The sequence below is a fragment of the Nicotiana tomentosiformis genome, chromosome 1, assembly GCF_000390325.3.
Source record: "Nicotiana tomentosiformis chromosome 1, ASM39032v3, whole genome shotgun sequence".
NCBI lineage: Eukaryota > Viridiplantae > Streptophyta > Magnoliopsida > Solanales > Solanaceae > Nicotiana > Nicotiana tomentosiformis.
Window position 1 is genome coordinate 157089379 of NC_090812.1, and position 144179 is coordinate 157233557.

At 38.7% G+C, this 144179-nt stretch overlaps 7 protein-coding genes and 1 long non-coding RNA gene across 12 annotated transcripts; 2 read left to right on the forward strand and 6 right to left on the reverse strand.

Annotated features, from left to right (window-relative positions):
- Nucleotides 1-29186: 29186 nt before the first annotated feature.
- Nucleotides 29187-34713, reverse strand: LOC138904145 (uncharacterized). The gene is made up of 4 exons (XM_070192636.1): nt 31143-34713; nt 30932-31060; nt 30183-30853; nt 29187-30100 (listed from the first exon to the last, which is right to left on the reverse strand). The coding sequence occupies exons 3-4, from the start codon at nt 30720-30722 to the stop codon at nt 30005-30007; spliced, it is 636 nt and encodes a 211-aa protein (XP_070048737.1). The 5' UTR covers nt 30723-30853; nt 30932-31060; nt 31143-34713; the 3' UTR covers nt 29187-30004.
- A 1383-nt stretch (nt 34714-36096) lies between these two features.
- LOC104095080 (uncharacterized protein At4g22758-like) lies at nt 36097-38014 on the reverse strand. The gene is made up of 2 exons (XM_009601131.3): nt 37569-38014; nt 36097-36922 (listed from the first exon to the last, which is right to left on the reverse strand). Exons 1-2 carry the CDS (start codon nt 37975-37977, stop codon nt 36759-36761), a joined length of 573 nt encoding a protein of 190 aa, XP_009599426.1. The 5' UTR covers nt 37978-38014; the 3' UTR covers nt 36097-36758.
- Nucleotides 36097-74616, reverse strand: LOC104085672 (uncharacterized protein At4g22758-like). 2 transcript variants are annotated; one of them, XR_011413382.1, is made up of 3 exons: nt 74157-74616; nt 72667-73239; nt 36097-36196 (listed from the first exon to the last, which is right to left on the reverse strand). XR_011413382.1 is itself a non-coding variant. In XM_009589764.4 (2 exons), exons 1-2 carry the CDS (start codon nt 74566-74568, stop codon nt 73073-73075), a joined length of 579 nt encoding a protein of 192 aa, XP_009588059.1. In that variant the 5' UTR covers nt 74569-74616; the 3' UTR covers nt 72649-73072. The 2 variants fall into 2 exon arrangements, 1 of the variants encoding a protein (XP_009588059.1); XM_009589764.4 differs by lacking the exon at nt 36097-36196 and having other exon boundaries at nt 72649-73239.
- LOC138891687 (uncharacterized) lies at nt 49323-50923 on the forward strand. The gene is made up of 3 exons (XM_070175422.1): nt 49323-49951; nt 50052-50124; nt 50216-50923. The coding sequence occupies exons 1-3, from the start codon at nt 49323-49325 to the stop codon at nt 50921-50923; spliced, it is 1410 nt and encodes a 469-aa protein (XP_070031523.1).
- On the reverse strand, nt 68948-69484 carry LOC138891689 (secreted RxLR effector protein 161-like). Its single transcript, XM_070175423.1, has one exon. The coding sequence runs from the start codon at nt 69482-69484 to the stop codon at nt 68948-68950; it is 537 nt and encodes a 178-aa protein (XP_070031524.1).
- Nucleotides 74617-98131: 23515 nt separating the features above from the next.
- On the forward strand, nt 98132-98679 carry LOC138895037 (uncharacterized). Its single transcript, XR_011409245.1, has 2 exons — nt 98132-98338; nt 98467-98679. It is a non-coding gene; the product is annotated as an uncharacterized lncRNA (long non-coding RNA).
- A 10421-nt stretch (nt 98680-109100) lies between these two features.
- LOC138904146 (putative disease resistance RPP13-like protein 1) lies at nt 109101-112230 on the reverse strand. Of its 2 annotated transcripts, none has more exons than XM_070192638.1 (2): nt 112055-112230; nt 109101-111961 (listed from the first exon to the last, which is right to left on the reverse strand). In XM_070192638.1, exon 2 carries the CDS (start codon nt 111957-111959, stop codon nt 109332-109334), a length of 2628 nt encoding a protein of 875 aa, XP_070048739.1. In that variant the 5' UTR covers nt 111960-111961; nt 112055-112230; the 3' UTR covers nt 109101-109331. The 2 variants fall into 2 exon arrangements, with proteins under 2 accessions (XP_070048739.1, XP_070048738.1); XM_070192637.1 differs by having other exon boundaries at nt 109101-111968; nt 112055-112229.
- Nucleotides 112231-117303: 5073 nt separating this feature from the next.
- Nucleotides 117304-129120, reverse strand: LOC138904148 (putative disease resistance RPP13-like protein 1). 3 transcript variants are annotated; one of them, XR_011413383.1, is made up of 4 exons: nt 128986-129119; nt 128549-128899; nt 118784-118871; nt 117304-117542 (listed from the first exon to the last, which is right to left on the reverse strand). XR_011413383.1 is itself a non-coding variant. In XM_070192640.1 (3 exons), the coding sequence occupies exons 2-3, from the start codon at nt 128888-128890 to the stop codon at nt 117498-117500; spliced, it is 387 nt and encodes a 128-aa protein (XP_070048741.1). In that variant the 5' UTR covers nt 128891-128899; nt 128986-129119; the 3' UTR covers nt 117304-117497. The 3 variants fall into 3 exon arrangements, 2 of the variants coding, with proteins under 2 accessions (XP_070048741.1, XP_070048740.1); XM_070192640.1 differs by lacking the exon at nt 118784-118871; XM_070192639.1 differs by lacking the exons at nt 117304-117542; nt 118784-118871 and having other exon boundaries at nt 128365-128899; nt 128986-129120.
- Nucleotides 129121-144179: the final 15059 nt, after the last annotated feature.

Sequence of the window (144179 nt, forward strand, 5' to 3'; positions counted from 1 at the left end):
CATCAGGGTCTGCGCGCGGCGCTGTTAAAATCTGCATGCGGTTGGGCGCTAGCGAGGCATCAAGATCTGCGCGCGCGACACTGTTGGCATCATCATGGTCTGTGCGTGCGGCACTGTTGGTATCTGTCAGCCGCTGGGTGCTGGTGAGGACTATCGATGGGGCGACAGAGGCACATGCGCGCTTGTCACTTGGCGTTGCTGAGACCACAGAGCCGACCGTGGCGCTGGACGTTGGAAGGCTTGCCAGGACGCCACGGGGTGCGTCCAAGGGGTCATGGGGCGTGGTTGGAAAGCGGCCCATGACAATACCTCTGTCTTTAGATCCACATATGTTTAGTTCGGTTTTGCCCTGTCATGCATCTAGGATTTGAATTTTATGGAGTTCAAATTTATAATTCTACCATCTCAATCTGATTAACTGGGTTCAAAATCTATTATTTGTACATATTTAGTTGATGTTTAACACATACATTATGAGTTTAGATGAACCCATAGGTTTTTCATTGGATACGCCTCTGAAGGAGCAAGAGATTTTTATATCAGTATAGACAGAAATCAATTGGACGTCGTAGTTCATTAGGATGTCTTCAATGATATGAAAGTATTTCCAAGTATACAATAGCCTAATAATATAGGGACTGAGAAAAGATTGATAAGCGTAAGGTGCCGTTTATTCGGTTTGTGACATTGTTTGATGCATGGCAATTTTGACTTGTTGAATATGCACTTCAGGCCAGTAAAATGGGAATGGAAGAGTAATAAGATACGTCTCAAGTACTTCTCAAAGTGCAAAATTAACCATTAGGTTTTTGCTATATACTCCAATTTTTATCGGTATGAGGAGAAACACTGCATTGGCTAACTTGTACATGCACTTGTATAAAAATTAACAAGTTTACGTGCTTTGAAATATACTTCAGATATACGGAACTAAAGTAGTAAAATTCACGTGGCCTTATCAAAATATGGCCTTATCAAGGTTAAACTTCGGATACGGTCCACTTCAGACATTTTCTTACTGAAATTTTGGCTCTTTACAGAGCCTAATTTACATTGCTTACTAAAGTTGTGTCTTTGGCAAGATCAAACTTCATACATTTACACATCTGAAGTAAGCTTGTCAAACCCTAAATTCAAACATACATTTTGTCTTTATAGTATTGTGCATTTCAAACATATAAATGGGTAACCATAGCACCAAGACAACCATTATGTCACGACCCGAAATCTCACCCGTCGTGATGACGCCTATCTCAATATTAGGAAAGCCGACATAATCAATAACCCACAATACCTTTTAAATACGAAAAACATCATAATTAAGTTTAAGAAAGAATCCTACAAATACTGGATATAAATACACTCCCAAAACCCGATGTCACTGAGTACATAAGCATCTATACATTACAAGTCTGGAAAATATGGACTATGATTGTCACGACCCAATTTTCCCCTCTGTGTGACGTCGTGACGACACCTAGTCTCTACAACTAGGTAAGCCTAACATTTTGCGGAATATTGAAATAAAAATATAAATTTAATCAATTATTTAAAAATACACAACAAATTCCAAAACCCGAAACATCGTGAATCACAAACTACAGAAGGGAAAAAAATCTAGTGTCTCTATACATCAGAATCTAACAAGGAAACATACAGATGATAATGGACATGAGAAAGAGTAGAAGGGGACTCTGAGGTCTGGGGACGCGGCAGATATACCTTGAAGTCTCCAAAGTTGTCCCGCCTCACTGATAATGCGGTTGATAAGGTGCATCTGGATTTGCACATGAAAAACATGTGTAGAGAGTTGCATGAGTACACCACAATCGGCACCCAGTAAGTGCCAAGCCTAACCTCGGCCGAGTAGTGACAAGGTCAGGTCAAGGCCCTACTAATAAATATATAATAAAATAATATAGAGTGTAATACTGCAATAAAATAAAGGCTGAAATTTAACAACAATAAAATCATAGAAGGTAACAACTTAGTACACAGAAACACAGCAGGGGATCTCCCGAGATACCGTCTCATAGTCCCAAACATAAATGTGCAGGGGGATCTCCCGAAATACCGTTCCGTAGTCCCAAAGTAAATATGCAAGACAGGGGGATCTCCCGCAATACCGTTCCGTAGTCCCAAAGTAAATATGTAGTACCGGGGGATCTCCCGGAATACCGTTCCGTAGTCCCAAAGTAAATATGCAGCGCGAATGATAGAAATACAACTACATCACGAAGTTCTTACAATTTAGACTAAGTATCAGTCAAGGAAGAAGCAGGAAATTCACTAAGCATGCTTCACATAATTCACATAAACAATTAAGACACGTAGACATGTTGTATTAGACTAAACATGATAGCTACACATATTGGAATAACTCAATTAAGAATGAGAATAAATTAGTACTCATTAAAATGGTATAACTCAAAATAACAGGAAAACATGTTGCTGCTTGGTAAGACAATCGGATTTTACCACAACTAGTCTGTGTACGTACTCGTCACCTCACGTACACGGCGCTCACATAATACAATGGTTCCAAATCTTAAGGGGATTTCCATTTTCCCCACACAAAGTTAGGCAAGCCACTTACCTCGAACCAAGCTCAATCAATCGGTCACAATGCCTTTCCCACGAATATCCGGCTTCGAATGACCCAAATCTAGCCAAAAGCAATTATATATCATAAATACAACAATAATAGACTCATCTAATTAATGAAATCAACACTTTAACGAAAATTCCGAAATTAACTCAAAAATTGTCCGTGGGGCCCACGTCTCGAAATCGGGTAAAAGTTACAAAATAGAAACGCCCATTCCACCACGAGTCTAACCATACTAAAATTACTATATTCTGATACCAAATTGTCCTCCAAATCCACAAATCAAACTTCCAAATCCCTAGCCTCCAACTTTCAATTTCCACCATAAATACACACTAACTAGGTGGTAAAATACATGGCAAGGCAAGATTATTGATCAAAAATAAGCACAAGGGACTTACCTCAAGAAATGCCTCGAAAATGCTCTCAAACATTACCCTAAACCGAGTTTGCAAAGTCAAAAATGACAAAAATCACGAAGCCCTTCGGTTTTAACCACTGCCCAGGTATTTCCGCACCTGCGGAACCTGGGCTTGCACCTGCGGGTGCGCTTGTGCGTAAATTGTGCGCATATGCGCAATTCACTTGGCCCCCTCTTCCTTCACACCTGCGATGAAAGGGTCGCATATGCGCGTGCGCGCCTGCGAAATTCCCTTCCGCTTCTGCGGACCTTGCGCGCCTGCGAAGACCCCTAACGCATCTGCGGGCATCGCAGATGCGGAAAACATCTCGCATCTGTGACCCCTGGCACTCCTCTATTTTTTTGCTTCTGCGCCAATTTGCTTGCACCTGCGGGCAGACTTGTGCATGTGCGATTACAGCAGAATCAGCAAAAACATCAGATTTTCCTAAGTTCAATTTCATTCCGTTAAGCATCTGAAACACACTCGAGGCCCCCGGGACCTCAACCAAATCTACCAACCAATCCTATGATACCAAACGAACTTAGTCGAGCCTTCAAACCACATCGAACAATACCAAAAATCATGAATTAAATCCGGATTCAAGCCTAAGAACTTAGAATTTTCTAAATTCTACAAACGAAGCCGAACCACGTCAAATATAGTCTGAATTACCTCAAATTTTACACACAGGTCACAAATGACACTACGAACCTACATCCACTTTCGGAAATTCATTCCGAGCTCGATATCAAAATTTTCACTATCGGCCGAAATCGCCGAAAAATCTAACTTTCGCCAATTCAAGCCTAAATCTACTACAGACCTCCAAAACACATTCCGGACGCGCTCCTAAGATCAAAATACTCAACGGAGCTAACAGAGTCAACGGAATTCCATTACGGATCCGTCTTCACACAGTTTTGACTACGGTCTAAATTCTAAGACTTAAGCTCTCATTTAGGGACTAAGTGTCCCAAAACACTCCGAAACTTAAAATCAATCATCCCGGTAAGTCACAATAGCAGAAATAGATATGGGGAAAACAGTTAATAGGGGTTCGAGGCTCTAACTCTCAAAACAACCGGCCGGGTCGTTACATCCTCCCCCTCTTAAAACAATCGTTCGTCCTCGAACGAGCATAGAGACATACCTGAAGTGGTGAAAAGATGAGAATAACGGCTGCGCATATCCTGCTCGGTCTCCCAAGTCGCCTCCTCGACCGGCTGTCCCCTCCAATGAACCTTCACGGATGCAATGTTCTTTGATCTTAGCCTTCTGACCTGCCTGTCTAAAATAGACACTGGCTCCTTAACATAGGATAGATCCTTGTCTAATTGAACTGAGCTGAAATCTAACACATGGGACAGATCGCCGTGATACTTTCGGAGCATAGAAACATAGAATACCGGATGAACTCCTGCTAGACTGGGAGGCAAGGCAAGCTCATAAGCAACCTCCCCAAGGCGACGCAACACCCCAAATGGACCAATGAACCTTGGGCTCAGCTTGCCTTTCTTTCCAAACCTCATAACGCCCTTCATAGGCGAAACCCGGAGCAAGACTTGCTCTCCAACCATGAATGCCACATCGCGAACCTTCCGGTCTGCATAACTCTTCTGTCTGGACTGGGTTGTGCGAAGTCTATCCTGAATCACCTTCACTTTTTTCAAGGCATCCTGAACCAAGTCCGTACCCAATAATCTGGTCTCACCGGGTTCGAACCAACCCACTGGGGACCGACACCGCCTACCGTACAGAGCCTTATACAGTGCCATTTGAATGCTAGACTGATAACTGTTATTGTAAGCAAACTCCACAAGTGGCAAGAACTGGTCCCAAGCACCCCCAAAATCTATCACACACGCATGGAGCATATCCGCTAATATCTGAATAGTGCTCTCGGACTGCCCGTCCATCTGAGGTTGAAATGTTGTGCTCAACTCAACCCTAGTACCCAACTCATGCTGTACAGCTCTCCAGAACCGTGATGTAAACTGCGTACCCCAGTCAGAGATAATAGATACCAGTATGCCATGAAGCCTGACGATCTCACGGATGTAGATTTGAGCTAGCTGCTCGAAAGAATAGGTAGTCACCATAGGACTGAAATGAGCCGACTTGGTCAACCTATCCACAATCACCCAAACTGCATCAAACCTCCGCTGACTCCGTGGGAGTCTAACAACGAAATCCATAGTGATCCGCTCCCATTTCCACTCCGAAATCTCTAACTTCTGAAGCAATCCACCTGGTCGCTGATGCTCATATTTTACCTGTTGGCAATTCAGACATCGAGCCACATACTCTACTATGTTCTTCTTCATTCTCCTCCACCAGTTATGTTGTTTCAAGTCCTGATACATCTTTGCAACACCCGGATGAATAGAGTACCGCGAACTGTGAGCCTCCTAGAGAATCAACTCACGCAAACCATCCACATTAGGCACACAGAGCCTGCCCTGCATCCTCAATGCACCATCATCTCCAATAGTGACCTCCTTAGCATCACCGTGCTGGACCGTGTACTTAAGGATAAGAAGATGAGGCTCATCATACTGACGCTCCCTGATACGATCATAAAGAGAAGACCGAGAGACCACACAAGCCAATACTCAATTCGGCTCAGAAATATCCAATTTCACAAACTGGCTGGCTAAGGCCTGAATATCCAACGCCAATGGCCTCTATGTTGCTGGTAGATATGCTAAACTCCCCAAACTCTCTGTCCGGTGACTCAAAGCATCGGCCACCACATTGGCCTTCCCAGGATGGTACAAAATAGTGATATCATAATCCTTAAGTAGCTCCAACCACCTACGCTGACGTAAGTTAAGATCTTTCTGCTTAAACAGATACTGCAAACTCTGATGATCGGTGTAAATCTCACAAGGAACACCGTATAAATAATGCCGCCATATCTTCAAGGCATGAACAATAGCTGCTAACTCAAGGTCATGGACATGATAGTTCTTTTCGTGCACCTTCAGCTGTCTGAACGTGTAGGCAATCACCCTACCGTCCTGCATCAACACCGCGCCGAGACCAATCCGTGATGCATTACAATATACAGTATAAGACCCTGAACCTGTAGGTAATACCAATACTGGGGCTGTAGTCAAAGCTGTCTTGAGCTTCTGAAAGCTCTCCTCACATTTCTCTGTCCACATGAACGGAGCAACCTTCTGGGTCAGCCTGGTCATAGGTGCTGCAATAGATGAGAATCCCCCTATAAAGCGACGGTAATACCCCGCCAAATCAAGAAAACTCCGGATCTCTGTAGCTGAGGATGGTCTGGGCCAACTCTGCACTGCTTCAATCTTCTTTGGATCCACCAGGATCCCCTCACTCGATACTATATGACCCAAGAATGCCATTGAGTCTAGCCAAAACTCACACTTTGAAAATTTTGCATATAACTTCTTTTCTCTCAAGGTCTGAAGTGCGGTCCTCAAGTGCTGCTCATGATCCTCCCGACTCCGGGAGTATATCAGAATGTTGTCAATAAACACAATAACGAATGAGTCAAGATAGGGCCGAAACACACTGTGCATCAAGTGCATAAAAGCTGTTGGGGAATTGGTCAGCCCAAAAGACATCAAGAGAAACTCATAGTGACTATATCTGGTCCTGAAAGCAGTCTTTGTGATATCCAGCTCCCGAATCTTCAACTGATGATAACCTGAACGTAAGTCAATCTTGGAAAACACTCTGGCACCCTGTAACTGATCAAATAAGTCATCAATACGAGGCAATAGATACTTGTTCGTCACTGTGACTTTGTTCAACTGGCGGTAATCAATACATATCCGTATAGAACCATCCTTCTTCACAAATAAGACAGGAGCACCCCAAGGTGACACACTGGGCCGAATGAAGCCTTTATCAAGCAATTCCTGTAACTGCTCTTTCAACTCCTTCAATTCAGGAGGAGCCATACGATATGGAGGAATAGAGATGGACTGAGTGCCCGGCAATAAATCAATGCCAAAATCAATATCTCTGTCGAGCAGTATGCCCGGAAGATCAGCTGGAAACACATATGGAAAGTCCCTTACTACTGGAACTGACTCAACTGTAGGGGTATCAATACTGACATCTCCCACATAAGCTATATACGCGTCACACCCCTTCTCAACCATTCGTTGAGCTTTAAGAAAAGAAATAACTCTGCTGGAAGTATACTCTATGGTACCTCTCCACTCTAATCGCGGTAAACCTGGCATAGCCAGCGTCACGGTTTTAGCATGACAATCAAGAATAGCATAATGGGGCGACAACTAGTCCATGCCCAAAATAATATCAAAGTCCACCATACTGAGAAATAATAAATCGGTTCTGGTCTCAAAACCACTAAGAGCAATCAAACACGACTGATACACGCGGTCCACAATAAGAGAATCTCCCACATGAGTAGATACATAAATAGGGGAACTCAAAAAATCCCTAGATACACCCAAATACGGAGAAAAATAAGAGGACACAAAAGAATATGTAGAGCCTGGGTCAAATAATACCGACGCATCTCTATGACAGACCAGAACAATACCTGTAATGACAGAATCAGAAGCAACTGCCTTTGTACGAGCAGGAAGTGCATAATATCTGGCCTAGCCTCCCCCTCTAGGGTGACCTCTACCTCCCCGACCTCCACCTCAAGCTGGTTGAGCAGGTGGGTTGGCAGCTGGTGCTGTAATCATAGCCTGAGGACCCGGTGGAGCACGTTGTGGCTGAAAAGTCTGTGGAGGTGCACCCCTCCTAATCCTGGGGCAATCCCTCACCATGTGGCGAGTGTCACTACACTCAAAACAAGCTCTGGGAGGGCATAGCTACTGTGACTGGCTCGGGCCAGGTCTGCTGGACTGGCTGCTAGGAACACCCCGTGCAGGAGGCACACTAGATACTGGTGGTGCATAATAAGGCTCCTGGGGTCTAGAAGGAGCTAGAACACCGCTGGAGGCTGGAAGAGCTGGATGAATGGGGCGGATCACATGACCCCTACCATGGCGAGCTGCTGGGGCACGAGCTCCAGAATAATAACCAGCCTCTTGAGACCTCTTAGCCTCCCTCTCCTCTCTATCCCGGGCAAACATGCCCTCGAATCTCCTGGAAATACCCACAACCTACTGATAAGAAATATCCATCTCAATTCCCTGGCCATACTACTCCGGATGCTAGGATGGAGACCCTCAATAAATCGTTGAACCCTCTCTTGAACTGTGGCAACTAAGGCTGGTGCATGTCGGGCCAAATCACTGAAGCGAACTGCATACTCTGACACAGTCATAGCACCATGGCGCAGCTGCTCAAACTCTGCGCGCTATGAGTCCCTGAGGCTCTGAGGGACATACTCTCTCAAAAACATATCCGAGAACTGAGTCCATGTAAGTGAAGTTGCCTCAGCTGGACTACTCAACTCATAAGCACGCCACCACTGATAGGTTGCTCCTATAAGCTGGAATGTGGTAAAAGAAACCCCGCTCGTCTCCGCTACGCCCATAGTACGGAGAATACGATGACACTCCTCCAGAAAATCCTGAGAATCATCTGTAGCCAATCCGCTGAAAGTAGGTGGGTGGTACTTCTTGTACCTCTCAAGTCTGAGCTGCTCCGCCTCAGAAGCTGCTGCCCTAACCTCGGGCTGAGCTGGAGCTACCGACTGCATTGGTACAATCTCTGGAACCTGGTCGACCTGAACCCGCTGCTCTGGAGTACTGGCGACGGGAGTCTGTGCTCCTCCCCCAGCCTGAGATATGGCAGGAGCAAGTGGAATCAATCCATCCTGAGCTAAGGTGCTGAACATGCTCAGAAACTGGGCTAGAATCTCTTGGAGGGTTGGTGCAGCAACAAGTATCTCAGGTGTCTTCCCTCCAGCTTGAGCTACTGGGGGATCCTCTATAGCAGCTCGTGCGGGTGCTCTGACTACACCACGTGGACGTCCTCGGCCTCTACCCCGGCCCTAGTAGGGGGCGCGGGTGCCTGTTCATCAGATCCGCTTGTACGTGTCCTCACCATCTGTGAGAGAATAGAATACAGAAATTTAGAATCTCTGAAGTCAACAATTTTCGCACGACAAGGAAGCAAAGTAGTGAAATTTTCCTAACAGTTCCATAGCCTCCCGAAGATAAGTACAGACGTCTCCGTACCGATCCGCGAGACTCTAATAAACCAGTTTGTGACTTACAACACCTACGCACCTAGAGCTCTGATACTAACTTATCACGACCCAATTTTTCTCTCCGTGTGACGTCGTGACGGCACCTAGTCTATTCAACTAGGTAAGCCTAACATTTTGCGGAATATTAAAATAAAAATATAAATTTAACCAATTATTCAAAAATACACAACAAATCTCAAAACCCGGAATATCGTGAATCACAAACTACAGAAGAAAACAAAATCTAGTATCTCTATACATTAGAATCTAACAAGGATAAATACAGAAGATAATGGACATGAGAAAGAGTAGAAGGGGACTCCGAGGTCTGCGGACACAACAGATATACCTTGAAGTCTCAAAAGCTGTCCCGGCTCACTAATAATGCGGCTGATAAGGTGCATCTGGATCTACACACGAAAAATATGTGCAGAGAGTAGCATGAGTACACTACAATCGGTACCCAGTAAGTGCCAAGACTAACCTCGGCCGAGTAGTGACGAGGTCAGGTCAAGGCCCTACTGGTAAATATATAATAAAACAATATAGAGTGTAATACCTCAATAAAGTAAAGGCTGAAATTTAAGAACAATGAATTCATAGAAGGTAACAGCTTAGTACACAGAAATACAACAGGGAATCTCCCGAGATACCGTCTCGTAGTCCCAAACGTAAATGTGCAGGGGGGTCTCCTGGAATACCATTCCGTAGTCCCAAAGTAAATATTCAAGACAGGGGGATCTCTCGAGATACAGTCTCGTAGTCCCAAACATAAATGTGCAGGGGGATCTCCCGGAATACCGTTCCGTAGTCCAAAGTAAATATGCAAGACAGGGGGATCTCCCGCAATACCGTTCCGTAGTCCCAAAGTAAATATGTAGTACAGGTGGATCTCCCGGAATATCGTTCTGTAGTCCCAAAGTAAATATGCAGCACGAATAATAGAAATACAACTACATCACGAAGTTCTTACAATTTAGACTAAGTACCAGTCAGGGAAGAAGCAGAAAATTCACTAAGCATGCTGCACATAATTCATATAAACAATTAAGACACGTAGACATGTTGTATTAGACTAAACATGATAACTACACATATTGGAATAACTCAATTAAGAATGAGAATAGATTAGTACTCATTAAAATGGTATAACTCAAAATAACAGGAAAACATATTGCTGCTCGGTAAGAAAATCAGATTTTACCACAACTAGCCCGTGTACGTACTCGTCACCTCACGTACACGGCGCTCACATAACACAATGGTTCCAAATCTTAAGGGGATTTCCCCCACACAAAGTTAAGCAAGCTCGGTCACTATGCCTTTCCCATGAATATCCGGCTCCCAATGGCCCAAATCTAGCCAAAAGCAATTATATATCATAAATACAACAATAATAGACTCATCTAATTAATGAAATAAACACTTTAGCAAAAATCCCGAAATTAACTCAAAATTTACCCGTGGGGCCCATATCTCGGAATCAGGTAAAAGTTACAAAATAGGAACGCCCATTCCACCACGAGTCTAACCATACCAAAATTACTAAATTCCGATACCAAATGATCCTCCATATCTACAAATCAAACTTCCAAATCTTTAGCCTCCAACTTCCAATTTCCACCTTAATACACACTAACTAGATGGGAAAATACGTGGCAAGGCAAGATTATTGATCAAAAATAAGCACAAGGAACTTACCTCAAGAAATGCCTCGAAAATACTCTCAACAATCGCCCTAAACCGAGTTTCCAAAGTAAAAAATTACAAAAATCACGAAGCCCTTCGGTTTTAACCACTGCCCAGTTATTTCTGCACCTGCGGAACCTGGGCTCCCACCTGCGGGTGCGCTTGTGCTGAAACTGTGCGCATCTGCGCAATTCACTTGGCCCCCTATGCCTTCGCACCTGCGAGGAAAGGGTCGCTTCTGTGCGTGCGCGCCTGCGGAATTCCCTTCTGCTTTTGCGGACCTTACCTGCGAAGACCCATAACGCATCTGCGGGCATCGCAGATGCAGAAAACACATCGCACCTGCGACCCATGGCTCTCCTCCATTTTCCCGCTTCTGCGCCAATTTGCTCGCACCTGCGGGCAGACTTGCGCAGGTGCGATTACAGCAGAACCAACAAAAACACCAGAGTTTCCTAAGTCCAATTTCATTCCGTTAAGCATCCGAAACATACCCGAGGCCTCCGGGACCTCAACCAAACCTACCAACCAATCCTATAACACCATACGAACTTGGTCGAGCCTTCAAACCACATCTAACAACACCAAAAATCATGAATTAAGCACAGATTTAAGCCTAAGAACTTAGAATTTTCCAAATTCTACAAACGACGCCGAATCACGTCAAATCTAGTCCGAATTACCTCAAATTTTACACACAAGTCAGAAATGACACTACGAACCTACAACCACTTTCAGAAATCTATTCCGAGCTCGATATCAAAATTTTCACTATCGGCCGAAATCGCCAAAAAATCTTACTTTCGCCAATTCAAGCCTAAATCTACTACAGACCTCCAAAACATATTCCGGACGTGCTCCTAAGCTCAAAATCACTCAACGGAGCTAACGGAGTTGACGAAATTCCATTTCGGATCCGTCTTCACATAGTTCCGACTACGGTCCAAATTCTAAGACTTAAGCTTTCATTTAGGGACTAAGTGTCCCAAAACACTCCAAAACTCAAAACCAATCATCCCAGCAAGCCACAATAGCAGAAATAGATATGGGAAAAGTAGTTAATAGGGGTTCGGGGCTCTAACTCTCAAAATGACCGGTCGGGTCATTACAATGATAGTCTAAGACCAAATACAGTAAACAAAGAGATAGGGAAGGAGAGACAAGGTCTGCGAAATATGGCAGCTACCTCTGAATCTCCAGAAAATCAATTATGCGGAAGAATCAACACTCACTGTATTCGGGATCACCTCGATCTGCACACAAAGTGCAGGGTGTAGTATGAGTACAACCAACTCAGTAAGTAACAATAATAAATAAAGAACTGAAAGTGGTGACGAGCTTCTCAGCTAAGTCCAAATACAGTACTCTCCAACATAAAAAAGGTAGGCATGCTTTAATGTTTTAACATTTAAAACTCCACAATAATTTTATAACAACTTCGTATGAAACAGAAGAGGATGTATTTTAGAAATTTTCCAAAACAACGATATATGACAGTTGAAATGCAGCAAATAATGAAATCAATGCATCATCTCAGAGTAACAGTCACTCAGTCCTCACATTCACTCCAACCTCACAGTGAGTCTTTTCTCACAATCACTCTTTCCTCACAATCACTCTTTCCTCATAGCCACTCATCACTCGGCACTCGGCACTCGCACTCAATAGATACCTGCGCTCACTGGGGGTATGTACAAACTCCGGAGGGGCTCCTACAGCCCAAGCGTTATAATCTACATGGATAACTCACGTGTTGTATGGACAACTCACGTGCTATAATATAATATCTCAAAATCAGGCCCTCGGCCTCACTCAGTCATAAATCTCTCCAGGCTCTTAGGCTCTCAATAGTCATGATAATCAGCCAAAACAACAATAATATGATGCATCAATAAGGAACAATAGATACTGAGATAAAATAAACAAGTAAATTGTGACTGAGTACAAAACAACAATTTAGCAGATAACTTAACATGTACAAGACTTCTGTGGTCTTTAGAGCACCAACACATAGCCTAAGCATGCTTCACTTACAAATTTTTATAGCACAGAAAAGGCACATAGCTAATGACAAGCTTATTCAACTTTCCAGTTTCACGGAATGGATCAAGTCCCAATTCCTACGATGCACGCCCACACGCCTGTCACCTAACATGCGCGTCACCTCCAAAATACTCACATAATACAATAATCCGGGGTTTCATACCCTCAGGACCAGATTTAAAACTGTTACTTACCTCAAACCGTGAGATTCTTATTCCTCTAAACCTTTGCCTCGTGAATTGGCCTCCAAACGCCTCGAATTTAGCCACAAATAATTTGATTCAGTCAATAACATTTATTGGAATTAATTCCATAAGAAAATGTAAATGTTTCATAAAAATCTGAATTTTAGCTCAAATATCGCCTGTGGGGCCTACGTCTCGGAACCCGACAAAAGTTACAAAATCCGAAAGCCCATTCAATCACGAGTCTTCCCATATCAATTTTACCAAAATCCGACCTCAACTCGACCCTCAAATCTTCAAATATTATTTTTAAATCCCCGATTTACACCTCAAAAACACGTAATCTAGTCAGATCATTTGCTGATAATTCAATATTATGGAGTAGAAATGTTCACGAGTGACTTACCTCAAGATTTTCCATGATTTCTCGCTCAAGAATCGCCTAACCCGAGCTTGAAATGACCCAAAATGGCAAAAGATCGGAGCTCCTCCAATTTTATTCTGTCCAGGGCCTATTGCACCTGCGACCAGATTAGCCGCATCTGCGGTCTCGCAGGTGTGACGAAATGTTCGCATCTGCGATCGCCCAAAATGTTCCCTCCTCTTCTGCGCGTTCCTTTTCGCACCTGCGACCTCGTAGGTGCGGAAATTTCTTCACACCTGCGACTACTACCTTTCTTTACGTCTGGTCGCTTCTGCGATGGCTGGTGCATGCATGCAGCTTCGTACCTACGATCATACCTCCGCAGGTACGAAAATACCAGAAGCAAAATTTCCAACAGTGGTCTTAAATCCGAATTTGATCCGTTAACCATTTGAAACTCATCCGAGCCCTCGGGACCTCAACCAAATATACCAACAAGTCCTAAAATATCATACAAACTTAGTCGAGTCTTCAAATCATATCCAACAACACTAAAAACATGAATCACACATCGATTCAAGCCTAATGAGATTTGAAACTTTTAATTTCTACAAACGACACCGGAACCTATCAAATCAAGTTCGGTTGACCTCAAATTTTGCACACAAGTCATAAATGATATAATGGAGGCATTCTAATTTTCAGAATCGGATTCCGACCCCTATACCAAAAGCCAACCCCCCGGTCAATTTTCCCGAAAATTCAACTTTCGCTCATAATTTTTCCGAAAATTTAACTTTCGCCATTTCAAGCCTAATTCCTCTACCGACCTCCAAATAATTTTTCGGACACGCTCATAAGTCCAGAATAACCATACGGAGCTATTGAAATCATCAAAATTTAAATCCGAGGTCGTTTACATATAAGTCCACACCCGGTCAACGTTTCTAACTTAAATTTTCAATTATGAGACTAAGTGTCTCGTTTCACTCCGAATTCCTTCTGGACCCGAACCAACTAACCCGGTAAGTCATAAAATAACTACAAAGCCTAAATTGAGCAGTAAATGGGGAAACGGGGCAGTAATACTCAAAACGGTCGGTTTGGTCGTTACATTCTTCCCCACTTAAACATGCGTTCGTCCTCGAAAGTGCCAAGAGTTGTTTCTAACCTTCAAATCTCTATTCCACCTTACCACGCACATACCCGGGGGTGATCCCACGCCACCCTATTTCATAGATCTGACAACACAACATAATTGAAGATCATTAATTTAACCTTAGCCCAAAAACCTTGGAGCCAAATTTCTAACATCCGGAATTCTTTTCAAGACCCGAATCTCAGATCTACCCACTGTATTAGCCTGAACAAGCCGTATCCAGCCATAACCATAATCCGAGATATAATCACATAACATACTACACAGCTCGCATACTTGTAACACCATTTCTGATCACAATAACTACTCAAAACCAACCAAGTACTAGTATAAAACCCCGTGTTCAACAAAACCTCATTCCAAAACCTTCGTACATTGCCAAAGATGAAAGAAACAATCAAAAATTCATAACCACTCATCTGATCAATTAGCCATGGAGCTCTCTCGCCCCAACCAGAACCACAATCCTCTCATAAGCCGACTTTTAATATTATCCTCCTGAATATACCATAATCAAGCCTAATAGTACCCATTCTAGGTCCAATGACCTTATTTTATTAAACACAAATATCCCACAGACACACCACATCAATATAACTCAAGCCACAACTGTGCAATCCGTGTACCCAAATATGGGAGATGTCTCAAGGAAAAGAATCGTATTGCAAGTTCAACAAGCACCACCACAACCACAAAGTTATAACCCATTCCTCAAATTTCGTGAGGAGGATAACTGTAGGCGCATGCACACAATTGTAGAGGAAGGAAATTAATGAATCAGATAAATTATCATAGAAATAAAATTCCCATACACGGCACAGACAACTCACATGCCAATAATATGAATCGCCTGGCATGGTCACATGCCTCCAGTCCCAGCATATCATACATGAGAAATTAAATAAGTACACATGCATATGATAATAAAATAAGATTCTTATGCTTATGGACTGGTATAAATAACACACCATAGCGTAAGCATGCGCAAAGTCTGCTATCACACTTCAAATTGGCAAGTTCACACAGTAATAACAACTAGAAAGTTTATTCAGGGACTTAGCTGCTTTGTAACCTCACGTATAGCCCAGGTAGTTATCAACAAAGGTACGGACACGAGAAACGTTGTAACTTTATGCTTAATAGTAAACTCTAGGCATATCATAGCCTAGGAATTCTTTCGAGCACGAATAATTTCCCTAGTGCTCGCACATGGCTCAAACCTCACATATGTACGCACTCATAGCGCGTAGCTATCATGAATAATTAACGCAATTAGTGCCTCCACTAATTTTAAATAAAATACTCACCTCAAACAGGCCGCAACCCTGACACAATTTGCTTCGGAGGACTCCCAGTCTCCAAATTCATAGAACACATGAACCACCATATCTGATCCCAACTCCAATACTCGAATGACTAACACATCTTTCATGCACAATCTTTCCACTAGGAATACTTTCAAAATTCTTCCGTGTCACATAGCAATAATTTGAATATCAGCAGGCTACCAACCAGGTGAGTACCGCATTACCAATGAACATTCGTAAATCAAAGCACAATGCCCTTTTGAAATACGCACCCTTCTTAAGGATTATCGAGCGGTTATAACATTCATCTAAATATTTAAAACTGACCATTCTGTCCAAAATTCGTGATCTTCCTTTCAAGAATGAACTGCCACCCTGTGCATGTAAATCTAAATTTCGCACACCACACCACATCTATCATGTAAAAGGCACTAGAATCTCATTATAAACTCTATGTCACCAGCAAATTACATACCATATTAGTTAGAAACCTCTCTCTTGCTTATTTCCAGGAGAAAATCACAATACACAACACGTTCCATACACCGATAGAAAATATCCGGTTTAAACCATGGTAGAAACCATCATGAACAACTTGAAATCCATTTGCACACAACCAAGATATCAGAACTAAATTCCTCTGACTCGACCAAGTCACGCAGGTCACCAACCCAAGAATATTTCCACTAAAACATCTATAGAGCCTCAATACATCTGATCATACCATTACCAAACTAGTCCAGCCTATTACCCAGTCGTCCTATTTTCTCCGAGTTTCTTCTGAACCAACCTCAAGTTGACATTTCTCCCTGTTAGATCTCCACGATCCTTATCCAAAGCACACTACAAGACATCCTAACATATAATTACACTGTCCTAAGGCCCATAAGCCATTATATTCTTCTTAAGCACCTCCATAAATACCACAACCGTAACACTCACTCTGAAAATATCTTATGCGAATTTAAAATTTTTCCTATTTTCTTTCTTATACTGAAATGTAGAAATCCATAGTCAAACAGAATTATTGCACGTCCTGATACCATCCAATGTAAGTAAATGATTCTAAAGATATACAAATTCGAAAAATTTTCAACTTCAAATATGCATTTTGAATCCATTAGAACCCCCTTGAGAGTCATCCACTCTGCTCAAATCTAATTTACTCCGCCCCAAACGGGCCGAAAGACATGCGCTCCTTTAGCACAATCAACACTCAAAGAAGTAACCCTGCCTTAATATGACCAATCAAATTCATACTTCATGCGCACTACATCCTTCAAAATAACAACTTAATCATTCCATAATTTATATATTTTCATAAAATGCAATATAACTCGTATCCAGGAATTGTCTTACCCGAGTCATCCTCGATCTCCACCTCTGCAAGTCATAACTAACCCACAAGTATGCCTCAGACCAAAACTAAAATTTTAACATATATCTATAAAATTGAATTGTCAATAGCAGGCTCCCCCACTTGGCTCAGAGTCATACAACAAAACACTCCATAACTCACAATACCCATACTTTATTACTCCCATAATACTGTAGTCCATTCAACGAAAATTCTTCTCAAACTTACGCAACACCCACCATAAAATACCTCAATCCTCCTCTAAGTTCGCATTTATTCTTGTGATAGTCAAGTCAACTTTCTCAACAGGATTCAAATTCAAATCTCAACACATACGCCTAGCTGGTAGAAAAGAAACTCTCCACTCAATATTATAAGGAACACACCTACGTAGATTACTCTGCAGGGGATAACCCACCTACTTAGTAGCCTCAATTGGCATCTTGTTATACCCTTTCGTAGCCACAATTAATATGCAATAACTTAATCTTTCTGAGTCCAAACTCATTAACCAGACATGAGAATTTAATTTGTCCCGAAATTTAACAACGTGAAAGGTCCTTCAAAACATCCATACTCGAGACTATACGTTACATCAAAACGAAAATCAAGCACCCAATAGCCTTTCCTTTACATTTCAAGGAAATACTTCTCGTCATATTCAAATCGTCTTAACATATCCCACGGTCACATCATACCCATCACAAGACCATTTCACCGCTCATTGAGCCACAAATTCCACTCGTAGGGACTTTACCGAACATATGAGTCCAATTGTACAAGTTGCAACTGAAGCTACCGAGCTTAAGCTGCAGTCTAACCATGGCCTCAAGTCCTCCAGACTAGCCCATCACCAAAACACAGAATACTCATCTCGAGCCTCGTTCATGGAATCACAAGCCAGCGATACACATCTGATACTGAGCGCTCACATGCGCACACGAATGCGTGGAAGGAATTCAAAGAGTTATGTTTCAAGTTGAATTAATTTCACACGATAGAATACAAGAAAGTGAAATTTTTCTAAGGGTTCGGCAGCCTCTCAAAGATAAGTACAGACATCTCCGTACCGATCCGCAAGACTCTACTAAACCTGCTCATGACTCGTGAGACCTATGTAACCTAGGCTCTGATACCAACTTATCACGACCCGAAATCTCACTCGTCGTGATAACGCCTATCTCAATACTAGGCAAGCCGACATAATCAATAACCCACAATAGCTTTTAAATACGAAAAACATCATAATTAATTTTAAGAGAGAATCCTACAAATACTGGATATAAATACACTCCCAAAACCCGGTGTCACTGAGTACATGAGCATCTATACATTACAAGTCTTGAAAACACGGTCTATGATAGACTAAGACCAAATAAAGTAAATAAGGAGATAGGGAATGAGAGACAAGGTTTGCGAAATATGGCAACTACCTCTGAATCTCCGAAAAATTAACTGTGCGGAAGAATCAACACCCACTGTATCCGGGATCACCTGGATCTATACACGAAGTGCAAGGTGTAGTATGAGTACAACCAACTCAGTAAGTAAGAATAATAAATAAAGAACTGAAAGTAGTGACGAGCTTCTCAGCTAAGTCCAAATACAGTACTCTCCAACATAAAAAGGTAGGCATGCTTTAAAGTTTAACATTTAAAACTCCACAGTAATTTTATAACACCTTCGTATGAAACAGAAGAGGATGTATTTTAGCAATTTTCCAAAATAGTGATATATCACAGCTGAAATGCAGCAAATAATGAAATCAATGCATCCTCTCAGAGTAATAGTCACTCAGTCCTCCCATTCACTCCAACCTCACAGTCACTCTTTCCTCACAATCACCTTTTCCTCACAATCACTCTTTCCTCACAGTCACACATTCCTCACAGTCACTCATTACTCGGCACTCGCACTTGCATTCGGCACTCGCACTCAGTTGGTACCTACGCTCATTAGGGGTATGTACAGACTCCGAAGAGGCTCCTACAGCCCAAGCGCTATAATCTGTACGGACAACTCATGTGCCATAGTATAAATATCTGGATCGGCATGGACAACTCACGTGCTACACGGACAACTCATATGCTATAGTGTAATATCTCACAATCAGGCCCTCGGCCTCACTCAATTATAAATCTCTCCAGTCTCTCGGTCTCTCAATAGTCATGATAATCAGCCCAAACAATAATAATATGATGCATCAATAATGAACAATAGAGACTGAGAGAAAATAAACAAGTAAACTGCGACTAAGTACAAAATAACAATTTAGTAGATAACTCAACATGTACAAGACCTCTGTGATCTTTACAGCACCAACACATAGCCTAAGCATGCTTCACTGTCAAATTTTTATAGCACAGAAAGGGCACATAGCTAATGACAAGCTTATTCAACTTTCCAGTTTCACGGAATGGACCAAGTCCCAATTCCCACGGTGCACGCCCACACTCTCGTTACCTAACATGTGCGTCACCTCCAAAATACTCACATAATACAATAATCCGGGGTTTCATACCCTCGGGACCAGATTTAAAACTGTCACTTATCTCAAACCGTGAAATTCTTAGTCCGCTAAGCCTTTGCCTCGTGAATTGGCCCCCAAATGCCTCGAATCTAGCCACAAATAATTTGATTCAGTCAATAAAATTTATTGAAATTAATTCCATAAGAAAATGCAAGTGTTTCATAAAAATCCGAATTTTAGCTCAAAAATCGCCCGTGGGGCCCACGTTTCGGAACCCAACAAAAGTTACAAAATCTGAAAGCCCATTCTACCACGAGTCTACCCATACCAATTTTACAAAAATCCGACCTCAACTCGACCCTCAAATCTTATTTTTAAATCCTCGATTTACACCTCAAAACACGTTGTAATCTAGTCGGATTATTTGATGATAATTAAATATTATGGAATATAAATAATCACGGGTGACTTACCTCAAGATTTTCCATAATTTCTCGCTCAAAAATCGCCCAACCCGAGCTTGAAATGCCCAAAAATGGCAAAAGCTCGGAGCTCCTCCAATTTTATTCTGTCCAGGGCCTGTCGCACCTGCGACCAGATTAGCCGCATCTTCGGTCTCGCAGGTGCGACGAACTGTCCGCATCTGCGATCGCCCAATATGTTCCCTCCGCTTCTGCGCGTTCCTTTTCGCACCTCGACCTCGCAGGTGCGGAATTTCTTCGCACTTGCGACTACTGCCCCTCTTCACGTCTGGTCGCTTCTGCAATGGCTGGTGCGCACATGCGGCTTCGCACCTGCGATCCGACCTCCGCAAGTGCCAAAATATCAGAAGCAAAATTTCCAGCAGTGGTCTTAAGTTCGAATTTGATCTGTTAACCATCCGAAACTCACCCGAGGCCCCTGGGACCTTAACCAAATATACCAACAAGTCCTAAAACATCATACGAACTTAGTCGAGTCTTCAAAATCACATCCAACAACAATAAAAACACAAATCACACATAGATTCAAGATTAATGAACTTTAAAACTTTCAATTTCTACAAACGACGTCGGAACCTATCAAATCAAGTTCGATTGACCTCAAATTTTGCACATAAGTCATAAATGACATAACGGAGGCATTCCAATTTTCAGAATCGGATTACAAAAAGTCAACTCCCTAATCAAACTTTTCGAGAATTTAACTTTCGCCATTTCAAGCCTAATTTCTCTACCGACCTCCAAATAATTTTTTGGACACGATCCTAAGTCCAAAATAACCATACGAAGCTTTTGAAATCATCAAAATTCAAATCTGAGGTCGTTTATACATAAGTCCACATCCGGTTAACTTTTCTAACTTAAAATTTTAATTAAGAGACTAAGTGTCTCGTTTCACTCTGAATTCTTTCCGGAACCAAACCAACTAACCCGATAAGTCATAAAACAACTGTAATGCATAAATTGAGCAGTAAATGGGAAAACAGGACTGTAATACTCAAAACAACCGGTTGGGTCATTACACATTACCAATGGCTTATTCAACATAATTGATATAAAAATTTGAGAAATGTATATTTTTAGACGCTCCCAAAAATTTGAGAAATTGATTGATATATATATATATATATATATATATATATATATATATATATATATATATATATATATATATATATATATATATATACTTGTATATGGTCGAAATAGATTTCGGCGAAGATGGTACAAACAAGCTTTGAACCCGAGGGGCCGATCAATGTCGAGTTCGCAAAATCATTATCAAGCTTGAATCCAAATCAAACTATGATGCAAAGTAAATCTATCAAGCTTATGATCTAGAGACCGACCAACATTGACTCCGAATTAATTCAAGGGTCCGAATCAAAATCGAGCTTAAGACAAGATCGAGAGCTCAAGCCAAGATCGAGAGCTCGAGGTAAGATTGAGCTCACAGACAAAAGCCGTTGCAATCACACTAGAGGAGAGAATCTTGGCAGGAATTGTGGAAAAGCTGATCTATCATGGACTTTCCACTGAGTATTTTTAATTATATTTAAAGTAAGATACCTCTACTATAAAGGTGGAGGGTTATCATTTCTGTAAGGGAAGTTTTTATAGAGAGCTCTCATTGTAATTCAAGCACCATATCCTCTTATATTTAAGAGTTACTCTTTTAAGCCTAAAAAACTGATCCGTCTTGCTTAGTCCTAAAAATCGTCTTCTTTACAACTTTGTTTATTTTACATTCTTTGCAGTTCATATTTGATATTTCCTTTTATCCTTACGATTTGTATTAAGCTATATCACATATCCTTAGAACTACGTATAAATTCAACTATATCCGTTTTTCGGGTAAACAGTTTGGCGCCCACCGTGGGGCTAAGGATAACAGTGATTATTTGATACGAATCTGGAAAAAACACGCCATTGTGTTTTGCGCTTGTTTCCGAAAATATCTTGAATTTCGGATTAGCTACGACTAACCACCAATCAAATGGCTTCACCAATCGACAACGGAGCCGGTCTTCAAGACGAAAACAACAACTTGACATCCTGTACTGAAAGATCACTTGTAAATGCTGTTGGAGCTCGAATCGGAGCTCCAATAGATATCAATTCGCATGTAGCCATTGAGACGAACCTACATGCTGAACCCGAGAATAACATCTATGGTGGTACTCGGTCTGCAACTCGAGATACCCATAACATCGAGGAAAACGGCATTAGCTTGCGTATGATTTTTGAAATGTTGTAAGCCCAACAGGCAGCAATAGCTCAGTTGCAGGGCCAAACCCAGCTACAAAGTAGGCCAGAGCCCAATCCACCTCGAGAAATCACCCACAGAACGGGGCCAGCCATAGTGAAGTCAAATGAGCAAGAATCGGGGACTACTCCCGAAATTGCTAAATTGCTCGAGGAACTCACAAAGCGAGTCGAAGCCAACGATAATAAAGTAGAAACTTATAACTCTAGGGTCGATTAGATCCCGGGAGCTCCACCAATGATAAAAGGGTTGGATTCGAAAAAATTCATGCAAAAACCTTTTCCCTCGAACGCAGAACCGAAACCAATCCCCAAAAAATTCCGTATGCCCGAAATTCCCAAAATACTGATCCCAACGAGCATGTCACTTCTTACACATGTGCCATCAAGGGCAATGATTTAGAAGATGATGAAATCGAATCTATGTTGTTAAAAGAATTTAGAGAGACCCTCTCGAAGGGGGCAATGATTTGATATCACAACCTACCACCAAATTCCATCGGCTCGTTCGCCATATTAGCAGATTCTTTTGTGAAAGCACATGCCATCGCCATAAAAGTCGCAACAAGGAAATCAGACCTCTTCAAGGTAAGACAAAAGGATAACGATATGCTGAGGGAGTTCGTATCTCGTTTTCAAATGGAACGAATGGACTTGCTACCAGTCACAGACGATTGGGTTGTTCATGCTTTCACTCAAGTTTTGAACGAACAAAGTTCGACGGCTTCACGACGATTAAAGCATAACCTGATCGAATACCTAGCCATCACGTGGGCCGACGTGCACAATCGGTACCAATCAAAAATTAGGGTCGAAGATGATCCATTGGGGTCTGACCCACTGTTCGAAGGGGTACTAATCGAGAACGAGGTTCGATCGGGGATCGATACCAACCGTACAACGAAATCCACAAAATCAGTGAATCGAGACATAACCTCGGGCAAAATAACAAAAGAAGTGATCGAGGTCAAGGGTCCCGGGGCCTGATGAATAGAAGTAGGTTCGATAGGCTTGCCGAATCTAAAGAAGCACCTCGGCTATCGGAATATAACTTTAGCATTGATGCATCCGCCATCGTTTCGGCTATCGGACGCATCAAAGATACTAAATGGCCTCGACCCATGCAGACCGATCCTGCCCAGAGGAATCCCAATCAAATGTGCGAATCTCATGGCACCTACGGACACAGAACGGAAGATTGCAGGCAACTAAGAGAGGAAGTTGCCCGGTTATTCAACAAAGGGCACCTTCGAGAATTTTTGAGCGATAGGGCGAAGAACCATTTTAAAAACAGGGATTTCGGCAAGCAAAACGAACAAGAAGAATCATAGCACATAATTCACATGATCATCGGCAACGCCAATATCCCTCAGGGACCAGTGCTTAAACGCACTAAGACATCGATTGTGAGAGAAAAGCTATCTCGAACTCAAGATTACACACCCATAGGAACTTTGTCCTTCAATGATGAAAATGCAAAACGAATCATACAACCTCATAACGATGCACTAGTAATATCTGTACTCATGAATAAAACTAAAGTTAAGCGTGTGTTGATTGATTCAGGTAGCTCGACCAACATCATCAGATTGAAGGTCGAAGAACAACTCGGCCTACAGGACCAGATTGTACCTGCAACCCTGGTTCTAAACAGATTCAATATGGCATGTGAAACCACCAAAGGCGAGATAATTCTACCAATAAACGTGGCCGGAACCATCCAGGAAACAAAGTTCCACGTGATCAAAGGCGACATGAGATACAACGCCCTTTTCGGAAGGCCATTGATCCACAACGTGAGAGTTGTACCTTCAACCCTACATCAGGTCCTCAAATTTCCAACATCGAGAGGGGTCGAAATAGTGTACGGAGAACAACCAGCCGCAAAAGAAATGTTCGCTGTCGAGGAAACATAACCAATATCCTCACCTTCTCCAGTAAAGGGATCAGGCTCAGAAGGGGAACGAGATACCAAATAGAAATCACAGACATCGGCCTTGACCCAACCAGATAACCAGAAGATCGAAGAAGATGATGATCAAAGGATCCCTCGATCCTTCATGATTCCCAATGACTCTGACGCCACCAAATCAACGATTGAGGAACTGGAGCAGGTCACACTAATCGAACACTGGCCCGAACGGAAGGTATACCTAGGAACAGGGTTGAGCCCCGAACTCAGGAAGAAACTTATTCAATTTCTTATCGATAACATCGATTGCTTTGCCTGGTCCCATTTAGATACAACAGGGATCCCACCGGACATAACGACGCATCGGCTAAGCTTGGACCCTAGGTTCAGACCGGTGAAGCAAAAGAGAAGACCCCAGTCCAAGGTAAAGCACGCATTCATAAAGGACGAGGTAACCAAACTTCTCAAGATAGGGTCCATTCGGGAGGTGAAATATCCCGAATGGTTAGCCAATGTAGTTGTAGTGCCTAAAAAAGGGAACAAACTTAGAATGTGCGTGGACTATAAGGATTTGAACAAAGCATGCCCCAAAGATTCCTTTCCGCTGCCCAACATCGATCGCATGATCGATGCCACGGCCGGCCACGAGATCCTCACTTTTCTCGATGCCTATTCCAGGTATAATCAAATCCAGATGAACCCGGAGGATCAGGAAAATACTTCATTTATCACCAAATATGGAACATATTATTATAATGTGATGCCCTTCGGGATAAAAAATGCAGGGGCTACTTACCAACGCCTAGTAAATAAAATGTTCGAAGAACAAATAGGTAAATCAATAGAAGTTTATATTGATGACATGCTAGTTAAGTCCCTGCGCACAGAGGACCATTTGACCCATTTTCAGGAAATGTTTGATATTTTGAGGAAATACAACATGAAGCTCAACCCCGAAAAATAAGCTTTCGGGGTCGGTTCGGACAAGTTTCTCAGCTTCATGGTGTCAAATCGGGGAATCGAGATTAACTCCGACAAAATCAAGGCCATCGAAGACATCACCATCGTGGATATCGTGAAAGTTGTACAAAGGCTAAAGGGACGAATTGCAGCCTTAGGCCGATTCATTTCGAGATCATCATATCGAAGTCACAAATTTTTCTCTCTACTCAAAAAGAAGAACGATTTCGCTTGGACCCCGGAATGCCAACAGGCATTAGGGGAACTAAAACGATATCTATCGAGCCCACCACTACTTCACACTCCAAAAATAGATAAAAAACTTTGCTTGTACTTGGCAGTATCGAAAATCGCAGTAAGCGGTGTCCTAGTTCGAGAAGAGCAAGGTACGCAATTTCCCATTTATTATATAAGTCGAACCATGGGTGAAGCAGAAACCAGATATCCGCACCTAGAAAAATTGGCACTTGCACTGATAAGCGCCTCTAGAAAGTTAAGACCGTACTTTCAATGTCACCCCATATGCGTATTAACCACTTACCCGCTTCGTAATATTTTGCACAAGCCCGAACTATCAGGCCGATTGGCCAAATGGGCCGTCGAACTCAGTAGGTACGATATCAAATATCAACCCCGTACGATCATCAAGTCTCAAATTTTAGCAGACTTCGTGGGCGATTTCACACCAACCCTCGTACCCGAAGTCGAAAAACAACTCATGTTGGAATCGGGTAAGTCATTGGGGGTGTGGACCCTTTTTACGGACAGAGCTTCGAACGTGAAGGGGTCCGGGCTAGGCATAGTTTTAAAGCCACCCATGGACAACACTATTAGGCAATCTATTAAAACTACCAGGTTGACTAATAACGAGGCCGAGTATGAGACCATGATTGCAGGTCTCGAACTAGCTAAAAACTTGGGAGCAGAAGTCAGTGAAGCCAAATGTGACTCTTTGCTGGTGGTAAGTCAAGTAAACAAAACCTTTGAAGTTTGTGAATATAGAATGCAAAGGTATTTGGACTAACTACATGTCACTTTGCACCATTTCAAACAATGGACTTTACAGCATGTTCCACAAGAGCAAAATAGTAAGGCCGATGCACTTGCGAATTTGGGTTCATCGGTCGAGGAAGGTGACTTGAGCTCGGGGACTGTGTTCAAATCTCGAGATCCGTGATCGAAGAAGGTTATGCTGAGATAAATTCTACGAGCTTAACATGGGATTGGAGAAATAAGTATATTGAATACTTAAAGAACGAAAAGCTCCCATCGGACCCTAAAGATTCAAGGGCACTACGGACCAAAGCTGCTCGATTCACGTTGGCTTCAGATGGAACGCTATACCGAAGGACATTCGATGGACCATTGGCAGTATGCTTGGGTCCAAGAGATACCGATTATATCCTACATGAGGTGCACGAGGGCACTTGTGGGAATCACTCCGGTGCAGATCCACTAGTCCAAAAAATAATCAGGACAATGTATTATTGGGTCGATATAGGCAAAGATGCGAAGGAATTTGTTCGAAAATGTGACAAATGTCAAAGGTTTGAACCAATGATCCATCAACCCGGGGAGTAACTTCACTCAGTCCTATCCCCATGGCCATTCATGAAATGGGAAATGGATATCGTCGGCCCTCTGCCATCGACCCCAGGTAAAGCTAAATTCATTTTATTTGTGACTGACTATTTCTCTAAATGGGTTGAAGCACAGGCATTTGAGAAAGTAAGAGAGAGAGAGAGAGGTTATAGACTTTATCTGGGATCATATCGTATGTCGATTCGGGATACCCGCCGAAATAGTGTGTGACAATGGAAAACAATTTGTTGGCAGCAAAGTGACGAAATTCTTCAAAGATCACAAAATAAGAAGGATATTATCAACACCGTATCACCCCAGTGGGAACAGACAGGCTGAATCAATAAACAAAACTATCATTCAAAACCTAAAGAAGAGTCTAAACGACGCCAAAGGAAAATGGAGAGAAATCTTACCCGAAGTCCTTTGGGCATATCGAACAACGTCAAAATCTAGTACGGGGGCAACCCCGTTCTCTTTAGTATATGGGTCCGAAGCCTTGATACCCGTCGAAATCGGCAAACCCAGTGCCAGATTTCGATACACAACAGAACTGCAAAATAACGAGGCTATGAACACTAGCCTCGAATTATCGGATGAAAAACAAGAAGCTGCTCTTGTCCAATTGGACGCCCAAAAGCAATGAATCGAAAGATACTATAATTGAAGAACCAAGCTCCGCCATTTTAAGCACGAGGACTTAGTGCTAAGAAAAGTCGCCCTTAATACCCGAAATTCGAGCGAAGGAAAACTAGGACCGAACTGGGAAGGACCATATCAGGTTCTCAAGAACGTCGAAAAGGGATCATACAAGCTCGGCATTATAAACGGCAAACAACTATCAAGCAATTGGAATGTGTCACATCTAAAACGATACTATTGTTAAGGTACGACCCTCCCATATTCATTTACATTTCAAAACTAACCCCTGCAGAAGTCTGATCAGGAGCTAAGATGGATCCTTCAATACGAAACGTTAGGCCTGAAAGCACGCGTTGCACTCTTTTTCCCTTAGGCCGGTTTTATCCAGAATGGGTTTTTCGGCAAGGATTTTAATGAGGCAACCAATGATCGTGTTGCACTTACAACAGTATTCGAGACCTCTTTATAATTGACCTCAAATACTGGGGGGCATTAGCCCTCAAATATATCAAGTTCTAATGCAAGAAAGTTATTTCGCAACAACGGAGTTCCAATAGGAAACGTTGTAAGAGCCAAATGGTCAAAACGAACCATGCTCATGTAGTTGGCCCGAACCCAGACGCGAAAATGAACACATGTATAATGACTTCCAAAGAAAGTTCTCCTCTTTACCGATATCTTATATCCAAGAACAATTCCTCTATTTGGGGATTTATTATGCAAACAGAATTAAGATACACTCGACCACTAAGCCTACGGGCTACTTTTATTTCGAGTTCGAGCAAGCACTCACTCGACCATTATGCTTACGGACTACATTACTTCGAGTTCGAATTATTCACTCGACTACTAAGCCTACGGGCTACTTTTATTTCGAGTTCGAGCAAACACTCACTCGACCATTACGCTTACGGGCTACATTACTTCGAGTTCAAATCATTCATTCGATTACTAAGCCTACATGCTACTTTTATTTTGAGTTCGAGCAAGCGCTCACTCGACCATTACGCCTACGAGCTACATTACTTCGAGTTCGAATCATTCACTCAACTAAGCCTACGTGCTACTTTTATTTTGAATTCAAGCAAGCACTCACTCGATCATTACGCCTACGGGCTACATTACTTCGAGTTCGAATCATTCACTCGACTAAGCCTACGGGCTACTTTTATTTCAAGTTCGAGCAAACACTCACTCGACCATTACGCCTACGGGCTACATTACTTCGAGTTTGAATCATTCACTCGACTAAGCCTATTGGCTACTTTTATTTTAAGTTCGAGCAAGCGCTCACTCGACCATTACGCCTACGGGCTACATTACTTCGAGTTCGAATCATTCACTCGACTAAGCCTCCAGGCTACTTTTATTTAAAGTTCGAGTAAACACTCACTCGACCATTACGCCTATGAGATATATTTCTTTGAGTACGAATCATTAACTCAACTAATAAGCCTAAGGGCTACATCACTTCAAGTTTGAGTAGCTCGCTCGGTTATAGAGGCTACGAAGTCCAAATTTGATTAAGTTGTTTAAATCCTTGTGAAAACATTCATAAGGCATGAATAAAGTCTTCACAAGACAGGAAACAAAACAGAAGCAAGTCGGACAAAAAGGGGATATTCTTATATACAAAATTGTTTACAACATAAAAATTAAGGACTAAGCTTCCTGGTCATCCCCAGGAGTGGTCTCTTCTCTATCGGGCTCCCCCTCCCATTCTCGGATCCGCTGTTACTCCCATCGTCATCATCATTGTCATCATCATCGTCATCAGAAACCAAGGCTTCAGCATCGGCTTCGAGTTCTTTGGCCCTTTTTATCTCTTCAGCGAGGTTGAAACCACGAGCATGGATCTCCTCGAGGGTTTCCCTCCGAGATCGGCACTTAGCAAGTTCAGCGACCCAATGTGCTCGAGTATCGGCGGTCTCAGCTGCCTCTCTTGCTTGGACTTGGGCAGCTTCAGCATCGGCTCGATAGACGGCTACGAGTGCATCCGCATCGGCCTTTGCCTTTTCGACATCAGATTCGGCCTTGGCAAGTATAGAGGCCAACCGAGCCTCGATCTCCTCTATTCTTCTTGCTTGAACCAGGACTTTTTCCTTCATTCTCTGAAGTTGGGTTTCGGCCGATGATAACTAGGCTCGAGCAGTTTCTTTCTCTGCAGCAAAGCGATCCATACCTTCCTTCCGCTGCAAAGACTCTGCTTCTATCATGTCGACCTCCTCACGAAGCTTCCCGATCATCTCAATTTTTTGCTGCAACTGTGACATTGAAAAAGTAGCCATCGTTCCGGTATCAAGCCCATAGGCTTTTAAAAGTATCATTACCTGCTCAGACAGATCTGTCTGATCTCGGTAAGCCTTGGCCAACTCAGCTCAAAGGTTTTTTATTTCCTCTTCCCTTTGCCCTAAGAGAAGTTTTAGGGAGTTCCTCTCCTCAGTAACTCGTCGAAGGCCGGCCTAGTATCGACGCAGCTCATTTTGGGACTGAGAACATGCTTCTCGATGAACTGTCGCTGCCAACAAAAAACAAGAAACGAAGTTAGAAACGAAAAGTAAATATAAAGGTAGTACTGACAAAATAATTTTAAGGCTTACCTGATTCAAATCCTGCTGCACCCCGTGAAAAAGATCTGATTCATCACTAGTACCGGCAACGTCCTCGATATCGGTAAACAGGTCACGAAAGGGATCCTCTCCATCATGAGGCATGTCTAGATCGAGGGCCCCCAAAGCTTGGGGTTCCCGAATCACCCCTGCGGAAAAAGCGGGGAAGGTGGGCGAATCTTCGATTGTTGCTGCCCCAAATGAATCACTTTGAGCATTCTCTTCGGTTCGAAGGGATTCAAGAGGGGGCCCTTCAGACATATCCCCCATCTGTTGGCTCCGATGGGATACGTCTTTGATCTTCGATAATTCAGGGATTCCGCCCGAATCTTTCTCCGGCATATCCTCAGTTCGAGGCGGAGCCTCATGAAGCATCATCGATCTAGCTGCCGATGGGGCATCGGTGGTTCTCTTTGTTCGGGCCGCTGGCGCGGACCCATCATTTTCTTCTTCTTCTTCATCTTCATCCCTTAGACGCAGAACTGATTCCACGGTCAAAGGAATGACATTCTTGTTCGGCTTACGAGCCATACTCTTCTTCGGTTTTGGATCTTCGGGAACGGAGGCTCTTTTTCTTTTATTTTCCTTCACCGGCTTTGGGACGGAGGCCAAAGTTTCTTCCTCGTTGGACAAAGGCCTCAAAACCGCATCTTTGCCCAAACCTGCATATGAAAAATTTTATTAAAATATTTGGAAAGCATCTCGTTCGAATTATCAAAGAGTACGAGAAAGGGGCTTACCATGATTTTTGGCCTCCCACCGACCCTTTGACAAATAACGCCATGAGCGCTCAGCGTATGTGGAAATCGAAACAAGAGCTCATACACAGTTCTTGAGATCGGGAACTGCTCCAGGCATCCAGGGAATTACTGCATCACAAAAAGAAGAGTATCGATGAGAAAAGAAATGAAAGAACAAAATAGAAGGAAGTAACAGCAGGATCACACTTACGTTTCATATTCCACTCCTCGGGAAAGGGCATCTTTTCGGCCGGAATCAGATCTGAAGTCCTCACTCGAACAAACCTGCCCATCCAGCCCCAATCCCTGTCCTCATCAATGCTCAAGAACAGAGCCTTGGTAGTCCGACGCTGAAGTTTTATTAATCCTCCTCGAAAAAGTTGAGGACGGTACAATCGGATAAGATGGTCGAGGGTGAACGACATCCTCTCGATTTTGTTCACAAAGTATCGGATCAAGATAACGATCCGCCAAAAAGAAGGATGGACTTGGCCTAGGGTTATTTGGTATTGACGACAGAAGTCAATAATAACGGAATCGAGGGGACCTAACGTGAAAGGGTAAGAATACACACTCAAAAATCCTTTTACGTAAGTGGTGATATCTTCGTCAGAAGTAGGAATTATTATTTATTTTTTATCCCAATTGCAATCTTTCTTTAGCTGTTTGAGGTGCTTCTCGGTTATCAAACACATGTACCTCGATACTAGCTCACATCGGCCAGGGACCGATGAGCCTTTATCAACCTTAAAATCAGAAGTAAGAACACACGCCCCGGGAACGCACTCCTCAGGCCGTGGTTCTGCCGGTGTCTCATCGGCGGCACACTATGAAGACGAAGCATTCTCTTTCTAAGGGATAGTTTGTGATGTTTTCGCCATTTTCGAATTCAAGGATGAGGAATAGAAGAAAGTGACGAAGATTTGGTAAAATTGAAGAGGGATTTTTTGCAAAGAGAATTCACATATTTGCGGGCAAGTCAGAGAATACGAAAAGGGATTTAGAAAATTTGGAAGATTGGAGATGTAAAAGTGGTAAATAATGAAAGGAAGGGTTATTTATAGGTTTAAGCGATGGCGGTTCAGTATCAGCGGTGGCCGACCACCGTCTGACATGTATTAAATACCTTGAAAGACTAAATCAACGGGACAGCTATCACGTGCGTCATGATCGAGCCCGATGGAAACGTCAGTTTATAATCCGATCGAGCCATTGAAAAATCATATCGTTTCTCATCACATTCTTCCTGAGAAACGAGGGGACTATCTGTATACGGTCGAAATAGATTTTGGCCTTCGTGCGTCTGATCGAGTTCGAAAGATAAGCGATCGAAGTGAGACTTCGAGATGGGTTCCGAAGATGGTACAAGCTTCGAACCCGAGGGGCCGATCAATGTCGAGTTCGATATCATTATCAAGCTCGAATCCAAATCAAACTATGATGCAAAGTAAAGCTATCAAGCTTATGATCCAGAGACCGACCAGCATTGACTCTGAATCAATTCAAGGGTCCGAATCAGAATCGATCTTAAGCCAAGATCGAGAGCTCGAGTATGGATCGAGCTCAAGCCAAGATCGAGAGCTCGAGTCAAGATCGAGCTCACAGACAAAAGCCGTTGCAATCCCACTAGAGGAGAGAATCTTGGCAGGAATTGTGAAAAAGTTGATCTATCATAGACTTCCCACTGAGTATTTTTAATTATATTTAAAATAAGATCCCTCTACTATAAAGGTGGAGGGTTATCATTTCTGTAAGTGCAGTTTTTATAGAGAGCTCACATTCTAATTCAAGCACCATATCCTCTTATATTCAAGAGTTACTCTTTTAAGCCTAAAAACCTGATTCATCTTGCTTAGTCCTAAAAATCGCCTTCTTTACAACTTTGTTTATTTTATATTCTTTGCAGTTCATATTTGATATTTCCTTTTATTCTTACGATTTGTATTAAACTATATCACATATCCTTAGAACTACGTATAAATTCAACTCTATCCGTTTTTCGGATAAACAATACTTTTTGCCTAGCGAATATAATTAGTTCCGATTGATCGGCCAATTTTGTATTTTGCCCTCAAAAATATATATGAGTTTTGGTGGCTTAGGAAAAAGAATAAGGTGGAAGAAGTGAAATGACTAGACAGGAGAAGCAGAAGAAAAAAGAAAAGAGAAAAAGTGGGCTTTTGTCTGAAATTTGTTAATATTAAGTACCACTTAAACAATTTTAAAACATTGAGTACAAGTTAAATGCAGTGTGCAAATAAGGTGTGCGGTGAAATTTTTACCACGAAGAGTCAGTTTCACGCTAAGAAATAATGAGATTTCTCTATTATTGTTTATTTAGGAGGCCTTAAATAAAGTAAATGTATTTCCACATTCCATTTTGAAAAATTTAAGAGAAATAATGCTAATATATAACTGGATGCATTTAGATGTCAACTCGTATAGTCTTATTCAGATTTCTAAGTATCTTCTGTTGGACTTTAAAACTTGACTTTCTTGACAACCTAGCTTTTAGGCACTTTCTACGTTTATGTTGAAAAGGATCGTAGAAAAAAGCGGTGGTTAGATCAGCCATATTGTATGGGTTGAGTGTTGGCCCGTTAAGAACTCACATATTCAGAAGATGAAAGTAGCAGAAATGAGGATGTTGAGGTGGATGTGCGGGCACACTAGGATAGATAAGATTAGGAATGATGTTATTCGGGAGAAGGTGCACGTGGCTCCCATTGATGACAAGATGCGGGAAGCGTGGCTTAGATGGTTCGGACATGTTCAAAAGAGAAGCCCAGATGCTCCGGTACGGAAGTGTGAGCGGCTGGTTGTGAAGGGCACGAGAAGAGGTAGAGGGCGGCCTAAGAAGTATTGGGGAGCGGTGATCAGACAGGATATGGCCAGGCTCCAGATTTCCGAGGACATGACACTTGATAGGAAGATGTGGAGGTCGAGTATTAGAGTTGTAGGTTAGGATGTAGTTGAGTCTTGACTTATTTTGTACCATTGTGGGACTGGCCACGTAGGATTTTTGTCTAGGGTAGCTAGTGATAATGTTGTATTTTACTACTTCGCTTTTCAGTGTATGTCCTATTTACTAGCTATCGTTTTTGCTTTGCATCTTTCTTCTGCATTTCATGATGTTCCTATTTTTTCTATGATTGTTGTGGTGATACTAATGTTGTCTCCTCTTGTCGTTTTGTCTTTTGTTTTCTTGAGCCGAGGGTCTTTCGGAAACAACCTCTCTCGGAAACAGCCTCTCTACTCCTTTGGGGTAGGGGTAAGGTCTGCGTACATACTACCCTCCAAAGACCCCATTAGTGGGATTCTACTGGATTGTTGTTGTTGTAATTTCTTGAATTTTTGTAAAAAGTTATAATAATTTATAATTCCAAAATGGTTCACATGTAACACACTTAGAAGAGAACTTTTCTAAGTTTGATTAGACAGAAGACGGCATAATTTGATAGTTTCTTAACACTCCTTTATTGTCTCAAACGGATTAGTGGATGATGACAAAAAATAATAAGACTTTATAATAATAAAAATAAATAAATAATTAGGTGCACTATTTCGTTTAAGGAGTCATTTTGGTAAGGCATATAAAATAATATTGTATATGGTATATTAGCAATGTTGTGATGAGTAATGTTATGATTAGTTATGATAAGCTTATTTTTTATTGACTGTTTGGTTTGGTGTATTAAAAGTTTTGAAATATCAATTTTGTCTTTATACATACTTATTCATGTCTTAAAACCCATGATATATATTGATATGACATAATTTGCTATGTATAAAAATAATACTTAGGTTGAAAAGTATTACCAAACAAGAAATTAATAATACCAAAGCTTATATATATATATATATATATATATATATATATATATATATATTCCCTAATACATCCTACCAATCAACCTGTTACAAATAATCACACTATCTAATTAATGAAATATCTATCAGTCAAGTTGATTAATCTAAGCCTATTAGGCATTAGACATTTCAAAGAAGTCTTTCGAGCTACAGTAATAAATGACCAGAGACTTATGTAAATGCCATCCATACCCACAAATATGATTACTGCCACACAAAACTAAGGATATTCTTTTGGAGTTTGTGGATTAGATATTTCTGTGCAGAAATGATCCACTCCAACTTCAGAATCCAGACATATAGATAGAAACTATCTCCAATAGAATTTTCAGCACACAAAAAAAAGATATTTTTTCGTCCAATATTCGATATATGCATTTGGACCCTAAGTCCTAACTAAATCTGAGTAGAAATGATACCAGATAATCACACTAAAGGACTGTTATTTAATAATTAGCCAGTGCATCTTGAATTTTAATTTTTCAGGGTAAAAATGTTCTGAATTATCTCGAAGTTAAAATTTTTAGTTTAAAATTTCAAGACAAAATAAGTAATGACTAATCTCTAAATTGTATAGCTGAAAATGGCTATATGTGCACTTGCCCTTTAATCCTAATTTGTACCATGTAAAGCCAGTCAAAGAAGGGGAACGCTCCGTATCAAAATTCTTTTATATTCTCAACACTCGAACTCGAGGTCTCTGATTAAAAGTGATGTATCATATTGGTTACATCACACCCCTTAATGGTCCCAAAAGAAGTCATAGCTTTAACAAACAAAAAAGAAAGTACAAAAAAGATCTTAATATATAGTTCAAGTCCTATTCTTTTCTCTTAATTGATCGTACATAGTGGTTAAATTCAATAAGAGTATTTAAATTTTGGACTTTATTTGTTAGTGGGCTATGTAAGGGAGAGACGAATTTAGGATTTTAGTTCTATGAGTTCGGCATTTAAACTTATGAATTCATATCTACTATTTATTATAATTTTAGTGATTTTTTACACATAAATTTATGTTCCACGCCGAAAGTATTGGGTTCAGTTGAACCCAGTAGTAGTATGGTGCATCCGCCCCTAATGCAAGGATATTCAAAATATAATTTTTTTATCAATTACAAATTATTTTATCTTATACATAGTATAATTTTTTGTCAAAGAATATTCAGTTAATCATCCTTGCCACACGTAACTCCGCCCCGGCTCTATAACATTCATACTTGAAAATAGTGCACTGTAATGCCGTAGGTAAATAATGAGGAATGCAAATATGCAATATGATAAAGACACAAAAAGTAAAATTTCATTAGTATATTACATTAAAAATTTAGCATTTAAAAACTATGATGCACCATGTTGAGATCATTTAAATACATCTTTCTCAACTTCTGATTAACTATAACATATACAGTATATCAATCTTAAACTATGACAAGCTACAAAAAACGAACATAGGAATAAAACATATATAACACTTTAATTTGGTAAGCGCCCTCCACTTCCAACCAAGAGGTTGTGAGTTCGAGTCACCCCAAGAGTAAGGTGGAAGTTCTTGGAGGGAAGGATGCCGAGGGTCTATTAGAAACAGCCTCTCTACCCCATGGTAGAGATAAAGTCTGCGTACACACTACCCTCCCCAGACCCCACTAGTGGAATTATACTGGGTTGTTATTGTTGTTGTTGTTATAATTTGTAGTCGTGAAAAGCCAGCCCTCTTTTGAATATATGGAGTATAACTAAATTTCAAGGTTCTAAATTTGATTTTCCACACCAAGAAATCCATGATACCGAATGAAAACCTTGGAGCAGCATTTAAGTTGTATGCGTGTAACCTATAAGTCACAGGTTTGATCTCTGATATTTATATTAGAGTAGGTTACTTATACCATACCTCTTTAGGGTACGACCCTTTTTTCGAATCCTGCGTAAATGTATGATACTTTGTGTATCGAGTTGTCCTATAGCAAGAAATCCATGAATTTGAGCCATGGCAAAGGTATCTTGTTAGATGCATCAGCTTGTTTTCCACAGCTTAAAGACGACGTCGTTGCGCGAACGTTTTTCGGACACATAAAAAAGTTTCTTGAACCCAAAGCAGTGAGCTTCTCCTTCCTGTCCAAACCTGAACCATCATTCAAAGATGAACTCTAATATATCAATATTCCGTAATTTGATTTTAAAATAATTTTCACAATTTATACATTTTCTTACAGAAATAAATACAAGTAGTTGTTTTAAGAAACTAAAATATTACATGTTAGAGAGTTAAATTTCAATATTATGAAATTTATTTTGTAGTACCGGTATTATAATTCCTCAGCTTAAATTACTCTAAAATTGTGAAAAGAAGGAATATATATAATACTACTAGAGTATATGTGTACTAAATAGGATAAATAACCTAAGTACATAAAATTTAATTTTTATTTATTATATACTCATCCGTTTAATTTTATGTCACTCTATTTTTTTTATTAGTCTATTAAACAAAAAAGACATATTTTAATATTTGAGAATAAGTTTATATTTAATTTTTTTCACTTTTAATAATAGTCACAACTCACAAGTTTGAAAAAAATATTCTTAAACTTGGTATACAGGCAAATTAGACTGCATAAATTGATAATTGAGTAAATATTTTGGAAAAACAGAAACATGTAACTTAAAAGGAAGCTAACATCTTAGATATAAACATAATTAACAACACTTTGCAAAAAAAAAATTCAATTGAAGGGCGAATAACTGGAATAAGATGAACAAGCTCTTACTTTCTAAGCTGAACTGCGAGTAATGAAGATCGTAATCGGCGGAAGAAACGGAGGAAATCACCGGTCGTCTTCCTTCCTTCGAGTACTGCCGTAGTGCGGCGGCAATGAGATCGTCTACAGTCGATTCCAACGATATCAGTACCTGTACAGGTCCAACACTCCTTTGAATCGTCACGTTCACCAGCAACTTCGTCAACTTCATCGGCCGGAAATTCACCGCCGCCGATTCACCGGCGGAAGTTCTAACACCGGCGAGCAAGTCCGGCACCGTCCTCGGCCTTCGCAATAGCTCCGAGGGCGTGCTGCTGCTCCCCGAGCTTTGTCCGTGAAACGACATGGATTTTTCCGATAACTTTCCCTTTCGATTCTTCTCTTCATTACCTCTACGGTTAATTCTCGGAGACGACATTTATAAGCTTGCAAAGAGGAATGAGGAAAATGGTGGCGAGACTTATGTGTATTTATAATTTTATATTAGAGTATTCTTAAGGGGTATAAATGGAAATGAAGATAAAGAGCTTCACTTGTGAAAGCTCTTTGATTTTTACAATAATGTGAGACACTGGTACGTGGATAAGGAATAATAATTTTAAAATAAGCACGTGATTAATTTATTTTATAATTAGTTGAATTATTTATTTCAAGATTATTAATTACAATGTTAGTTATATTACAATTATGACTTTATTTCTATACCGACTTCAATGCAGTATAACAATTTGGGAATAAAACATCAAAATGATGGTCCAAGACTCTTTTTTCAAAGTTTTTAAAAAAAATTAAGATTATAATTGAAAATAAAGGTTTATTTATGTTTATCTTGTGTAAATTAAACACTTATTTAATGAATTAAATATTAATTAATAAAAATATATTCATGAAATAAGTCACCAATTATTTAATTTTTATATTATAATTCTTGTAAACTTGTTCACCAATCAAACGCCTTAAGTGTGTAGAGACATATTTATGATTTTAATTTTACGAATTTAACATTTAAAGTTTTGAATTCATATTTACTGTTTATTGTAAATTTAGTAATTTTTTATACGTAACTTTTTACCAAGCATCGAAAGAATTGGATTAGTTGAATTCGGTGGCTCCCTGCATCCGCCCCTGTGCGTACGTGTTAACCAATAACCGAATATGTCAGTCATATAAGATGAGAAATCTGCTTAATACAAAAATTTTAGGCGATCCGAGTCCAGGAACCCGAGCCCACTCGAAAGGTGTGGGTTATGCACACGAAAATATGGGAATTCGGCGAAATTTTAGTTTTTTGGCCGTAAAATGCAAAAAACGAGAAACGGTCATAATAGGGCGGTGACTATGTTTCTTTAGGTCGTATTTGATAACCCAAAAAAATTTTAGCCGATCCGGGTCCGGGAACCCTGCCCACTCGGAAGGCGTGGGCTATACCAATAACGGTCGGGGTGTGGTTGCCGGTTGCCTGTTGGTATAACTGTCACCTTAACGACAAAACTTTATTACTGGAGTAATATTTATTTTTCAGCGACTTAACAATATTCCCTTTCATGCGATTATTTTATTATTTTATTTTAGTTCAAAATAAATATTTAATTAATATAATTAAAAAAAATTAATTTTACTTTTTCATAATTTGCCCTTATTTACATATTTCAATATATCAAGATAACAATTAATTAAGATTAATTTAGTAAATATATTTGTTTTCTTTAAAAAAAATTATTTTCTTAATGAATGTAACAAAATAAAACGGTGACTTGTGATTGCTAAACAAAACATTTTTAAATGCCACGTGAGAGATGTCGGCAGTATTTCACTATTTATAAAAGAGAAAAGGCCAAAAAATGATCTTGTAGTATTCGAAATGGATTAATTATAACCCCCATTTAAACTTGAGTTCACAAATGATCTTGCCGTTATAGAATGAGTCTAATTATGCCGTTGTGTTATTCGAAATGGATCAATTATAACCCTCGTTTAAATTTGATCTCACTAATGACCCTGCCATTAAAGACTGAGTCTAATACTACTATTTTCCTCAGTTAGTAATGATTAGGGGTATAAATGGATATTTAAAAACCGACTAAACCGACAGAACCGTACCGTGCCGAACTCATTTTTATGTTTCTTTTAATAAAATCGTAGGTTTTTATATAAATCTATAATCGTACCGATAATGTAATGACCCGACCAGTCGTTTTAAAAGTTATAGTCTTGTTCCCCTATTTACTACTAATTATGTACTTTATAATTGTTATATGACTTGCCGGGGTAATTGGTTCGGGTCCGGTGAGGTTTTTGGAATGAATTGGAACACTTAGTTCCAAAGTTTAAAACTTAAGTTGAAAAGGTTGGTTGGATGTTGACCTATGTGTAAACGACCCCAGAATAGAATTTTGATGATTTCAATAGCTCCGTTGTTTTTAACATTTAATAGGTGAATTAAGCTGAAAAATTTAGAATACCCTCTTGGTTTAGACTCTGACATATAGAGACATTGAGGATAAATTCTTAGAAGCTTGTGACTTATTTCTACCGGATTTTGGGAGTTATAATTATTTGAATTGCAGTTCATTTATTTTAGATTTCTATTGTTATTTTGCATTAATGTCTTACCTAATCTTAGAGATTAGGTGCCATCACGACATTCTACGGAGGAAATTTTGGGATCGTGACAAATAATTAGGATATGTTTTTTATTTTATAAAAATAAACTGAAAAGATATCGAATCATACCGAATAAATTTACATGTGAAACATATATTTATATATTAAGTTTAAAAATAATAATGTATTAAAATGTGTACATTATTTATATTAATACATTATTATTTACAAATATAAATATTAGACTCATTCTTTAACGGCATGGTCATTAGTGGGCTCAAATTTAAACGAGGGTTATAATTGATCCATTTCGAATAACACAAGGGCATTATTAGACACATTCTATAACGGTAAGGTCATTTGTGGACTCAAGTTTAAACAAGGGTTATAATTAATCCATTTTGAATATTACAAAATTATTTTTGGGCCTTTTTCCTTTATAAAAGTTAGCAAAGGTTTATATTAGTATTGGCTGTTTTGTGGTCCACTCTTTTAGTGACAAGTTGCAGTGGCAGTTAATTGTGAGCTTCATCTTCTTTTAGCCCTTTACTATGTCACTATGTTCTTGGCGGAGCCACTTGCCCGAAAGGTATCAATAAGAATATAATAATGTCAATTTATCAAAAAATTATACTCTTGTTATGAAAATAATTATATTATGAATGTTCATTTATTACTTCGTTATAAATAATCTTCCTGAAGTAGATTATTCATTTAGTACTTTGTTGAAATTTATCTACAAGCAGCTGATGCAGGCAGGTTGCAAGCAGCTCAATGAAATGATTTGCAGCAGCTTCTTATTAAACAGGCAGGTTGCAAGCAGCTCATACAGACAACTTACAAGCAGCTAAAGAAAATCTTTGCAACTACTTTCTGAAAAGCCTCGCAGCTGCTTCCTTTCTTCTATAAATAGAGGAGTTTTCACTTCATTATGTACATAAGTTTGAAGTTTGAATAATATATCAGTTTCTCTCTATACTTGTCTTTACTTTACAGTTTTATTTTATAACACGTTATCAGCATGAGACTCTGCCATTTCGAGAAAATACTTTAAAAGTATCAGAGGTACGAACTTTCTTTTTCTAAATAATGTCAAATCTTTCTAAACTTGAGTTTGCAGCCCTGGATATATCGGGCAAAAGCTACATGTCTTAAGTGCTTGATGCCGAAATTCATCTTGATACGATGGGTCTGGCAGACACCATCAAAGATAAAAATCAGGCATCAAACCAAGACCGTGCCAAAGCAATAATATTCCTACGCCATCACCTTGATGAGGGCCTGAAAATGGAATATCTTACTGTTAAAGATCCAGTCATACTGTGGAATAATTTGAAAAATAGATATGATCACTTAAAGATGGTCGTTCTTCCACAGGCACGTTATGATTGGACTCATCTAAGGCTACAAGATTTTAAATCTATCAGTGAGTATAATTCTGCTATGTTCAGAATTATTTCCCAATTGAAACTATGTGGTGATAATATTACTGATCATGATATGTTAGAGAAAACTTTCACCACTTTTCATGCCTCGAATATGCTCCTGCAGCAACAATATCGAGAAATTGGATTTAAAAAGTATTCTGAACTTATTTCACATCTTCTTATAGCCGAGCAACATAATGGGTTATTAATGAAAAATTATGAAAGTCGACCTACTGGTTCTTGTCCATTCTCTGAAGTGAATGAGACGAACTTCCACTAAGCTAAGCGTGGAAGAGGACGTGGTCATGGCCGTGGTCGGGGAGAAAACTCTAATCGCGGTAATAACAATGCACCAAAGAACCCTCCTCACCACCAGTAGTGGAAAAGGAAGGAACAAAAGCATGAAGCGGTGCAAGCAATAAAGCCAGAAAATGCATGCTATAGATGTGGAGGAAAAGGACACTGGTCACGTACATGTCGTACGCCAAAGCACCTGGTTGAGCTGTATCAAGCCTCCCCGAAGAAGACAGAGAAAAATGCTAAAGCAAATTTTATTTCTGAAGATAATTTAGACTTCATGCATTTGGATGTAGCTGATTATTTTGCACTCCCAGAAGGAGAAACAAGTCATGCGATCGGTAGTGAACATGTAAAAATATAAATATTTTTAATTTTTGTTGTTTATAGTAGATAGTATGGTTATGTAATTGTTGTACATAAATAAAAGTTATACTTTGATAATAATGTTTACTATCATATATATTTTGTTTATGTCATTTTAAAGAATATGGATAATCCTCAAATTATGTTTGGATCAAAGACCAATCATGAAGATATTTGTGTAATTGATAGTAGAACAACTCATGCAATATTCAAAGATCAGAAATACTTTTCTTATTTGCATAAGAAAAAAGCAAATGTTTCTACAATTTCTAGTAATATAAGTTTGATTGAAGGCTCTGGAAGAGCTATTGTATTTCTATCTAAGGGAACAAAACTTATTATAGACAATGCATTATTCTCCTCCAAGTTCCGAAGAAAGTTGTTGAGTTTTATAGATATCCGCCTAAATGGGTATCATGTTGAGACAATAGATGAAATGAACGTGGAATATCTTTGTATTACAAAGAATATTTCTGGCCAGAAATGCATTGTAGAAAAGTTATCAACTTTATCTTCTGGCTTATACTATTCAAAGATTAGTACAGTTGAAACACACTCTATCGTAAACCAGAAGTTTACTGATTCAAATACTTTTGTGCTTTGGCATGGCCGTTTGGGCCATCCTGGATCAATAATGATAAGACGAATTGCTGAAAATTCGAGTGGGCATCCATTAAAGAATCTGAAGATTCTTACAAATGATGAATTTTCTTGTGATGCTTGTTATCAAGGCAAAATGATCACTAGACCATCACCAATGAAGGTTGGCATTGAGTCCCCTACCTTTTTAAAATGTATACATGGGGGTATATATGGACCAATTCACCCACCAAGTGGGATGTTTAGATATTTTATGGTCCTAATAGATGCATCTTTAAGATGGTCTCATGTTTGCTTACTATCATCTCGCAACCTGGCGTTTGCAAAGTTATTAACCCAAATAATTCGATTAAGGGCACAATTCCCAGATTATCCTATAAAGGCTATTCGCCTTGATAATGCTGGAGAATTCTCATCTCAAGCTTTTGATGATTATTGTCTATCAGTTGGGATAAAAGTTGAACATCCTGTAGCTTATGTTCATACTCAAAATGGCCTTGCAGAGTCATTTATTAAATGTTTGTAATTGATACCAAGACCACTACTTATGAAAATAAAATTACCCACTACTATGTGGGGACATGCTATCTTGCATACATCATCACTTATTCGTCTCAGACCGACAGATTATAATAAATATTCTCTGTCACAATTAGTTTTTGGTCATGAACCAAATATTGCCCATCTACGAATTTTTGGATGTGCTGTATATGTGCCAGTAGCACCACCACAGCACAGTAAGATGGGCCTCCAAAGAAGGTTAGGAATATATATTGGGTTTGAAACACCCTCTATTATTCTTTATCTTGAACCATTGACGGGAGATTTATTTACTGCTCGATTTGCAGATTATCGATTTGATGAAACAAATTTCCCACAATTAGGGGGAGAGAAAAAGGAAATCAAAAGAGAAATTTTGTGGAAAGTTTTATCATTATCTCATTTTGATCCACGTACCTCTATATGTAATCAGGAGGTCCAGAAGATCATCCATTTACAAAATATAGCAAATCAAATGCCAAACGCATTTACTGATTTGAAAAGGATAACTAAGTCATATATCCCTGCAGAGAATGTGCCTATACGAATTGATGTCCCAGCAGGACCATCTACTAGCATAAGAACTAGTGAACCTAAAGCATGCATGAAGCGTGGTAGGCCTTTGGGTTCTAAGGATTGAAATCCTAGAAAAAGAAAATCGACAAATGATCAAAATGATATTATGAACGGATCTCCTGAAGAGACCCAAGATCTGATTAGTTCTGAGATTCCTGAAGAAATCAATGAACCCGAGACTCAAGTGAGTGAGGAACTTTTAATAAGTTCTACTGGTGATGGGATTAATTTAAATCGATCTGAAATAATGATGGATAATATTTTTGTATATAATGTTACACTTAACATTATGCAAGATAGTGAGGATTGTGAACCCCGATCTATCGAAGAATGTCAACAAAGATCTGATTGGCTAAAATGGCAAGAGGCAATTCAATCAGAATTGAACGCACTTGCTAAAAGAGAGGTCTTTGGACCAGTAGTCCAAACACCTACTGGTGTAAAACCAGTTGGTCATAAATGGGGTTTTGTGCGAAAAATGAATGACCAAAATGAAGTTGAAAGATACAAGGCTCGCCTTGTCGCACAAGGATTCTCACAACGACCTGGAGTCGATTATGAAGAAACATATTCACCAGTTATGGATGCCATAACATTTCGATATCTCATCAGTTTAGCCTTACGTGAAAGACTTGAAATACATATGATGGATGTGGTTACAACTTATCTGTACGAGTCACTTGATAATGATATTTACATGAAAATCCCTGAAGGATTTAAAATGCCTGAAGCATATTCGAAATCTCGGGAAATGTATTCAATCAGATTACAAAGATCTTTGTACGGTTTAAAGCAATCTGGGCGCATGTGGTATAATCGCCTTAGTGAATATTTACTGAAAGAGGGTTACATAAATGATATTATTTGTCCATATATTTTTATAAAGAAAATGACATCAGAATTTGTTATACTTGTTGTTTATGTTGATAACATAAATCTTGTTGGAACTCCAGAAGAGCTCCAAAAGGCAATTGAATATCTTAAAAAAGAATTTGAGATGAAAGATCTTGGAAAACCAAAACTTTTCTTGGATTGCAAATTGAACATTTAGCAAACGGGATCTTTATGCATCAATCTGCATATACAGAAAGGGTCTTAAAACTCTTTTACATGGACAAAGCGCACCCATTGAGTACACCAATGGTTGTTCGATCACTTGAAGTGAATAAGGACCCGTTCCGACCTCCAGAAGAGGATGAAGAACTCCTTGGTCCTGAAACACCCTATCTCAGTGTAATTGGTGCACTTATGTATCTTGCTAATGCTACAAGGCCTGACATAACATTTTCTGTTAATTTTCTAGCAAGATATAGCCCTTCTCCTACTCGGAGATATTGGAATGGGATTAAGCATATTTTGCGATATTTAAAGGGAACTCTTGATATGGGTTTGTTTGATGCTAACAAAGGTAGTGCAGATTTTGTTGGTTATGAAGATGCAGGTTATTTATCTGATCCCCATAAAGCTCGATCTCAAACCGGGTACGTGTTTATATGTGGAGGTACTATCATATCATGGCGCTCTACAAAGCAGTCAATTGTTGCTACTTCTTCAAATGCAAGTACGGAATGCGTATGGTTGAGATCAATGATTCATTTTATTCAAGAAAAATATGGTTTGGAGTATGATAAAAGATCCACAATTTTATACAAAGACAATGTTGCATGCATAGCCCAATTGAAGGGAGGATTTATAAAAGGAGATAGAACGAAGCACATTTCACCAAAATTATTCTACACACACGATCTTCAGAGAAATGGTGACATTGATGTGCAGCAAATCCGTTCAAGTGACAATCCGACAGATTTATTCACTAAATCTTTGCCAATTTCAACTTTTGAGAAAATGGTATACAAGATTGGAATGCGGAGACTCAAATATTTGAAACATATGTGATGTACTCTTTTTTTCTTACTAAGTTTTTTTCCCACAGGGTTTTCCTTATAAGGTTTTTAATGAGGCAGCTAGAAATGCATATTACTAAATATGTGTACTCTTTTTCCTTCACTAGAATTTTTTTCACTGGGTTTTTTCTAGTAAGGTTTTAACGAGGCACAATACCTTTTAGTGAACATCCAAGGGGGAGTGTTATGAAAATAATTATATTGTGGATGTTCATTTATTACTCCGCTATAGATAATCTTCCTGAAGAAGATTATCCATTTAGTACTCTGTTGAAGTTTATCTACAAGCAGCTGATGCAGGCAGGTTGCAAGCAGCTCAATGAAATGATTTGCAGCAGCTTCTTATTAAACATGCAGGTTGCAAGCAGCTCATGCAGACAACTTACAAGCAGCTAAAGAAAAGCCTTGCAGCTGCTTCCTTTCTTCTATAAATAGAAGAGTTTTCAGTTCATTATGTACATAAGTTTGAAGTTTGAATAATATAACAGTTTCTCTCTATACTTGTCTTTACTTTACAATTTTATTTTATAACAACTCTCTATTTAAAAAAAGAATGAACTTATTTCCTTTCTAATCCATTACAAAAAGAATGAATCTTTTTTAAATTTGAAAATAAGATAACTTTAAACTTATCATTTTATCCTTAATTAGATAATTTATAGTCACGCAAATATTTATGTATTGTTAGATTACAAATTTAAAAAAAAATTCGTTCTTTTTTAAACCTCGTACCCAGTAAAATTGGTTCATTCTTTTTTAAATGGAAAGAGTGTTGTGTAGTAGGTGAATCTTTTTATGTGAATATTATTTGTTGAATACCATTTATCAGTGGCGGAACCAAAATTTTCACTAAGAGGATTTATGATATAATAATTAAGTAAACACAAAGAGCTAAGAGGATTAAATATTTATTTTTATATATAAAAAAATAATATTTACCTTTTACATACAAAAAGTAAGAGCCCGTTTGGATATAAGAATTTTTTTCTTTTTTTCAAATTTTTATTTGAAAACAATGTTTGGTTATCAAAATCTTACAATTTTTTCAATCTCACTTGAAAATACATTTTCAAATTTGAAATTTTTTTAATTGAAAATGGAAAAGTTGCTAGTGTTTTATTGCAAAATATGCTGAAAAAATATATTCATATATGTTGCAAAAATTATAATCAAACACAACTTCATCTTCAATTCAAATTTTAGTAAAATTCTAAATTTGACTTTTTTTTTAGAATTCATGTTTAAACGCCTACTAAGTTTCCGGTGAAGAAGGTTCAGATGCAGAGGCGGATCTACACCAGTCCTTGAGGAGTCACGTGAACCCGTTAACTTCGACAAAAACCCTGTATATATATTCTATGTATAGCTGTATATACTTTGGGGACCCCTTAAATTTTTTTCTTGGCCCCCTCATTAACGAAATTACGCCTGGAGCAATGGTCCGCCTCTAAGCATAAGCTCTGCTTCTTGTCATACGACGCGGGTTCGAAACCCGCCTTTTACTTTTTTTTTTTAAAGTTTCTTTTACTTCTTATAACTGAAATTATATACTAGTACAATAGTACTATTTATTAGTTACTAGTCAACAGTTCACTAATTTATAATTTTTTATTTCACCCTTTCTCAATTCAATTATATTTTAAATCTTTAAAAGTTATAGATAATAGTCAATACCCCAATCAAAAGCCCCAAATGTCAATTCCCTAAAGACTAAACCCTTCTCCAGTTCTTCACTTCTTCGGTTCTTCCTTAATCAAAAATCAAAGCTCGCCTCCCGTTAACTCATCTCTCAGGACGTCACTTCTTACTTCAAAATAGAGAACCCTTCTTCCTCAATCTCAATTCCACTCATTACTTTGAAAAAGTAGCAGGCATCAAATCTTTGGTTAGTGCTTCTTTTACTTTGAAACTTATTTTTTATTTATAAATTATAAGAGATTAAGAGCATGGAGAATTGGAGATGGATGTTAATTTACAGCCAGTCCACCAACTTGACCTCTTCAAAGATATTAGAGTAAAACTGTAGAAAGCTTAAAGCTTTCCAGCGAGAATAACGAGTTATATATTCATAAAGATATATTAGTGTAATAGTGCAGAGTTATCATCTAACGAGCAACAATTGGTTTAAAAATTTTTGTTCAAGAATCTCCGATAAAAGTATTCTTGGTAAACCCCAAATCTATTATTCAAATGATTTTCTTTAGGTTGAGCTTCTATTTTCTCTGAAATTTAGTGGTCTCTTAATTTTTTGCTATTTAACTTTAAGAATGGCTTCTCTTTCTATTTTTCAGACACTCTAAATTATTTAAGAATGGTTGTTTAAGAATGAATGTCTCCATATTTTTCAATTTATGTTTAAGTTTCTGATTCTTGATATACAAAAAAAAATCAATTAAGTATTTTGAGAAGCAATTTCAATTATATTGTGCTAACAACCAACACTATATTTAAAGGTTAGTGAAAATATCAAGTATTAAAATATAATTAAATTATGCAACATAGCTAGAATTTACAAGTAAATGTTAGTGAAGATATAAAGTGGTCCTTTTGTAGAGTTGTAGTATTAATATTCAATAAGTTGTATTTGTTTTATTCTTGATAAAAGGGGTGTGATTGCTCTATTTATATCGTGTTTGTTTGTATTCTTGATAGACTCTTAAATTTATTGGACTCGTTTTTTGTAGGAAGTTCTTGTTCTTATGAATTGAGATGGACGTATTTTTGACGAAGTTTAATTCTTCTCAACCAAGTTCTACTCTTAGAAACAATTCCTCTCATCTTATAGATGAGTTTGATGAGAAATTACTCAATCCCGATCCTGGAGAGAGAGTACCCATTGATAAATATAGTCCTAGAATACGGGATGAAGTAAGAAGACACTACATTCAAAATGGACCTTGCCAACCGGTTGATCATAAGTTTTCTAAAACTTTATTCGGGAATAAAATGCATCAATTTAGTCCGGGTTGGTTTAAAGATTCGTATTCTAGATGGTTGGAGTATAGTGTGAAGAAAGATGCCGTATTTTGTTTATGTTATTATTTATTCAAAAATGATTATGTTCATGGAAGCACGTGTGACTCTTTCACAAAAACGGGCTTTAAGGCTTGGAATAAAGCTTCGGAAAGACTTGCTTTACATGTTGGTCAAGTAAATTGCCTCCACCACAAGTGTTTCAACAAGATGTTAGACTTATCAAATCAATCCCAATCAATTCAAGTTGCTTTTGATAAGCAATCTGAGAAATAAATAAATGAGCACCGAATTCGTTTAAATGCATCAATCGATGTTGCAAGGTTCCTCTTGTACTTTGGATTATCTTTTAGAGGTCACGATGAAAGTGATTCTTCAAAAAATAAAGGCCTTTTTCTAGGGCTTTTGGAATGGCTTGCAAAAAGGCTCCCTTAAGTGGATAGAGTCAATTGAAACATGCTCCAAAAAATGATATGATGACTTCGCCAAAAATTCAAAAGGACATTGTGAGTGCTTGTACACAAGAAACCGTGAAAGCTATAATCAATGATTTAGATGGGAATTATTTCGAGATATTAGTTGATGAGTCCAAGGATATTTCACACCATGAAAAAATGTCCCTTGCTTTGCTGTATGTTGACAAAAAAGGTCAAGTGAACGAGCCATTTATTGGTCTTGTTCGTGTTGGTGATACCTCTGCAAAATCGTTGAAGGAAGCAATACTTTCTTTGCTTATGAAACACTCATTAAGTCCATCCAAAATACGTGGACAAGGGTATGATGGAGCTAGTAATATGCAAGAAAAAATAAATGGTCTTAAAGCTTTAATTTTGCAAGAAACTCCTTCGGCACATTGCATTCATTATTTTGCTCATCAATTACAGTTGACGCTTATAGCGGTTGCTAAAAAATATAAGGAGGTGGAAACTTTCTTTGCTATAGTTGCTAATGTGTTGAATGTGATTGGAGTATCCTTTAAACGTAGAGATAAACTTCGGGACCATCAAGCAGAATTATTGGAGCAGTTGCTAGAGAGTGGTGAAGTTCAAAGTGGGAAAGGATTAAATCAAGAACTAGGGCTTCAAAGGCCAGTGACACTCGTTGGGTATCACATTGTAAAACATTGGATAACTTTATTGTTTTGTTTGCATCTATTGTTCATGTGCTTGGGGTGATTGAATATGAAGGTTCTGAGCTAATGATAGATTGCAAGCAGAAGCCTTTTTGAGTAAAATCAATTCATTTGAATTTGTGTTCATGCTTCACTTGATGTTGAAGGTATTGTTGATGTCGAACGAGCTGAGTAAAGCTTTACAGAAGAAAAAGCAAGATATTGTCAATGCCATAATATTTCTTTAACCTTACAAAGGATAGGTTGCAACAAATGAGAAATGAAGGATGGAAATCATTAATAGAGGAAGTCTCTTTGTTTTGTGCTAAACATGACATTTTAGTGCCCAATATGGAAGAATTCTATATTCCTGAAAAGTCGAAGCGTAGGCCTTCTAGTGTTACTTATTCACATCACTTACGTGTTGAGCTTTTTTACACAGTGATTGATTTGCAACTTCAGGAGTTTAACAGTCGTTTTGATATTGTTAGTGGTAACTTGCTTCTTGGTATGGCTAGCTTGAATCCAGCTAATTCGTTTGCTAATTTTGATAAGGAAAGAATAATGACATTGGCCAAGTATTATCCAGATGAGTTTGGTGAATTGAAGCTTCAAGATCTTAGTCACCAACTTGATACTTTCATATTGCACATGAAACATGGTGACCCTAGATTCTCGGATTTGAAAGAAATTGGTGATTTGGCAAAAGCGTTGGTTGAAGCAAATCTTGTGGAGGCATATTCACTTGTAAAGTTGACTCTAATTTTACCTGTCGCGACTGCAACGGTAGAAAGAGCATTCTCATCCATGAAGTACATCAAAGATGAATTGCGTAGTAATATTGGTGATGCATTTTTAAATGATTGTTTAGTTTGTTACTTTGAAAAAGAAGTATTTGCAAATGTAACTAATGATGCTATTATTGACCATTTTCAGAGTATGAGAACGCGTCGAGTTCAAGTATAAGTGGATGATGTACTTTTGTTATATTAGTATCAATTAAAAATATTCTATAATATTGAAGTTTGTATTTTGATTTAAGTTGTGCCTTCTTTAGTTCTCTTTTTGGGACAATAGTAGATTATTGTTTGTATGTCGCGAATTGCTATTAAGGCCACTAAACTTGTTTTACATTTTAAAGTTTATTCTAGTTTAGTTCATGTGTGCGCAAGGCTGTGCAATAATTATTTTTTTGGAATACTTATTTTAAAATTTGTGTTCGTAGGTCAATTTGGGAGTATGATGAAGTAGGAGCTTGTGTTCGCGGGTCAATTGGGGAGTCTGATGAAATTAAAGCGTAAGCTCTTTTTACTTTATTGTAGTTTTTTGCTTAGCAAGTTTATATTATATAGTGGAATATGCTACTTATTTACTGGTCTATCCTAGAGTTTATATATATTCTTTTACTGGCTAATAAAGTTTTGGGTAATACACTCTAATGATAATGGTGCCCCCGTCATACTCAAATCCTGAGTCCGCCTCGGTTCAGATGAGCCCTTTTGTACCACTTTAGCTGCTGCCTTATTTCGGCCTTTTAGTATATTTACTTACCCTAGTTGACATTTTAGTTTTGCCACTAACTATGTTTGTAGATTAGAAAACGTGATATCTGACTATTACCTTAGTTAGATAATTTATACCTACACAAATATTTATATATTGTTAGAGTGCAAATTTAAAAGTCTTTCATTCTTTTTTAAACCTCTCGTACCAGGTAAAAGAGGTTTATTCTTTTTTAAATGGAAAGAGTATTGTGTAGTAGGTGAATCTTTTTATGTGAATATTATTTGTTGAATACCATTGATTAGTGGCGGAACCAAAATTTTTAATAAGAGGATTCATGATATAATAATTAAGTAAGCACAAAGAAACTAAGAGGATTCAATATTTATTTTTATAAATAAAAAAATAACTTTTACCTTTTACATACACAAAGTAAGTTTCCGGTGAAAAGGTTCAGACGAGCCCTTTTGTACCACTTTAGCTCCGGCCTTATCTCGACTTTTTTGTATATTTACTTTCCTTAATTGAAATTTTAGTTTTGTCACTGACTATGTTTGTAGATTAGAAAATGTGATATCTGACTATTAATTAATCAAAGGTTTGATGAGAAACTGTGATATCTCATTATATATTAATTAATGAATTTAAAGTTTCAATGATTAAAAGAAGGTTTGTATGAGGACGTAAGTTTATGTAAAGACGGGTAAATATTTACATGCTTCGAATATTTACATCAAATCAAATAATTTATACGTAGAAAATAACAACTGATACTTTAATTACACTGCACTCGTCATGACAGAAATATCTTTGAGCAATCATGTATTAGAATAATAATGTACAAAAATAATATTAAAAAATATAAAATCTATGTTGCGACTTGTGTTTACTTCATAAGTTGAAAATGAAGTCATACGAGGTAGGATCGACATACACTAAGCATATTTTCCTTAGATATTTTCAGTATTAGTAATTTTGAAGTATTATATTATAAATAGAGGATATACTAATGGCTGTCCTTTTTCCCACTGGCCAAACTATGGCTTGGATTTCCACTATATTGCATAGAACCTTTGTACTCCATCTGTCAAGTTTAAATAGCATAGTGGAGTAGTATATTATTGTTGAACGAGTCAAATATCTCCTTTTCTTTTACTATGATTATTATTCAAATATATTTGTAACTTAATTAGAACATTGCACTTTATTAATTAGAGTGCGAAACCAGTTGATAATAAATTAAACATCAAGAGGTGGTTATTTTTTTATTTAAGACGAACAATAACATGCAGTAGGCATATATACTAGACTAAAACCTTTACAAAACACAATTTGAAAGAACGAGAGGGTGCCGTCAAATCTCTTTAGTTCAAAATGTGCGCTGCACACTAGTTAGCAGGGTGGGAGCCGAAAAGATAAAGGATTCGTTTGAATTTAGTAGCTTTTTGTGAGGTCTAACTTATGTTTTAAGAAAAATATTTTTTTACATTCGGTAAGAATTATAAATAGGAATCCTTCGGGGTTATCCAGTTGGTTTGGAGGGTGGTCATTTATATCCTGAGATCCAATCTCCCCTCAATACCTTCTGAGTTGATCATGTCGCATAGGGCTTGCCTAATGCGATTTACATCCCCTGTGTGGTTTGCAAGCTATTACACAGGGGGCAGTTTACGCAGTGCGCACAAAGTGCTTACCACAGAGTGCACATCCGAAAGACAGAGGTTGTGACAGAGGTTGCAGCGGCTGCGAGTTTCCACTCTTACCAAAAAAAAGAAAAATAGAATTATAAATAAGGAAGTTCTTCTGCATTTGTAACACACCGAATACAGAGAAAAAAACAGTGAGCATTTCACAGGCAGTGGAATGAATGATCTTTGGAGTATTTTACTCATGTCTATAAAGTGTAAAACTTTCTTGCTATAGTGATATTACTTGCTCTTATGAGAGTCATGCTTTACCCTTATTTAGTTGCTACTTTTTTTCTAATTCTTATTGATTATCGTAACTCGTTGTTACATGATTATATATCTTGCTAATATCTTGAATATTATTTCTGGGGTCTATTAATTATTCTCAACAACTTTAATTCAAATCTTATATTTGTATTAAAAATATTTATTAAATTTGTATTAAAAGTAATTCCAAAACTTGTTTGTAATATTGATGTTTTTCCCCTAGAATTTAAAACATATAAAATTTAAATGCTAGCTCTGTCTCTACTAGTTAGTATCGCTCGAAAAGATAATATCAAGAGCTCTTAATTCTTTGTTTAGGCCTTGTTTGAAAGCCAAGTTTCATTTGTTTTTGAAAATCTTTAATATCTTGTTGTACAGTCTCCTCAGAATAATCATTGTCCAAAATAAACATTAAACACTGAGGAATCAAAGTTGAGCTGTACGATAATTTCATTTTCATCACGTTGTCTTCTCTGCTAGCACGCCAATCGTCATATCTTATTCTTGTGGCTATAAGTAAGGAAACACTCCTTACATTTAAAGAGCCTCCACTTGCTATCATATGAGAGTGAGTGATTTCACCGCTCAGCCGCGATTCGGCCGAGCATAATAACTTTGATTCGAACTATTTATTTGTTTTTAAAAATTCATGTGAATATATATAAATTATTTATTTAGAACCCAGTAACTTAAAACGATTAGAATCTCAAACTCATAAACTTGAAATTCTGAATCCGCCTTTGCGCTGAGGAGTCTTGATACGATAAATAAGATTTTTCCACTCTTGATTAGAGATTTTAGGTTCGAGCTTCGTGAGTACAAAAAATTGTGTAGAAAAGCTTCCCCTTTTTATGAACCCTACTCGTTGTTATTCCCCGTTAATAATGCTGTATTTGTAAATAATAATTCTAATTCTGTAAAATATAAATTAACGTAATGAAACAATAATAATAAATTCGAGCCCACTGAATTCACAGTGTTTCCTTAAGGAATTTAATCCCCTCCTAGTACCCAAGGTAATGGATTATTTCCTCCCAGGATAGAACGAATTACACACTGGTGTAGCGGTACTTCAAACCCCAGTGTTTCAGCGAACACAAAGTTCGGTAGCAAATCACACTTACAGTTGCTTTGTTTGAAGTTAAAAAACAATGCAGAACGAAGGAGTATATACTCAGAAAAACGTATGGAAGTTCTGAGAGGAAGGAGTGCAATGTATAGCCAATTTGTTGAGCGAATTGTATGTTGAGTTCTGAGCAATTTCTTCAACACTTGCTGCTCATATTTATAGCAGCCAAGAGGGAGTGCAAGACCAAAACGTCCACCCTTCTTGTTGGAGCAAGCATTAACTTCATGGTGGAGCAAGCACTTCATGGTGGAGCAAGCACTTCATGGTGGGAAGACCATTATCCGGCTGCCAATGATCAAATACACGGATTGGAAAATATCCGTTACAAATACGGATAATCTTACGTTAATATTTACTATTAACAAATAAATTTGGTCCAAAAAATTAATCAATCAATCGATCATTTGACCAAATCCAAATCCAAATCCAAATCCAAATCCGAATCCGAAGCCGAAGCCGAAGCCGAAGCCGAAGCCGTAGCCGTAGCCGAAGCCGAGCCGAGCGAGCGACGACGACGACGGCGCGAGGCTTGCTTTCTTCTTAACTCTTTAAGAGCTACAAGAAGAGCAATTATATATATACCCACCAAAAATGTCTTCCACTTCCAATATGGGACAATGTCTCATTGTTAAGAGGGGAAACTTAAAATTTTACTCAAAATTTCATTTTCCCTCCATTTCCCATTCACCCTCATTTTAAGAATATTCATCTTAAAATAAAAAACCTCAACAATCCCCCACATGAATGGGGAATGGCTATATCACGGAAGTATGCATGAAAAAACTGTGTGATTTACAAGCAAGGATTAATCGCATCTGGATAAGTAGGTTTCCCTTTGAACTTTCCGTAGTAAACTTATGTCGGATATACTCGGTCAATCGGTAGATTTGATATCTTTGAACCGTCGATCTTTGGTGTATACCTAGACAACCATAAGTCACACAATCAACCCTTAACCGTCTTTGGTTCTCATTGTTGTGTTCGTTTCAGCCATGAACACCGCCTGGTTTCATAAGTGCGTAGAGAACTGGCCTTACAAAGTTCTCCTTGAAGCGGCTAACACTTCACACTTACATAGGTGATTCCTAAACGTGTCATCCTGTAGATACACTATTTGATATACCCCGTATCAAATTTAGAAATCATTAAAAAGCCTTAATGCTTTATCCTTGATACTGAACATTGTCTCATCACGAGAATGGACTAAAATTTTATTTGACAATGTTGAACCGTCATTAATGACTTTGTTTGATCTTCTTGAACCTAGATCTTGGGATCTCCAGTCTTCTAGGTAGAGTTACCGCCACAATGACTTGTTCTCGGCCATAGCCCCATTCCCCTTGATGATTTCTCAACTACCTCTCTAGTTAGGCCTTTTGTAAGTGGATCCGACACATTATCACTTGACTTTACATAGTCAATCGTGATAATTCCTCTAGAGAGTAATTGCCTAACGGTTTTATGTCTTCGTCGTATATGACGAGATTTACCGTTATACATAACGCTCCCAGCCCTTCCAATTGCCGCTTGACTATCACAATGTATGCATATTGGTGCCAACGGTTTGGGCCAAAATGGAATGTCTTCCAAGAAATTCCGGAGCCATTCAGCTTCTTCACCGGCTTTATCTAAGGCTATGAATTCAGCCTCCATTGTAGAGCGGGCAATACATGTTTGTTTGGACGACTTCCAAGATACCGCTCCTCCACCAATAGTGAATACATATCCACTTGTGGACTTAGAATCAGTTGAACCGGTGATCCAATTTGCGTCACAGTATCCCTCAATCACCGCAGGGAAATTACTGTAGTGCAATTCAAAGTTCTGGGTATGTTCTAAATATCCCAAAACTCGTTTCATTGCCATCCAATGAGATTGGCCTGGATTGCTCGTATATCGACTCAGTTTACTTATAGCACAAGCTATATCTGGTCGTGTACAATTCATGATATACATTAAGCATCCCAATACACGAGCATAATCCAATTGTGATATGCTTTGGCCTTTGTTCTTTGCTAATGCAAGATTCACGTCAATTGGAGTCTTTGCAACTTTAAAGCCCAAGTGCTTGAATTTTTCAAGTACTGTCTTAATATAATGAGATTGTGACAATGCCAGACCTTGATGAGTTTTATTGATCTTAATTCCCAGAATTAAATCAGCAACTCCCAAGTCTTTCATATCAAACTTGCTATTGAGCATACGCTTTGTAGCATTTATGTTGGCAATGTCATTACTCATTATCAACATATCATCCACATATAAGCAAACAATGACTATGTGATTTGGAACATTTTTAATGTACACGCATTTATCACATTCATTTATCTTAAAACCATTTGACAACATTGTTTGGTCAAATTTCGCATGCCATTGTTTGGGTGCTTGTTTTAGTCCGTAAAGAGACTTAACAAGTCTACATACCTTCTTTTCTTTACCTGGAACCACAAACCCTTCAGGTTGTTCCATGTAAATTTCTTCCTCCAACTCTCCATTTAAGAAGGCCGTCTTAACATCCATTTGATGAATTTCAAGACCATACACTGCAGCTAATGCTATTAACATCCGTATGGACGTAATTCTTGTAACTGGAGAGTACGTATCAAAGTAGTCTAGACCTTCTCGTTGTCTATACCCTTTGACTACGAGCCTTGCCTTGAATTTATCAATAGTGCCATCATCTTTGATTTTTCTCTTAAAAATCCATTTAGAACCCAAAGGTTTATTTCCAGGAGGAAGATCAACCAATTCCCATGTATGGTTATTCAATATGGATTCTATTTCACTATTGACTGCCTCTTTCCAAAATAATGATTCCGAAGAAGTCATAGCTTCTTTAAATGTTTGAGGCTCATTCTCCAATAAGAAAGTCACAAAATCTGGTCCAAATGAAGTAGACGTCCTTTGACGTTTACTGCGTCTTGGATCCTCCTGATTATATGTACTTTCTTTTGTTTCTTCCCGAGATCGTTTAGATCCTTCACCAAACGACTCACATTCCTTTTTATACGGATATATATTTTCAAAGAACTCAGCATTATCTGATTCTATAACCGTATTATTATGAATGTCGGGATTTTCTGATTTATGAACCAGAAATCGATATGCTTTACTATTTGTCGCATATCCTATGAAAACACAATCAACGGTTTTCGGTCCTATCTTTACCCTTTTGGGTTTAGGAACTTGCACTTTTGCCAAACACCCCCACACTTTAAAATAATTCAAGTTGGGCTTCCTTCCTTTCCATTGTTCATATGGAATGGATTGTGTTTTGCTATGGGGCACTCGATTTAATATTCGATTAGCCGTAAGAATGGCTTCCCCCACAAGTTCTGTGGCAAACCAGAACTTATCAACAACGCATTCATCATCTCCTTTAATGTGCGATTCTTTCTTTCCGCAATCCCATTAGATTGGGGCGTGTAAGGGGCTGTTGTTTGATGAATAATTCCATATTCTAAACATATTTCTTCAAAAGGAGATTCATATTCACCACCCCTATCACTTCTTATCATTTTTACTTTCTTGTTAAGTTGCGTTTCAACTTCATTTTTGTATTGCCTGAATGCGTCTATTGCTTCATCTTTACTATTCAGTAAGTAAACATAGCAATATCGAGTACCATCGTCAATAAAAGTTATGAAATACTTCTTTCCACCGCGAGATGGTATTGACTTCATGTCACAAATATCTGTGTGAATTAAGTCTAAAGGATTTGAATTTCTTTCAACTGACTTATAAGGATGTTTAACATACTTAGATTCCACACATATTTGACATCTTAATTTTTCGCATTCAAACTTGGGCAGTACTTCCAAGTTAATCATTTTCCGCAAGGTTTTATAATTGACATGACCCAAACGTACATGCCATAAATCATTTGACTCAAGTAAGTAAGAAGAAGCTGAAATATTATTATTATTTTCAACAACCATTACATTTAGGTTGAAAAGGCCCTCGGTGAGGTAACCTTTTCCCACAAATATTCCATTCTTACTAATTACAACCTTGTTGGATACAAAAACGCACTTAAAACCGTGCGTAACAAGAAGTCCAGTAGAGACTAAATTCTTTCTCATTTCGGGAACATGAAGGACATTGTTCAAAGTCATGACCTTGCCAGAAGTCATTTTTAGAAATACCTTCCCATATCCTTCAACTTTTGCTGTTGAAGCATTTCCCATATAAACTGTCTCTCCGGGTTCAGCAAGAGCGTAGGTAGCAAAAGCCTCTCTAACTGCACAAACATGGCGAGTGGCTCCAGAATCAAACCACCACATTTTAGGATTTCCCACCAAGTTACATTCAGAGAGCATGGCACACAAGTTATCAACATCATCATGGTTTACTACCATGTTTGCTTGACCCCTTTTCTTGTCTTTCTTCGGAGCACGACACTCCGTAGACTTGTGTCCAGTTTTCCCACAGTTGTAGCAGTTTCCACTGAACCGCTTCTTGCTTGGGTTGTACTTCGGACCAGAAGCCTTCTTCCTCTTCTTGTTAGCTTCAACAATATTTGCTCCCATTATTGTTGAATTTCCACGGCCTCTCCTTTCAGCAGCTTTATTGTCCTCTTCGATTCTCAACCGAACAATGAGATCTTCAAGGGACATTTCCTTTCGTTTGTGTTTCAAATAATTTTTGAAGTCCTTCCACAATGGAGGCAACTTCTCAATCATTGCTGCTACTTGGAATGCTTCGTTGATTACAAGACCTTCAGCAAGTAGATCATGAATAATCACTTGCAATTCCTGGACTTGAGTAATAACAGACTTGCTATCTATCATTTTGTAGTCCAGAAATTTTGCGGCAACGAATTTCTTCATCCCGGCATCTTCAGTCTTATATTTCTTTTCAAGCGCATTCCACAATTCTTTGGATGTCTCCATGCTACTGTATACATTATACAGATTATCATCCAGTCCGCTAAGAATATAATTCTTACATAAAAAATCAGAATGCTTCCACGCTTCAATCACGAGAAAGCGTTCATTATCTGGAGTTTTATCCGGCAGATCAGGAACATCTTCCTTGATGAACTTCTGTAGACATAACGTAGTCAAGTAGAAGAACATCTTCTGCTGCCAGCGCTTGAAATCAATCCCGGAAAATTTTCCGGGTTTTTCTGCCGGTGCCAACGCCGGTGTTCGGCTTGTCGTTGCGTTGGCAGTTGCCATCGGAACAGCTTGGTTCTCGTTTTCAGTCATCATCTTTTCTGTAAAAGAATGACACAAACAAACGTTTAATACACGTTTTCAAACTGGAGTAAAAATCACGTAGATTTTAATATCCAACAAAACGCCACGAAGGCTTAACTCTCCAAAACGGGAGTACACAAACCACAAAGGTTTTAGTTTGCAGAATAATTAGAATACTACAAATACAGAAATAAATATTAAATTCCTTAAGATTGTTATTCCCCGTTAATAATGCTGTATTTGTAAATAATAATTCTAATTCTGTAAAATATAAATTAACGTAATGAAACAATAATAATAAATTCGAGCCCACTGAATTCACAGTGTTTCCTTAAGGAATTTAATCCCCTCCTAGTACCCAAGGTAATGGATTATTTCCTCCCAGGATAGAACGAATTACACACTGGTGTAGCGGTACTTCAAACCCCAGTGTTTCAGCGAACACAAAGTTCGGTAGCAAATCACACTTACAGTTGCTTTGTTTGAAGTTAAAAAACAATGCAGAACGAAGGAGTATATACTCAGAAAAACGTATGGAAGTTCTGAGAGGAAGGAGTGCAATGTATAGCCAATTTGTTGAGCGAATTGTATGTTGAGTTCTGAGCAATTTCTTCAACACTTGCTGCTCATATTTATAGCAGCCAAGAGGGAGTGCAAGACCAAAACGTCCGTAGCCGTAGCCGTAGCCGAAGCCGAAGCCGAGCCGAGCGAGCGACGACGACGACGGCGCGAGGCTTGCTTTCTTCTTAACTCTTTAAGAGCTACAAGAAGAGCAATTATATATATACCCACCAAAAATGTCTTCCACTTCCAATATGGGACAATGTCTCATTGTTAAGAGGGAAAAACTTAAAATTTTACTCAAAATTTTATTTTCCCTCCATTTCCCATTCAACCTCATTTTAAGAATATTCATCTTAAAATAAAAAACCTCAACACTCGTAACGCGAAAACAAATTAGTCAAACCAGTAAATTTCGAATATTTAATAAAAATAAAAATAAAAATAAAAAGAATGGTTCCGCCAGTACTATAATAATTCATGTAACTATGAGTAGATAGGGAAGGAGAGGCTCTTAATGTAGACTAAACTACAACTTCAACTTCGACATGAGCCACTTGCATTTTAACTTCTTTGCTTTCTTCATTTTCGTTTGTTTGTCTGGAATTTAAGTTATATACACAAGTAGTAAGAATTATTTTTCTAATATTAATACAGTTCAATTAATTATAGTAAGTTAATTTTTTATTTATAGATTTTATATTAGGTTTATTATGAAAACTAACTGGTATTATAGGTCAATTTGATATGATGACATAAAATACTTATAAACAGCTAGTGAACAAAACTTGAACTTATTTTTCTTTTTCGGAGTCAGTGGCGGATCTAGGATTTTGAATTCGTGGGTGCTTAACTTTTTTTAATATAAAGTTACTATGCATTATTACATTGTATAAGTACACAACTAGTTGAACACGCGTGTGAAAAAAGTTAAGAACAAAACTCATATTTTAATATTATAGACACCGTAAATCTGTGATGAAAATGCAATTGGCCAAATAAGAAAAAGATTGGTGGATTTTACCTTTCTGGAGGAACTGTTTATCTTTAAAAGGGATTGAACTTTGGGATTTTTTTAAGATGATTTTTTTCTTTGCTACAGAGAATTAGGTAAATTAAAAGAAAAACATAAAGCTAAAAACAAAGGTTAGCAAAAATGAAATTTAAAAAAAGTAGTATTGGGTTAAGAAAGTGTGCTTGAAAAATAAAAAGAAGAACTAATTGAGAAAAATATTTAAAAAATAAATAAAAAGAAGAAGAAAGAAAGGAGCCTTGAATAAAAGGAAATAAAATTGTTTGCTTGGTTAAAATATAATACTGTGGTGGGATGGAGTTTCGAACACCCGCCCTCAGCCAGTAGTAATCTTCCAGCACCCTTTCCTAACCGCATCACCAATCACAGTTTATGTTACCCGGGTGCTTTTTCACCTTTATATATATTTTCTTAAGTTTTCTATGGAGTTGTACCTACGTTAAGTTAATGTTAATGGGTGCTTAAGCACCCAAACTTTACATGTAGATCCACCCATGCTCGGAGCCTTTTTTTTTGGGGGGGGGGGTATAAGTAGAGAGGACTTTGTAAAGTGTATGTGGACCATTTGTAGAAGATAATGAAGTGGCCACTTAAATTTTGTGGACTTCATTTAGGCCCTCAAATATTTATGAGTTTGCTCGCTGTACAAATTTTTAGTTGGCTTTGGTCTTCTTGACCCGGTTCATTTTAAAGGGCAACCCGATACACGAAATATTTTGCGTTTACGCAGGGTTCGGGGAAGGATCGTATCAAATGGGTGTGACATAGACAGCCTACCCTGATAAAGCATCATGGCTGATTCCTCGGCTCGAATCTCTGATGTATAGGTTACACAAAGACAACTTTTATATTTGCTTTAATATCCTGTTTGGCCAAGCTAAGTTTACAACTCAGAAGTATTTTTCTAATTAACTAGCCAAACACAAGCTGCTTATTACTAAAAATAAAAAGCACTTTTAAAAAAAAATACTTCTCAAAATAAGCTGATTATAGAAGTTTGGCCAAAACGGGCTATAAGGCTCCCGTCCGACCTGGTTCAGTCTGACCTCCATTATTGGCATTTGTCAAGTGGAACATATTTTTTTGCATTTAACAGATTATGTTTGTAACACTCCGTACATTCGGACTAGGTGTGGATATGTTAAATAGGTATTAATTTGATATTTTAGACATATAAAGTCCTAGCGGGATGAGTATGGGTGAAAATAGTTATTTTGGAATCAAGACGGAGAGTGAGATGCATAAGATTCGATAAAATCGACTAAGTTTATAAAAGGTCCGTCTTCCATCAGAATTTAGTGAAACTATGTAAGGAAATAGAGAAAACTCAAAAGACGAAAGTTGTAGCCCTTTGAAATAGCTTTCGAATGATATATTGTGGAGCGGGAACGTTATGTGCGTTTTATAGAGAAGTGCGCAATATGCGCGCCCGGGTGTGCGCAGAGATGGTCACGTGCGCGGCCGCACACTTTGTGGCAGTGCTACTGCCATTCTACGCGTTCAGGTGCGCGGTTAGGCCTTCAGGTGCGCGGGGACGCACCCGGGGGGTCATTTTTAAAGCCCTACTTCGTCCCCCACACCCCAAAACATAAAAACTTGCTCTATAAAGGAAAGCTCTCAAGAACCTAACTCCTCAAAGGTCCCCCCCCCCCACACACCCCATCTAGGTAAGTTCTAATGGTTATTCTAAGTTAATTTCAATTCTCCAAAATTTTATTAACATGGGTAAATCCTTCAAATAATTAGATATTCGATTGGGACATCAATTTGAGAGACAAAAACCCTAGAACTAGAATTTAAGATGATTGGGCGTCAAAAAGGTAATATTTTCACCCTCTAATTGATTATAGCTTTGGATAAATGATTCTAGACTCTAAGTTCATGAGATATGAGTTGATGGATTTGATAGAATAGCATGAACGATTATATACTTGGGTTGTTGATTGTTGATTGTTGATTTTTGATTAAGGATGTCGTTTATCTTATGGGTAATAAAGAATGGTATTGATTATAGCAATTTAAGGTTTTAAAATTTATCTAGGAGCAAGAGAATGGGTTTTTGGGTATAGAAACACCATTAATGAGCGCTATGAGGCTTTACGCCCATAAGGTGTATGATAAAATACCTAAGTGACCAAAACATGAGTATTATTGCTAATATGGAATCCCTTTGACCTGTATTGATATAAACTAAAGTTGAAAGGGTTGGCGAATGTTGTATTATGCTCAAGAGCAGGAAGTTAAGGTATGTGAGGCTAACTCTCTATGTTTGGGAATGTTAATGATTCTCCCCACACTATGTTTCTTTTACGACGTTACTAATTATCTCAGAAGTATAGTTAAGCTTAGTTTCTTGAATAGTTACAGAACTTCTATTACCTAGCTCCATAACTCATTCATGACTTTCATTCTGAACGTTGTGAGCTCAGTGCGTAATCAATATGGACTTGGGTTTGATTCCCATGAGTCTCAGTCTAGATTACTCAGCATGTCATAAATATTTGAAGTTTCAGTTTTCATAATCAATTCAACAATACATGTCTCAGTCTAGTCCTATTCAGTATTCCAGTATCATGTAACTCAATATGATCTAGTATTTCAGCATCACATATTACATTATGATTCTCAATTTCTGAATTTAAATCCCTGAATGTTGAACACCTGTATTTGGGCTTGAGGCTGTGGTTTATATGCTTTATGCATATTTGGGCCTGAGGTCGTAGTTTATGCTTTATGCATGTTTGGGCCTAAGGCCGTAGTTGATTATTTATGCATTTTTGGGCTTGAGGTCGTAGTTATGTATACTTATACTTGGGCCAGAGGTCGTAGTTTATTCAGATAAATATGTTGTTCATCATTTAGAAGAGGGAGTATTCATATCCTTACTTCCTTTGTTTAGTTATCAGTTATCAGTTATCATTTCACTTTCAGTTTCAATAATTTATCAATTCTCAGTTATCAGCTTAGTTTCAGTTTTCAGCATTTATAATTCTTTTTTTCAGTTGCTTTACATACCAGTGCAATTCAAATATACTGACGTCCCTTTTGCCTAGGGCCTGCATCTCACGATGCAGTTATCAACTAGGATTCTCGTACCAGCTATTTGGTGATCCCCAATTCTTTTGGGGCATTATAATTACCTCACAATCTTTAGTATTTTCAGACAGTCAGTGTTTTCAGTACTTCATTAGAGGCTTCATAGACTAGTTAAACAGTTAAACAGAGTCACATGCTTTTCATGTTAAGTTATGTTGTCTACAAATATGTTTCAGAATTGTATTAGTATTTTCACACTTTGATTTATATCATTTGGACTTTCAGTATATCAACATGTATAGGTTTATCTTCGCATTCAGTTTTTTATGATATCACATGTTGATTGAGCCAGCCAGTTGGTTTTCTCGGTCACAATAGTTAGGCACCGGGTGTCGTGTTACGTCCAGGCTTAGGTTCGGGGCGTGACAAAGCTTGGTATCAGAGCCCTAGGTTCAAGAGTCCTAGGGAGTCTATGAAGTTGTATCTAGTGGAGTTTCCTTTTTGTGTGTGTAGGCCACTCATATAAATGGTTAACTACCAAGACATCCAGAATTGTCTCATTTTTTTCTACTCTAGATCATGCCATGAAGCTTAGAGCAATAGGTAACCTTCTCTTCTTATCGAATTTCCAAGCGACGGGCAAGAAAAGTCCAAGGTTCTAGAATGGATGATTTTCCTATTGGGGTATAACTATAGAGTTCAGGTTGGTAACAAATGAGATTTGAAGGTATGTTGAAAGTGGGATGCAATGGATAGTAGTACATATTAGAGCATAACCTAATCAGAAAGTACAAAAGTAGTATCATGTTTTATGGTTATCAGTTTATCTCAGTTACCTGTTATACGGTCTTTCAACTGGCAAGTTTACGGTTATTTAGTACGCCAGTATTCAGTTATATGTTTACCAAATATCCAATTTTTAGTGTATCAAAATTTCTGGTGACTTGTGAGTATACAGTGATGCATGTGGGCGCTCAAAGAAAATGTATGTAATAGTGATTATAGCGAAATCTTCGCATGTTTTAGGTTCGGATTAAGACCCAAGACTCACCGAATGGTGCATGAAGTGATTTATCAGATAGTAGTATACTCTGAAATACAAGTTTGTGTATGGCAGTGTATCCGTATGTTAGACCCCACGGTGTAACAGGTTAAGAATTCAACCGTAGCGGGCATAGAATTGATCAGTATAGTTTTGGACAGAAAAAAGCCTAAATAAAATATAACTAAGAATAATATGATATACAAAATGAGAACCAAGAGCACGCAATATTGAATTTTAGTGAATGATTTTAAGTTGTTTAGATTTATTCAAATTAGAATTAGAATGTACCACGTTAGAGAATTACTATAAGAAGCCGCTATTATTGTGAGATAAAAGATATGATAATTTTCCCCTTAGGTTATGTAACTAAGTGTTTATTCCAGATGTTTATAGTCTGATATGATTTTGAACTATATAGAAAGATTGGGTTAGATATTCCAATTTCGTATAAGACATATAAAATTTTTCTAAGTGTGATCTATGTATATAGTTCAAAAATTAAAAGATAGTATGCGACCGTAGAATAGGGTTGGATGGTGAGGGAAGTTAGGAATAACCTTTTGTTTCACTTTAGTTATTCAAAGAAGAACTAGAAAACATGATGCTAGCAGGAGGTTAGTAAAAGAATAGTAAGTAAGTTTTGAGTAGATATAGTGAATTAGAAATTTCAACCGAGCTAGTAGAGGCAAGATTTGGATTATTTAGCTCGGTTAACACTAGTTAGTGGGTAACAGTTTGAAATACTGAACGCGTGTTAGAATACATAGAGTTTAAGTTAAACCCAAAGTTTAGTGACATTAGAAGGAAACAAAATCAGCTAGGCACTAAGAGAGCAAACTACAGAAGAATAGACTTTAAGAGTTATCAAAAAGAGGTTTTCCCAAGATTGACAGAGCGAGCAGAGTTAAATCATTAAGATTATGTTTGATAGTTGTGAATACATTAGATTTTCATTTATGTAAGTAATATAGTTTTTCCTAGTAAGAAATATTGCTTAGAAGTACATCGGAAGATGAGTCGTCATTGATGTAAAGTACAAGGAATTGGAGAAGATAAGAAAAGTTGTTCAGATCCCAACAAAAGAGAAGGATCCGCAAGTATAAGACCTTAGTCGCTGGTCTAAGGGGGAGATGCGAAAATCGTCAGTAAGTTCAGATGGATATTTGAAACTCACATAGTTAGCATGGGATATAAAAACTATAAAATCATCCCCAGGTATGTATTATGAGAGTAGTGTTATTGTACGAGAATCTAATCTTCGGAGTATAGACTTAGCTCACAATAATTCTATAAGTGTTTTCAGGAAGTACCTTAGAAAGATAATCAAGTATGGGAAGTATAGCTCGTGATTGAAGAAGACATGAGAACTATGATAAAATAAGTTCAACACTTAGCCAAGCTAAGATTTTGACTTTCGGACACCGGAGATGGTGGAGTTATTGTCCAGAATAAGACTTGTTCCTCCTTAGTAGCCGAAGTGAAGGAGAAACAGTTTAATGATCCCTACTTGTTGCAGGTGAAACATATGATTCACAAACATTAGATAATTGCTTTTGTACAAAGGGGAGATGATGGTACTTTGAGGTACCAAGATGGACTGTATATTCCAGACATAGATGGGCTCAGAGAGCGGATTATGCCTGAAGCCCAGAATTTCAGGTATTCTATTTACTCAGGTTCCATAAAGATGTATCATGGTCTTAAGGAGATTTACTGGTAGAACGACATGAAAAAGAACGTCACATACTTTGTGGCAAAGTGTTCGAGTTATCAGAAAGTGAAAGTCGATCAGCAGAAAGCCTAGTGTATTACCATAAAATACACATATTCATGAGTGGATATGGTAAATATAGACTTTATAACAAGATTAGCTCACTTATTTTGAAAGCATGATCCAATTGGGTTGATCACATACCACTCATTGAGTTTGCTTATAATAACAGCTCGATGGCACTGTACGAGACTCTGTATGGACGAAGGTATAGATCGCCAATTGGTTGGTTCGAAGTTGGCGAAGTAGAGCTGTTGGGACCAAATTTAGTCTATCAGCTATGGAAAAATTCAAATTTAGTCTATCAGCTATGGTGACTAAATTTAATTCGTAGGATAAGGAAACATCTTCTTTTCCCTATTGTTTGGCTTACCTTATATATGTTCGTTACATAGTCCCCCAATAGGGGCTCTATATAGTGGTGAAGTCAGGAAATTTAATAAGATTATTAAAATTTTGAACATCATTTGTTAGTGGATTGTGCAAGGCAAAGGCGGATTTAGGATTTTAGTTCTGTGGGCTCGGCATTTAAACTATGGATTCATATCTACTATTTATTATAATTTTAATGGTATTTTACACATAAATTTATTTTTCATGTCAAAAGTAGTGGGGTCAGTTGAACCCGGTAGCTATATGATGCATCCGCCCCTGATGTAAGGGTATCCAAAGTATATTTTTTTTTATCAATAACAAGTTATTTTATATTATACATAGTATAATATTTTGGCAAAGAATTTTCAGTTAATCATTCTTGACCACATATAACTTCGCCCCGGCTCTATAACATTCATACTTGAAAATAGTCCATTGTAATGCTATAGGTAAATAGTGAGGAATGCAATAAGATAATAAAATAAAAAATAAAATCTGTTATAAAATATAACTCAAAATAACAATATGGAACAAGAAAAACACAAGCTAAGAGATATATAGAGAAAGAGAGAAGAGATTCTTATTTCTTCTTCAATTGTATGTATTTTCCTATCTATTACAAGGCATTTATATAGGCATGAAAAGTGAAGAAAATAATTCATTGAATATGTCATTAAACATAGAAAATATGTCATTGAATATGTCAATAAGCATTTGAGATGAAGATCATGGAGGAAGAGTAGACATTCACCATATTTTGATATTTCTTATAACATTCTTCCTTAGATGTCCATAGATAATGTGCCTCGTTAAAACCTTATTAGAAAAAAATCCTAATAAAAAAAAAACAAAAAAACTAGTGAAGGAAAAAGAGTACACATGTTTAGAAATACACTTTTTGATTGCCTCATTAAAAATCTTGCAAGAAAAGCCCAATGAGATAAAACCTTGTAAGGGAAAAAGAGTACAACTCATATTAACTCCCCCTGATGAGAGCATCAGTTCACATCCTTGAGCCTTTGCATCCCAATTTCGTACACTAGTTTCTTGAAGGTTGACGTCGATAGAGATTTGGTGAACAAATCAACCATATTATCACTTGAACGAATCTGTTGCACATTGGTATCACCATTCTTTTGAAGATCATGTGTAAAAAATAACTTTGGTGAAATGTGCTTTGTCTATCTCCTTTTATGAATCCTCCATTCAATTGGGCTATACATGTTGTATTGTCTTCATACAAAATTGTGGGTAGTTTGTCACGCTTCAAACCACATTTGTCTCGAATAAGATGTATTCTACACCTCAACCAAACACATTCTCGACTTACTTCATGAATAGCAATTATCTCAGCATGATTAGAAGAAGTTGTCACGATTGATTACTTAGTCGATCGCCAAGATATGGCAGTGCCTCCACATGTAAACACATAGCCTGTTTGAGATCGAGCCCTATCCGAGTCAGATAAATATCCAGCATCGGCATAACCAACAAGATCGAGATTGCAATCATTTTCATAAAATAAGCACATATTGGTAGTCCCTTTTAGATGCCGCAATATGTGTTTGATTCCATTCCAATGTCTCATTGTAGGAGTAGAGCTATATCTTGCTAAGACATTAACTGAAAAAGTTATGTCAGGCCTTGTAGTGTTAACAAGATACATTAGTGCAACAATTGCACTAAGATATGGTACTTCAGGACTAAAAAGCTCTTCATTCTTTTCTTGAGGTCGGAACGAGTCCTTATTCATATCAAGTGATCGAACAACCATTGGAGTACTTAATGGATGTGCTCCATCCATATAAAATCGTTTCAATACCTTTTCTATGTAGGCAGATTGATGAACAAAAATCCCGTCTACCAAATGTTCAATTTTCAAATCAAGACATAATTTTTTCTTTCCAAGATCTTTCATCTCGAATTCCTTCTTTAAATAATCAATTGCCTTTTGGAGTTTTGTAGGAGGTCCAATAAGGTTTATGTCATTAACATATACAACAAGTATAACAAACTCCGATGTTGTTTTCTTTATAAAAACACATGGACAAATGACATCATTTATATAACCTTCCTTTAATAAATACTCATTAAGACGATTATACCACATTCTTCCTAATTGCTTTAGACCATACAAAGATCTTTGCAGTTTTATTGAAATCATTTCCCGAGACTTTGAATTATGTGCGTCAGGCATTTTAAATCCCTAGAGAATTTTCATGTATATCTCATTATCAAGTGAGCCGTAAAGGTAGGTTGTAACCTCATCCATTAAATGCATGTCAAGATTTTCATGGACAGCAAGACTAATAAGATAACGAAACGTTATAGCATCCATAATAGAAGAATATGTCTCTTCATAATCGACGTCAGGCCTTTGTGAAAATCCTTTTGCAACAAGACGTGCCTTATATCTTTGTACCTCATTTTTCTCATTCCTTTTATGTACAAAGACCCATTTATAGCCAACAGGCTTAACACCATTAGGTGTTTGGACTACATGCCCAAAAACTTCACGTTTCGCAAGTAAATCTAACTCAGATTGGATTACTTCTTGCCATTTTGGCCAATCACATCTTTGTAAACGTTATCCAATAGATTGAGGTTCAAGATCCTTAGTATCTTACATAATGCTAGATGCAACATTGTATGCAAAGACATAATCCACTACTATATTCAATCGATTCAAATTTGTCTCAATATCGATTGGATTTATTGATAGTTCCTTGTTTTCTTGAGTTTTAGGCTCATCGATATCCTCATGAATTTCAGGATTGGTTAAATCATGGGTTTCTTTATAAGGCTCTTTCGTAGTGTCATCTTGATCATTTATTTTCCTTTTTCTAGGATTTCGATCCTTAGAACCCAATGTCTGCCACGTTTTAGGCGTGCTTTTGACTCATTAGCTATGACATTAGAAGATTGTCCAACAGGGACATCAATACATATTGGAATATTCTTTGCAGGGATATGTGATTTTGTTATTCTTTTCAGATCCGTAAATGCATCTGGCATTTGATTTGCTATTTTCTACAAATGGATAATCTTTTGCACCTCTTTTTCATAAATAGAGGCACGTGGATCAAGATGAGACAATGACGTATTTTTCCACAAAATTTTACGTTTGGTTTCACCAATTTCTCCCCCTAATTTGGGGGGAAATGCCTCATCGAATCGACAGTCTGCAAATTGAGCAGTGAGCAAATCTTCCGTTAATGTTTTAAGGTAGCGAATAATGGAGGGTGATTCAAACCCAACATATATTCCTAACCTTATTTAGGGACCCATCTTGGTATGATATGGCGGTGCTACAGGCACATATACAATGCATCCAAAAATTCATAGATGGGATATATTAGGTTCATGACCCAAAACGAATTGCAACGGGGAATATTTATGATAATTTATCGGTCTGAGACGAATTACCATTGTTGCATGCAAAATGGCATGACCCCAAATAGAGGTGAGTAATTTCGTTTTCATGAGTAACGGTCTTCCTATCAATTGCAGACGTTTAATCAAAGACTCTGCAGGGTCATTTTGAGTGTGAACATGAGCTACATGATGTTCCACTTTTATTCTAATTGATAAGCAATAATCATTAAATGCTTGGGATGAAAACTCAGCAGCATTATCAAGTCGAATAGACTTAATTGGATTATAGGGAAACTATGCCCATAATCGAATTATTTGTGCCATTAATTTTGCAAATGCCAGGTTGCGAGATGACAATAGGCACACATGAGACCATCTAGAGGGTGCGTTTATTAAGACTATAAAATACCTAAACGACTCACTAGGTGGGTGAATAGGTCCACAAATATCCTCTTGTATACGTTTCAAAAACGCAGGGGACTCAATCCCAACCTTTGTTCGTGATGGTCTAATAATTAACTTGCCTTGATAACAAGAAGTGCAAGAAAATTCATTATTTAAAAGAATCTTTAAATTCTTTAATGGATGCCCATTTGAGTTTTCTATAATTCGTCTCATCATAATTGATCCAGGATATCCCAATCGATCATGCCAAAGTACAAAAGTATTGGAATCAGTAACTTTTTGGTTTACGATAGAATGTGCCTCAATTGTACTAATTCTTGTCCAATACAGGCCACAAGATAAAGATGGAAACTTCTCAATAACCCTTTTCTGGCCAGAGGCATTCTTGGTAACGATGAGATATTCGATATTATTCTTATCTATTGTCTCAATATGAAATTCATTTTGACGGATATCTTTAAAACTCAACAAGTTCCTCTTAGACTTGGAGGAGAACATTGCATTCTCTATGATAAGTATTATTCTACTAGGCAGAGTTATAGTGGCTCTTCCAGAGCCTTCAGTTAGATTACTACTACCAGAAATTATAGTAACATCTGCCTTACACATACCTAAATGAGAAAAATATTTCTTCTTTTTTAATATTGTATGTGTCGTACATGAATCAATTAAGCAAATATTTTTACAATTGAAATTTGATCCAAGTTTGCTTTGAGAGATATCCATATTTGCTTAGTCTTCTCAAAGAGCTTCTTGAGATGGTAGAGTCTCGTGCTGATAACGTGTTATAATATATAACTCAAAGTAACAATATGGAACAAGGAAAAATAAGCTAAGAGATACATAGAGAAAGAGAGAAGAGATTCTTATTTCTTCTTCAATTGTGTGTATTTTCCTGTCTATTATAAGACCTTTATATAGGCATGAAAAGTGAAAAAAATAATTTATTGAATATGTCATTAAACATAAAAAAAATATGTCATTGAATATATCAACAAACATTTGAGATGAAGATCATGGAGGAAGAGTAGACATCCATTATAATTTGATATTTCTTATAACATTTATAGCATCCATAACAGGAGAATACGTCTCTTTATAATCGACACAAGACCTTTGTAAAAATTCTTGTGCAACAAGGCATGTCTTATATCTTTGTACCTCATTTTTCTCATTCCTTTTACGTACAAAGACCCATTTATAGCCAACAAGTTTAACACCATTAGGTGTTTGGATGTATTACATATCAAATTTAGCACTTAAAAACTATGCTACACCATGTTGAGATAATTTAAATACCTCTTCTCAACTTCGAATAACTATAATATATACAATATATCAATCTCAAACTATGACAAACTACAAAAAATGAGCGTAGGAATAAAATATATATAACACTTTTGTAGTCGTGAAAAGCTAGCCCTCTTTCGAATATATTGAGTGAATTAACCCGAGAAGAGATCTATTAGAACTTAGCATCTCACTAAAACATGGAGTATAACCTATAAGTCAAGGCTCTAAATTTAATTTTCCATACCAAGAAATCCTCACACCGAAAGAAAACCTTAGAGCAATAATTAAGTTGTTAACGTGTGACATGTAAGTAACGAGTTAGACAGTTGATATTTGTATCAGGGTATGCTGTCTATATTACACCCTATTAGGATACAACCCTTTTTCGGACCCTGCACGAACACGTGATACTTTGTACACCGGCATATATGCCTCACGGCAAGAAATCCATGAATTTGAGCCATGGCAAAGGAATATTCTTGTTAGATGTATCAGCTTGTTTTCCACAGCTTAAAGACGACGTCGTTGCGCCAACGTTTTTCGGACACATAAAAAAGTTTCTTGACCCCAAAGCAGCGAGCTTCTCCTTCCTGTCCAAACCTAAACCCATCATTCAAAGATAACAACAAAATATCAATATTCTGTAATTTTAAATAATTTTCATACACTCATTTTAGGAAGAATCTATCATAATTTTTAAACTTTTTTTCCCCAAAAAAAAACTACAAGTAATTGTTTTAAGAAACTAAACTTGTCGCTTAGAAAAGGAAAATATTGAGTACATGTTAGATAGTTAAATTTCAATAATATTATGAAACTTGTCTTGTACTACTTATTGGCGGAGTCAAGATTTCTGGCGGGTTCCTAAAAAAAATTAAAAAATTAAAAGAGAATGTGGCAAGTGGCAATTGAATCAACAATCTTAAAAAAAATTTGAAACCCCTCATCACCTGAGCTATGCTTTTGGAATGTGTCAAGAGAATTTAAAATATAATATATAGATGCACAAAATAAAAATAATTTTGCCTTATATATACAATATAATTTTCCGATAAACGAGTTCGTGTAAACCCCCTTCCGCCCTTAAATTCCCCAGTACTACCGGTATTATAATTCAGTGAGCTTAAATTACCCGAAAATTGTGAAAATAATATATTATACTACTAGATCATATGTGTACTAAATAGGATAAATAAATTTAATTTTTATTTGTTATATGCTCATCCGTTTAATTTTATGTCACTCTATTTTTTTTGTTAGTCTATTAAAGAAAAAAAAAACAGATTTTAAATTTGAAAATAAGTTTATATTTAAATTTTTTATTTTACTTTTAATAATAATCACAAGTTTGAAAAAATATGCTTAAACTTTGTATACAGTCAAATTACACTGCATAAATTAAAATTGAGTAAATATTTTGGAAAACAAAAATAACAATACTTTGCAGAAATATTTTTCACTGAGACGTTAAATGAAGGGCGAATAGCTGGAATTCAAAAAGGTGAACAGGCTCTTACTTTCTAAGCTGAACTGCGAGTAATGAAGATCGTAATCGGCGGCGTCAACGGAGGAAATCACTGGCCGCCTTCCTTCCTTCGAGTACTGCCGTAGCGCGGCGGCGATGAGATCCTCTACAGTCGTTTCCAACGATATCAGTACCTGTACAGGTCCAACACTCCTTTGAATCGTCACGTTCACCAGCATCTTCGTCAACTTCATCGGCCGGAAATTCACCGCCGACGGCGAGTCACCGGCGGAAGTTCTAACACCGGCGAGCAAGTCCGGCACCGTCCTCGGCCTCCGTAATAGCTCCGAGGACGTGCTGCTGCTCCCCGAGCTTTGTCCGTGAAACGACATGGATTTTTCCGATAACTTTCCTTTTCGATTCTTCTCTTCATTACCTCTCCGGTTAATTCTCGGAGACGACATTTAAAACAAGAGCTGCTTGATTGTATTTGTATAAGCTTGCAGAGGAATGAGGAAATTGGCGGCGAGACTTGTGTGTATTTATATTAGAGTACTTTTGAGGGGTAAAAATGGAAATGAAGATAATTTTTGGCAGGGGCGTAAGGTGAGGCGTTTTACATATGCCTCAGTGGGGCGTAATCCCCGAGGCGCAGGACGTAAGCCCCATAGGTATTTAATTTTTAATATTTTATAAAATAATATAATGACAGTTAATATTTATAAACAAGGTAAAATTACATAAAAATTAAAAAAAAGTATATATGTGTGTGCTCCATCCCCACAAAAAATAATCAAAATAATCTATTATACGTTACTTACAAGCACAAGTAATTTGAGTCTAAAAGAATAAAGTTTTCTATATAGAGGAACAAAAAGGATGATTAACCTGCAATTTAAACTTTGAATTTGCTGCTATGAAGAAAAATGTAGTTCTCTTTGTATTTGTAAAAAAAATTAAATATTCGTTGCTTTTGGGAGATATTAGCAGACTAATGGACAAGATAAAATTTTGGAAAAATCATGAATTAGGGTTTAAATCAATAAAAAGGTCTTTACTTTTAAATTTAATACTTTTGAGTTCCTTTTTAAACCTTTTGAGTAATTACCAAACTGACTTTTGAGAATTTGGGTATTATATGAAGGACTAATTCAATAATTTTTATTTTAATTTGAAAAAGTCTCTAGGGCTTACTCCTTACTAAAAATATTACGCCCCCGAACGCCCGGGCTTTTCTTTGAGACTTTCGCCCCACACCATCACCCCGGGACGTTTTTGGTACGCCTCGCCCCGGGGCTCGCCCCAGAAACACCTTTTAAAACATAGATTTTTACAATAAGGTGAGGAGACGAATTGGTTCGTGAGATAAGAAATAACAATCCTAACTCCCGTTTGGTCATAAATTTTGGCTTCATTTTTTATTTTTATTTTTAAAAATAGTATTTCTGAAATATGATTATATTTTGAAAAAAAAAATTAAAAATTTCTAGGAGCCCGTTTGGACATAAGAATTTTTTTTTTTTTCAAAGTTTTTTTTTGAAAGCAGTGTTTGGTTATCAAAATCTTATAATTTTTCCAATCTCACTTAAAAATGCATTTTCAAATTTGAAAAATTGGTTCAATTGAAAATGGGAAGGTTGCTAGTTTTTAGTTGCAAAATATGTTGAAAAAAAGACATCCAAATATATTGTAAAAATTATAATCAAACACAACTTCATCTTCAATTCAAATTTTAGTGACATTCCAAATTTGAAAAAAAAATTGAAATTCTTGTCCAAACGCCTACTAAGTTCCCAAAAACTGGTTTATGGCAGTTTTTTGGTGAAATATTTTCTTCCACTCACAAAAAACTTCACGTTTTCTTCAAATAAAATGCATGTCCAAAACACAACTTCAACTTTTAAAAATTATTTTTCAACACAACTTAAAAAACTCATTTTTCAAGTTTCAATCAAATATGTGTCCAAACGATAGCTTAGAATAAGATTCGTGATTAATTTATTTCATAATTGGTTGAATTATTTATTCCAAGATTATTAATTACAATATTAATTATATTACAATTATGATTTTATTTTCATACCGACTTCAATGTGGTATAATAATTCGTGAATAAAACTCCAAAATAATTGTCCAAAACTTTTCTTAAAATTCTTTATAAAACTTTAAGGTTATAATTGAAAATAAAAGCTTATCTCTTCTTATCTAATGTAAAATTAAATACATATTTAATAAATTAAATATTTATTAAATAAGTTCACAATTATTTAATTTTTTATTCTAATTTTATTATTATAATTCTTGTTTAACTTGTTCACTAATCAAGCGATCCCTATATGTTAACCTATAGTAACCGAATACGTCAGTCATATAAGACGAGAAATTGCTTAATACAGCAATAAGGGGCGTGGGGTGGTTGCCGGTTGCCTGTTGGTATAACTGTCATCTTAACGACAAAACTTTAGTGTTGATTTTTCAGCGCCTTAACAATAATTGCTAAACATAAGTTTTTTAGATGCCGAGAGATGTCGGCAGTATTTCACTATTTAAAAAAGTTAGGCAAAGGTTTATTTTAACATTGGCTTCTTTGTGGTCCACTCTTTTAGTGACAAGTTGCAGTAGCAGTTACTGAGTTGTACTTTTTTGGATTTTTTTTTTTCGTCCGGGTTCGGACTTAGCGGTCTGTTAGCGGGCTGGATCGGGTTGTGCAATTTTTTTTTTAAAGTAAATTTTGATACTTAAGTGTTTGCAAACTTTTAAGGCTTAGAATTAAACTTTGAAGTTTAAAGTTTTAAATTTGAAATTTGAATTTTATAATTTTAAAATTGAAATTTAAAAGTAAGTGGCTACAAAAAATTATTTAATAAGACCAATAGGCAATATGTAAGGATCAAGATCCGAAAACTTTCATTTGATATTTTTATTGAATAATATATAATACTTTAAATTAAGTTGCAAGTTCTTTTTTGATTTTGTTATTTTTAAACTTGCAAATTAAAAGTTTACAACAATTATAAAAAAAGAAAAGAAATAGTACATCACATGCTTTGCATCATTTTTGTAAGTTCATCCATGTCAACATGAGGTTCTTGGTTTCCGGCATTGGTTGAATCAGAAGCACAAACCATTATATCTCCAATTTCTTGGTCCTCCGCTTCATCTACCTCGTCACGCCCTTGATTTTGCCATTCTGATCTTATCGAATCTCTGAAGCACACTAGAATTTTCAAAGCGTTGCTACCCAATGAATGACGGGTATCTCCTAGTTGCTGCCTTGCTTGACTAAATGCGCTCTCTGATGCGATTGTTGAAATCGGCACATTTAGCACGTCTCGAGCCATGGCCGAAAGAACAGGAAATTGATTTGAGTTGCTCCTCCACCAACCCAGTAGTAGAAATTCCTTTGTGCGGGGCTCTGCTGACTTTTGCAAGTAGAATTGAAGTTCATCAATATTCCTGCTACTGGTTTGTTGATGCTCCCCTAGTGAAAACCAAATCAAATAATCTTCAACACCATCATTATCATCCAAAGTACTGGTCCCAGATGTTGAAACTGAACTTGAAGGAATATTTGCATCTACAACAGAAGAAGCATCAACAATGTTAGCATAATAATTATATAATATTTCTAAATATTTGTGTAGATCAGAAATACAAGTGTCAATATCAGGAGTTTTAGTTGGTCCAATATCCATATAAGAATATAAAGCAGTGATTAATTGGCGACAAGTGGCCATTTTGATAGAAGGGTTTAAAATAGCACCAATTAGGTAAATAGGGGGAATTGGGTAGAAATATTTTTTAAATTTATCTAGCATAGATTCAACAACAGAAGTATATCCTTCTTTGTTCTTCATATTATGTAGTAAAAGAAAAATTTCAGCAATATGAACTAAACCATTTGCAATAGTAGGATAATTTGCAATATTTGAATTTGACCGTTGGCAACGGTCAAATTAAAAAACAAAACCCGTTAAAAAACGGGTTAAACCGGGCTGTAGCCCGTTAAAAACCCGTTAACGGGTTAATGGGCTTAGCGGGTTCGGTGCACCGGTATCAAAAAATTATTCGTTTGAAACCCGCTCCCCGCCCAATCCGTCCCAGCCCGCCTCCCACGCTACAGTACCGGGCTGACCCGGGCTGAACCGGGTTGTAAACATGTCAGCCCGGCCCGATTAACAGGTATAAACTACGTTCTTTGGCCGAGCCACTTTTGTCGGAAAGGTATCAATAACAGTATCAGTCATATAGGTCGGGTTAGTACGGGTTTTTGATAACCAATTATGTCGGGTTATTAGATTTAAAAATCAAACCGAACCAATAAAAGTTGAATTTTTCAATTTCGGTTTTCTCGGGTTTTCGATTTATTTTCAGTTTTTTTCTCGGGTATAAACTACGTTATTTTCGGTTATTTTCGGTTTTCTCGGGTTTTCAGCCCGCCTCCCACGCTACAGTATCGGGTTGACCCGGGCTAAAACGGGTTGTAAACAGGTCAGCCCGGCCCAATTAACAGGTATAAACTACGTTCTTTGGCCAAGCCACTTTTGTCGGAAAGGTATCAATAACAGTATCAGTCATATAGGTCGGGTTAGTACGGGTTTTCGATAACCAATTATGTCGGGTTATTAGATTTAAAAATCAAATCAAAACAATAAAAGTTAGATTTTTCAATTTTGGTTTTCTCGGGTTTTCGATTTATTTTCAGTTTTTTTCGAGTTTTTCCGATAAAGTCTTCATAACACAAATGTATAAGGTGTATACGGTAAAACTGGATAGCGACAATTGGACGAATGAAGGAATGACACGTGGAATTGAAGATAAGTGCGACACGAGTCAGCAAATAACTAGCACACAGATGCAAGTATGTGATCGGTGCTGGATGATCCCGAAGATAGAATAGTCAACCATAAAGAGTAGATTTGATATAGATAGCATTCAATGAGTATCCATTACAGAGAATATCAACATTTATAACAAGTCATCAATGACGGTTTTATTCTCATGCAATAGGAGCTTGATTTGGGGATCTTGTCTCCATACATAAGTCTATAAATAGGAGAATTAGCATGATTTTATGGACACGAAATACTATGTACTCAAAAAGCTATATTTTGCTCTCTAAATTATAAAATTATTTACAAATTTTTGCTCTTAATATCGCTTGTACTTCTGCTACCGGAGAAATAATCTCATAACCAGACTTGTATTTCCTTTAATTTCATTTCATAATCCTTTTATTCCTACTTTCTTAATATTGTCTTGGGTCAAATCGATTCACTTATCTATAAATCACGTTACAAATTTAACTGTACCGCTTTACAGGTGAACATAAGGTGTGCTATAACTTGTGATCCAAATATTTATTTAATCCTAATAAGCTACAACTATATAAGGCGTTTCTCGAAAAAATAATACAAAGCATGAGATGTGTCATGGCATTGTCCCAAAATATTCAACAATCAATATAATGAAATCCCACAAAATAAATATCGCTAATTAATAAGCCATAATAAAAATAAACATAATTCAAAAGTACTAAGTGTAATGATCCGACCGGTCGTTTTGAGTATTACGGCACCGTCTCCCTATTTACTGCTCAATTTGTGCTATACACTTGTTATATGACTTGCCGGGGGGTATTGATTCAGGTCCAGTGAGGTCTTGGAATTAATTGGAACACTTAGTTCAGGTTTAAAGCTTAAGTTGAAATAGTTGACCGGATATTGGCTTATATGTAAACAACCCCTGAATAGAGTTTTGATGATTCCAATAGCTCTGTATGGTGATTTTAGACTTAGGAGCGTGTCCGAAATTTTGTTTTGAAGTCTGTAGTTAAATTAGACCTAAAATGGCGAAAATAGGAAATTTAAGTTGGAAGTTTGACCGGGAGTTGACTTTTTGATATCGGGGTCGGAATCCAGCTCTGAAAATTTTCTGGGTCCGTTATGTCATTTATAAATTGTGTGCAAAATTTGAGGTCAATCAGACTTGATTTGATAGCTTTCGGCATCGAATGTAGATGTTGGAATTTCATAGTTTCATTAAGCTTGAATTGGGGTATGATTCGCATTTTAGTATTGTTTGATGTGATTTGATACTTCGACTAAGTTCGTATGATGTTTTAGGACTTGTAGGTGTATTTAGTTGAGGTCCCGGAGGCCTCGGGTGAGTTCCGGGATGATTTCGGATCATTTCTCCATGTCTTGCCACTACTGTTGCTGGTTCTAGTGTTGTTCTTCGCGAACGCGAAGGGACTCACGCATTAGCGAAGAAGGAATTTTGGACCGGGTTATTTTGTGCTTTGCGTTCGCGACTAAGGGCTTGCGTTCGCAAAGGTTTGAGGGGCATAGCTACGCGTTTGTGATTGGAGCCTCACGCTTTCGAAAAGGGAAAGCCGACCTGGGTGAGTTTGGTCTTCGCGTTCGCGGTGCAGCCTGGTGAAGCATCGCGTTCGCGTGGCTAGGCTCGCGTTCGAGAAGGAGGAATTTGGGCAGAAATTTTTTTGTACTTCGTGAACGCGATGCAATGGCCGCGTTCGCAAAGAAGAAAAGCATGGGCAAAGAGTTTAAGTTTTGAAAATCCCATTTTCCATTTTTACCGATTTGGAGCTCGGAGAGAGGTGATTTTCGGGAGATTTTCAAGAAAAACAACGGGGGTAGGTGTTCTTAACTCAATTTTGGTCAAATTACCCGAATCTATAGTTGTTTTTAACATTTAATAAGTGAATTAAGTTGGAAAAGTTTGAAAAACCCCCTTGGTTAAATTTGAAGATTTGAGGGTCGAGTTGATGTCAGAATTTGGTAAAATTGGTATGGTTGGACTCGTGATTGAATGGGCGTTCATATTTTGTAACTTTTGTCGGGTTCCGAGACATTGTTCCCACAGGCGAATTTTGAGTTAAATTTCTGATTTTATTGAAAAAAATAGTATTTTCATATGAAATTAATTCCTATAATTTGTAGTGACTGAATTGAATTAATTGTGACTAGATTCGAGGCGTTCGGAGGCCGAATCGCGAGGCAATGGCATAGCGGAATAAAGAATTATACGGTTTGAGGTAAGTAACACTTCTAAACTTGGTTCTGAGAGTATGAATCCCTGAATTACATGTTGTATGAATTGTATGAAGGTGACGCACATGTTAGGTGATGAGCACGTGTGAGTGCACCATAGAAATTGTGACTTAAATAAATTCTGTATATTTTAAAATTAATAAATCATGTCAATATCCACATATCTTCCACGTGTTAGAGAAATTGAGTTGAGGCTCGTATTAAAGATCCTGTTTAGGCTACGCGCCGATATTTTGGGACCCATAGGGTCGTGTTGCTGTTGAATTAAATATTTTAAAAATGTACATTTCATACTCATTCATGTTCATCCATTGTGAGGATATTCGTGGGATCGAGCTACGCGCCACAGTAGGCCATATTGAATTTATATATGTTATTATTATATGGATCGGGGCTGCCACAACAAGCACTTATAGGCTTTATTATTATGAGATCGGACTGCACGCCGCAGTAGGTCATATCGGCTTTATATAGCGCTTGGGATGAAGAAGCCCCTCCGGAGTCTGCACCCCCTACAGTGAAGCGCAATTGATATTTATATTTGGGATGGACTTCATAGGGCATGGATTTGCCTCATTTACTTATTTATTTATCTTAGGGATGAACTTCTCTCGGCATGAATCTTGCCCAAAACATTTATATATTTGGGTTGGATTGGCCTTATACAATACTGAGTGACTGACTGTCAGTTGATGTGTGTGTATATATATATATATATATATATATATATATATATATATATATATATACACATGGGATGGATCTTCCCTGGGCTAGATTGGTCAGATACAATACTGAGTGATTGAGTATTCTGAGAGTGTGAGTACACAAGGGTTCCATTGTGGTACATCACATACAACATATATTTTGGCATGTAGATATAGAGATGTCATATTTCTCACATTATGTAGGGTTTATCTATTTTACTTGTACGGAGTTTAACTATTGAACTTGAAAGCATGCCTACATTTCTGTACTGTTATTTATATACTGGATTATACCTGTTGAGCTCGTCACTACTTTCAGCCCAAAGGTTAGTCTTGCTACTTATTAAGTTGGTTCTACTCATACTACACTCTGCACCTTGTGTGCATATCCAGGTACTTCCGGATACGGTGGCTGCTAGATATCAGAGTTTTATCTGTTGGAGACTATCAAGGTAGCTGCTTGGCGTCCGTAGACCTTGACTCTCTTTCCCATTCAGTTGTTTGTACTGTTCTATATTTTCAGACAATGATTTATCAGTCAGACTATGTTATCATTTAGATGCTCATGTACTCAGTGACACCGGGTCTTTAGAGTATTTTATATCCGTATTTGTGAGATCTTCTATTAAATTTAAATATTATGTTTTAAAACTTAAGAGATTTTTGTTTTTGTGATTTACTAAGGTTATCGGCTTGCCTAGTATTGAGATATACGCTATCACGACATGTGAATTTTGGGTCGTGACAAGTTGGTATCACAGCCTAGGTTACATAGGTCTCACGAGTTATGAGTATGTTTAGTAGATTCTTACGGATAGGTACAGAGACATCTGTACTTATCTTCGAGAGGCTGGCGAACCCTTAGGAAAAATTTCACTTTCTTGTATTCTGTAGTACGAATTTGTTGATTCCGGAAACTAAATTTCTATTATTCTATTCCCTCATAGATGGTGAGGACACGTACCACCAGATCGGACGGTCAGCCATCAGTGCCACCAGTTAGGGCCACGAGAGGCCGGGGCCGTGGTAGAGGTCGAGGTGTAAGTCACACAGCATTTAGAGAAGCACCTGTAGAACCACCAGTTACTCCAGCTCAGGAGCAGGTTCCAGATATAGTTGAGCCGGCGGGACCAGCTTAGGCACCAGTTGTGCCTATTGTGATTCCAGGTCTTCAGGAGGCTTTAGCCAACTGTTTGCACTAGCCTTGCTCAGGTGGTTTCGGCTCAGGCTGCACAAGCCACTTCTCAGGTCGGGGGAGGTACTCATACCCCTATATCCCGTACTCCAAAGCAGGTAGTGTAGGGACTTCAGATACCAGGGGCACTACCAGTCCAGCCAGTTGTAGCTTCTCAGGCCTAGGTGGGTCCTATTATGAATGACGAGGAGCAGAAGAGATTAGAGAGGTTTGGGAGACTCCAACCTACAACTTTTATTGGAACTGAGTTAAAGGATGATCAGGATTTCTTAGACAGATGCCAGCAGATGCTTCGAACAACTGGTATTCTGGAGACCAGTGGGGCCTCATTTACTACTTTTCAGCTAACCAGAGCAGCCTTCAGATGGTGGGAGACTTATGAGAGGACCAGTCTAGTTGGTGCAGCACCACTTTCATGGTATGAGTTCTCCGTATTATTCCTGAGAAGTTTGTGCCACAGACCCGTAGAGAGGAGTTGTGTTGACAGTTCGAGTTTTTACGTCAGGAGGACATGCCCATGACTTAGTATGAGAAGCGGTTTTCGGAATTGGCTCGGCATTTGGTTGGTTCCCACTGAGAGGGAGAAAATCAGGAGGTTCATTAATGGCCTCAACCATCAGTTCTGTTTTATTATGACTTTGGGGAATGTAGCAGGTGCTATATTCAACGAGGTGGTTGACAGTGCTCGACTGATAGAGATGGTCCGTACTCAATAGAGTGAGGAGAGGGAGGCCAAGAGGTCTCGTGGTCGGGGTAATTCCAGCGGTGTTCCTTCTAGGGGACAACCCTATCACAATAATGGTCGTCCTTATAGGCCTGCTCAGATGGCTCGTCCATCTCATTGTGGCGCATCAACTAGCCATGGTTCATATAGTGCTTGACCGAGTCAGTCTTCTCTTAGTGCACTTCCAGCTCATAGTTCATCTCGTGCACCATCAGTTCAGGGTTCATCTGTACCAGGTTCTTCTAGTAGTTATTCTGGTTCTTGAGGTCTGCCTCAGAACTTGCCACCATTCTACGAGAGGGATTGTTATGAGTGTGGAGAGCTGGGTCATGTGAAGAAATATTGTCCCCGCCTTTCGCGAGGTCCAGTTCAGTAGAGGAGTCAGACTATGACTCCTACACCAGCTGCTACGCCACCTGCCCAGTCAATTCAGGGTGGGGCTCAGGCAGCTAGAGGTTACCCTAGAGGGGGAGGTTGATAAGGTGGACGTCAGGCCCGATTCTAAGCTATTCCTGCCAGGACAGATACTGTTGCTTCAGATGCAGTAATTACATGTATTGTCTCAGTATGCCACAGGGAAACTTCTATATTTTTTGACCCTGGTTCCACATTGTTTACCCAAAAAATATATAGAGTTGAATTTGTACGTAGTTCTAAGGATATGTGGTATAGCTTAATATAAATCGTAAGGATAAATAGAAATATCAAGTATGGATTGCAAAGAATTCAAAGTAAACAAGGTTGTAAAGAAGATGATTTTTAGGACTAAACAAGTTGAATCAATTTATGAAGCTTGAAAGAACAACTCTTCACTATAGGAGAATATGGTGCTTGAATTATAATGTAAGCAAAAAATTTGGGCCTTACAGAAATGATAACCATCCTCTTTATAGTAGGGGGATCTTATTTTAGATATAATTAAAAATACATAGTGGGAGACCCATGATAAATCAACTTTTCCATAATTCCTGCCAGGATTCTCTCCTCTAGTGGGATTGCAACGGCTCTTATCTATAAGCTTGATATTGACTCGAGTTTTCGGTCTTGACTCGAGCTCTCAATCTTGACTTGAGCTCGATTCTAACTCGGATCCTTGAATTGATTCGGGGTCAATGTTGGTCGGTCTCTGAATCATAAGCTCGATAACTTTACTTTGCATCATAGTTCGACTTGGATTCGAACTTGATAATGATATCGAGCTCGACATTGATCGCTCCCTCGGGCTCGAAGCTTATTTGTACCATCTTCAGAACCCATCTCGAAGTCTTACTTTGATCCATTATGTTTCGACCTCGATCAATCGTACGAAAGCCGAAAACTATTTCGACCATATACAGATAGTCCCCTCATTTCTCGGGAAGGATGTGGTGAGAAACGATATGATTTTTCAACGGCTCGATCGAAGTATAAGCTGACGTTTGCATTGGGCTCGACCATGATGCACATGATAGTTGTCTCGTCGATTTAGTCTTTCAAGGCATTTAATGCATGTCAGATGGTGGTCGGCCACCACTAATACTGAACCGCCATTGCTTTAACCTATAAATAGCTCTTCCTTTTATCATTTACCACTTTTACATCTTCAATCTTCCAAATTTCCCAAGTTCTTTTTCGTATTCTCTGAGTTTATTCACAAATCTGTGATTCCTATTTGAAAAATTCTTCTTCTAAATCACCAAATCTTTGTCACCTTCTTTAAATCTAAAATGGTGAAGACATCAAAAACCGTCCCCCAAAAAGAAAAAGCTTCTTCTTCCCAATCCGCCGCCGACAAAACACCGGTGGATCCACATCCTGAGGAGTGCGTTCCGGCGGTGTGTGTTCTTACCTCCGATTTCAAACTCGATAAAGGTTCGCTGTTTCTGGCCGATGTGAGCCCGTATCGATTCTTTACTTGTTCGATAACCCGGGAGCACATCGAGCGGATAAAAAAAGATTGTAACTGGGAGAACAAAGAAGTGGTAGTACCGTCTCCTGAAGAGGATATTACTACTCATGTGAGAGGGTTTTTAAGCATGTATACTTACCCTTTCACGTCAGGTCCCCTGGACCCTGTTATCATAGATTTTTGTCGTAAAATACCTAATAACCCTAGGCCAAATACATCCTTTCTTTTGGCTGATCATTATTTTGATCCGATATTTTGTGAATAAAATCGATGGAATGCCTTTCACCCTCGATCATCTTGTCCGATTATACTGTCCTTGCCTTTTTCGAGAAGGGTTAATAAAACTCCAACGTCGAGCTACCAAGGCTTTGTTATTGAGTATAGACGAGGATAAAGATCAAGGCTGGATGGGCAGGTTCGTTCGAGTAAGGACTTCAGACCTGATTCCGACCGAAAAGATGCCTTTTCCTGAGGAGTGGAACATGAAGCGTAAGTATAATTCTGTTGTTATCTCCTATTATTTTGTTCTTTCATTTCCTTTCTCACCAATATTCCCCTTTTGTGATGCAGCGGTTTCCTTGATGCCCGGTGTAGTACCCGATATCAAGAACTAGGTACGTGCTCTAGTTTCGACCTCCTCATACGCCGAGCGCTCATGGCGCAACTTGTCAAATGGCCGATGGGAGGCCAAAAATCACGGTAAGCACCTTTCTCGTATCTTTTGGTAATTCGAATAAGATGCTTTTCACACACTTTAATAAATTTATCCCTATGTAGGTATGGGTAAAGATGCGGTTTTAAGGCCCTCGTCCATCGAGGAAGAGGCTTCGGACTCTGTCCCACAGCCGGTTAAAGATAATAAGAGGAAAAGATCCTCCGTTCCTAAAGATCCAAAATCGAAAAAGAGGGCGTCTCATAATCCGAACAAGAATATCATCCCTTTGACTGTAGAATCAATTCTGCGTCTGAGGGATAAAGAAGAAGAAGAAGAAAATGATGGGTCTGCATTGGCGGCCCGAACGAAGAAGACCACCAACGTTCCACAGGCAGCTGGATCAATGGTGGTTCATAAGGCTCTTTCGAACTGAGGATATATCGGAGAAATATTCGGGCAGAGTCCCCGAGTTGTTGGAGATCGAAGATACTTCCCATCGAAGCCAACGGATGGGGGGTATGTCTTAAGGGGCTCTTCTCAAATCTTTTTGAACCGAAGAGAATTCCCCAGGTGATTCACTTGGGGAAATGGCAATCGAAGACTCGCCCACCTTCCCTGCTTTTTCCGCTGGGGCGATTCAGGAGGCCTAAGCTTTGGGGGCCCTCGAATTAGATAGGCCTCATGATGGAGAGGATCCTTTTCGTGAAATGTTTATCGGTGTCGAGGACGCTACCGATACAAGTGATGCATCAGATCTTTTTCACGGATTGCAGCAAGCTTTGAATCAGGTAAGCTTTAAATTATACGGCGTTATTCTCAAGTTTGCTTTTCTTTTCTGACTTTGTTTCTTCTTTCTTTGCAGGCCGTGGCAGTTCATCAGAAATCATGTTCTCGGTCCCGAACCGAGCTGCATCGATATGAGGCCTAGATTTAACGGGGTACGGAGGAGAGGAACTCCCTAAAACTCCTCTTAGGCCAAAGGGAAGAGGAAATAAAAGACCTCCGAGCTGAGTTGGCCAAGCTCACCAAGATTAAATCGATCTGTTAGAGCACGTAATAATACTTTAAAAAGCCTATGGGCTCAATACCGGAACGATGGCTAATTTTTCGATCTCACAACTGCAGCAGAAAATTGAGATGATCGGAAAACTCTGTGAAGAAGTCGATGTGATAAAAGCAGAGTCTTTGAAGTGGAAAGAAGAAATGGACTGCTTTGCTGCAGAGAAAGAAATCGCTCGAGCCCAATTGTCATCAGCTGTAAACCAACTTTAAAAAATAAAGGAGAAAGGCTCGGTCCAAGCAAGAAGAATAGAGGAGCGCGAGGCTCGGTTGGCCTCTGAACTTGCCAAGGCTGAATCTGACGCCGAAAAGGCAAAGGCTGATGCGGATGCACTCGTTGCCGTCTATCGGGCCGATGCTGAAGCTGCCCAGGTCCAAGCAAGAGAGGCAGCCGAGAGCGCCGATACTCGAGCACATTGGGTCGCTGAACTTGCTATGTGCCGATCTCGGAGGAAGACCCCCGAGGAGATCCACGCTTGAGTTTTCGACCTCGCTGAAGAGATTAAAAGGGCCAAAGTACTCGAAGCCGATGATGAAGACTTAGTTTTCGATGACGATAATGATGATGATGATGATGGGAGTAAGAGCGGGTCCGAGAACGGGGGTGGGGGGTGGGGGGAGCCCGATAGAGAAGAGACCATTCTTGGGGATAACCAGGAAGCTTAGTCCTTAATTTCTATGTTGTAATCAATCATGTAAACGATCTTGTATATATAAAAATATCCCTTTTTGCCGACTTGCTTCTGTTTTGTTTCCTGTCTTGTGAAGATTTTATTCATGCCTTATGAATATTTTCACAAGGATTTAGGCAACTTGATCAAATTTGGACTTCGTAGGCTTTATAACCGAGTGAGCGCTTACTCAAATTTAGACATAGGCTTACTCAATTTGAAGTGATGTAGCTCGTAGGCTTAGTAGTTGAGTGAATGATTCGAACTCAAAGTAATGTAGCTCGTAGGCGTAATGATCGAGTGAGTGCTTGCTCGAACTTAAAATAAAAGTAGCCCGTAGGCTTAGTAGTCGAGCGCATAATTCGAACTCGAAGTAATGTAGTCCGTAGGCATAATAGTCGAGTGAGTGCTTGCTCGAACTCAAAATAAAAGTAGCCCGTAGGCTTATTAGTTGAGTGAATGATTCGAACTCGAAGTAATGTAGCCCGTAGGCATAATGGTCGAGTGAGTGCTTGCTCGAACTCGAAATAAAAGTAGCCCGTAGGCTTAGTAGTCGAGTGAATGATTCGAACTCGAAGTAATGTAGCCCGTAGGCGTAATGGTCGAGTAAGTGCTTGCTCGAAATCAAAATAAAAGTAGCCCGTAGGCTTAGTACTCGAGTGAATGATTCGAACTCGAAGTAATGTAGACCGTAGGCGTAATGGTCGAGTGAGTGCTTGCTCGAACTCGAAATAAAAATAGTCCGTAGGCTTAGTAGTCGAGTGAATGATTTGCACTCGAAGTAATGTAGCCCGTAGGCATAATGGTCAAGTGAGTGCTTGCTCGAACTCAATCCTGTTTGCATAATAAATCTCGAAATAGAGGAATTTTTCTTGGATATAAGATATCGGTAAAGAAGAGAACTTTCTTTGCAATTCATTATACATGTATTCATGTTTTGCGTCAGGGATCGGGCCAACTACATGAGCATAGTTCGTTTTGACCATTTGGCTCTTACAACTTTTCCTATTGGAACCCTGTTGTTATGAAATAACTTTCTTGCATCAGAACTTGATATATTTGAGGGGCTAATGCCCCCCAGTATTTGAGGTCGATTGTAAAGAGGCCTCGGATACTGTTGAATTGTTTCTAGGTTTAGCACGATCACTGGTTGCCTCATTAAAAACCTCTCAGAAAAACCCATTTGGGATAAAAACGGTCTAAGGGAAAAAGAGTGCAACACGTGCTTTCAGACCTAGGGCTTCGTATTGAAGGATCCATCCTAATTCCTGATCGGACTCCTGCAGGGGTTAGTTCCGAAATGTAAACGAATATGGGAGAGTCGTACCTTCGCAGTAGTATCGTTTTTGATGCGACACATTCCAATTGCTTGATAGTTGTTTGCCGTTTATAATGCCGAGCTTGTATGATCCCTTTCCAACGTTTTCGAGAATCTGATATGGTCCTTCCCAGTTCGGTCCTAGTTTTCCTTCGTTTGTATTTCAGGTATTGAGGGTGACTTTACTTAGCACTAAGTCCCCGGGTTTAAAATGGCGAAGCTTGGTTCTTCGATTATAGTATCTTTCGATTCGTTGCTTTTGGGAAGCCAATTGGACGAGAGCGGCTTCTCATTTTTTATCCGACAATTTGAGGCTAGTGTTCATAGCCTCGTTATTTGACTCGTCTGTTGTATATTGAAATCTGGCACTGGGTTCCCCGACTTCGACTGGTATCAAGGCTTCAGAGTCATATACTAAGGAGAACGGGGTTGCCCCGTACTATATTTTGATGTTGTTCGATATGCCCAAAGGACTTTGGGTAGGATTTCTCTCCATTTTCCTTTAGCGTCGTTCAACCTCTTCTTTAGGTTTTGAATGATAGTTTTATTCGTTGATTCGGCCTGTCCGTTCCCACTGGGGTGATACGGTGTTGATAATATCCTTTTTATTTTATGGTCTTCGAAGAATTTCGTCACTTTGCTACCGATAAATTGTTTCCCATTATCACACACTATTTCGGCGGGTATCCCGAACCGACATACGATATGATCCCAGATAAAGTCTATAACCTCTTTCTCTCTTACTTTCACATACGCCTATGCTTCAACCCATTTAGAGAAATAGTCAGTCATAAATTAAATGAACTTAGCTTTACCTGAGGCCGATGGCAGAGGGCCAACGATATCCATTCCCTATTTCATGAATGGCCATGGGGATAGGACATAGTGAAGTTGCTCTCTGGACTGATAGATCATTGGTGAAAACCTTTGACATTTGTCACATTTTCGAACAAACTCCTTTTCATCTTTGCCCATATCGATCCAATAATAACCTGCCCTTACTAGTTTCCGGACTAATGAATTGGCATTGGAGTGATTCCCACAAGTGCCCTCGTACACCTCACGTAGGATGTAATCGGTATCCCCCGGACCTAAAAATACTTCCAATGGTCCATCGAATGTCCTTCGGTATAGCGTTCCATATGCAGTTAACATGAATCGAGCAACTTTGGTTCGTAGGGCCCTCAAATCTTTAGGGTCCGATGGGAGCTTTCCATTCTTTAAGTATTCAATATACTTATTTCTCCAATCTTAGGTTAAGCTCGTAGAATTTATCTCGGCATGACCTTCTTCGGTCACGGATCTCGAGAGTTGAATGACAATCCCCGAGCTTAACTCATCTTCCTCGACCGATGATCCCAAATTCGCAAGTGCATCAGCCTCACTATTTTGCTCTCGTGGAACATGCTGTAAAATCCATTCTTTGAAATGGTGTAAAGTGACCTGCAGTTTGTCCAAATACCTTTGCATTCTATCTTCTCGAACTTCGAAGGTTTTGTGTACTTGATTTACCACCATCAAAGAGTCACACTTGGCTTCGATGACCTCCACTCCCAAGCTTTTAGCTAACTCGAGACCTGCAATAATGGCCTCATAATCGGCCTCGTTGTTAGTCAACCTAGTAGTTTTGATAGATTGCCTAATAGTGTTACCCGTGGGTGGCTTTAAAATGATGCCTAGCCCGGACCCCTTCACATTCGAAGTCCCATCCGTAAAAAGGGTCCATACTCCCGATGACATACCCGATTTCAATAAGAGTTCTTTTTCGACTTCGCGTACGAGGGTCGGCGTGAAATCGGCCACGAAGACCGCTAAAATTTGAGACTTGATGGCCGTATGGGGTTGATATTCGATGTCGTATCCACTGAGTTTGTCTGACCATTTGGCTAGTCGGCCTGATAGTTCGGGCTTGTGCAAAATATTACGAAGCGGGTAAGTGGTTAATACGCATATAGGGTGACATTGAAAGTACGGCTTAACTTTCTAGAGGCTCTTATCAGTGCACGTGCTAATTTTTCTAAGTGTGAATATCTAGTTTCTGCTTCTTCTAAGGTTCGACTTATATAATAAATGGAAAATTGCGTACCTTGATCTTCTCGAACTAGGACACCGCTTATTGCGATTTCCGATACTACCAAGTACAAGTAAAGTTTTTCATCTATTTTTGGAGTATGAAGCAGTGGTGGGCTTGATAGATATCGTTTTAATTCCTCTAACGCCTATTGGCATTCCGGGGCCCAAGTGAAATCATTCTTCTTTTTGAGTAGAGAGAAAAATTTGTGACTTCGATCTGACGACCTCGAAACAAATCGGCTAAGGCTGTAATCTGTCCCGTTAGCCTCTACACGACTTTCACACTATTGACGATGGTGATGTCTTTTATGGCTTTGATTTTATCGGGGTTAATCTCGATCCCCTGATTTGATACCATGAAGCCTAGGAACTTGCCCGAACCGATCCAAAAGCACATTTCTCGGGGTTGAGCTTCATGTTGTATTTCTTTAAAATCTCGAATGTTTCCTGCAAATGGGTCAAATGGTCCTCTGTGCACAGGGACTTAACTAGTATTTCATCAATATAAACTTCCATTGATTTACCTATTTGTTCCTCGAACATTTTATTTACTAGCCGTTGGTAAGTAGCTCCTGCATTTTTTTAGCCCGAAAGGCATTACATTATAACAATATGTCCCATACTTGGTGACAAATGAAGTCTTTTCCTGGTCTTCCAAGTTCATTTGGATTTGATTATACCCGGAATAGGCATCGAGAAAAGTAAGGATCTCGTGTCCGGTCGTGGCATCGATCATGCGATCGATGTTGGGCAGCGAAAAGGAATCTTTGGGGCATGCTTTGTTCAAATCCTTATAATCTACACACATTCTAAGTTTTTTCCCTTTTTAGGCACTGTAACTACATTGGCTAACCATTCAGGATATTTCACCTCCCGAATGGACCCGATCTTGAGAAGTTTGATTGCCTCGTCCTTTATGAATGTGTGCTTTACCTCGGACTGGTGTCTTCTCTTTTGCTTCACCGGTCTAAACCTAGGGTCCAAGCTTAGCCGATGTATTGTTATATCCGGTGGGATCCCTGTTATATCTAAATAGGACAAGGCAAAATAATCTACGTTATCAATAAAAAATTGAATAAGTTTTTTCCTGAGTTCGGGGGTCAACCCCGTTCCCAGGTATCATTGATTTGGTAGCGTCGGAATCATTGGGAACCACGAAGGATTGAGGGATCCTCAGATCATCATCTTCTTTGATCTTCTGATTATCTGGTAGGGTTAAAATCGATGCCTGTGATTGCTATTTGGTATCTCGTTCCCCTTTCGAGCCCGATACCTTTATTGGCGAAGACGAGGATATTGGAATCGCTTCTTCGACGGCAAACATTTCTCTTGCAGCCAGTTGTTCTCCGTACACTGTTTCGACTCCCCTCGATGTTGGGAATTTAAGGACCTGGTGTAGGGTCGACGGTACAGCTCTCATGCTGTGGATCCACGACCTTCCAAAAAGGGAGTTGTACCTCATATCGCCTTCGATCATGTGGAACTTAATTTCTTAGATGGTCCCGGCCACGTTTATCGGTAGAATTATCTCGCCTTTGGTGGTTTCACATGCCATATTGAATCCGTTTAGAACCAGGGTTGCGGGTACGATCTGGTCCTATAGGCCAAGTTGTTCTACGACCTTCAATATGATGATGTTGGCCGAGCTACCTAGATCAATCAACACACTCTTAACTTTAGTTTTATTCATAAGTATGGATATTACCAGTGCATCGTTATGAGGTTGTATGACTCCTTCTGCATCTTCATCATTAAAGGACAAAGTTCCTATGGGTGTGTAGTCTTGAGTTCGAGATCGCTTTTCCCTCACAATCGATGTCATAGTGCGTTTGAGCACCGGTCCCTGAGGGGTATCTGCACCGCCGACGATCATGGGAATGACGTGTTGTAGTTCTTCTTATTCGTTTTGCTTTCCGATATCCCTATTTTTAAAATGGTTCTTCGCCCTATCGCTTAAATATTCTTGAAGGTGCCTTTTGTTGAATAACCGGGCTACCTCCTCTTTTAGTTGCCTGCAATCTTCCGTTCTGTGGCCATGGGTACCATGATATTTGCACATTTGATTGGGATTCCTCTGGGCAGTATCGGTCTGCATGGGCAGAGGCGATTTAGTGTCTTTGATGCGTCCGATAGCTGACACGATGGCGGATGCATCGATGCTGAAGTTATATTTCGATAATCGAGGCGCTTCCTTAGATCCGGCAAGCCTGTCGAACCTACTTCTGTTCATCAGCCCCCGGGACCCTTGACCTCGATCACTTCTTTTGTTATTTTTCTAGGGGCTATGTCTCGATTCACTAATTCTGTGGTTTCCGTTATACGGTCGGTATCGATCCCCGACCAGACATTGTTCTAGATTAATATCCCTTCGAGCAGCAGGTTCAGACTCCAATTCATCATCTTCGACCCAAAGTTTTGATTGGTACCGATTGTGTACGTCGGCCCACGCGATGGTTGGGTATTCGATCATATTATGCTTCAACTGCCGTGAAGTAGTTGAATTTCGTTCGTTTAAACCTTGAGTGAAATCCTGAACAGCCCAATCATCTGTGACTGGTGGCAGATCCATCCGTTCCATTTGAAAACGAGATACGAATTCCCTCAGCATCTCGTTATCCTTTTGTCTTACCTTGAAAAGGTTCGATTTCCTTGTTGCAACTATTATGGCGCCGGCGTGTGCTTTTACAAAAGAATCTGCGAACATGGAAAACGAGTCGATGGAATTCGGTGGTAGGCTGTGATACCAAATCATTGCTCCCTTCGAGAGGGTCTCTTCGAATTTTTTAACAACACAGATTCGATTTCATCATCTTCGAAATCATTGCACTTGATGGCACATGTGTAAGAAGTGACGTGTTTGTTGGGGTCGGTCTTTCTGTTATATTTGGGAATTTCGGGTATACAAATTTTTTTGGGGATTAGTTTTGGGGCTGCCCTCGATGAAAAAGGGTTTTTGATCAAATATTTTGGAATCCAACCCTTTTATCATGGGTGGAGCTCCCGGGATCTGATCGACCCTGGAGTTATACGTTTCTACTTTTTTATCGTTGGCTTCGACTCGCTTTGTGAGCTCCTCGAGCATTTTAGCAATTTCAGAAGTAGTCCCCGATTCTTGATCATTTGACCTCACTATGGCTGGCTCCATTCTGTGGGCGATTTCTCGAGGTGGACTGGGCTCTGGCCTGCTTGGTAGCTGGGATTTGCTCTGCAACTGAGCTATTGTTGCCTGTTGAGCTTGCAATATTTCGAAAATCATGCACAGGTTGATGCCGTTTTCCTCGACGTTATGGGTATCTCTAATTGCAGACCGAGTGCCACCATGAATGCTATTCTCAGGTTCAGAATGTAGGTTCGTCTCAATGGCCACATGTGAATTGATATCTATCGGCACTTCGATTCGAGCTCCAACGACATTGCCAAGTGGTCTTCCGGTACTGGGTGTCAAGTTGTTGTTCTCATCTTGAAGACCGACTTCGTTGCCGATAGGTAAGGCCATTTGATTGGTAGTTAGTTGTTGCTAATCCGAAATACTTTTGGAAACAAGCGCAAAACGGTGTGTTTTTGCAGATTCGTATCAAATAACCACTATTATCCTTAGCCCCACGGTGGGCGCCAAACTGTTTACCCAAAAAATAAGTAGAGTTGAATTTATACGTAGTTCTAAGTATATGTGGTATAGCTTAATACAAATCGTAAGGATAAATAGAAATATCAAGTATGGATTGCAAAGAATGCAAAGAAAACAAGGTTGTAAAGAAGATGATTTTTAGGACTAAACAAGTTGAATCAATTTATGAAGCTTGAAAGAACAACTCTTCACTACAGGAGAATTTGATGCTTGAATTACAATGTAAGAAAAAAACTTGGGCCTTACAGAAATGATAACCATCCTATTTATAGTAGGGGGATCTTACTTTAGATATAATTAAAAATACATAGTGGGAGACCCATGATAAATCCGCTTTTCCATAATTCCTGCCAGGATTCTCTCCTCTAGTGGAATTGCAACGGCTCTTGTCTATGAGCTGGATATTGACTCGAGTTTTCGGTCTTGACTCGAGCTCTCAATCTTTACTTGAGCTCGATTCTGACTCGGATCCTTGAATTGATTTGGGGTCAATGTTGGTCGGTCTCTAAATCATAAGCTCGATAACTTTACTTTGCCTCATAGTTCGACTTGGATTCGAACTTGATAATGATATCGAGCTCGACATTGATCGGTACCTCGGGCTCGAAGCTTATTTGTACCATCTTCAGAACCCATCTAGAAGTCTTACTTCGATCCATTATGTTTCGACCTCGATCAATCGTACGAAAGCCGAAAACTATTTCGACCGTATACACACATATTCGTATGTATCATCATATTTTGTTTGTTATCTGAATATGCCCCATGAGTTCTTAGTTTCACATGTTCATGTATCTACGCCCGTGGGCGATACTATTATTGTGGACCGTGTGTATCAGTCGTGTGTGGTAACTATTTAGGGACTGAAGACTAGAGTTGATATTGTATTGCTTAGTTTGGTTGAATTCGATGTAATCCTGGGGTATGGATTGGTCGTCTCCATGTCATGCTATTCTGGACTGTTACTCAAAAACAATGACGTTGGCGGTACCGGGATTGACAAAGGTCGAGAGGAGAGGTTCTCTAGATTATGTTCCCAGCACGATAATTTCTTATTTGATGGCCCAATGGATGGTTAGGAAGGGGTGTCTGTCATATTTGGCCTTTGTGAGAGATGTTGATGCAAACGCTCCTACTATTGATTTTGTACCGGTAGTGCAAGACTTTACGGATGTATTTCCTGTAGACCTGCCGGGTATGCCACCCGATAGGGATATTGATTTCGGGATTGACTTAGTGCCGGGCACTCAACCCATTTCTATTCCTCCGTATCGTATGGCACCAACTGAATTGAAAGAATTGAAGGAGCAACTTCAGGAACTTCTTGATAAGGGGTTTATTAGGCCTAGTGTGTCACCTTGGGGTGCACCTGTTCTATTTGTTAAAAAGAAAGACGGTACTATGCATATGTGCATCGACTACAGGCAGTTGAACAAAGTTACAATTAAGAATAAGTATTCTTTTCCTCGCATTGATGATTTATTTGACCAGCTTCAGGGAGCGAGGGTGTTATCCAAAATTGATTTGAGATCTCGGTATCACTAGTTGAAAATTCGAGATTCATATATTCTTAAAATAACATTCAGGACCCATTATGGTCACTATGAATTTCTCGTGATGTCTTTTGGGCTGACCAACACCCCAACAATATTTATGCACTTGATGAATATTGTATCCTAGCTGTATCTTGATTTGTGTGTCGTAGTATTTATTAATGATATCCTGGTATACTCACGTAGCCAGGAGGAACATGCACAATATTTGAGTATTCTACAACAGAGGTTGAGGGAGGACAAACTTTATGCCAAATTCTCTAAGTGTGATTTTTGGATTAGTTCGGCGGCATTCGTGGGACACATAGTGTCCAGTGAAGGAATTAAGGTGGATCCGAAGAAGATAGAGTCAATTCAGAGTTGGACCATGCCATCTTCAGCTACTGAGATTCGGAGTTTTCTCGGTTTGACCGGTTATTATCGTCGCTTTGTGGAAGGCTTCTCGTCTATTGCATCGCCCTTGACTAAATTAACCCATAAGGGTGCGCCATTCAGGTGGTCAGACGAGTGTGAAGAGAGCTTTAAGAAGCTCAAGACTGCCTTGACCACATCTCCAGTTAGTTTTGCCTTCAGCTTCAGGCTTTTATAGAGTGTATTATGATGCTTCTTGGATTGGTGTTGGGAGTGTCTTAATGCAGGAGGGTAGATTTGTTACACCCTGTGTGTCCCAAGGTGATGTAATGAATATGAGAATTGTTAATCATGATTTAAATGAGTTTAAAAATCATAATATGGCTAAATATGATGTTTGGATGAAAATATAAAGTTTGAAAAAATATCGAATTAAAGTTGCAGAAAATCCGATTAAGAATTTGCCTTGTAATATATCTTTTTGAAGATCTACGAGTCTAGTTTCCAACGCAATAAACTGTTCGTCGATACGACGTCGGAGTAAAGAGATATCTGTATTTTTGCGAGACTGCGCAAGCAGCTCGGTTGGGACCTACTTGAGATGGCCACCGACCCTACGTCTTTTAAAAGATGTTTCAGCCTCATTTCGGGTCATTTCTCACCCAAATTTCGTCCAAAAGCTCTCCAAAACCCTCCCTAACATATCCTAATATCCCAAGAATCAAACTCAAGGGGAATAAACACAAATCACCATCAAAGGTGTTAAAGATTACAATAGAATGCTTGTATGTTGTTGTGGTGTGATTGAGGGCTATTGTGAGCTAAGTTGAGATAGGGTTTCGAGTTGTAGTTTCTGCCCAAGGTATGTATAACATCTTCTTGATTGTGTCTAAGGTTAATTTTGTGTTAGTTGTATTGTTTGAGTGAAAAACCATAAGATAGCACTTGAAAGAACATGGGATATGGTTGTCTTTTTGGTTGGACCGTTTTGTGGCTAAATATATGGTTTGTGGTGGCTGAAAATTGTGAGAAATAATTTTATAATATTGTGGCTGATGTTTTTAAGCTTTTCTAGATGTTAATTAAGTTGATTGAAATGAAAAACAACATGAAAAATTTACCATCATCTGATGGTAAATTTCCTAGCCTTGTTACCCACCAGGAATCGCTCGAGTCTAAGGTTAACGAGACCAAGGCCACTATAAAATTCCAATTGAAAAAGGTGCTTTGCATGGGAGTTGCTGTCGGTAATATGGATATGGAGGAGAAACAAATCTTTCAGAATGTGCAGATGAGTGTCAACTTTCTAGTGTCCTTGCTAAAGAAGAACTGGCAAAATGTGAGTGTATTTAACATCCTATTACTTCGTTTGTCCACGAGCATTTAGCTTATAGTATCTTCGAGTCTGATAACTTCATTTGTTGTTTAAACTTATTTCTAACATCTCTTTCTTGTTAATACTAACAGGTGAGATGCCTGTACTTGAAGAGTACCATGGGAAAGACTCAACGCGTCTTCTAAGGAAATTGTATTACAATCTTGGCAGTTTTGGCGTTTTGCTTTGTACGCTATAGATACTATTGATCCTGGATAGTATTTTTGGCTAGTTGTGATCCTGGATATTGTCTTCAACTTGATATCAGTTTTGTGATAATTTTATTTTCTCCTTTTAAGATGGTACCACCACTCTGTTATATCATGTTTTAAATTTCTTAAAGATTGTCAAATTATTATCCTGAAGGAGAAAATATCTGCCAGAAAACCTTTTTACTCTTTAACTTTGCAGAATGACATGAGAAATATATAGTAAGATATCTACTTAAGGATTATGGATGCAATTATCAATTTACTTAATTTAAAGGAAACAAGTAGAGTTGTAACTTCAAGAATGAACAATAGTCTGTGATCAAGAGTGCTCTCTATAAATGATATTTTTCTAATATAAAGAAAACAATTCTTAAACTAGAACATAATGAGTCTTAACATCTAGTTAGACTCAAACCCAAGAGAGTTCTATGCAAAGGAAGTTGATTAGTATGAAGAAGTGCAAGACGATAAACTAATCCTTATCCATTGTTGTCAAGGCCTATCAAAATGCAAGTAAATTCTCAGTGGAAGGTCGATATTGGTTTTTATTAACCTATCAAGTAATTATGTTATACTAAAGTCACTTTGTATGATTGAACCACCAAGGATTAAGGTGGAATGAATAAAATCCCTTTACCCTTAATCGTAAGTTTCACATTCGAGATTTGAAAATGCAAAAGATCCAAGTATGGAACGCTTTCCCCTTTAAGGGGGCCTCATGCTATGCAAATTCAAATTACGAATAAGTATATACATAAAAATGTATACTGATGGTCTGAAAAGAGTGAGTTGCTCTAGTGGTAAGCACCCTCTACTTAGCCTCTCTACCTCAGGGTAGGGGTAAAGTCTGCGTACACACTTCCCTCCCCAGACCTCACTAGTGGGATTATACTGGATTGTTGTTATTGTAGTAGTAGTATACTGATGGTGTGTAAAAAACCCATCTAACTCTTCCCTTGCCCCACACTTTATAAAAGGGGATGGTGGAGGAGAGAAAGAAAGCAAAGAGTAAAAAAGATTAAAAGAAAACGGCTTATGATCAAATTATGTTCTTTAAATATTAACATTAAAGTTTATAGTCTAATAAACCGATGAAAATCTCTCATACAATTGGTAGAAGTGCATTTTACATGGCTCATTTCAGTTCTTATTTTTCCGTCCAAAATCCCCATGTGTTGGGGAGAAAACAAGTTACCGTACTTGCAAAAATATCTAATGTTTAATATAATCAGAATAAGAAATTCTCTTTTACAACTGTTGTTGTTTAAATATTCTTCTCGCTAAAAATTTAACTCGGGATTAAGTTAAAAAGACACTGAAAAGTCTTGCATATGCTCTTCATATAATACACAAAATCAGCAAACATCCTATTAGATGAAGTACTATATTTTTAAGATTACTTTTATGCAAGTAATAGGAATAGTTAATTTTCTTATACTTTTTTTCTGTCCTGAGCCAAGTGATCATTTGTCATTTGTGATTTTGAAGTTGCATTTAGGAACGTATATACAAGGTATATTATAGACATTAGCTTACAATGATTCTACCCTAGTTGAGCTAAATATCAAAAGTTTGCATATATCCTTTAGATCTCTACTACAATCAAATGCTTAATATTTACGTAACAATTAAGAATTATGATAAAATTCTAAGAAGTGATTGATAGTTAGGTGTTATATGAGCTGGAGAAGAAACGAATACTCAGAGATGAATAATATTGATCAAGCCAAGTAAAAAGCTTCTTATTTTGAATCTGAATGGTATTCTAGTTGAAATATCTGAATTACATCATAGACAAATAGGTGATAAAGAATTTCTTTTTAGTTTTTAAGCACTTAAGATAAAATAATATGCATCTAATTGACATAATTCTTTGTACCAAATTTCCCAACACCCTTTTATAATGAATTTTTAGAGTAATTTGCTTTGAGAATTTTGTAGTCGGAATTTGGTCGTCTAGGATGCGGTAAATTTCGAGCTTTTATTCTTCAAGTTTATCGACTCTAAATGGTTAAAATACTTTAGTTTATATTTGGAAATTTCTGATTATTCTTTACGCAACACAACGGTGTCCAAAAAAATCATATTGCATCGTCTTGATGTAATGTTGTACATGTAACTTTTTGTTTAATTGGACTTGCAAAAAGTTAAACAGCATTACATAACATTTTTATTATAGTTGATCGCTTTTTGTTAAGGTTTCATATTAATAATCAAGTAATGCTCAAGAGAAAATTTTCTAACTGGATTAAAATTCTTTTTTCTTTTGATGTATGGCTTGATGAATTATATTGCCGACACTCGTGAGGCTAGATTAAAAGTTTTACTTATATTAATTATGAGTTGTATGGATTAGAAGTTTATATTAGTTTCGGTGTCATGCTAATAGATAGTTGTTAAAAACAATTCTTATTATACTAACTAATAGTACTAAATATTTTTCACTAACTTATAAGATTTGATAAAATATAATATCTTGTACATAAATGTCAAAAAATGCATTTTTAAGAAGAAAAAAGACCCATCTACTTTATGCAGGCATTTTGGTCTATCAATATTTTACTTGGTATCTTCCCACTTTTATAATGGTAACAAATTATTGCTGAAATATTGAAAGTTGTTCTAGGACAAAATGAGGTATAATAAATAGTGCTGGTAAACAAACAAACTAGGAAATGATGTTATATAGTTTGTGATATTGGAGTAATTATTTAAATAATTATTTTGGGCATTTTCTTCCTATTCTCTTCATCTATTCTCTAACAGATGAATGAGAAATCTAAGCGATTAAGTTGGAAGATTGTAAGGATCATGCACATACGAAGAATTAGTAATTTACATCATGAAAAATTCTTTGCAACATAGTTTGTAGCTCGCTATATATGGCATTTAGATATTTTCCAAAACTTACGTTTGAAATATTCGTGGCAGTTCTTTAGTTTTTGTATAAATTCAAATTTAAGTATGAAATTTCCAAAAAGAAAAATATAATTAGTTCACTTTTTGCAAAAAAATCCGTCAATGAAACAATTTCTTTTTTACAAAAACTAAAAATTTTAAGCTCAATTTTCGCAAAAACTTAAACAACCAACACCTCATTGGTTTAGCTCACTTATTTAAGTTACGCACACAAAATATAATAATCTAATTCAATTATTTACGTTGTAAAATCTATAAATAAAGTTGTAAAATCAAATATTCAACACGTTGTTATTAAATTAAATGGATAATTTTAGAGACCTTCCATCACATTCTGCTTCATTACACTGATCTGGTTTATGATATTATGTTTATTTTTCTTATTTTAAAATTTGTGTAACAATTCTTCTAATCTATTTATCATTAATATAAAAATTATAATCTGGCTAATTTACCCTTTATAATATACTCTTTCTTTTATTAACGGTAGTGAAAACGACGAAGAGCATAAAGCCTTGATGATGCTAACGGAGCTTGTACAAGCCCTTTATTGCTAAACGAAAGAAATTCTTTCTTGGAAAAGGAAAACTAAAGAAGTTTTTTACAGCAACGACGTTACAAAATTAATTAAACAATGAGTATGTTGGAATGGGTAGACTATTCATATCATGTATACGGTCGAAATAGATTTCAGACTTGGCATGTCCGATATGGTTCGAAGGGTGATGTATCGAAGTAAGATTCCGAAGGAGGGACGAACTAACCTCGAACCCGAGAAGGCCGGTCCGTGTCGATATCGATATCATAATCAAACTCGAATAAGAATCGAACCATGACGCAGGGTAGACCTATCGTGCTGATAATCCAAAGACCAACCAACAATGACCTGGAATCAATTTGAGGGCTCGAACCAGGATCGGGCTCGAACCAAGATCACAAGTTCGAGCCGAAATCAAGCTCGAACCAAAATCGAGGATTCTAAGCGAGATCGAGCTCGTAGACAAAAGCCGTTGCAATCCCACTAGAGGGAATCTTGACAGAAATTATGAAAAAGCTGACTTATCATGGGTCTCCCACTGAATGTTTATTTTATTATGCTTGGAGCCGAATCCCTCCACTATAAAAGGGCTTGGTTATCATTTCTGTAGGACGAGTTCTGCTGAGACTTACATTGTAATAAAAGTATTATATTCCTCTATAGTAAAGAATCGCTCTTCCAGTTTCTTAGATTGATTCAATTTGTCGAATCCTAAGGTTCATTGTTCTTGATAACCTTATCTAGATTGCATTCTCTCCAATCTACATTTACATTTTATTTATCCTTGCATTTTGTATCAAGTTACGCCACATATCCTCGGAACTGCGTATAAATTCAACTCTATCCATTTTATAGGAAAACAGTTTGGCGCCTACCGTGGGGCCAAGGATAACAGTGGTCATTTGATACAAATTTGAAAAAATACGCCATTGTGCTTTGCACTTATTTCCGAAAACATCTTGAATTTAGGGTCAGCTACGAATAACCACCAATCGAATGGCTTCACCGATCGATTACGAAGCTGGCCTTCAAGATGAAACCAACAACTTGGCACCCAAGGCTCGAATCGAAGTACCCGAAATTCGAGCCAAAATACCACTGGATGTCAATTCACAAATAACTTTGGAGGCGAACCAGCGTTCCGAATCGGAAAGAAGCATTCAGGGCGGTACTCGATCCGTATCCCGAGACACCCAAAACCCCGGGGAAATCGGGGCCAGCTTACGTATGATCTTCGAGATGCTGCAAGCCCGACAAGTAGCGATAGCTCAACTACAGATCCAAACTCGTGCACAAAGCAGGCCAGTCTCCAATCCACTTCGAGAAGTCACCCCCCAGAACAGAGCCTGCCATAGTGAAATCTAACGAGCAAGAATCGGGGACTACTCCCGAAATTACTAAATTGCTCGAGGAACTCACAAAACGAGTCGAAGCCAACGACAAGAAGGTGGAAACGTACAATGCCAGGGTCGACCAAATCCTGGGGGCTCCACCAATGATAAAAGGGCTTGATTCGAAAAAATTCATACAAAAGCCTTTTCCGTCGAGTGCGGCACCGAAGCCAATCCCCAAAAAATTCCGTATGCCCAAAATTCCCAAATATAACGGTACGACCGATCCTAACAAATATCTCACCTCTTACACATGTGCCATATAACGCAACGATTTGGAAGACGATGAGATCGAATCCGTGCTGTTAAAAAAGTTCGGGGAGACCCTCTCGAAAGGAGCTATGATCTGGTACCACAATTTACCGCCGAATTCCATCGATTCTTTTGTCATGTTAGTAGATTCATTCGTAAAGGTACATGCTGGTGCCATAAAGGTTGCAACGAGGTAATCAGACCTCTTCAAAGTAAAGCAAAGGCAAGGTGAAATGCTGAGGGAATTCGTATCCCGATTTCAAATGGAACGCATGGAATTATCCCCGGTCACAGACGACTGGGCCGTACAAGCCTTCACCCAAGGGTTGAACGAGCTATGTTCGACAACATCACATCGGCTGAAACAAAATTTGATCGAGTATCCAGCGGTAACTTGGGCAGATATGCACAACCGATATCAATCGAAAATTAGAGTCGAGGATGATTAGTCGGGAGTCCCGTACGGACCCATTCATCAGAACAGGACAATTATTAATCAAAAGCAGATCGATAGAGAACAAAGGTCGAACAAAGACTGATATCGACCATACGTCGCAGATCGGGTGAACTACGGTTCACACGTAATGCAGTTCGGAACAATCGAAGGATTGACCGAGGACAAAATTCTCAGGGGCTTATGAGTAAGAGTGGCTTCGATAAATATGTCGATCCTATAGAAGCACATAGATTATCAGAATATAACTTCAACGTTGGTGCATCCGCTCTCGTGTCGGCCATCGGACGCATCAAAGACACTAAATGGCCTCGACCAATGCAGATCGATCCTGCCCGAAGAAATTCCAATCAAACGTGTGAATATCATGGTACCCGTGGCCATAGAACGGAAGATTGCGAGCAACTAAGAGAGGAAATAGCTCGCTTATTTAACAAAGGGCACCTTCGGGAGTTTCTGAGTGATAGGGCAAATAGCAATTTTAGAAGTAGGGATTTCAGCAAGCAAAACGAGCAAGAAGAACCGCAGCACGTCATCCACATGATCATCGGCGGCATCGATACCCCTCGGGGACCAATGCTTAAACGCACTAAAACATCGATGGTGAGGGAAAAGCGATCTCGGACTCAAGATTACGCACCCATGGGGACTCTGCCCTTTGATGATGATTATGCAGAGGGGGTCATCCAATCTCACAATGACGCACTGGTAATATCCGTACTCGTGAATAAAACTAAAATTAAGCATGTGTTAATCGATCTAGGTAGCTCGGCCAACATCATCCGATTGAAGTTAGTGGAGCAGCTCGACCTACAGGATCAGATCGTACCCGCACCTCTCTTCCTAAACGGGTTCAATATGGTATGCGAAACCACCAAAGGTGAGATAGTCCTACCAATAAACGTGGCCGGAACCATCCAGGAAATAAAGTTTCACGTGATCTAAGGTGATATGAGATATAACGCCTTTTCGGAAGGCCATGGATCCATAGCATGAGAGATGTGCCTTCAACCCTACAACAGACCCTCAAATTCCCGACGTCGGGAGGTGTGAAAACGGTGTATGGAGAACAACCAGCCGCAAAAGAAATGTTCGCCGTCGACGAAGCTAAATCAGTGTCCTCACTTTCGCCGATAAAAGGATCGGTCCCGGAAGGAGAACGGGACACCAAATAGCAATCACAGACATCAGCTTCAACCCAACCAGACAACCAAAAACTTGAAGAGGATGGTGATCAAAGGGTCCCTCGATCTTTCGTGATTCCCGATGACTCCGACGCCACAAAATCGACGATCGAGGAGCTAGAGCAAGTCATATTAATCGAGCACCGGCCCGAGCGTAAGGTATACTTGGGAACAGGGTTGAGCCCTGAACTCAGGAAGAAACTCGTTCAATTTCTTATTGATAACATCGATTGTTTTTCCTGGTCCCATTTAGATATAACAGAGATCCCGCTGGACATAATGACGCATCAACTAAGTTTGGACCCCAGGTTCAGACCGGTGAAGCAAAAGAGGAGACCCCAGTCCGATAGAAAGCACACATTCATAAAGAAAGAGGTAACCAAGCTTCTCAAAGTAGGGTCCATTCGGGAGGTGAAATATCCCGAATGGTTAGCCAACGTAGTTGTAGTCCCTAAAAAAGGGGACAAACTTAGAATGTGCGTGGACTATAAGGATTTGAACAAAGCATGCCCCAAAGATTCCTTTCCACTGCCCAATATCGATCGCATGATCGATGCCACAACCGACCACGAGATCCTCACTTTTCTCGATGCCTATTCCGGGTATAATCAAATCCATATGAACCCAGAGAACCAGGAAAAGACTTCATTTGTCACCAAATATGGAACGTATTGTTATAATATGATGCCCTTCGGGCTAAAAAATGTAGGGGCTACTTACCAACGCCTAGTAAATAAAATGTTCGAAAAACAAATAGGAAAATCAATGGAAGTTTATATTGATGACATGTTAGTTAAGTCCCTGCGCACAAAGGACCATTTAATTCATTTGCAGGAAACGTTCGAGATTTTAAGGAAATACAACATGAAGCTCAACCCCAAAAAATGTGCTTTCGGGGTCGGTTCGGGCAAGTTCCTCGGCTTCATGGTGTCACATCGGGGAATAGAGATTAACCCCGATAAAATCAAGGCCATCGAAAACATCGTCGTTATGGACAGCGTGAAGGCCGTACAAAGGCTAACGGGTCGGATTTCCGCCTTAAGCCGGTTCATCTCAAGATCATCTGATCGAAGTCATAAATGTTTCTCTCTACTAAAAAAGAAGAACGATTTTTCTTGGACCCCGGAGTGCCAACAAGCATTAGAAGAGCTAAAGCGATATGTATCAAGCGCACAACTGCTTCACACTCCAAAAACAGACGAGAAACTTTGTTTGTACTTGGCAATGTTAGAAGTCGCCGTAAGCGGTGTCCTAGTTCGAGAAGAGCATGGTACACAATTCCCAGTTTATTATACGAGTCGAACCTTAGGAGAGGCGGAAACTAGATATCTTCTCCTAGAAAAATTGGCACTTGCACTGATAAGCGCTCAAGAAAGTTAAGGTCGTACTTTCAATGTCATCCCATATGTGTATTGTCCACTTACCCGCTTTGTAATATTTTGCACAAACCCGAGTTATCAGGCCGACTGGCCAAATGGGCCGTCAAACTCAGTGGGTACGATATCGAATATCAACCCCGCACGACCATCAAGTCTCAAATTTTAGCAGACTTCGTGGCCAATTTCACACCAGCCCTCACACTCGAAGTCAAAAAGGAACTGTTGAAATCAGGTACATCATCAGGGGTATGGATCCTTTTTACGGACAAGGCTTCGAACGTAAAAGGGTCCTGGCTGGGCATAGTTTTGAAACCACCCACGGGTAGCACTATTAGGCAGTCTATTAAAACTATCAGATTGACTAACAACGAGGCCAAGTATGAAGCCATGATTGCAGGTCTCGAGCTAGCTAGAAACTTGGGAGCAGAAGTCATTGAAGCCAATTGCGACTCTTTACTGGTGGTGATTCAAGTAAACAAAACCTTCAAAGTTCGAGAAGGTAGAATGCAAAGGTATTTAGATAAACTGCTTATCACTTTGTGCCATTTCAAACAATGGACTTTACGGCATGTACCACGAGAACAGAATAATGAGGCAGATGCGCTTGCGAATTTGGGGTCGTTGGTCGAGGAAGATGATACGCGCTCGAGGAATGTTGTTCAACTTTCGAGATCGGTAATCGAAGAAGGTCACACCGAAATAAATTCTACAAGTTTAACCTGGGATTGGAGAAACAAGTATATTGAATACTTGAAAAGTGGAAAAATCCCATCGGACCCTAAAGATTCCAGAACCCTACGGACCAAAGCTGCTCGATTCACATTGGCTTCGGACGGAATACAGTACCGAAGAACGTTCGATGGACCATTGGCAGTATACTTGGGTCCGGGGGGTGTTGATTACGTCCAACAGGAAGTGCATGAGGGTACTTGCGGGAATCACTCTAGAGCCGATACATTAGTCTGAAAAATAATCAGAGTAGGGTATTATTGGATCGATATGGGCAAAGATACGAAGGAATTTGTTTGTAAATGTGACAAATGTCAAAGGTTCGCACCGATGATCCACCAGTCCAGAGAGCAACTCCACTCAGTCCTATCCCCGTGGCCATTCATGAAATGGGTAATGGATATCGTCGGCCCTCTGCCATCGACCCCAGGTAAAACCAAATTTATTTTGTTTATGACTGACTATTTTTCTAAATGGGTTGAAGCACAGGCGTTCGAGAAAATAAGAGAAAAAAAGTTATAGACTTTATTTGGGATCATATCATATGTCGGTTCGGGATACCCGCCGAAATAGTATGTGACAATGGAAAACAATTTGTTGGCGACAAAGTAACAAGATTCCTTGAAGACCATAAGATAAGAAGGATACTGTCGACGCCATACCACCCCAGTGGGAATGGGCAGGCCGAATCAACAAACAAAACTGTCATTCAAAACTTAAAGAAGAGGTTGAACGAAGCTAAAGGGAGATGGAGAGAAATCCTACCCGAAGTCCTTTGGGCATATCGGACAACGTCAAAATCCAGTACGGGGGAGACCCCGTTTTCCTTAGTATATGGATCTGAAGCATTGATACCAGTCGGGGTTGGTGAACCCAGTGCCATATTTTGATTCGCGATGGAAGAACCAAATAACGAGGCTATGAATTCAAGCCTCGAACTATCGGACGAAAGACGAGAAGCTGCTCTCGTCCGAATGGCCGCCCAAAAGTAGCGAATCGAAAGATATTATAATAGAAGAACCAAGCTCCGCCATTTCAAGCCTGGGGACTTAGTGTTGAGAAAAATTACCAACAATACCCGAAATCTGAATGAAGGGAAGCTATGACCGAATTGGGAAGGACCATATCAGGTACTCGAGGACATCGAAAAGGGGTCGTACAGGATCGACGTTATAAACGGCAAACATCTATCAAGTAGCTGGAATGTATCACATCTAAAACAGTACTAATGCTAAGGTACAACCTTTCCATATTCGTTTATATCTCGAAACTGACCCCTGTAGAAGTCCGAACAGGGACGGATCTCTCGCTAGAACTCTTTTTCCCTTAGACCGATTTTATCCCAAATGAGTTTTTTGGCAAGGTTTTTAATGAGGCAACCATTGGCCGCAGCATTTATGAAAATATCCGAGGTCCCGCAAGAAAGCTATTTCACAGCAACATGGTCCCAATAGGAAAAACTGTAAAGAGCCAAATGGTCGAAGCAAACCATGCTCATATAGATAGGCCCAAACCCAGGCGCGTAATAACGTGCGAAGAGAGTTCTCTTTTTTATCGGCATCTTATATCCAATGAAAATTCCTCTATTTTGAGATTTATTGTGCAATCAGAATTAAGATACAATTCGACCATTAAACGTACGAGCTACATTATTTCGAGTTCGAATCATTCACTCGACCAAGCCTAAGGGCTATTTTTATTTTTTCGAGTTCAAGCAAACACTCACTCGACCATTAAGCCTATGGGCTATATTACTTCTAGTTCGAATCATTCACTCGACCAAGCCTACGGGCTATTTTTATTTTTTGAGTTCGAGCAAACACTCGCTCGGCCATTAAGCCTACGAGCTATGTTACTTCGAGTTCGAATCATTCACTCGACCAGGCCTACGGGCTATTTTTATTTCGAGTTCGAGCAAACACTCACTCGACTATTCCCTAGTACGTGCCACTGCTTCCACTCCAGCATCTCTGTAAACAGAAGTCGCTCAAGAGAGTTAAAAGGCTTTTTGGAGGATGAACTACCATAGAATTCGTCAGTCACCTCTGTTATTCGATGCATCCCTCTAATGGTAAGGAATTTCAGAGAAGGAAGTTGTCCTAATGCTGGCAAGGAATAACAGTCCTCGCAGTTGCTTAGAGACAATTCCACCAGCTCAGAAAATGAATAATCAGCTAGCCATTTTGGAAAATTTGTCCCTCTATATCCGTTGATCTCGAGTTCTTTTATGTTTGGATTTGGATGTAGCTCACCAAGTATGTCTCTTTCATTTTGTGAATTGTCCGCAATACTTACACTCCACTCCAATGATAACTTTTCAATATGCTCCTTTCCTCTCATGTTTGCCTTCGAAGCTTCCCTTCTATCCGCCACATTTTCCAGCTGTTGAATTGATAGAGATCCATACAAGTTATATAGTTCACCCAAATCTTCCATTCTCGAACCACTGCGATCACCTAGAAGAAATTTAGCTCCCAATAACACACGGATGCTTTTCAACTTGCTCGGATGTAGCAGCGTCTTCAAGCGAGGAGTGTCGCTAATATCAAGGTGACGCAAGTTTATCAACTTTTCCATCTGCTGCGGTAACTCCTCAAGGAATTCACAAAATGATAAGAGAAGTGTCTCTAAGTTATAGAGTACACAAATGGAATCTGGTAACTGTTTTATCTTTGTCCAAGAAAGGTCCAAAAATCTTAGGAGCTTTAATTCAATAAACAAGACATTCGGCAACTCCACAATCGCATAACGAGACAATGATAGTGCCCTTAAGGATGTTAGTCTTGGCAATATATTATGCAACACCCTCTTACTTAGAATTGGACCATAGAGCTCTATACTGTTGATTGGAAGCAATGTCCTCAGCTGGTCCAATTTGTCGAGAGGTTTCAATTTCTCAAAGTCACCATATCCCATTGAATATGATAGGTGTCGACTTCGTTGCAACATATGAGACTCTTGGTATTCTTCCAACCTGATACAAAGTTTTGAAGATGTAATTTGGGCCAAATCATTCACAAGGTCATGCATTAAGAATTCCTCTGCATTATTTTTAGAAGACTCTGGAACCCTTTCGAAAAGTGATCTTGATTGCAACTCGAGAAAGCATAGGTTGGCTAAATCTTCAATTGTTTCATTTTTTTGCAACCCTTGTACTAGACCATTAGCAATCCACAACTGAATGACTTGTTTTTTCTGAAATGGATAACCTTTCGGAAATATTGCACAGTAGGAAAAGCATTGCTTCAAATGCACGGGAAGATCATTGTAGCTCAACATCAACGCTGGTAATATGCTTTTGTCTTGCAGCTCCCATATTTCACTCCTCAAAATGCTTCTCCACTTTTCAATCTTTGATTTGGACTTTAACAAGCCAGCAAGTGTCTTTAGTGCTAAGGGCAAACCTTTGCACTTAGCTGCGATTTGTTTTCCTACCTCTTCAAGTTCTGGATGTTCCTTAGGATCCATGTTGTCAAATGCATGTCTTTTGAATAAAGACCAAGAGAAATCACTAGACAAAGTATCCATGCTAATTTGCTCATTACCCATCGTATTGGCAACACTTTCCTTACGTGTCGTCACAATGATTGTACTTCCTGCATCTCCTTGAACAAAATTATTTTTCAAGTCATCCCATGCATTATAGTTGTCATTCCAAACATCATCCAGAACAATAAGAAATTTTTTTCCCTTTAAGCTTTCCTTCAATTTGACCTGTAGCTGATTAAGATTGTTATCGTCCTTTGAGTCAAATGAGCCAATTTCTTGAAGTAAACCTTTTGTTATTCTGAAATCATCATATGATTCAGACACACAAAACCAAGCTTTCAAATCGAAATAGTTTTTAACCTTCTCATCATTATAAACAACTTTAGCAAGTGTTGTCTTGCCAAGCCCAGGCATTCCAACAATAGGAATTACTCTCAAACTTTTACCATTTGTATCAACAGATAATAAACGGCCCAACAATTCCTCTATTTCATTTTGCCTGCCAAAGATTTCAGATTCATCAACCAAAGATGTTGAAGGCACTCTAGTTTCTTGTTTACCAGAAACAAGATAGTCCTTTAGGCCAAGTCTACCAATTTGCTTTTCCAACTCCTCCAATGTTGTAGTGGTGCCTTCCAACTTCTCCTTTATGCTAAGAAAAAATTCATCACTCAAGCACAAGTTGAGGTCACTTACTTGCTGATTGCTTGTTTCTGCATGATTTTGATGCTGACTTTCCACCTTAACTCTCAGAACTTCATAATTGATTTCCTCCATTAAGTTTTCAGCACTGTCCACAGCATCCTGAAGTTCATTAAGCCACTGGTTGACGTATCGATTTGATGTCTGCTTATTCTCTGCATCACTTAGCACAGCTTGAAGACCAAGCAAAGTCAGCCTCAGCTTCTTTAAGAGTTGAAAATCATGCTTTTGCCTCTGAAACATCTTGAGCAGCTCACCCTGAGGAGCAAGCCTATCAAAGAGAACATTTAAAGCTGAAGATAGAAATGCACCTCCAACTGCTAAGCCAATCTCCATTTCTGAAAGCTGCAAAGCAAAACAAGAAAATCACAAAATGATTAAGAACTTGGAGAGGATTAATATTTCAATCTTAAAAATAGTCTTAGTTTTACCAGTTCAATGTTAAGAGTAATATGAAAAAGAATGCTCAGAGTATATGCTAGCTGTGTCCGTGCTTTAGCAAACGTAACTTGTTCTTCTTAGAAGACCTTATATCTCTCTTTTTCTTTCTTTTCAAAAAGCAAGACTTTTTAACCAATAAAAAGACAAAGACTTCATAATGGAATTAACTATTCATTGAATAATTGAGGCAAGAGAGGACAGGCTACTTGGGAAATGATGTAAATTGCTGGGGTATGCGTTGGGTGTGCCTTTTGCTCATATCATGAAAATGTTGTAGTAGAAATTATGGAAATTTCCAAGTTCAAGTTTCTGTGAGGTTGTAAATGATTTTCTGGCAATATCCTCTTTGAAGTTGTAAACAATGGTAGGAAAATAATTAAGGGTGGCTTTAAATGTAATAGTGTAGTCTCTGTCTCTAAAAATATTATTGATCCATTATATGTGGTAGCTAATTGTTATTAGTGACAGTTTCAGCATAACTTGAGAAAATCAATTGAAAAAGACAGCTAAATCTTTGAATTCCTTAATATCATGTTTTAGAAACTATTAGAACTTGAGAAAAGAAGAATCACATTAGAGTTCTTTTGCCGATAAGGATTAAAAACCTTAGGTGTCTTAAACAAATATTACTTTATTTTGAAATAATCTTTACAGAAAACATTATTTTACGTATTAATTTCTAGATAATATAAAGAAGTATGGTATACTAGTTGTGTGTTATAGACAAAATTTACGTTGCGGATTCTACAAAATGGTGCCGCACTGTGTCGAATCTTTCAAAAATTTACTATTTTTAAAGGATACCACATAGACCCAATGATATTTTTGGAGAGTTAGAGCGACATAACTATGACACTTTCTCTTCCGTAGACTACTTCTGACCATTCATTATTATTAGTACGTTTGTTTTGTCTTGTATAGTCAACCATCATAAAAAGAGAAAAGGACAAGGATTAATATGTTTAGTGTTTTTCTCTTTTTCAATCTTTTTCCTTTTCTCTGTAAGCATCTTTGTTTTCATGTTGAAAAGGTTCATTAAAATAGTAAAATATTTCTTCTAAAAACATTCTTCATTCATAGGTTTTCAAAAACGAAATTACCTTTTATTACGGTTTAATGTATATTTTAATAGTGAAAACATTAAGCAGGAAGATGAAATTACAATTAAAGTTCTAAGATTTAGGACAATATGGTCAGGAATAACAGGTTGTGCCTGATTCTTTTCAAATATTTAAGAGTAAGAGGACTTTGATTAATGTGAAAAAACTGAAATGTGTCTGCTTACTATAAGAATCAACCCTCATCTGATTTACAATTAAGATATATTGATAACCTAAAAGTCAAATATAGTATATATACCAAATAACAAAAGAAATTTCAAAGTGATCATTTCCAAGATAACTGCAACATTGTCAATCATATCGTATATTATATTAGTAAAATTTAATTCTTTAATTTTCGGGCTATTGCACCAAAAATTCGAGTTCCTTTTGGATTTTCTTCTTAATCAATAATAACTACGCATTGTCATTATATTGTATTATCATTCTCCCATATAAGAAGGACGAGATGCATTTTGAATTAGTTGTATATTGCTTTGAATTTAAGGTAATGAATCGAAATCTGAGTCACACTTGTGAGAATAGCTGAAAAACTATATCAAACATTTATTTTCTAGATGGAGAACCACAATCAATCCTTGAGTAGTGGAGTATAAAGGATTAAAAAATAATTTAAAAGAATCCTACAAAAGAAGAGATGGATTGCACAAAAACAATCCAAAGTAGGAGGGAGTAGTAAAGTTCCTTCGTCTTTACTAAATTAAATGTTTCAGTTTAGAGTTTTAGAATAGAGCCTCTTTACTAGAAAGCGCTAAAACATTCATACGAGGCTTTATATAGCGTGAATACAAATTAATCGGGCATGTGAATTCCGAACACAGCATAAATCCAGATTAATCGGACCCGTTCAGTTTGGAGATTAATGTTTCTATCTTAAAGAAAATAGTCTTAATTTTACCAGTTCAATGCTAAAATGAATATGTATTGAATGGTACTACTCTTAAATATAACAATCATGACATTAACATTATCATGATTTTTGGTACATAGATAAGTATGTATAAAGACATGACTGTTATTTCAAAAAATTTAATATACCAAACTAAATAGTCGATAAGAAATAAATTCAGCATAACTAATTCTAACATAACTAATCTCAGTATTACTAATAAACCATATTCGATGTTGTTCTTATATACCTTAACAAACAACCCCTAATTTCAAGCTTAGTAATTCTTACAGCTATGTTTGCTACTTAACTACCGTCTACAGCTGACACGGAAATTTAAAAAAAAAGAAGCAAAACTGTCCTTTTTTTCTCTTTGCAATTAAAAGTAAGACTTTTTACCCAACAAAAAAGACAGACTTCGTAATGGAGTCTTGTTTTTCATTACTCAGCTGAATAATTGAGGCAAGAGAGGAAAGATATTGTAGAAATGAAAGAGCCTAAAATAAATTTCTGTAGGGTATGTGTTAAGTGTGCATTTTGCTTCATTTACTTTTACAGCTCATTGTAGTGATAATTGGACCTACCATATCATGAATGTTTTAGAAATTGGGTATCAATTAAATTTTTTTCTTTTAAAAAGTGAGTAATATGCCGCTTCGTAAAATTTTTATGTTTCCTCCCTTGACTGCTTTTATACTCAGGACTGAAAATCGATTAATTAAGATGTCAGACAAAGTATATGGACCCAAAAAGGGACCATGATAAGGTTTTGAAGAAGACTTGGAGGTCTTTTGTCTTGAGACGTTAGTGCCCTTCAATTATTAAAAAGGAAAGAAAGACAAAGACAAAGACCTCATAATGGAGTATGCGTGAATTTATATACACCACCCCAACGGATGAAATGAATACTATTTATTAGATTCACCGTTAATTGTCCTTTCAAACAAAAAAAATAAGATAATAAACTGATAAATATATTTTTTCATTAACTTCATATAAATTGACGTTAAAAAGACCTTTTATCCATGCTGGATCTATTAGCCAAATAGAAAGGGGCGAGATTTGCACAAAAGGGATTTTTTCATGCCGCTATTTAAATACTGTCTCGAGTTTAGATGTAAACTTGTAATATGATAATATCCTGCTTAATATTTCCTTCTAGACAATTAATAGAGCCTCACTATCATATGCCTTCTCTATTACTATAAGCTCGTTCCTCATTGTTCTTTCGTCACTTTGGATTGGAGCTCTATCTATACTATATTAAAAATACGAAGGCCTTTAGAAAAATGTAGTTAGTCTATTTTAACCTTTGAAAATAGGTTTAATAATGGACAAAATCGTATACACCCTACCAAACGATCCCTAATTTCAAGCTTGTAATTCTTACAGCTATGTTTGCTATTAACTGACGTCTGCAGCTGTCACACCCCTTTTTTACTCCAAAAAGATATATATGTATGTTATGAATAAAGGCTAAAAAAGTTTTTCCAATTAAAGTGACAAACTTGAATAATGATTATTTTATTTACAGAGTCTGCCACTTGAAATTGAGCTTTTGGGTGTTCCAAGTCACTTTTTTTTGGGGTGCTCCGGGTAAAGAATTTTGTTGATCGAGGAGAAGGTGTAAGGCATGTCCCGAGTCCCCTAGTTCTAGAACGGTCGCGTTTATTGACTAAAATTGGCTTGAATTAATTTTGGATAAACTGTGCTTTATTTGTTTTTCATGTTTTGCCTATGTCCGCTTTTATTGTTGATGACTTTATTAATCTCAAACTAGGACAAGCATCCCTCACCCTAGCTTACACTTTACACCAAGACGAGTATCCCGACACCTTAGTTCTCGCACCAGCCTACACGAAGTTAATTAAAGCATGTCAATACTTTTATTAAAATTAATTCGGGTTATCTGGTATAATCTATTATATAACAAGGATTAACTTATTATTACTATTTATATCATTAAAAATGCAACAAGTATGAGCGAGACATTTGAAGAAAATTATATACTCATATCCGCGCCGAAAATTTGCCTAGCGCATTTTATATTAAAAGGTGATTTAATTTATCAAGTAAAAAAACACTTATTGAACTTATTAGACTAAATTAGTATGTGAAAAAGGAGCCAGCCACTATGCTATCTGTTCCGGGATGCTGGACTTAATTTGGCCATCATTAATATCCATATGTTATTCATTGAGAAAGAAAATTACTAAGAATGACTAAAAAAACAAAGAAAACGAAAAATAACTAAATTATTCACTAACTTTAATTTCCAAATAAATGATCCAATGGCTCAAACAGAATGATCACTCCTAGTCCCGTAAATCTATTCACTTTGACCATATAGCATTGATTTTCAATTTTTATGTACAAGGACAAACATGATGTCTAAGACTCAATAAATTAATTCTTTAAGCATTTATGACAGTAATAAATTACTAACACAAACCAATCTCATAACTCAATACTCTTAGCTTGACAGACTAATAAACACCGAATCATGGAGTCGAGACTTCTCCGTTCATACATAAACAACAAATAAAAAGGATCAGACAAACGTGGCGAAGCAGTTAAAATACATCAAACATTTTTCATGTCTTCATTCAGTCAAATAAAAGTTTACACTAATTAAAGGAAAGAGACTGAAAAAGTACCTAGAAGCAGAAGCTAAAACAAATGCAAAACTTTGATTCAAAGTGGACAACAATCTCAACCAGCAACATCAACCAACAGCAAGTCAAGACCCAAAGCGAACCAGAAAATTAACCTACAATAAAACTTAAAACTCCACAAAGCTCGAGGGAGAGAAAAGCGCAACCAAGTCAAGAACTGTTTGTATTTTATGAGAGATTTTTGTTCTCAAAAAGTTTCACTAAGCTCTGAATTTCAGCTTACTATATGGATGTTCAGCCGATTTTTCTCCATCTCCCCCCTTTTTTTTTTAAAGAAGGTGGTTTGGTAGTTTGATATAAAGGAAACAAAATGAAAAAAAAAGAAGGAAATACGCGGTGAAGCTACCGTCCAAGAAACATTTCCTAGTTGCTCCATTTTCTCCTTATCAGGTGGCTCTTTTTCCTTCTTTGTTCAAAAGATCCCCCTTTTCCTCATGTTGTCCCCCTTTTTCTGTCATTACCCTAAATTCGCTAGTCGTGATGGCACCTAACTCAATCCGCAAGGTAAGCCAACTAATAACTGTCCAATTCCAATAATAGTAATAACACAATCAAACAAAGGAATTATCTAAATTTTTAAACATTTCCCAAAGACTGATAGTACAAATTATGAGCTTCTAAGAATAGAGTTTACAAAGCGAAAATGAAATAAATATATAGTTTATCTGAAAAGTACATAAACAGAGCTTTATAATCTAAGGCTACCCCGAACAAAAGAGGCAGCTGCAACAGGAATGTAGGTATGTCTTCAAATCCAGCAACCACTGAAAACAACAATAACAACAGCCAACATCTGCACGCAATATGCAGAAGTGTAGTATCAGTACAACCGACCCCATGTACTGAGTAAGTAACAAACCTAGCCTTAGGTTGAAAGCAGTGACGTGTTATCACAAGGTCAGGTCTCATACCGGTATTTTACAACAGTTCACATCAGCATAGCACAAGCAGTAAAGAGGTATCTCAGAAGTAAAAGGGGCTCAACCCGCTCACAATTTCAGAAAAATAGGTATGCTTTTCAAATATTTTAGTGAAACTCAGTTCTTTTGCCGAAAATGCCAAAAATACAAGTAAGTCTGGAAACTGTGATGTTTCTCAAAATCCTTTCAACAATAAGTAAGAAGTTTCATTTTCTTTCCAAATATCAAGTGTAAAAACACCTCTCTGTACTCACATACCAATGTGTGTAAAAAGTCATGAATGACATCATACTATATAACAAGAGGAAAAATGTATTTCTATGCATGTATGTCAAATGTGCATATCAAATGCGATGCAACTCAGTGATAAAACCATATGCAAGCTCTTAGATCATCAATTCACTCAGTCTTCTCAGTCACTCAGTCCTCCCAATTACTCATATACAGTCCCTCGGGCAAACATCACTCGTATACAGCCCCTTGGGCAAATATCACTCAAATACAGTCCCTCGGGCAATCATCACTAGGTAGGTACCTGCGCTCACTCGGGGTGTGTATAGACTCCGGAGGGGCTCCTACAACCCAAGCGTTATATCAAGCCAATCATGGCATAAATCAATGAGGCCCACGGCCTATATCAAACATATTGCGGCGTGCAGCCCGCTCCCAAAAATAAACATGTTGTTGCGTGCACCCCAATCCCATAAATAAATATGCTACGACGTGCATCCTGATTCCATAAATAAACATCAGAATGAATAACAACAGAGACTGAGATATGATATGCATATGAGTGTGTATGACTGAGTATATAAAATAATGAAAGCATATAATTCCACAGCAGAAATAACCTCAGTGGGTCCAAAAAGTATCGGCATAAGTCTAAACATGATATCTAACACGGATGACATCTTAATTACTATATCACATGGTAGAGACACAGATAACAACAAGATAGGGGCAATATACAGTGGCATGGGATCCTCAGAGTCCCAATTCACAGGGTGCACGCCACACGCCCGTCACCTAGTATGTGCATCACCTTAATACCAATAACTTAACTCATATTGTGGGGGTTCATACCCTCAACACTAAGTTTATAAGAGTTACTTACCTCGAACAAGCCAATTTCAATATCGAGCAAGCCAAGCGATGCTCCAAAAATGTCATCCCGCGCGTTACGACATCCGAACGGCTCGAAACTAACCAAAACAAATCAAATACATCAAACAATGCTAAATAAACCAATCTCAATCGAAAAAGGTCGAATCTTTAATCAAAAGCCCAAAATCGGCCAAAAAGCCCAATCCGGGCCCGTACCTCGGAACCCGACAAAACTCATAAACTCCGATAACCCATTCAATTACGAGTCCAACCATACTATTTTCACTCAAATCCGACTCCGAATCGTTGTTCAAAACTCAAAATTTTACTTTATAAAATTTTAGACAAAACCCCCAAATTTCACTTTGAAATCATCAATCAAATGCTAAAAACGAAGATTGATTCATGAAATATAACTAAATTCAAGTATAGAACACTTACCCCAATCCATATGGTAAATGTCTCCTCCAAAAATTGTCCAAATCCGAGATCCCCAACTCAAAATATGACCAAATGAACACACCTTCGATATTAAGTACTTTTGCCCAGCTCTTCTGCCTCATTTTGCTGCCAAATAATCCCAAAACTTGCTTTTGATGCCTCCAATGGATTCCTTGTGAAATTCAGCCAAGATAAGCTTTTGAATCACTCCATTTGACCTTATAATGAAGGAGATATGTTGGTTTCAATATTTGGAAATAGTGTAGATTTTTAAATACGAAGTCAACAGCAATTTCGTAATTAATCTGAAAAATCTGGCAACCCAATTCTTAGCAAAATGACCATGAAATCCTCATACGATGTCCATATTCGATGATTCTCTTTGCTACGGATCCGTAATTACGATACGGATCTATTGCTTCAACCAAAACAGAAATAGGAGCTCATTTGTTCAATGTGGTACCATTTATGTTTAAAGAAACGACTTCGAAACATAAGAAAAACGAGCGCAACACAATCTAATTCTACCCAAAACTCACCCCGAGCCCCTCGGGACCCCGTACGAATATACCAACAAGTCCCATAACATAACACGGACTTACTCTAGGCCTCAAATAACGCATAACAATATCGAAACGATGAAACACACCTCAAATCAAACTTAATGAACTTTCGAACTTTTGACTTCCAAAAACTCGTGCCGAAACATATCAAATCAACTTGGAATGAACTCAAATTTTGCACACAAGTCCTAATACATCATACGGAACTACTCGTTCCCCCAAAATACAGAGCGAAGTGCAAATGCTCAAAACGATCGTTCGGGTCGTTACATTCTCCCCAACTTAAACATACGTTCGTCCTCGAACGTACCAAGAGTTGTTCCCAAGGCCATCAAACCCTCGTATAACTTTACCATGCACATAATCGGGGCTATTCCCACATCACCCTATTTCAACTAGGCCCGACCACACCACACAATTGAATATCATTACTCCATCCTTAGTCTATAAACCACCGTATCCAATTTCCAACATCCAGAATTACTACAAGACCCGAACTTCGCATATACACACTGTATAAGTCTGAACAAGCTGTATCTAGCCATAACCATGACCCATGACACAATCACAGGATATACCACACAACTCAAATACTCATAGCGATAACTTTCGACCGCAATAGCGGCTCGATAACCAACTCGACACCGGTAACGAACCTCATATCAACTAAAATCTTATTCTGAACTTTTGTACATTGCCAATGATGAAAGAAACACACAGAAACTCATAACCACTTATCAGACCAACAAGTCACGGAACTCTCCCTCCTTCGACAAGAACTATATCCGATTTCTAAGCCGAATTCTAATATTATCCTTCCAACTTTGTTGTAATCAATTACGATACTATCCATACTAGGTCCAATGACCTCATCTTATCCAACAAAAATCATTCTGGTGACATGTTATATCAACACAATCTAAAGCGACAACTCGTGCAATCCGTGCAGCAATAAGCAACAATCCAAATGTACTCAAATCATGAAAAAATGACTCAGATGAGAGAACTGTCTCGCAAGCTTAACAAGTACTACCACAATGAAATACTGAAAATCCATCACACCCCGTAGGACCATCATATGAATCTAACACAGGTTCATACCTCAACATAATATCGCTGCAATGCGTGCCCCATCCAAACACTGATCCATGGCATATACCTCAAGCCACCTGCTCAAAATCAATAACTACACGCAATTCGACATCAAGTACTCAAAGTGCATTACCATAACCAGGGAGAGGAAAATGACACAGTACCATACAAATGCTAAAAGAACAAAACCAATACGCCATCAATCATGCAATACTCTAATACTCATCTCGCTCAAATTCCGTTATAATGACCCAATAGAATGACCCAAATGTACTCAAATCATGAAAAAGAATGACTAAAACGATAGAACTGTCTCGCAAGCTTAACAAGTACTACCACAACGAAATACTGAAAATCCATCACACCTCGTAGAACCATCATACGAATCTAACGCAATTTTATACCTCAACATAATATCGCTGCAATGCGTGCCCCATCCAAACACTGATCCATGGCATATACCTCAAGCCACCCTGCTCAAAATCAATAACTACACGCAATTCGACATCAAGTACTCAAAGTGCATTACCATAACCATGGAGAGGAAAATGACACAGTGCCATACAAATGCTAAAAGAACATAACCAATACGCCATCAATCATGCAATACTCTAATACTCATCTCGCTCAAATTCTGTTATAATGACCCAATAGAACCGCACCATGTGTGCTTATAACCCATAATTCACAACTCCTCGTAGCATAGAAGAGTAACCCACAGATCATTTCAGAACACGAATAAGCTCAACAACAACCGAATGGAACATCCCTCAGCAATAGCAGTATGGAGCCGACCAATACGACTCAGCATAGAATACACATCCTAATTGGGCCTACCAATAGACCCCAAATCAGTTCTAGTCACCCACAAATAGATAAATATCCCCATGATGTTCCACAATGGCTAAATCATAACACATACTATCATCTGGCTAGCCTCGGCCACGACTTCACTCCATAACCATGATACAATCTGCTCTTGAGAACTCCCAGTCTTCAAATCCATAGAACAAATGAATCACCATATCTGATCCCATCTCCACCTCCCTAATATCTAACACATCTCTCATACTCGATCATCCAACGAGGAATACTTCAAAAACATTCATCTTTGCCACAAGGAAAAACTTGAACATCAACAGTCGATCAACCAGGAGAGTGTCGCAGAACCAATAAAGTTTCCATAAATCAAACACATTGCCCTTCCCGAAATGTATACTCTCATCAAGCCATACCAAATAGTAACATCATTACCTCGTCATCTGAAACCGTCCATGCCGCCTACGAATTTCATGACCTTCTCTTTAAAACCAAATTGTGACCTTGCACCTGCAATTTCTCAATACTACACAACATGCCACACCTATTATGCCATCATATGAAAGATACGAAAATCTCAAAACCCACTCCGATTCACAAGCAACTACATACTCGATTAGCCAAGACCTTTTTATTTGGTTTCATACTAAAGAAATCATAATACTCAACATGCCCCACACATCAATAGGAAATATACATATTAAATCATGGTAGAAACCATCCAGAACTCTCCGAAATCCATTTGCACTTAACCAAACCGTCAGGACTGAATCCCTCTAACTCAACCAAGCTACGCAGGCTACCAAAACCCAAGAGGATAGCCACGTATCACGTCTATAAATTCACCACATCATAAGCACCCAAGAACCGATCTTACCCATTACCACACTAATCCAACCTACTACCAAGTTGTCCTATTTCTCCAAGTTCCTTCTGAATTACCTTCAAATTGATTCTTCTCCTCGCCATAATACCACAATCCTCGATCAAAATTTACCATGCGAGACCCTAGCATAATCCACATTACCCTAAGGCTCATAAGCCGCTGAATTTCCTCTTTGTGTATCCCAAAAGTACCATAACTCAAATACTTACTCTGAAGAGAATTTCCTGCAAATGAAAATGACTGTTCGGGTCGTTACATTCTCCCCTACTTAAACATATGTTCGTCATCGAACGTGCCAATAGTTGTTCCCAAGGCCATCAAACCGCCATATAATTTTACCATGCACATATTCGGGGCTGATCCCACGTCACCCTATTTCAACTAGGCCCGACCACACCATACAACTGAATATCATTACTCCATCCTTAGTCTGTAAACCACAGTATCGAATTTCCAACATCCGGAATTACTACAAGACCCGAACTTCGCATATACACATTGTATAAGTCTGAACAAGTTATATCAAGCCATAACCATGACCATGACACAATCACATGATATACCACATAACTCAAATACTCATAGCGATAACTTCCGACCGCAATAGTTGCTCGCTAACCAACTCGACACCAGTAACGAACCTCATATCAACTAAAATCTTGTTATGATCCTTTGTACACCTCCAATGATGAAAGAAACACCCAGAAACTCATAACCACTTATCAGACCAACAAGTCATGGAACTCTCCCTCCTTCGACAAGAACTATAGCTGATTTCTAAGCCGACTTCTAATATTATCCTTCCAACTTTGTTGTAATCAATTACAATACTATCCATACTAGGTCCAATGACCTCATCTTATCCAACAAAAATCATTCTGGTGACATGCTACATCAACACAATCTAAAGCGACAACTCGTGCAATCCGTGCAGCAATAAGCAACAATCCAAATGTACTCAAATCATGAAAAAGAATGACTAAAACGATAGAACTATCTCGCAAGCTTAACAAGTACTACCACAACGAAATACTGAAAATCCATCACACCTCGTAGGACCATCATACGAATCTAACGCAATTTTATACCTCAACATAATATCGCTGCAATGCGTGCCCCATCCAAACACTGATCCATGGCATATACCTCAAGCCACCCTGCTCAAAATCAATAACTACGCGCAATTCGACATCAAGTACTCAAAGTGCATTACCATAACCATGGAGAGGAAAATGACACAGTGCCATACAAATGCTAAAAGAACATAACCAATACGCCATCAATCATGCAATACTCTAATACTCATCTCGCTCAAATTCCGTTATAATGACCCAATAGAACCGCACCATGTGTGCTTATAACCCATAATTCACAACTCTTCATAGCATAGAAGAGTAACCCACAGATCATTTCAGAACACGAATAAGCTCAACAACAATCGAATGGCACATCCCTCGTCAATAGCAGTATAGAGCCAACCAATTCGACTCGGCGTATAATACACACCCTAATTGGGCCTACCAATGGACCCCAAATCAGCTCTAGTCACCCACAAATAGATAAATAATGCCATGATGTTCCACAATGACTGAATCATAACATATACTATCATCTGGCTAGCTTCGGCCATGACTTCACAGTCCACAACCATGATACAATATGTTCTTGAGAGCTCCTAGTCTTCAAATCCATAGAACAAACGAATCACCATATATGATCCCATCTCCACCTCCCGAATGTCTAACACATCTCTCACACACGATCATCCCACGAGGAATACTTCAAAAAAATTCATCTGTGCTACAAGGCAAAACTTGAACATCAGCAGTCGATCAACCAGGAGAGTGTCGTCGAACCAATGAAGTTTCCATAAATCAAACACATTGCCCTTCCCGAAATGTATACCCTCATCAAGCCATACCAAATAGTAACATCATTACTTGGTCATCTGAAACTGTCTATGCTACCTACGAATTTCATGAGCTTCACTTCAAAACCAAATTGTGACCTTGCACCTGCAATTTCTCAATACTACACAACATGCCGCACCCATTATGCCATCATATGAAAGATACAAAAATCTCAAAACCTACTCCGAGTCGCAAGAAACTACATACTCGATTAGCCAAGACCTTTCCATTTGGTTTCATCCTAAAGAAATCATAATACGTAACATGTCCCACATATTAGTAGGAAATATACATATCAAATCATGGTAGAAACCATCCAGAACTCTCCGACATCCATTTGCACTTAACCAAACCGTCAGGACTGGATCCCTCTAACTCAACCAAGCTACGTATTCCGCCAAAACCTAAGAGCTGCTCGATAGCGATAACTCAAATACTCATAGCGATAACTTCCGACCGCAATAGCTGCTCGATAACCAACTCGACACCAGTAACAAACCTCATATCAACTAAAATCTTGTTATGAACCTTTGTACACTGCCAATGATGAAAGAAACACACAGAAACTCATAACTACTTATCAGACCAACAAGTCATGGAACTCTCCCTCCTTCGACAAGAACTATAGCCGATTTCTAAGCCGACTTCTAATATTATCCTTCCAACTTTGTTGTAATCAATTACGATACTATCCATACTAGGTCCAATGACCTCATCTTATCCAACAAAAATCATTCTGGTGACATGCTACTCGAACAGTGTAGAAGCAATACATTCCAAAAGAAGCATAAATTAACCACAAAAAATAATACCATTAGTATTGTTACGCGGCGCCTTCCTGAAATTCCTTGGAAGGGCGACGTAAGGCTAAGCAACTAATGTCAGTGCGGTTGCTATGCGCCAACTGAGCTCCTCTCCGTACGCTAGACTAGATTGTCAGTGCCGTACGGGAAAACCAATGTCGTGAGCAATTGAGCAACGAAAAATGAGCAATTGACGATGAAAGCTATTACAAGATGCAATGCGGTGTCGGGAGGGAGAGACACCAGTACAAAGAATTGTTTGAATGCTTGAATGTTTCAATGCTTTGGTCCCCCTTAATAATGCTTAAAAAAATAAACCAAAGTTACATGAGTTGACCTAAGAAAGCTGTAGAAGCACACTGAAAATGAATGAAATAAAACTACTCTATAATTACAATGAAAAGGACTTAGTCTTCTATGGAAGCAAGTCCGATGGCAGCAACTTTGTCTTGAGCATTAGGGTCTGCACGTGCATTGTTGTTGGTGCGCGCGGCACTATTTGGATCTGCCAGCGGCTAGGCGTTGGTGCTTGGCATTGGGTCTGCGCGCGGGGCACTATCTGTGTGTGCGGCGCTGTTGGTAACATGATGGTTTGTGCGCGCGGCACTGATTGCATTCGCCAGCCGCTAGCACTGATTATCGGTGAGGCGACAGAGGCGCATGCGCGCTTGTCACTTGGCGCTGCCGAGACCACGGGGCCGACTGTGGCGCTAAGCGTTGGGAGGCTTGCCGGGACACCACGGGGCGCGTCCAAAGGGTCATGGGTCGATGATGGAAAGCAGCCCATGGCATTCTCCCCCACATGAGTTGGCAACGTCCTCGGAGCCTTACTTGCAGGATGATGATGATTGATTAGGCTCTTGCTGGTTGGAAGGTCTGTTCCCCTCGTGTTGTGAGGTGGCTTTCTAAATGATCTTTCATATATTTCTGAAAGGCGGCTGACATGGAAGACTGGATGGACTTTCCACTAGGCTGGTGTGTTCAGCTAGTATGTGGATTTCCCGATGCGCCTTTCAATGAGAAAGGGTCCGATGTATTTTTGCAATAGGCGAGGATCTTGGGTCCTCTTTGCAACCAAGTTCCGCCCCGGGGTTCTTACCATCACTTTGTCCCCTGCTTGATGTCGGGCAAAGCAAAGGTTTTGTTTAGCATACCTCGTTGGCCTGTCTTGGGCTTTGACAAGATAGCTATGCACTATCTTCAATGTTTGCTCCCATTCTATCGAGAAACTAGCGGCGCTATAAGATGTTGGCATGTTTGGTGCATTCACATTCTGTGGGAGTAGCGGTTGCTGTCTGGTAACAATTTCAAAAGCGCTTTTGTTTGTATGGGTGCACTTTTTTGAATTGAAACACAGCTGAGCAGCATCTAGAAGCTTCACCCAATGTGTTTGTGACCCGGTTGCAAATTGGCGGAGATATTCCTCCAGCATGTCATTGAACTGGTCTGTTTGATCATATGTTTGCTGATGATGATGGTTTGAGTTGTAACTCAATTTGGATCTGAGGCAACTGAAAAGTTGGGTCCAAAATTTGCTAGTGAAGCGTGGGTCGTAGTCACTAATGATGTTGCTGGGCATACCCCAATATTTAACAACATGAGAGAAGAAGTGCCGAGCTGTATCTTCTCCCGATATGTTCTGTGGGGATGCGATGAAGGTAGAATACTTGGAAAATTGGTCTACTACCACCATGATGGTTGCATGATTTCCGACCTTGGGTAATCCTGTGATGAAATTCAGGGAAATGCTTTCCCAAGGTCTCTGTGGGATAGGTAGCGGCTCCAAGAGTCCCGCTTGTGCTGAGTGATCCGACTTGTCCTTTTGGAATGCTTGACAAGTCTTCACACAATGAGGGGCGCCATGAGCTGTTGGACGCCTATGATCTGATGTTTGTTTGATGATATTGAGGGCAGCTAGAACCGTAGGTTCAAGTCTGTTGGTTCCCTCCTTTAACTGCATGGTTGTGATGTTTCCAGCAGCCATCTTCATGGGTATGCACGGTATGGTGCGGGGTTTGGCCCCGTTGTCTCCCATCATTAGGAGCATGTTGGCATATGGTACCGGGATGGTGTTGGTCTGCCTGAGGAATTCCAATCCCACTATCAGTTCGAAGTCATCGATGATAGCTATGTGTAGGTTGAATATTCCCTTGTATGGGCCAAGCTTCATTGGCACTTCTTTGGCTATTCCACTCACTTTCTGAGATGAAGAGTTGATAGCCTTGACATGACCCTTGCAGTTTTGCACTGCTAGACCGAGGCGTAGCACCTGAGTTGAGGCTAGGTAGTTGTGGCTAGCACCCGTGTCTATCAATACCCGAATAGGTCTGCCGTTTACTTTCATGTCAACGAACATTAAGGTCCTCTTTTGTTTTGTGGGAGGCCTCTCGTCCGCCTTTCCTTTCCATTTCTTGACGATTGGGCATGCGTTCTTCTTGGGGTTACCGGCACCGGTTGCCGCCAAGGTATCATGAATGGAGCTGACAAATGCATTGAAGGCACCTACTTGTTCGGGGCCGTCTGAGTCATCGGTATCTGACTCATTTTCAACAATCTGTTGAGCATTAATCTGTGTATTGGGACATTGATTGTTCCAATGTTCCCCGCCGCAATGACAGCATTCTGAAGGGGGCTTTCTTCCTTGATTGTTGTTGACTGATGCAGCACTAGTACTACTTGAGGAAGGAGCCTTGGATTTGGATGCACCTCGATCTCCTCTGTTTCTATTGGGACCACCATTGCTAGGTGAGCTCCCATTGTATCCCCCTCGGACAGGCGGCTGGGGCCTATCCTTCTGAGTTTCCAACTGATAATCCCCAAGGCACTCTGCAGCTTGAATAGCCTTGGGCAGGGTATCTACCCGTTGTCTTTGCATCTCCATACGAGCCTGAGGATTCAAACCTTCTATGAATGCGAACAGTTTGTCTTTGTCCCCCATATCCCATATGTTTAGCATGAGTGTGGAGAATTCACGCACGTAGTCCCGCATCGACCTGGTGTGGCGGAGTTCACGCAACTTTCTCCGTGCATTGTATTCCACATTTTCGGGGAAGAATTTCAGGCGTATGGCGACCTTCAGTTCTGACCATGTTTGGAGAGTATCTTCGCCGGCCCTGATGGCTTTGTATTTGACTCGCCACTAGAGTTTTGCATCACCTTGAAGATACATGGGAACAGTTGCTACCTTTTTGGATTCTTCCAACTGTCCCATCCCATGCTAAGAAAAAATTCATCACTCAAGCACAAGTTGAGGTCACTTACTTGCTGATTGCTTGTTTCTGCATGATTTTGATGCTGACTTTCCACCTTAACTCTCAGAACTTCATAATTGATTTCCTCCATTAAGTTTTCAGCACTGTCCACAGCATCCTGAAGTTCATTAAGCCACTGGTTGACGTATCGATTTGATGTCTGCTTATTCTCTGCATCACTTAGCACTGCTTGAAGACCAAGCAAAGTCAGCCTCAGCTTCTTTAAGAGTTGAAAATCATGCTTTTGCCTCTGAAACATCTTGAGCAGCTCACCCTGAGGAGCAAGCCTATCAAAGAGAACATTTAAAGCTGAAGATAGAAATGCACCTCCAACTGCTAAGCCAATCTCCATTTTTGAAAGCTGCAAAGAAAAACAAGAAAATCACAAAATGATTAAGAACTTGGAGAGGATTAATATTTCAATCTTAAAAATAGTCTTAGTTTTACCAGTTCAATGTTAAGAGTAATATGAAAAAGAATGCTCAGAGTATATGCTAGCTGTGTCCGTGCTTTAGCAAACGTAACTTGTTCTTCTTAGAAGACCTTATATCTCTCTCTTTCTTTCTTTTCAAAAAGCAAGACTTTTTAACCAACAAAAAGACAAAGACTTCGTAATGGAATTAACTATTCATTGAATAATTGAGGCAAGAGAGGACAGAGAGGAAATGATGTAAATTGCTGGGTATGTGTTAGGTATGCCTGTTGCTCATATCATGAAAATGTTTTAGAAATTATGGAAATTTCTAAGTTCAAGTTTCTGTGAGGTTGTAAATGATTTTTTTGCAATATCCTCTTTGAAGTTGTAAACAATGGTAGGAAAATAATTAAGGGTGGCTTTAACTTTAATCTCAAAAAATTATTGATCCATTATATGTGGTAGCTAATTTTATTAGTGACAGTTTCAGCATAACTTGAGAAAATCAATTGAAAAATACAGCTAAATCTTTAAATTCCTTAATATCATGTTTTAGAAACTATTAGAGCTTGAGAAAAGAAGAAGCACATTAGCAGTTCTAGTATGAGATTTTTTGCCCATAAGGATTAAAAACCTTAGGTGTCTTAAACAAATATTACTTTATTTTGAAATAATCTTTGCAGAAAATATTATTTTACGTATTAATTTCTAGATAATATAAAGAAGTATGGTATACTAGTTGTGTGTTATAGACAAAATTTACGTTGCGGATTCTCCAAAATACTGCCGCACCGTGTCGAATCCTCCAAAAATTCATTACTTTTGGAGGATCCCGCATGCAACTAACGATATTTTTAAAAAGTTCGAGCTACATAGTAAACATTTTCTCTTCCGTAGACTATTTCTGACCATTCATTATTATTACTACGTTTGTTTTGTCTTGTATAGTCGACCGTCATAAAAAGAGAAAAGGACAAGGATTAATATGTTTATTTTTTTCTCTTTTTCAATCTTTTTCTTTTTCTCTTTAAGCATCTTTGTTTTCATGCTGAAAAAGTTCATTAAAATAGTAAAATATTTCTTATGAAAACATTCTTCATTCCTAGGTTTTCAAAAACGAAATTACCTTTTCTTACTGTTTAATATATTTTTTAATAGTGAAAACATTAAGCATGAAGATGAAATTACAATTAAAGTTCTAAGATTCACGACAATATGGTCAGGAATGACAGGTTGTGCCTGATTCTTTTCAAATATTTAAGAGTAAGAGGACTTTGATTAATGTGAAAAAACTGAAATGTGTATGCTTACTATAAGAATCAACCCTCATATGATTTACAATTAAGATATATTGATAACCTAAAAGTCAAATATAGTATATATCTCATACCAAATAACAAAAGAAATTTCAAAGTGATCATTTCCAAGATAACTGCAACATTGTCATCATATCGTATATTATATTAGTAAAATTTAATTCTTCAATTTTCGGGCTATTACACCAAAAATTCGAGTTCCTTTTGGATTTTCTTCTTAATCAATAATAACTACGCATTGTCATCATATCGTATTATCATTCTCTCACATAAGAAGGACGAGATGCATTTTGAATTAGTCGTACATTGCTTCCAATTTTAACTATTGGGTTGAAATAGATCGATGTAATCGTATATTGCTTTCAGTTTAAGATAATGAATCAAAAACTGAGCCTCACTCGTGAGAATAGGTGAAAAACTATATAAAACATTAATTTTCTAGGAGAACCACCATAAATCCTTGAGCAATGGAGTATAGAGGATTAAAAAGTAATTTAAACGAATCCTACCAAAGAAGGGACGGATTGCACAAAAACCATCCAAAGTTATGAGGGGGTAGTAAAGTACCTTTGCTCTTTACTAAATGAAATGTTTAGGTTCGAGTTTTAGAATGAAGCCTCTGTTTATCTGAAAAATCGGATAACGTTAAATTTATGTATGGTTCTAAGGGTACGTAAAATCTTTTGATACAAAGACAACAATACAAGAATTTTGAATATGAGAGCAGGAAAGATGAACAGGAAAAATCTTTTTATTGGATGGCCTAAACACATGCTTAAGTAGATCTCTTTGTTTGTATGAGTCCCCGGTTTTTTTTGTCTATAAGGATGCCCTTTTTATAAGAGAGGGTCATTGCTCTATCTACAACAAAATATAAAACAATACATATAGTGGAGGACCCATGATGATTTGTCTCCTCCTTGATTCCCGTTAAGATTCTCTACCTTGGTGCGGTTGCAACGACTTTTGTCCGCGAGCTCGATACTGGTTCGAGCTCGATACTTGACCGAGCCATCGGTCTTAGTCGAGGCTCGATTCTGACCTGGGGATCTTGGTGTTTGGCGTGCAAGTTGGTCGGTCCCCCTATCCTCGATGATCTCTACCTTGCTTCGTAATCTGATTTGGGTATGAGCCCGATAATGATATCGAGCTACCATAGTTATTCTCGATGCTCGATAAAGATATCGAACAGGTCATTGACCGGTCTTGAAGCTCGGAGCTCGACGTCCCTATTTCGTACTTTGACCGGGCATGTTATACAGATGTCCTTTGATCGATACACCATTATCTTCGACCAGCCTGTATGAATGACTAAAATCAGTTTTAACCGTATACAGATAGTCCCCTCGTTTCTCGGAGAAGAATTTAATGAGAAACTATATGATTTCCCAACATCTCGATTAAATATATACTGATGTTTTCATCGATATCGACCATGATGTAAATGATAGTTATGTGTTGAAAATATAGTTGACTTATGTTGAAAAAGTTAGCTAGATGTTGACTTATGTGTAAACGACCTCGGATTTGAATTTGTATGGTTCTGTTACCTCTGTTGGGTGATTTTGGATTTATGAGCGTGTCTGGATTGTGATTTGGAGGTTCGTAGTGGAATTAGGCTTGAAATGGCGAAAGTTGAATTTTTGAAAAGTTTGATCGGGGAGTTGACTTTTTGATATCAAGGTCGTAAATCTGATTCTGAAAATTGGAATAGGTCCGTTATATTATTTATGACTTGTGTGTAAAATTTGAGGTCAATCGGACTTGATTTGATATGTTTCGGCGTTGAATGTAAAAGTTGAAAGTACTTAGTTTCATTAGGCTTGAATTGGGGTACGATTCGTGGTTTTAGCGTTGTTTGAGGTGATTTGAGGGTTCGACTAAGTTTGAATGATGTTTTGGGATATGATGGTGTATTTGGTTGAGGTCCCGGGGGCCTCGGGTGAGTTTCGGAATGGTTTCTTATCATTTCTTCATGTTTTTCTATTGATGTAGCTGGTTCTAGTGTTGTTCTTCGTGAATGAGAAGAGACCCACGTGTTCGCAGAGAAGGAAGTTTGGATTGGCCATATTGTGCTTTGTGTTCGCGACTGATGGAACTCATTCGCGAAGGGTTGAGAGGCAAAGTTATGCATTCACGATTGGGGCATCGCATTCGCAAATGAGAAAGCCGGCCTGGGGAGTATGGTCATCGTGTTCGCGAGTGGGATATCGTGTTCGCGTAGAAAGCTTTGGGGGGCAGTAGCACTTTGTGCTTCGCGCATGCGGCATCTCTCTCGAGGGACCTGTCTTGGGCGGAACAAAATTGTTCTTTGCGAACGCGAGGGACCTGTCGCATTCGCAAAGAAGGAATGCCTGTACAAAATGTTTAAGTTCTTAAAATGGGACTTCGTCCGATTTTTCATGTTTGACAAATTGGAGCTCGAGAAGAGGCGATATTCGGGAGAATTTAAAGTAAAACAATGGGGTAAGTGTTCTTAACTCAATATTGGTCAAATTACCCGAATCCATGGTTATTTTTAACATTTAATTGGTAATTTAAGTTGGAAGATTTAGAAAACCATCTTGGTTTTATTTGAAGATTTGAGGGTCGACATAATGTCGAAATTATATTAAATTGGTATAGTTAGACTCGTGGTTGAATAGGCTTTTTGATTTTGTAACTTTTGTTGGGTTCGGAGAGGTGGGCCCTAGGTGCGATTTTTAAGTGCAATTCCCAATTTTAATGGAAACTTTGTATTTCCATATGGAATTAATTTCTATAATTTGTATTGACTAAATCTAATTATTTATGACTAGATTTGAGGAGTTTGGATGCCAATTCGCGAGGCAAATGTATAGCGGAGTAAGAAATTACATGGTTTTAGGTAAGTAACACTTCTAAACATGGTTCTGAGGGTATAAATTTGGTGTTATATAAATTACCCAAGGGTTGGATTGGCCTTATATGGTAGTGAGTGACTGATTGTCAGTCGATGTGTATATATATACGGGATGAAATATACCTGGGTTGGATTGGACATAAACAGTACCGAGTGACCGAATGATTAGTGACCATTAGTACATGAGGTCTTTCCATTGAGATGTCATATTCCTCATATCACGCAGTATTGATCTATTTTGCTTATACTGAGTTTAACTGTTGAACTTGAAAGCATCCCTACATTTCTGTACCATTATTTATATACTGGACTGTACCTGCGAAGCTCGTCACTACTTTCATCCCAGAGGTTATTCTTGTTATTTATTGAGTTGGTTGTACTCATACTTCACTCTGCACCTCGTGTACAGATCCAGATGCTTTCGGATACGGTGACTATTAGAACTCAGAGTGCTATCAGTTGGAGACTATCAAGGTAGCTGCCTGGCGCCCGCTGACCTTGACTCTCTTTCCTTCAATTATTGTATTGTTCTATACTTTCATACAGTGTTTTATTAGTCATACTTTGTATTCACATTAGATTCTCATGTACTCGGTGACATCGGGTTTTGAGAGTGTTTATATCTGTATTTGTGAGACTTCTTTTGCTAAATTTAATTATTATGGTTTCAAATTTAGAAGATATGGTGGTTTATTGATATTGTCAGGTTGCCTAGTATTGCGATAGGCGCCATCACAACATGTGCGATTTTGGGTCATGACAAGTTGGTATCAGAGCCTAGATTACATAGGTCTTACGAGTCATGAGCAGGTTTAGTAGAGTCTTGTAGATCGGTATAGAGACATTTGTACTTATCTTTGAGAGGATGTCGAACGCTTAAGAAAATTTCACTTTCTTGTATTCTTTCGTGCGCATTTGTTGATTCCGGATACTAAATTTTTATTGTTCTATTCTCTCACAGATGGTGAGGACATGTACTATCGGATCGGACGGTCAGTCATCAATGTCACCAGTTAGGGTCGCGAGAGGTCTGGGTCGTGGTAGAGGTCAAGGCCGAGGTAGAGGTCGAGGTGTAGCTCATACTATAGTTGGAGCAACACCTATAGCACTACTAGTTGCTCCAGCTCAAGAGTAGATTCCAGATATAGCTGAGCCGACAGGACCAGCTCAGGCACCATCTGTGCCCATTGTGATTCCAGGCCTTTGGGAGGCTTTAGCTCATATTTTGATTGTTTTCACTGGCCTTGCTCAGGTGGTTTCGGCTCAGGTCTCACCTGCTACTTCTCAGGACGGGAGAAGTACTCATACCCCTGTTGCCCTTACTATAGATTGGATAGTGCAGGGACTTCAGATACCGGGGGCAATACCAGCCCAGCCAGTTGTAGCTGCTCAGGCCCCGGTAGTCCCTGTTATGGAAGATGATGAGCAGAGGAGACTTGAGAGAATTGGGAGGCTTCGACCTCCATCATTTAGCGGTGCTGAGTCAGAAGATGCTGAGGGTTTTCTTAATAAGTGCTAGCGGATGCTTCGGATAACGAGTATTCTGGAGACTAGTGGGGTCTCTTTCACTACTTTTCAGTTTTCTAGGGCTGCCTTCAGATGTTGAGAGGTTTATGAGAGGCCCAGGCTGGCCGGTGCAGCACCACTTATATGGCAGGAGTTTTCTGTACTCCTTTTGGAGAAGTTCGTGTCATAGTCTCGTAGGGAGGAGCTGCGCAGACAGTTTGAGAAGCTTCGGCAGGATGGCATGTCTGTGACCCAGTACGAGATGTGGTTTTCTGAGTTGGCTCGTCACGTAGTTTGGTTGGTTCCCACTCATAGGGAGAGAATTATGAGGTTCATTAATGGCCTCACATATTAGCTGCGGTTACTCATGCCTAGGGAGAGGGTATCTGGTGCCGCTTTTGACGAGGCGATTGACATTGCTTGATAGATAGAGGCGGCTAACGAGGCGTGGTGAGAGGGAGGGCAAGAGGTATCGAGGTTTAGGCTGTTCTGGTGGGGTACCTTCTGGAGGGCAGTCCTACCATAACAGGGGTCATCCTTACAGGGACGCTCAGACGGGTCGTCCAACTCACTGTGGTGCATCATCTAGCCATATTTTATACAGTTCTCCTCAAGGTCACTCATCTCTCAATGCCCTTCCTGCCCAGATTATGTCCCGTGCTCCTTCAGTTCAGGGATCACCTGTACCAGGTTCTTCTGGTAGTTATTCTGGTTCTCGAGGTTCACCTCAGAACTCGCCACCATTTTTCGAGAGGGATTGCTATGAGTGTGGGAAGCTGGGTCATATGAGGAAATATTGTCCCCACCTTACGCGAGGTCCAGTTAAGTAGAGGAGTCGGGCTACGATTTTTGCACCAGTTTCTCCACCACCCGCCCAGCCAGCTCTAGTGGGGCTCAGTCAGCTAAGGGTCACCCAAGAGGAAGAGGCCGATTAGGTGGCGGTCAGGCCCGATTCTATTCTTTCCCTCCCAGGCCATATGTTGTTCTTTTAGATGCAGTGATCACATGTATTGTCTCAGTGTGCCACAGGGAGTCTTCTATATTATTTGATCCTGGTTCCACTTATTCGTATGTATCATCGTACTTTACTCATTTTTGGATATGCCCCGTGAGTCCTTAGTTTCACCTGTTCATGTATCTACGCCGGTAGGCGATACTATTATTGTAGACCGTGTATATCGGTCATGTGTGGTGACTATTGGGGGACTATAGACTACACTTGATATTTTATTTCTCATTATGGTTGATTTCGATGTAATCCTGGGTATGGATTGGTTGTCTCCATGTCATGCTATTCTGGACTGTCATGCAAAAATGGTGACGTTGGCGATACCATGGTTGCCTAAGGTTGAGTGGAGATGTTCTCTAGATTATGTTCACAACTGAAAAATTTCTTACCTGAAGGCTCAACGTATAGTTGGGAAGGGGTGTTTGTCATATTTGGCCTTTGTGAGAGATATTGATGCAGATACTCCTAATATTGATTCAGTATCGGTAGTGCGAGACTTTCAGGATATATTCCCTGCAGACATGTCGGGTATGCTACCCGACAGGGATATTGATTTCGGTATTGACTTGGTGTCAGGCACTCAACCCATTTCTATTTATCCGTATCATATGGCACCAGCTGAGTTGAAATAATTGGAGCAACTTCAAGAACTCCTTGATAAGGGTTTTATTAGGCCTAGTGTATCACCTTGGGGTGTACCGGTTCTGTTTGTGAAAAATAAAGATGGTACCATGCGAATGTGCATCGATTACAGGAAGTTGAACAAAGTTACAATCAAGAATAAATATCCTTTGCTGCGTATTGATGATTTATTTGACCAGCTTCAGGGAGCAAGGGTATTCTCCAAAATTGATTTGAGATCTAGGTATCACCAGTTGAAATTCAGGATTCAGATATTCTAAAGACGACATTCAGGACTCATTATGGTCACTATGAATTTCTCGTGATGTCTTTTGGGCTGACTAACGCCCCAACAACATTTATGCACTTGATTAATAGTGTATTCCATCCATAGCTTGATTCATTTTTGTATTTTTTATTGATGATATCCTGGTGTACTCACGTATCCAGGATGAGCATTCACATCACTTGGGTATTGTATTACAGAGGCTGAGAGAGCAGAGACTTTATGCAAAATTTTCTAAGTGTGAGTTCTGTCTTAGTTCGATGGAATTATTGGTACACATAGTGTCCAGTGAAGGAATTAAGGTGGATCCGAAGAAAATAAAGGCAGCTCAAAGTTGGCCCAGGCCATCTTCAGCTTCTGAGATTCAGAGTTTTCTCGCTTTGGCTAGTTATTATCGTCACTTCGTGGAGGGTTTTTCGTCTATTACTTCGCCTTTGACTAAATTGACCCAAAAAGGTTCTACATTAAGGTGGTTGAATGAGTGTGAAGAGGGCTTTCAGATGCTCAAAACGGCTTTGACTACAGCTCCAATATTGGTATTGCCAATAGGTTCAGGGTCTTATACTATGTATTGTGACACGTCGCGTATTGGTCTCGACACAGTTAAAGGTGTAGGGTGATTGCCTATGTGTCCAGATAGTTAAAGGTACATGGGAAGAATTATCCGATCCACTACCTTAAGTTAGCAGCAATTGTTCATGCCTTGAAGATTTGATGGCATTATTTGTACGATGTCCATTGTGAGGTTTATGCCGATCACCGGAGTCTACAACATCTTTTTAAACAGAAGGATCTTAATTTGCAGTAGCGGGGGTGGTTGGAGTACCCGAAAATGCCAATGTGGTGGTCGATGCCTTGAGTCGTAAGGCGGAGAGTTTGGGCAGCTTAGCATACTTACCGGTAGCAGAGAGGCCTTTAGCCTTGCATGTTTAGGCCTTGGCCACCTAGTTTGTTAGATTGTATGTTTCGGAGCCGAACCGAGGTTTGGATTGTGTGGTTTCTCAGTCTTCTCTTTATGATCGTATCAGAGAACGCTAGTATGATGATCCCTATCTACTTGTCCTTTTGGACACGGTTCAGCATGGTGATACCAATGAAGTCATTAATAGGGATGATGGTGTATTATGGATGCAGGTTAGGCTATGTGTGCCTAATGTAGATGGTTTGCGTGAGTTGATTCTCCAAGAAGCTCACATTTCGCAGTACTCTATTCATCCAGGTGTCGCAAAGATGTATCAAGATTTGAGGCAGCACTATTGGTGGAGGCGAATGAAGAAAGATATAGTTGAGTTTGTAGCTCGGTGTTTAAATTGTCAACAGGTAAAGTACGAGCATCAGATACCGGGCGGATGGCTTCAGAGACTTGAAATTCTGGAGTGGAAATGGCAGCGTATTACCATGGATTTCGTAGTTGGGCTCCCACAGACCTTGAGGAAGTTTAATGTTGTTTGGGTGATTGTAGATCGGTTGACCAAGTTCGCACATTTTATTCCAGTTGGTACTAATTATTTTTCGTAGCGGTTGGCTTATATTTATATCCGCGAGATTTTTCGCCTACACGGTGTACCAGTGTCTATCATTTCAGATCGGGGTACGCAATTTACATCACAGTTTTGGAGAGGAGTGCAACAAGAATTGGTCACACATGTTCAGTTGAGTACAACATTTTACCCTAGAAGGACGGACAGTCTGAGCACACTATTTAGATATTGGAGGATATGCTACGCACTTGTGTCATTGATTTTGGGGGTTCTTGGGATCAGTTTCTACCACTAGCGGAGTTTTCTTACAATAACTGCTACCAATCGAGCATTCAGATCGCTCCGTATGAGGTCTTATATGGAAGACGATTTTGGTCTCTGGTGGGTGGTTTGAACCGGGTAAGGCTAGGCTATTGGGTACTGACATGGTTTAGGATGCTTTGGAGAAGGTTAAATTGATTCAGGAGCGGCTTCGCATGGCGCAGTCTAGAAAGTAGAGTTATACCGACATGAAGGTTCGTGATGTTGCTTACATGGTTGTGGAGAAGGTTTTACACAAGATTTCTCCCATGAAGGGTGTGTTGAGGTTCGGAAAGAAGGGCAAGTTGAGTTCTCGGTATATTGGACCTTTTGAAATACTTAAGAAAGATGAAGAAGTGGCTTATGAACTTGCTTTGACAGCTAGTCTATCGGGTGTTCATCTAGTGCTTCATGTATCCATGCTCTGGAAGTATGTCAGGGATCGGTCTCGTGTTTTGGATTTCAGCACAGTGCAATTGGATAGTAATTTGACTTATGGTGTGAAGCCGGTGGCCATTTTAGACTGGCAGGTTCGAAAGCTAAGATCAAAGAACATAGCTTCAGTGAAAGCATAGTGGAGAGGCCAGCCAGTCGGAGAAGCTACCTAGGAGATTGAGCAGTATATACAGAGAAAATATTCACACCTATTTGAGGTTCCACGTATGATTCTAAGCCCGTTTGAGGATGAACATTTATTTAAGAAGGGTAGAATGTAATGACTCGACCGATCGTTCTGAGTATTATAGCCCATTCCCCCACTTACAACTCAATTTATGCTTTACTGTTATTTTAAGACTGGCCGAGTTAGTTGGTTCGGGTCCGGAAGGATTTCGAAGTGAATTGAGACACTTTGTCTCAAAATTGAAAACTTAAGATGGAAAAGTTTACCGGATGTTGAATTATGTGTAAATGACCTCAGATTTAAATTTTTATGGTTCCGCTAGCTCCGTTGGGTGATTTTGGATTTTGGAGCGTGTCCAGATTGTGATTTTGAGGTCCGTATTGGAATTAGGCTTGAAATGGCGAAAGTTGAATTTTTGAAAAGTTTGACCGGGGAGTTGACTTTGTGATATCGGGATCGGAAATCCGATTCTAAAAATTGGAATAGGTCTGTTATGTCATTTATGATCTCTGTATAAAATTTGAGATCAATCGGACTTGATTTGATATGTTTCGGCGTTGAATGTAGAAGTTGAAAGTTCTCAGTTTCATTAGGCTTGAATTGGGGTATGATTCGTGATTTTAGCGTTTTGTGAGGTGATTTGAGGGTTAGAGTAAGTTTGTATGATGTTTTGGGACTTGATGGTGTATTTGAGTTCCGGGATGGTTTCAGATCATTTCTTCATGTTTTGCTACTGTTGTTCCTGGTTCTGGTGTTGTTCTTCGTGAACGCGAAGAGACCCACGTGTTCGCGAAGAAGGAAGTTTGGATTGGCCATTTTGTGCTACGTGTTAGCAACTTATGGCACGTGTCACGAAGGTTTGAGGGGAAAAGCTACGCGTTCGCTATTGGGGAATCGCGTTCACGAAGGGGAAAGCCGACCTGGGGAGTTTTGTCATCGCGTTCATGAGTGGATTCTCGCGTTCCCGTAGAAGGCTTTGGGGAAAATAGCTCTTTGTTCTTTGCGAACGTGAGGGAGATGTTGCATTCGTGAAGAAGGAAACTTGGGCGGAACAAAATTGTTCTTCGCGAACGCGAGGGACCTGTCGCATTCGCGAAAAAGGAATGTCTGGAAAGAATGTTTAAGTTCTTAAAATGGGACATTTTTGACAAATTGGAGCTCGGGAAGAGGCAATTTTTGAGATATTTTCAAGGAAAACAACGAGGTAAAAGTTCATAACTCAATATTGGTCAAATTACCCGAATCCATGGTTGTTTTTAATATTTAATTGGTGATTTAAGTTGGAAGATTTAGAAAACCCTTTTAGTTTAATTTGAAGATTTGAGGGTTGAGATGATATCGGAATTTGGTAAAATTGGTATGGTTAGACTCGTGGTTAAATAGACTTTCGGATTTTGTAACTTTTGTCGGGTTCAGAGACGTGGCCCCCACAGGCGAATTTAAGTGCAATTTCGAATTTTGATGGAAATTTTATATTTCAATATGGAATTAATTTCTATTATTTGTATTGACTGAAACGAATTATTTATGACTAGATTCGAGGTGTTTGGAGGTTGATTCGCTAGGCAAAGGCATAGTGGAATAAGAAATTACACAGGTTGAGGTAAGTAACACTTCTAAACTTGGTTCTGAGGGTATGAATCCCCGAATTTGGTGTTATATAAATTATTTGGAGGTGACGCACACGATAGTTAACAAGCATGTGGACGTGTACCATAGAAATTGTGACTTGACTAAATTCTGTGAAGTTGTAAAAATATTAAAGAATCATATTATTATCCGGACATTTTTCACGTGTTAGAAACATTGAGTTGCGACTTGTATGAAAGATCATGATTGGGTTACATGCCAATATTTTGGGACCCACAGGGTCTTGTTGTTGTTGAATTTGATTATTCTAAAAAAAAAATATATTTCATACCCAGTCATGTTCATCCATTGTGAGGATATTTATGGAATCGGGGTTACCCGCCTACAGCAGACCATATTGGCTTTATATATATTATTACTATATGGAACGGGGATGCCCGCCTACAGCAGGCCTTATAGGATTTATTATTATACGGGTTGGGACTGCCCGCCTGCAGTAGTCCATATCGGCTTTATATCACACTTGGGCTGAAGGAGTCCCTCCCGAGTCTGTACACACCCCCTAGTGAGCGTAGATGATTATATATTCGGGGTAGACTTCCCATGGCATGGACTTGCCTTACTTATTTATAATGTGAAGAATTTCCCTGGATGTGGATCTTGTCTGTATCATTTACATTTGGGGATAAATTACCTCAGGGCTGGATTGGCCTTATACGGTAGTGAGTGAGTGACTGTCAATCGATCTGTATATATATATACGGGATGGAATATCCCTGGGCTGGATTGGCCATAAACAGTATCGAGTGACCGAATGATTAGTGACCAGTAGTACATACGATCTTTCCGCTGAGATGTCATATTTCTCATATCATGCAATATTGATCTATTTTTCTTGTACTGCATTTAATTGTTGAACTTGAAAGCATGCCTACATTTCTATACCCATTATTTATATACTTGACTGTACCTGCAAAACTCGTCCCTACTTTAAGCCCAGAGGTTAGTCTTGTTACTTATTGAGTTGGTTGTACTCATACTTCACTCTACACCTCGTGTGCAGATCTAGATGCTTTCGGACATGGCGACTATTAGAACTCAGAGTGCTATCAGTTGGAGATTATCAAGGTAGATGCCTGGCGCCCGCTGACCTTGACTCTCTTTCTATCAGTTATCTTATTGTTCTATGATTTTAGACAGTGCTTTATCAGTCAGACTTTGTATTCATATTAGATGCTCATGCACTCAGTGACACCGGGTTTTGAGAATATTTATATCTGTATTTGTGAGATTTCGTCCGTTGAATTTCAATATTATGTTCTCAAATTTAGAAGATATGGTGGTTTATAGAGATTGTCGGCTTGCCTAATATTGAGATAGGCACCATCACGATAGGTGAGATTTAGGATCGTGACACCGATTGGATTTGTTGAATTGTTTTTCAAAATTTCTTCACTAATACATACTCTACAATTCACAGGTCAATTGGAAAACAACAATCATAGGTCACCTCAAAATTGCGAGTTGACGGTTTTAATAGGTCCGTAATGTTATTTAAGTCTTGTACACCAACTTTGGTGTTAGTCCGAGTAGTTTAAGTAGGATTTGGCGCTTTCGGAGTAAGTTGGAAGAACCTGGAGTTTAGAAGTTGATCCAATTTGGTTTGGAGTATGATACTTAGTTTTGTTGTTTTTTAATGTGTTCTAAGGGTACGAGCGAGTCTGTTTTATGATTTCAAACTTGTTGGTATGTTCGGGTGAGGCCAAACCAAACTTAAAGAACCTTAAACCTTTATATAGCTAATTTTCACTATTAAGCGTTGAAACGCTCACGGGTTGTCCAAAACACGATTTGAACATATGCCCAAGTCCAAAATCATCATACGAATGTCAAATCCTTATTTTGGGGTAGTTTTCTAAATATGTTCACCAAAGTCAAACTTGGCCTTTTTAAAGCCATCTAAGAAACCAAGTGTTCCTATTTCAACTCGAACCTCTCCAAATCTTGAACTAACCATCCCCGCAAGTCATAAAACAGTAAAAGTAAATACGGGGAGTTTTATTTAGGGAAATATTGTTCTAAAAGGTAAAACGACCGGCTGGGTCGTTATAACATTTTTGTACAACTTATTTTTCAAGTAATACTTAATTGAAGGGCAGAGTGGTCACTTAACTTTTGATGGTAAATTTATAAATTTACTTTTCACTTTGGGTTGTTCCCACATTTAGATTTTGAAAAAGGTCTATATATGTCCCTGTACTATTGAATATTAGTTATATAAACCCTCAGTTATACTATTCGACATTTTCTACCCCGTTGTTATCCATTTAAACATATTTACCATCTAACCTAACAGACCCATTCCTCCATACACATGGCTACATTTTAAAACCCCAACCCATATTTCTCTTTTTCAATCCCTAATACATATGCCCACCCGAACCAATTCTTCCCCTGTCGAGTACCAACTGCAGAGTTATGCCATTAATGGATATCAAAAGCCTACTACTCCATTGGGTACTTGTTCTCTAATATTCCTATGCATCTCCACTCTATCACCTCCTTGATTGCATAAAGCTTCTCGATTTCCAACAGATAAGAACCAGCAAAAATCTTGTTAGAATTAACCCCTTCCCTTAATTTTCTCCTGCTAGTCTCCAGTTACCTCCATTAATTCCGACACCCGTAAAAGAACCAGGATTGATTGTAAGATCCGGCTGGTCGTTCTGAGTATTACAGCTTGTTCCCCCATTTACAACTCAATTTATTCTTTACTGTAGTTTTATGACTTATCGGGTTAGTTGGTTCGGGTCTGGAAGGATTTCGATGTGAATTGAGACACTTCATCTCATAATTGAAAACTTAAATTGGAAAAGTTGACTTGATGTTGATTTATGTGTAAACAACCTCGGATTTGAATTTTTATGGTTCTGTTAGCTCTGTTGGGTGATTTGGGACTTAGGAGCGTATCCGAATTGTGATTTGGAGGTTCGTAGTGGAATTAGACTTGAAATGGCGAAAGTTGATTTTTTGGAAATTTTACCGGGGAGTTGACTTTTTGATATCAGGGTCGTAAATATGATTCTGAAAATTGGAATAGGTCTGTTATGTCATTTATGACTTGTGTGCAAAATTTAAGGTCAATCGAACTTGATTTGATATGTTTCGGCGTTAAATGTAGAAGTTGCAAGTTCTTAGTTTCATTAGGCTTGAATTGGGTACAATTCGTGGTTTTAGCGTTGTTTGAGGTGATTTGAGGGTTCGACTAAGTTTGAATGATGTTTGGGACTTGATGGTGTATTTGGTTGAGGTCCCCGGGGCCTCTGGTGAGTTTCGAGATGATTTCGTATCATTTCTTCATGTTTTGCTATTGATGTAGCTGGTTTTGGTGTTGTTCTTCGCAAACGCGATTCGCGAACGCAAAATTACCCACGTGTTCGCAAAGAAGGAAGTTTGGATTGGCCATTTTGTGCTTCGCGTTCGCGAATGGAAAAGCCGGCTTGGGGAGTTTGGTCATCGCGTTCGTGAATGGGATCTGCGTTCGCGTAGAAGGCTTTGGGGGCAGTAGCACTTTGTGCTTTGCGAATGCGGCATCTCTCTAGAGGGACCTGTCT

Excerpts from the sequence above, each read along its gene's own strand:
- LOC138904145 (XM_070192636.1), bottom strand. The coding sequence starts at position 30,722 with ATGGCTCGTAAGCCGAACAAGAATGTCATTCCTTTGACCGTGGAATCA. Across the intron at positions 30,101-30,182 it reads TGCAGCAGGATTTGAATCAG|CGACAGTTCATCGAGAAGCA; the intron begins GTAAGCCTTAAA and ends TTTTGTTGGCAG.
- LOC104095080 (XM_009601131.3), bottom strand. The coding sequence starts at position 37,977 with ATGTCGTCTCCGAGAATTAACCGTAGAGGTAATGAAGAGAAGAATCGA. Across the intron at positions 36,923-37,568 it reads CTCGCAGTTCAGCTTAGAAA|GTTTGGACAGGAAGGAGAAG; the intron begins GTAAGAGCTTGT and ends ATGATGGTTCAG.
- LOC138891687 (XM_070175422.1), top strand. The coding sequence starts at position 49,323 with ATGACTTCGCCAAAAATTCAAAAGGACATTGTGAGTGCTTGTACACAA. Across the intron at positions 49,952-50,051 it reads AGGCCAGTGACACTCGTTGG|ATTGCAAGCAGAAGCCTTTT; the intron begins GTATCACATTGT and ends AGCTAATGATAG. Across the intron at positions 50,125-50,215 it reads TGCTTCACTTGATGTTGAAG|GATAGGTTGCAACAAATGAG; the intron begins GTATTGTTGATG and ends AACCTTACAAAG.
- LOC138891689 (XM_070175423.1), bottom strand. The coding sequence starts at position 69,484 with ATGAAAGATCTTGGAAAGAAAAAATTATGTCTTGATTTGAAAATTGAA.
- LOC104085672 (XM_009589764.4), bottom strand. The coding sequence starts at position 74,568 with ATGTCGTCTCCGAGAATTAACCGGAGAGGTAATGAAGAGAAGAATCGA. Across the intron at positions 73,240-74,156 it reads CTCGCAGTTCAGCTTAGAAA|GTTTGGACAGGAAGGAGAAG; the intron begins GTAAGAGCCTGT and ends TGATGGGTTTAG.
- LOC138904146 (XM_070192638.1), bottom strand. The coding sequence starts at position 111,959 with ATGGAGATTGGCTTAGCAGTTGGAGGTGCATTTCTATCTTCAGCTTTA.
- LOC138904148 (XM_070192639.1), bottom strand. The coding sequence starts at position 128,890 with ATGGAGATTGGCTTAGCAGTTGGAGGTGCATTTCTATCTTCAGCTTTA.